Source organism: Neovison vison, chromosome 4 (genome assembly GCF_020171115.1).
Source record: "Neovison vison isolate M4711 chromosome 4, ASM_NN_V1, whole genome shotgun sequence".
NCBI classification, from domain to species: Eukaryota; Metazoa; Chordata; class Mammalia; order Carnivora; family Mustelidae; genus Neogale; species Neogale vison.
In genome coordinates, this window is record NC_058094.1 from 56152996 (window position 1) to 56297174 (window position 144179).

General features: G+C 36.0%; 1 long non-coding RNA gene and 1 pseudogene across 2 annotated transcripts; one reads left to right on the forward strand and one right to left on the reverse strand.

The window, feature by feature from the left end:
* Window positions 1-32828: 32828 nt before the first annotated feature.
* Window positions 32829-91434, reverse strand: LOC122904505. Of its 2 annotated transcripts, XR_006384214.1 has the most exons (5): window positions 91242-91434; window positions 55454-55656; window positions 52791-52836; window positions 44410-44471; window positions 32829-32882 (listed from the first exon to the last, which is right to left on the reverse strand). It is a non-coding gene; the product is annotated as an uncharacterized LOC122904505 (long non-coding RNA). The 2 variants fall into 2 exon arrangements; XR_006384213.1 differs by lacking the exons at window positions 32829-32882; window positions 44410-44471 and adding an exon at window positions 50315-50508.
* A 24714-nt stretch (window positions 91435-116148) lies between these two features.
* LOC122905747 lies at window positions 116149-116248 on the forward strand (annotated as a pseudogene).
* Window positions 116249-144179: the final 27931 nt, after the last annotated feature.

Here is a 144179-nt window from a genome sequence, read left to right on the forward strand (position 1 = left end):
TAAGTTATAATTAAGTTATGATTCATTGGATAGAAATAATGCAGCCAACCTTTATTGGTGAGCTATTTGTTGCTGCTGTGGCTAAGCCATTGGACTCAGATTTGACTTAAGGACAAGTTGAAGTTAAAAAAAAATGCATTGACATTCTTTTTATACTTTTTATTACTGCTCGTGAATACTTGAGATAAGGGGTGTATCCTATTCATCTTTTTCCCAGCACCTTAATAGCTCTTTCTACTGTGGCTGCCGTGTAGTGGTAACTCAGAAGTAGGGGAAAGTATAGAGAGTACAGCTTTCCAATAGCATCATACTTGAAGTGCTTTCTGAAAGGGGGTCCTCACCTGATCAGAATAATAAATATTTCTTTTGACTGATCTTAAAATCTCCTTAAGGTGAGTTTGTAATTCCTGACAGTGCTTGTAGGTGGGAGAGGGAAATGGTTGAGTTATTACTGGTAATTATTGGGTATAGTTTGGAGAAAAATTTGGGGAGGGAGACACTGAAGGGGGGCATTGAAGTTCCTCAAGAATTTATGCATCCTCCTCCTCACTAGGAGATACACAAAGAGAAAATGGAAGTTCAGTCAACTTGAATATTTAATGAATACAATTAGGTATCTGTCTGTGGGAGTCATTCATATTGTTTCTTTTTTTTAAATACAAATTGCTTTTTAAATTATCATGTAGAAAGTGTTTTACTTATTCTTTCTTTAATGCTCTTCCATGTTTATGTAGATCCAAGTTTCTGACCTATTCCAGAATACTTATTACATATTTGAAATTGTGACTATGAGACAACCACTAATTAAATTTATATTTAGCTATATCTTACCTAGGTTTTGCACATCTTTTTATGAGAGGGCTTCTGCACAGTGGGTAGTAGTGCATATTGTAAAGCCTAATTTCTGGGATTCTTTTTGAATACAAATAATTTTGACTCTTTTTCTTTTTAATTCTGAGAGTTGGATGAATTCATCTTTGGATGTCCCCGTTTCCTCATCTGTGAAAATGGGAATAATAATGGTTCATCTCAGGGGCTTTTTGTGAAGATTAAAAGCATAGATAACATTTAATTCACTTAAAACAATGCCAGCTACTAAAACCTTCTATGTCCTACAAAGTCTCAAGAAAAAGATGGTTTATTAAATGGAACTCTTGTCTTGACTTCAAATATGGCTTTTGTAAGCATTAATTTCAAAACTGGGGTCATCTAGGCTTAGGGTAGTTTATTTTAGCTAATGAAGACATTTCTATTTTTCTATGAATGAGAAAAAAAAGCATATATACTCACAATGGTATGTACTGATAAGGATAGTATTTTCTTTTGTTTATGCAGTTGTTGCTACTTTTGTAATACAATTCCACTTAAAAGTGTGTTGATTAGCTCTGACTGGTGAGGAACCAGCCAGCATGTATTAACAAAAAATGTAATGACATTAACATGTAATCAATTTTCATCTGGTAGATGAAACATTTTAATATATAAATGCATAAGGGAAAAATAGGAGTTACTGATATTTGAAAAAAGTCAAGGGGAGCCACTGGGCTATCTTTTTATAAAAAAATGAAGTAGAAATTTTTGAAAGAGGAGGTTTTCAGATTTCTACAACCTTATCCCATATGTTATATGCCTAATATGTGAGGAACTCATGAAGAGTAGTCCTTTTTAAGTGTTTGTTTGTTTTTTTTTTTTCTATAATGTTTTGTAATTGGCTTGGAATTAAAAAAAAAAATTCCACTAACACCTGAATGAAAAAAAAACTCTCTTTTTAGCTTTTATTTCAAAAAGACTTTCTATCCATTTTATAGTAATTAAATATAGCTATAATCCATGGATCAGTGAAAAAGATCAATTTTTAGGTGTATAATAACTGTACTTTTACATATTATCATAGTAATACTAATATATCTTATTTATAGGGTCCACTATCTGAGAAGTTCAAAGTATTTTATGAATATTATACCATTAATCCTATGTGACAAGCATGACTATTCCCAGTTCACAGATGAAGATGCAGCAGAGAGGCTGCCGAGTCAGCAAAAATTGTTCTGTCTTGTGAGAGAGACATGTGTATCATATCCAAGACTTTTCTATGAAGAATGCCTTGGAGATTGATTTTCCTTTTGGAGGAATGCAGAACAGCCATAGACCAATAACAATTTCTGAAGTTCTTGGAGTTGTTAGTCTTCCTTGAAAAGCTGAAACAACGTCCGTGAATTTGTTAATGATGGGTTCTTACTCTTCTGAGTTAGTTGTGATGTAGACATCAATGGATTTTTCAGTAATCTTGCTTTATTAAATGAGGGCATTTTTTATTTTCCTTAGAGATCTTGCTGCCTTAATTTCAAGTGATGGGCACAGCATCTTCCTTTGTTCTTTGGATGGAAATTGAGGAAATTGGGAGGATACAGCTCACTGTGTGACCTTTTCGTTTTCATCTATGATTCGCCTTTCACCTAACCTCTGATTTCCAGTTTATTTCAGTTTCATTATTTTTTTGGTTTTGTAAATTTTGGCCTTTTCTTAAATTTTTTATCTGGGTTGACTTTCTTGACCTTCATTCTTACATATTTTAGATCTTTATAGATAAATAAGGCTAAGCGGATGAAACTCTTCCTCCAAGAAATCATTGAGTAAATAATAAAAGAAACCTCAGTTGTAGAGCAAAGAAAGTATCAAGGACAAGGTATGAGTTCCTATTACTTTATAGACAGTTGGAATAGAACAACACTTTCAGTAATGTACAAAGAGGTAAAACCTTGAAAGCAATCCTTTTCTATAGAATTAAAAATCTCAAGAGAATTCTGCTTAATATCAGTGTCTAGTGCTAATGAGTATGGATAAATACCACACTTATGGGAAGATAATTCTAGCTAAACTTTTTATTTAAAATTAGTAAATCTGACCTTGCATATTTTATTTATTATTTAGCTAAGATCCCTCAATAATTTTTTCCAGAATTAACTAATTAAAACCATTAAGAAAAATAAATATCTTTTATTATGGCTGAATATTATTGAATTTTTAGAAATAATAAAAATAGTTCACAGATCCTCAGTATTACTTTAGAAGATTGTGTATTATTTTCCAATCTCTTCTTGGAATTTTGGTCTGAACTTACTATCTCTAGTTCTACACCTAGTTATACTTGAATTACTTATCTCTTACTGTACTCTCTTAGCACTTGATACAGTTATGCCCTATGATGTAGGACTTAGTATTTTTCTCATACACAGCAACCACTATTTCTTACACTACCATATTGCATCTAATTCTAAGATGCTAGTGACTAAGGGATTTTTAAAAAAAAAATTTATATTGCACAACCCCCCCAACAACCAGTAGTAATGCAATGCTTTCTTCTTAGAGTATTTTTTATATTTAGTTTTTTTTCATACTGAAGTAGGCATTGATTATATCAGTTATTTTTGCACTTACATTAAAAACAAAATATGAAGAAAATAATTTAAGATACTTTTAAAACTTTTTAACCTTCAAAGTATATATATATGTATATATATATTTTTTTCGTATTTGCTTTGGAACTGAGAATTGTTAGTGTCTGTGTTTTTAACACTCAGTTGGGTCATTGGTACTGAGCTTTTGAGCCAGCTTTTTTAAAATAATAAACTTTACTTTTTTAGAGAAGTTTTGTGTTCACACCAAACGGAGGTGGAGAGTTCAGAGAGTTCTCAGGCCCCACACATACACAAGCTCTCTCACTATTGATAATCCACAGCACAGCGGTACATTTATTACCATCTGTGAACCTACATAGACACATCGTTATTCTCCAAAGTTCATAGTTAAGATTAGGGTTCAAGAGGCACTTGGGTGACTCAGTGGGTTGAGCCTCTGCCTTCAGCTCAGCTCATGATCTCAGGGTCCTGAGATCAAGCCACGCGTCGGGCTCTCTGCTCAGCTTCCCCCTCTCTCTCTGCCTGCCTCTCTCCCTACTTGTGATCTCCCTGTCCAATAAATAAATCTTAAAAAAAAAAAAGATTAGGGTCCAATATTGGTGTTGCACTTTCTATGGATATTGACAAATGTAGCTACATATTTCCATCATTATAGTATCATACAGAGTATTTTCACTGCCAAAAAAATCCTCTGTTCTCTGTTATTCCTCTCTCCCTACTAACTTGTGGCACTCCCTGATCTTTTTACTGACTCCATTATTGCCTTTTTCAATTTGTCATATGGTTGGAATCACACTTATGCCACCTTTTCAGATTGGCTTCTTTCAGTTAATAACATGCTTTTTAGTTTCCTTTATGTGTTCTCATACCTTGATAGCTCCATTTCTTTTTAGTACTGAGTAATATTCTATTGTCAGGATGTTTCAGTTTATCTATCCATTCACCTCCTGAAGGATACTTTGGTTGTTTTCACATTTTGATAATTATGAATAAAGCTGATATAAATATCTGTGAGCAGATTTTTGTGTGAACATAAATTTTCAACTCATTCACTTTAACTCTTTAGGTAAATACCAAAAAGTGTAGTTGGTAGATAGTATGATAAGAGAATGTTTAGTTTTATAAGAAACTGTCAAATTATCTTACAGTGACTATGCCATTTTGCATTTCTACCAGCAATGAGTGAGAGTTCATATTGCTCCACATCCTTGCCAGCATTCAGTGTTCTAGTGTTTTGGATTTTGGCCATTCTGTTGCATGCATAGTAGAATCTCACTGTTGTTTTAATTTGCAGTTTCTTGATGATATTTGATGCTGAAAATATTTTCATATGTTTATTTGTCATCTTTCTGTCTTCTTTGGTGATGTTAAATTCCTCTTCTTTTCTTATATATGAATTCAATATCATGAATTTCTCTTTATGAGCTGCTTTGCTGAATCCTATAAACTTTGATAAGTTATATTTTCAGAGTATTTATTAATATCTCTTGAGATTTCTCCTTTGACCCATGTGGCATTTAGAAGTTTTCATTTTGATCTCTAAGTATTTAGGGATTTTCCAGCTATCTTTTTCTTGTTGATTTCTAGTTTTATAACATTGTGGTGGAAAGCATACATTGTATGATTTCTGTTTTTTTAAAGATTTTATTTATTTATCTGAGAGAGATACACAGAGATAGTGTCAGAGATAGCAAGATAGAGCATGAGCGGGGAGTAGTGGGAAAAGCAAGGTCCCCTCTGAGCAGGGAGCTGGACCTCAGGGTTTGATCCCAGGGTCCTGGGATTGTGTCCTGAGTCTATGGAAGGTGCATAACCGACTGAGCCACCCAGGTGCCCCTGATTTCTATTTTTTTTAAGACTTATTAAGGTGAATTTTAGGGCCAGAATGTGGTCTGTCTTGGGGAATGTCCCTTGTGAGCTTCAGAAGAATGTGTCATGTGCTGTTGTTGTTGAGGTAGTTTATTGGGGTCAGTTATGCGCAGTTGATTGGTAGTGCCTCTAGTTCTTGAAACAGCCTTTCAGTTATGAACTAAAGCTCAGAGATGGTCTTGACATACCTGATCTACCAACCCACCAAGCAACCATTTGATACCTAGGGATTAGATGAATACTCTGGTCTCAGATCTCATTTCAAGACTCTGACACCTACTCAGCACAAGTTTTGGTGTTGATAATTTTTATAGTTGAATATGATGAGTCAACCAAAACTGTGTAAAAACTGTCCAGACTTGGAAATGACAACATAGAGGAATATCTTTTTCAGTGCAGTGCTGAGAATTGTGTAGTAGACTCTTTATGGATTATCTGATTATAGGAAGGTGTGCTCATGTGTTTTTCTTTCTGTTATTTAGGTAATTATACAACTCTACTGAGGTAGATGTTTAGTAGTTAAAAAAGAATAAAAAACAAGTGATTCTTAGTCATATAAACAAAAATGCATTTTGTCTGATAGAGATAAAACTGATTCAAAAGATGAGTCTACTCATTTCATTGCTTTATAAGACACAAACCAATTTTGCACCCAATAGCAAATTTATTACAGCATTCTAGATGGCTTAATATGTTTTTTCTTCACATATTCCTCTGAACTGGTTTTGTATCTTGCTTTGGTTTCTTCATCAGTTAAAGAATTTAATAAATTTTAGATGTGCATTCATTTTAAACTTGCATGTGAGGCATGATGTTATGTTTTTGAAGATTACACCATTATGTAATTAAGTCATGATCCCCTCCTGTGCCTCAGTGATTATAAGGTACCACCCATTTTAAGATTTCAGAAATTTTAAAATGTAAATTTGTGCATCTTAAAATTGGCGAATATGATAATCACAGTCGTATTAATTTTTCTTTCAAATATCTCTTGAAAATATCTTTCTCTACATTTGTGTGAGTTTTTTGCGTCATATCTGCATTTTACACATAACTTTCTAACTTATTTCTCTTCCTTTAGCTTCCATTCTCTCCATGCCATCATTCAGTTGCTGCCTGAATAATGATTCTAAACCCAAATACGTGGGGTACACTGCTGTTTCAAACCCTGAAATGATTTACTTCTTGGTATTGTATTCAGATTTTCACATTTTAAATCCTACATATCTTACTTCTAACTTCATCTTTTCTGTAATTAGTCTCAGATTGTCTGACCTTCTTAGAGGTCATGTACTGACAGTATTACATTCTAGTTAGAGATTCCTCAAGGCTCTAGAAACTCATCAGTGTTTCATAACACTCAGCATATTACATACTTTTTCGTCTATCTCTTTGATTTGTATTTTTAAAGGTAGCTTTCTCATAGAAGCTTCTGAATGGCTATCTTAAGTATTTCTTATGCATATTACCCTTTGGACAAAGAGTTTGCTGAATTCCAGGTCATTTATTCAGTGAGCCTAATTTAAATTTAACACTCGTGTTCAAAGAGTTATTATATATATGTGTATTCTGAAGATGACTCCAAAATCAATTAAAATAATAACTGGATCTGCTACTTCTCATTCTATTTTGTACATCTAGAGTATAAATTAGGAACATTAAAAAAAGTTTTAGTGAACCACAGTAAAAATAAATTGAGTTAGTACTTATTAGCATTTTAATTTGAACTTTTCTTATAGCCTAAACTTAAGTAGGCATAGATACCGACATAGATGTAGATATAGTTATGTGTATATGTTTAAAGGCTAGTGCATGCACAAAACATTCACTTTAGACACTTAGTTTTTAGTGTTGGCAAAAAATGGAGTTTCTCACATTAAATGGAATGTGAAAAAGTAAGGAATAAATTTTCTCACAAGTTTTTTAATGTAAAATATATTTATTGTAAATAGCTGAGAAACAACTCACAGAGAAGTTTCATTTGAAAATAAAATAATTTGTTTTTTCTATTATAAAGTTTTTCATTAGAAAAAATAGTTATATGAACAAGTCTTTTAATCAACACACTTATTTCCTAGCCCCCTAGTTACTAAATTATCACAGTGGAAACACAAATGTCAGAAAAGCATGGGGGATGGTCATTGTTTTTTATAGAAATATGAAGAAGTGTTTTGTTTATAATCTGTAAAACATAAATATTTCATATCAGAATTCCATCTGGTAGGTTTGGTCTTTTTTGAGCATTTTCTGTAGGCAGGGGTGCCTATTTTTATATATTTAACAATTCATAACTTATTTAACAAAAATTTAGTTAAAGCAGCCCATAGATATCTCATACCTTTTTTTCTTATTTTTCTTATGTTATATATGTAAGAAGGATTGGTTATATTTATTATAAACCTTAAATTACTCATTTATTATAAATATTTAAGACACCCTTTGTACCTGCTTTTAGAACTGATTTCATCCCGCTCTTCCACCACGATTTGTATTCTGAGAAGAACACAAACAACAGCAAACAAATGAATAAACAAACAGCAAACAAACCAAAAAAAAAAAAATCAAAGGTTGCACATTGATAATGACTCAATTTCTTCTAGACTTAAAGAAGTCTCTTTCAGCTATCATTATCTCAGCCCATCATGAATTTCTGCACAGGCATGTATTGATTCTTACCTTCAAGCTTCACCTTCCCTTTTGTCTGACAGCTAATGAAACTTTTAGTGATTTTAAATATCATCTTGATATAAGGAAGAGATGTCTAGTTCTTATGCTGATTTATTCTGAAGATATTCGTAACTAGTCTGACCCCTGAAATTTCTTCACCAGTATCTGTTAAAATATGACTAGATCCACCTGATCTTTTGGACATGGACTGGCACACAGTGCTGCAGCCCACAGTCTCAAGTCATGAGGCCCAGTTTTCCCACCTTCTCTTCTAAAATGCAGGTTTCTTTTCACTGTGTCTGTATCACTCCCGGGGAATTTGGGACTCCTTGGATTGCCTAGATCCGTGTTTTTGATGGCGGAAAAGCAATCTGGAATAAAATTGCTCAGCACAAAATCAAGGCAATCGTACCAATTTGCAATAGTAGCTATTTTATCCTTACCACAGTGAACCAGTATTTTGTAAATGACTAGTTACAAATGCATGGGTAAAACCACCAATCAAAGTATAAGATAGACCACTGGATTTTGGTGTAATAGTGTATGGTTAAGAAACTATCACTTGTAGAATGTTGGCATAGTACCTTAGAAAGATATTCATAATTATCTCAGTCATTTAGATACTCCTGTCATTTCCATATAAATGTCTGGGTATTCTTTAATGATTTTAACATATCATAAAAGATACATTGTTGATTGAAGAAGCAAATATGGGAAACTGGCTGTCTTCTATTATGCCAGAAATTAAGGAAGTTTAGAAAAATGTAAATCAAAATCTCTCTTACTTACTATTTTTTGAAAATTATTTGTTTCATGTTAACATTAAAATTTTGTTTGAATTTCTAGTATAGTAAGTTGTAGATTTTAAATTTTAAATAGAATAAATATTATGACTCTGTGTGCTTCTCAATAATTTATAAAGTTATGGGGTGGTCATAAAATCAAAGAATTAAGAGAACCTCTGTTCTAAATACTATATAAAAGCAGGGGACCTGAGGTGCTTTTCAAACCCATCTTGATTAGACTAGGACTTCTCTTAACTAATTTCTGCCATCTCAAGAGCACCATATTATTCTTGGAAGCAAAAAACTACACTTCCTCATTTAGGCTTTTCTATCAACCATCTCTCCCCAGCACACATACGACTTCTTAATTTTCCCTCTTTCTCTTCAGAATGCAACCCTCCAACTCCCTCCTCCATTCAACAGATTACAAGTGTTTTTTCATTCTTTTCTATAAAGTCAAGTTTTGAGACAATTACATAGTTGTTATATACTTTTAAGAATATAGTTGTAAAAGTTTATTTTGAAACTAAGAGTTTAGAAATGAAACAATGGCTTTCACTATTCTAAATCATTTTGGTAGTCTCTTTCCTGAGATAATAGATATCAGCCACAGGTCTTATTTTTCATGGCTAAAAGATTATAGGAGGAAAGTAAGTATATGCATACCTTTGTATATGCATACATAAAAAATAAAGTAAGTTGGGAGATATGTCAAAACATTATTTCACTAAAATTGTTTTTTCACTGCATGGTGTGCCTTTTTAAATTCAGTCTTCCTATGGGCCATTTTCTCTGTGATAACAACAATCTAATCTCTTTTCTTTAGTAAAAAATCTTCATTAATGAATTTTTAGATTAGGCACTGCTATGGGCTGAACTGTGTCTCCTTCCTCCACCTCCGAATTTATATGTTGGAGTTCTAAACCTGAGTATCTCAGTAGCTCAGAATGTGCCTTTAAGAGGTAATTAAAATAAGATCATCAGTGTGGGACCTACTCCATTGTAACTGGTGTCTTTATAAAAAGAGAGATTAGGACAAAAATATGCAGAAAGGAAAGACCTTGTGAAGGCAGAGGGAGAAGATGTCCATCTACAAGCCTAAGAGAGAGACCTGGAAGAAATCAACTCTGATGACATCTTGATCTCTGACTTTTGGCCTCCAGAATTATGGGAAGTACAAATCTAATTAGTTATCTTACATGTTCTTTAGGGTTGAGCTCAAATATTGTTTCTTGAAGGAATATTTTTCTCAAATCCTGGTTTATTTGTATGTTTAGCTTATTTACTATGGCAACATGACATATTGGGCTTCATTCATCCCTCTATCATATCATTACCCCATGGGATTGAAAGTGATAATTCACTTGATTTTATCAATCTTTACCAAAATATCCTTGATGGATGGCTCTATAGATTACTGAACTTTGCATTACCAATAACTTGTACCAGCACTAACATAATGTAAATAATCAATAAATTATTTCTTAAAAGGAAAGAATACATCTCCTGGGCATGAGAAAGACATAGTGGTGGGGAAAATGTGAAATCTTTAAAATAGGTTAAAAGCTTACAGTTTATCTTTATGATGGAATAATTGATGTTCAGCAGACCCTTGGGGTTACTGGATTTATAGAGACTGTTCTATCATTGGTTTTAACTGGTTTGTTTTGAAATTTTTAGAGGTAGAAGTTAACTTGTGTGGGGCAGATGGTGATACAGAATGTTCCTGTTCATAAAGATGCAAGTGAATTTTTTCTGGTAGTAATGTAAAAATGTTTTTTTTCCCCATCCTCCCTGCCCTAAAAGATGAATCCAAACATTGCATTTCAAGGCTCATTGACTATTAAGCAATTGTTTATCTATCTGTAAGTTAATTTCAGGTTACTTGATTGTGTGCATGTCTTCAGATTTATTTTGCACATGCTTTAACATCTCATTTCTTTACTTATTAAAGAGGTAAAATTTTGAAATTCTTTTATTTTATAGCTGAATGTATTTACTCTAAAAATTCTTTAATCATAGCATATTAATAGAAATCAGCTCTATGAAATATCATCCAATCCAATTGAATCATTTTCTATCTGCCAATTTTCTAGCTTTTAAAATTTATTAAGAAAATGAACTTTGTACTTTCTCACTAAACAACAAATAAGAGATAATTTAAAATTATATCCTTCTTTCCTTCTTTCTCCTTTTTGAATTATATTAACTTTATTTAAAAGAGACTTTGGGCTGATTTGTATTACCTGGTCATCAGAGGGTTTCTATAACTTTCTTTATTTGCTTTTTTTCTTTATAGTTTTCTTTATGAATTGAGTCATTTGAGTGACACACCTTCCTTAATTCATCATTTCTGTCATGTTGTTAGTGTACTGTTATCTTGAAATCTTGTTTTAGAATATTTTAATATTCTTTTATAATACTTTGACAAGACTACATTTGACATAATTAGAAATGTGAAATTAGAAGGCATGATGGCAATGCTCAAACTTTACTTCAAATGAACTTATAGTCATTTCAAGCAGAGGTCAAAGAAATAAACTATAACTCATTAGCCGGGGGCTATGAGTGATCTCTTGGCCATACTGGAAATTGGCAGCCCCTTTGTTTTTTGTCCTTAAATATTTTGAGTATTAAACTAATTGTTAAATATACTGAGTAGACTATTAGTAAAATAACAGGCTCTGCTGATATGTATAGAATAAAAAAGTTTATCAATTTCACAAAGGATCCCTTTTTGGTTAATATTTACAAGCAATCTCCATGTCAGTAACTTGTGACATACCACAGTGAAATCTCTAAAGTATAGATGGTTTGAACCTTTTTTATTTTCTGTTATACAGAAAAGGTTTTAATGATATATCAAGCAATTATGTAAAAAGATCCTTTTGGGGAGAGGATAAAAACACTCTACATATTTTATTTATGGTGAGCGATATGCCTGTTATTTGGAGCATATAATTAGCTGCCTTAATATAAGCATCATATATACATATTAATATTTGAGCTGACCTTCTTTTTAAAAAATATTGTTTTAGGCTAATTTGGTTCCTGTGGAGCTAGGTGGGCTGGGAGGGAGAGGTTTGTGGTAGATTATAATCTAAGGCTTTCTACAGTTCGTTCATGGAGGCTATCCCTCGTATTTACCGAGGATACACCAGCAGATGTACACCTTGCCTGGATTGTGGTTGACCTATTCAGCTAAACAACCCCCTGGGGCACGTGGGTGGCTCAGTGTGTTAGGCCTCTGTCTTCTGCTCAGGTCATGATATCAGGGTCCTGAGATCGAGCCCCGCATTGGGATCTCTGCTCAGTGGGGAGCCTGCTTCCTCCCACCCCCCTGCCTGCCTCTCTGCCTATCTGTGATCTCTGTCTGTCAAATAAATAAATAAAATCTTAAAAAAAAATGAACAACCCCTCAACCACCTCTCACCAAAATGACTAGGAGGAGGAATACCCAACAGAAGAAAAATTCAGAGACTGTGCCCTCTCCATCAGAACTATTGGATATGGACAAAAATAGTATGTTGGAAAGGGAATTCAGGGTAACAATTATCCAGGCAATGGCTAGTTTGGAGAAAACCATTAGTGACAACATAGACTCTTTAAGGGGGTAAATGAGAGCCACCCAGGAAGAAATTAAAAATCCTATAGATGAGATCCAATCTAATCTCCTCTGACAGCTAACGTAACTGATGTAGAAGACAGAATTAGTGATCTAGTGGACAAAATGATAGAGGAAAAGGATCAGGAGAAGGCATGGAACAAACATCTTAGAAACCATGAAAACAGAAGTAGGTAAATAAATGACACCATGAAACATACCAACATCAGAATTACTGGGATGCCTGAGGGGTGGAAAAAGACAGAAGACTAGGAGATAGTTGAACAAATACTGGATGACAACTTTCCCAATCTGGGTACTAGATCAAGTGTTTGTGTCCTAGAGGCAGAAAGAACAGACACCAAGATGAACGAATCTAGAAAGACCTCAAGGCACTTAATTGTGAAACTCATGAGTCATAATTTTAGACAAAAGCTTCTGAGGGCAGCTAGGGGGAAGAGATTCCTCACCTACAGAGGAAGGGTCATCAGAATAACGTCAGACCTGTCCACAGAAACCTGGCAAGCCAGAAAGGGCTGGCAAGACATATTCAGGGCACTGAATGAGAAGAACATGCGGCCAAGAATACTTTATCCAGCAAGGTTGACATTCAAAATGGATGGAGAAATAAAGAGCTTCAAAGACTGGCAAAGTTTAAGAGTATGTGACCACCAAGCCGGCACTACAAGAAATGCTAAAAGGGGTTCTATAAAAGAAGAAAGAACCTAATAGTGATACAGACCAGAAATTTACAGAGACAATCTATAGAAACAAGGACTTCATAGGCAACATGATGTCAATAAAAATGTATCTTTCAACAATTACTTTCAATGTGAATGGCCTAAATGCTCCCATAATTGTACTGGGTTGCAGATTGGATAAAACAACAGGACCCATCCGTATGCTGTCTACAAGAGGCACATATGGAACTTAAAGATACATCCAGACTGAAAGTGAAGGGATGGAGAAGTATCCTTCATGTCAATGGGCCTCTAAAGAAAGCTGGGGTAGTGATTCTCATAACAGATAAATTAGATTTTAAACTAAAGACTATAGACAGAGATAAAGAAGGACACTATGTCATTCTTAAAGGGCCTATCCACCAAGAAGATCTAACAATTTTGAATATTTATGCCCCCAATAGGAGAGCAGCCAACTACATAAGCCAACTATTGATCAAAATAAAAAGTCATATTGGTATGAATACATTAATAGTAGGGGATCTAAACATGCCACTCTCAGTAATAGACATCCCATACAAGCAGAAAATCAATAAAGAAAGAAGAGCTTTAAATGACACATTGGACCAGATGGACCTCATAGATATATAGAGAACATTCTACCCTAAAACAACATAATACTCATTCTTCTCAAGCACACATGGAACTTTCTCCAGAATAGACTACACACTGGGTCACAAATCAGGGCTCAACTGATACCAAAAGACTGAGATTATTCCCTGCTTATTCTCAGACCACGTTGCTTTGAAACTGGAACTCAACCACAGGAAAAAGTTTGGAAGGAATTCAAACACTTGGAAGCTGAAGACCACCCTGGTTAAGAATGTTTTGATCAACCAGAAAATCAAAGAATTACTTAAACAATTCATGGAAAGGAATGGGAATGAAGACACATCAGTCCAAAACATATGGGATATGGCAAAGGCAGTCTTAATGGGGAAATACATAGCCACCCAAGCCTCACTGAAAAAAATAAAAAAAATCCAGAATACACTAGCTCTCTTTATACCTTAAAGAACTGGAAAACCATCAGCAAATCAAACCAACCCCACACACAAGAAGGGAAATAATCAAGACCAGAGCAGAGATCAATGAGATAGAAACTAGAGATACAGTAGAATGCATCAATGAAACTAGAAGCTGGTTCTTTGAAAGAATCCATAAGCCACTGGCCAAAATAATCCAAAAGAAAAGAGAGAGGACCCAAATTAATAAAATTATGAATGAAAGGGGAGAGATCATGACTAACACCAAGGAAAAGAAACGATCATCAGAAAGTATTATCAACAATTATATGCCAATAAGTTAAGCAACCTAGATGAAATGGATGCATTCCTGGAAACCTATAAACTTCCAAAACTGAAACAGGAAGAAATTGACAACATGAATAGACCAATATCTAGTAACAAGATTGAAGCAGTGATCAAAAACCTCCCCAAAAACAAGAGCCCAGGACCTGATGGATTCCCTGGAGAATTCTACCAAACATTCAAAGAAGAAATAATACCTATTCTTCTGAAGCTCTTTCAGAAATTGAAGCAGAAGGAAAACTTCCAGACTATTTTTATGAAACCAGCATTACCCTGATCCCCAAACCAGGCAAAGACCCCACCAAAAAGGAGAATTTCAGACCAATATCCCTGATGAATAGGGCTGCCAAGATTCTCAACAAGATCCTAGCTAATAGGATCGAAGAGTACTTTAAAAAGATTATCTACCATGACCAGGTGAGATTTATCCCTGGGATGCAAGGGTGGCTCAACATTCACAAATCAATCACTGTAATAGAACAAATTTGTAAAAAAAGAGAGAAGAACCACATGATCCTCTCAATTGATGCAGAGAAAGCATTTGACAAGTTATAGCATCCATTCCTGATTAAAATGCTTCAAAGTATAGGGATAGAGGGAACATTTCTCAACTTCATAAAATCTATCTATGAAAAACCCACAACGAATATCATCCTCAATGGGGAAAAGCTGACAGCCTTGCCTTTGAGATAAGGGATACAACAAAGATGTCCACTTTTGCCACTGTTCAACATAGTACTAGAAGTCCTAGCAACAGCAATCAGACAACAAAAAGAAATAAAAGGCACTGAAATTGTCAAAGAAGGTGTCAAACTCTCTCTCTTCACAGATAACACGATACTTTATATGGAAAACCCCAAAGACTCCACCCTCAATCTTCTAGAACTCATACAGCAATTCAGTAATGTGGCAGGATACAAAATCAATGTACAGAAATCAGTTGCTTTCTTATACACTAACAATGAAAATACAGAAAGGGATTTTAGAGAATCAGTTCCATTTACTGTAGCAAAAAAATCACAAGATACCTGAGAATAAACCTAACTGAAGAAGTAAAGGATCTGTACTCAAGAGACTATAGAACACTCATGAAAGAAATTGAAGAAGACACAAAAAGATGGAAAAGCATCCCATGCTCATGGATCAGAAAAATAAACATTGTTAAAATGTCTATACTGCCTAGGACAATCTATACTTTCAATGCCATCTCGATCAAAATTCCATTGGCATTTTTCAAAGTGCTGGAACAAACAATTTTAGAATTTGGTTGGAACCAGAAGAGACCCCGAATTGCTAAGGAAATGTTGAAAAAGAAAAAGAGAACTGGGGGCATCATGTTGGCTGATTTCAAGCATTACTACAAAACTGTGATCACCAAGAAAGCATGGTACTGGCACAAAAACAGACACATAGACCAGTGGAATAGACTAGAGAGCCCAGATATGGACTCTCAACTTTTGGTCAACTAATCTTTGACAAAGCAGGAAAAAGTATCCAGTGGGAAAAGGATATAAATGGTGCTGGGAAAATTGGACAGCTATATATAGAAGAATGAAACTTGATCATTCTCTTACACCATACACAAAGATAAACTTAAAATAAATAAAAGATCTCAACATGAGGCATAAATCTATCAAAATCCTAGAGGAAAACATAGGCAGTAACCTCTTTGACATCAGCCTTAGCAACTTCTTTCAAGACATGTCTCCAAAGGCAAAGGAAACAAAAGCAAAAATGAACTTTTGGGACTTCATCAAGATCAAAAACTTCTGCACAGCAAAGGAAACAGTCAACAAAACAAAGAGGCAACCTATGGAAAGGGAGAAGATATTTGCAAGTGATACTACAGACAAAGGGTTGATATACAAGATCTATAAAAAACTCCCCAAACTCAACTCACACCAAACAGATAATCATGTCAAAAAATGGGCAGAAGACATGAACAGACACTTCTCTAAAGAAGACATAGAAATGGCTAACAGACACATGAAAAAATGTTCATCATCATTAGCCATCAGGGAGATTCAAATCAAAACCACATTGAGATTCCACCTTACACCAGTTAGAATGGTCAAAATTAACAAGACAGTAAACAACAAGTATTTGAGAGGATGTGGGGAAAGGGGAACCCTCTTTCACTGCTGGTGGGAATGCAAGTTGGTGCAGCCACTTTGGAGAACAATGTGGAGATTCCTTAAGAAATTAAAAATAGAGCTACCCTATGACCCTGCAATTGCACTACTGGGTGTTTACCCCAAAGATACAGATGTAGTGATCAGATCTGTACCCCAATGTTCAAGGCAGCAGTGGCCACAGTCGCCAAGATGTCCTTCAACAGATGAATGGATAAAGAAGATATGGTCCATATATACAATCGAGTATTATGCCTCCATCAGAAAGGATGAATACCCAATTTATGTATCAACATGGATGGGACTGGAGGAGATTATGCTGAATGAAATAAATCAAGCAACAAGAATCTGTTATCATATGGTTTCACTTACTTGTGGAGCATAAGGAATAACACAGAGGACATTGGGTAAAAGAGGAGAAGTGAGTTGGGGGAAATGGGAGGGGGAGAAGATCTTTGAGAGACTGTGGATTCTGAGAAACAAACTGAGGATTTTGGAGGGGAGGGAGGTGGGGGGTTGGGAGGGCCTGATGCTGGGTATTAAGGAGGGCACGTATTGCATGGAGCACTGGGTGTGATGCATGAACAATGAACTTGGAACACTGAAAAAGTAAAATTTACACTTGATTTTGGCCAAAAGGCTGAGAAGCGATGAAAAAGAAAATTTAATTAAAAAAATACTATTAATAGTATTAAAAAGTATTGTTTTGTTAATTTTTTTTCTTTAATGTTATTCTTCTCAATGTTTAAATGTTGAAATTCCTTTTCATTTTGACTTCATGGGGCAAATATCTCTGGTAGGATTCAAAATTCTGCTCTTAAAATTTACTGAGGAACTTTCCAAATTCAGTCAAATACCTGTGCTAGGCACTCCATAGAACAAAAGATACATAAACCCTGATCTTGACTGCAAATATTTGGAGTGGATTATTTTGATAGACTAAATGATTGAAAATAAAAGTCAATATGTTATATAATAAATTAACTTTTCCAAAAGACTGTGGGGGACATAAGCATCATAAAATGTTTATTCAAAGAGAAGTAAAAGAAATGGTGGTGCGCCTGGGTGGCTCAGTGGGTTAAAGCTTCTGCCTTCGACTCAGGTCATGATCCCAGGGTCCTGGGATCGAGCCCTGCATCAGGCTCTCTGCTCAGCAGGATGCCTGCTTTCTCCTCTCTCTCTCTGCCTGCCTCTCTGCCTACTTGTGATCTCTGTCTGTCAAATAAATAAATAAAATCTTAAAAAAAAAAGAATAAGTAAAAGAAATGGAAATCTTCAGGAATGTATGTCAGATAAACATTCAATAATAAATAATTTCAGAAGCATCTCTTCATATATCCCCAGCCATTAAGTAAGTATGTCTTTCTTGGTGCTATCTTCATATTTTGAAGTGTTTCACATTTTGCATTTATCATTGTATGTAGCAACTTATGTTTTTACTTTTCTGTCTGTGGTAAGGTCCTTATGGTCATGACTCTTGCACACATCTTTCTGTGACCATTGTCTAGTCTAGTGTCTGACACCTGGTGAGAGCTCATAAAGAATACTTTGATTTTTGTCACATCTCAGACCAGTAGATCATGTTGCTAGTTGTTTAGCAATAATTGGGATTATAGCTTGAATGAGTTGTAAAAACTCACTCAAGCTGTAAGTGGACTTACAAAGGATATAATATTTCTTAAATCTTAAACAAATCTATTACTTTTTTATTGCTGCAAAAGTAAATTACCAAAACTTAGCAGATTCATACAATACCCATTTATTAGCTCCCAGTTTGGTAGGTGAGAAGTCCAAGCAAGCTCAACAGAATTCTGCTTAGTGTCTTATGAGGCTCCAATTAAAGTTCAGCTTGAGTAGGCTTTTAGCTAGAGGCTTAGAGAAGAATCTGCTTCCAAGCTCATTCAGAACATTGGCAGAATTCCGTTCCTTGTGGCCACAGGTCTACAGTTCTGCTTCCTTTGCTGTCACATAGGAGCACTCTCTGCTCATAAATACCATCAACATTCTTGCCACCCAGATTCTTTCCACATGGGCCTTCCATCTTCAAAGCTACAGCAGTGCATTGAGTTCTTCTTGGAGTTTAAATCCCCGACTTCCCCTTCTACCACCACCTGGAGAAAACTCTATGCTTTTAAAGATCTCATGTGTGTGGATTAAGCCCAGTTGAATAATTAACCTTTTGCCAAATTATCAGAGGAGTAACATCCTGGGAAAAAGTCATGAGTGCCATCTTAAATTTCTATGTTCCTTAGAGATGTACATGAACTCTTAGACAAGACTACATTTAAGAAAAAAAGTGTGATAATTTTTTTTAAAAGATCGTATTTATGTATTAGACAGACAGAGATCAAAAGCAGGCAGAACAGCAAGCAGAGAGCAGGTGGAGGGAAGCAGGCTTCCTGCTGAGCAGAACCCAATACAGGGCTTGATTCCAGGACCCTGGGATCATGACCTAAGCCAAAGGCAGAGGCTTTAACCCACTGAACCACCCAGGCACCCCAAGAAGAAAGTGTGATAATTTAAACTATCACCTTTTTTTAGCGAGAGATGACTAAAGGATATAGACATTTATATTTAATAAATAAATAATATAATCATATAATTATGTTATTATTAATGCTATTAATACATTGTATTACTATATCACTATATTGACACTAAGTATTAATGTTAATTTATATTTATATAATCTATATATTTATATTATTTTATATTATACAAAATATATGGTATAATAATCAAAATATAATTATAATTATACAATTAATACATTATTATTACATTATTACTATATATGTTTAATATATTATATGTCATATACATTAATTAATATATGATAATTTAATATATATTTAATTTATAAAAGATTCTTCCTGAAAGGCCAAAAATATTTTGTGATTCAAAATTATTTATATCCTTTAAAGTAAAATTAAAATTTGTGAGTATTTTGTGCTATGTATTGGATGTTTTTGCTCCCTTCCCCCAAATTCATGCACTGAGGCCCTAATCCCCAGTGTGATGGATGTGGGGGTGGGCTTTTTAAGGTAATTAGGTCATGAAGTTGGAACCTTCATGAGCGGGATTAGTGCCCTTGTAAAAACAGGCACAAGAGAGGTAATCTTTCTCTGCCATGTGAAGCTTAAGTTAAGAAGGCTGACCTTCAATACTTCAGCCTTTAGAACTATGAGAAATAAATATTTCTTGTTTAATTCACCCAGTATTTTTGTTACAGCAGCCTAGGGTGACTAAGACAGGATGGATAGACAAAATGTGAAATCTTCTTCTAAGATCTGAAGATGCTCTTTATGCCCTTTGTCCAATCATTCCAATTGGATTGACTTGTGCATTTAATCAACTACTGGGTTAAAAATGTTCTAACAATACACTGAGCATGTGAAACCTTTGGATGTAGATTCTTTCTTCATAAAGAAAGAATAAACTTACTGGATCCCAGAAGTTCTTTTCTTTTACATTAATGTGGATGTTTTCTTTTTTATGAAACATATTCACATGCATATAGTGAAGTACATGTTTTGAGAGCTATTTATGGTGGAGTCAACCTGAATTTAATTTATGAATTAAATTATGAATTAAATTATTCTTTTAAATTTTGAATTAAAATTAAATTTAAAATTCATTTACATTTCAAATTATTTTATTTGATTTCTTCATTGCATATTTCTGAGGGCCATTGGCAAACATGAAAGTTCCTTTGGCACAAAGAAATATTATAAATATATACACATATGAACATCTTTATAGGTCCACCATTACAATGTGGTGACAGTTCATTATACTGTCATTCTAGGAATCCCACAGATAAAGCTGAGCATGTGATTTTGTTGCAAAAGTCCCAGTGCCTATTACTTTGCTTACAAAACGAAGATGGTAGTTCAGAAATACGCTATATCCCAGTCTCTTTTTTTTTAATGGTGGAGATTTTTCAAACAAATTTCAGTGGAATTGAAAATAAACAGAACTAACTTTACAATTAAGTATAGGACATACTGAAATATAATACCTGTTATATGAATTGTCTAGTAGGAGTGAAATAGGTTTTAATATTAAAAACAGCATAATAAATATGGCTTGAATTTTAGCTCTTTACCCCCCCCCATTAGTACTGTGATATCTGAAAAGTTTTTAACTTCTGTGGTCTTTAATTTTCTCCTCTGTCAAATAAAAATAATAATACCAACCTTATAGTGTGTGTTGTAGGATAAAGGATTGCATACAAAATGCTCCAGGTAATACAAAGCTTCACAACTATTGGTGACTATCACCACAAGACAGTATCAATTATTTTTCCTTCTTTAAAAGATGTATTTATTTTAGGGAAAGATAGAGAGCATAAGTGGGAAGGGCAAAGAGAGAGAGAGAGAGAGAAAGAGAGAGCACCAATTCTACGCTCAGAGTGGAGCCTGACTCTGTGCTTGATTTCTCGACCCTGAGATCAGGAGCCGAAACCAAGAGTCAGACCTTAACCAACTGGGCTGCCCAGGAACCTGTGTTCTACCTTTTATAGTGTTCATGGAGAATATGAGAGGAAATAACAAAAATATTTTTTAACTCCTGAATTGGGAGAAAATAAAAGCAACTTTTTCAACATAAGGAATATAATGATATTGCCCATGAACTCTGAGGCAGTGTATATAATCCATAGTTAAGAGGACAAATAAATTAGAATATGAGGCATATTGTCTGTAAATGAAGGTCTTGAATCATCAAACTCCAAGAAGCTAGCCATATTTCCTACAGTGGAGGTGGGTGTAGACGTAGGGGCAGGAGTTAAGGAAGTACGTTTGGGTCTGAAAATGGCTTCTTTGGACCTGTGTATTTATTTACATAAGAGAGAATACAGTCACCTTATCTATATTTCTTTCTTGAAGTCTAAGCTGTTTCACAGAGGAATAGTGTATTTCTTTCTCTTTGGAAGGATCATACTTAACATACAGGTCAGTATGTTAAGTAACTTAGTTCCTAACAGCTGTGTTATCCTTCACTCTTCAAACCAAGTGCCAAAGAGGGACAAAAACAGATGAAATCCTGTAGCAGCCCGTGCTCAGGTGGCCTGCTCTCAGTTCTGTTTGTTCAGGCTCACAGTAGGGTACATGAATTTTAACCAGGAGTAATGATGTAGTATACAGAATAAAAAGACCATGAGTAAGTGAAGTGGCAAGAACAATGAGGGAATACATTGTGTGTGTGTGTGTGTGTGTGTCTGTTTATAGAATGAAGACCTGGATTTGTTCTATCTGGTGCTTCCTCACTTAAGAACAAAAGGATAACTATGAATGTGATATCTTCAAAGGAGGCAAGAACAGGTTTTGATGGTAGTATAGTTACAGCTTTCTTCTACCCAGATGTCTCACTACTTATCTAGGGTTGAAACCAGTGGTTTAGAGTTGTGCTTTAGAGCTGGAATCTCAGCTGTAACTTTTTTTTTTAAGTCCTTTCATGATTTGATTTTTCTCATATACCAATATATCTGCAGTTTTACTGAATTTTACTTTGAATGGGCTTGTGTTATCTTCCCATTTTTTTTTTTTATTAAGTTGACTCAGCTATGGTACTATTTAGTAAGTATCTTCAATATTATTATAATTATGTTTAATCATATTTAAAGCTTGGGTTTGGGTTAGTACCTGCATCTTTTGGATTATGTATATTCTATTATTTAGACTTTGGGAGTCTTCTTTGGTTTTAGTCATGAATGTCTACTTTGAAAAATAAGTAGACTCCACTGACGATTGTCTATTTTGGGCTTGTAGTTTATTTTAGAATTGTGTTAAACTGAGGATTTATATTTGACAATATTTTAAATTATTTTGAAGTAAATTATTTACTTTTTAAATTCTGGAATTTTGAACATTTATTGTAATTTGTAATATAACTGATGTGAAACCCTTGAATAAAGATGACAAGAAGGGTTTCCTGGGTGGCTCAATGGGTTGGGCCTCTGCCTTCGGCTCAGGTCATGATCTCAGGGTTCTGGGATCGAGCCCCACATTGGGCTCTCTGCTCAGCAGGGAGCCTGCTTCCTCCTCTCTCTCTCTGCCTGCTTGTGATCTCTCTCTGTAAATTAAATAAATAAAAAAAATCTTAAAAATAAAAATGACAAGAAGGGGTTCCTGGGTGGCTCAATGGGTTAAAGCCTCTGCCTTTGGCTCAGGTCATGATCTTAGGGTCCTGGGGTCAAGTCCAGTATCGGACTCTCTGCTCAGCAGGGAGCCTGCTTCCCTTCCTCTCTCTCTGCCTGCCTCTCTGCCTACTTATGATCTCTTTCTGTGAATTAAATAAAATCTTAAAAAAAAATAAAGATGACAAGGAAAATAAAACAAAACCCAAACCCATCAAAACAAGAGCTATGGGGCCCAGATCACTATATTACTGTTGAATTAAATGGAATTTATTCTAACTCTATTAAGAGATATCTCTGTGTCTATTTCAGATAATACAGATAAACTACTATAACTATGGCAACCTGTTAAAGCAGGAGGTACTAGACTATAATCCATATGTTGTTGCTCAAAGTCCCAACCAAGCCAGGGTGACATGGAGAAGGCTATATCTTTGTCCTCAACTATCTCATTTCCAAATATAGATAATGATACGTACCCCATATCACATCGTAGACATGAGGGACAAGTGAAATAATTGTGCACATGCATTTTGCAAACTGTAAAGCTCTGTATAGATACTAGTGATTATTAGCAGTAGTTTGGATAGGTATCTTTTGTGCACTGAACATCATGGATGTTGAGAAAACTGACTTCTAAATAACAACTAGCCAATAGTTTGACCAACAAACTCATAAATATATGTATATTTTACCATTTTAAGTCCACATGCAGCATAAAATGTACCAAAATCCACATGCAGACAAAAATGTACCAAAATCCTAAACAATTAAGAGGAGGCTCAACATATAATGGAATCACTTTCCTTGTTTAAAGTAACCGTCGAGAAAAAAAATTAAAAATATATCACAGTTGAAGTTTCATTCTCCTTTCTAGGTTTCTTAGATGATTGATCAAAAATATATTCATACAATCATTAAATTACTCATCTCAAATCAAGATTTCTTTTGTGGTTGTTGTTATAATAGTGACTAGTTGATCTTCTTTATGGCAATCAGTGCTTCTTGACCCAATATAACTAATTAGGTAGAAATAAACTCCACTGTCTCCCAAGATGCTGTAGGTATGAAGGAAGTAATATCTGTGACATCAGTTTAGATAGACTCTTGTAATAAAAAGAATTTTCTAAATATTAGAAGGATAATGAAAGTACAAGAAGCTATACTTCATTTCAAAATAATGGAACATTCCCTCAGTTAAGTAATTGCTTAGATTTTTTTTTTTTTTTTTTGGCAAGCAAAGGGGAATACAGGAACATAAGCCATCTATTATTTTATTTTATTTTAAAGTTTTTATTTATTTATTTGAAAGAGAGTGAGAGACCACAAGCAGGGAGCCCAACGTGGGATCCCAGAACCCTGGGATTGCAACCTGAGCCAAAGGCAGATGCTTAACCATCTGAGCTGCCAGGGCACCCTGAACATAAACCATTTTAAATCAAACGTCCACTCAGACTTAAGTTATGTTTGGATCCTCATTATTGTCAATGAGTTTAATGATCACAAACACCAAATTGAGATAGGATGCCTGATGAAAAACTTGTTTTATAGTTCGTGATGCTGTCTGATACATACAGGAAAATGTTAAAAAGTTATCAAACAAAACCTTAATTAGACAATTGTTAAGCTATCTCTCTTAAAAGAAGACACTATATGACTTAAGACTATAATCAGGTCCTTTTCTGATGGGCTTTTTCTTAATGTTTTTCCAGTCTTCATGCATATTTTAATCACACATTGTGTTTGTATGTTCATAGTCATTACTCATTTATAATATTTGTCGTTACCTTCTTTTCCTCCATCCACTAATGTGAAAGATTTATATGATACTCAAAATTATATTTGAACAGAGGATTTTATATTTGTTTCTTAATAATGCAATAGAAAGGGCGCCTGGGTGGCTCAGTGGGTTAAGCCACTGCCTTCCGCTCAGGTCATGATCTCAGGGTCCTGGGATCAAGGCCCACATCGGGCTCTCTGCTCAGCAGGGAGCCTGCTTCCTCCTCTCTCTCTCTGCCTGCTTGTGATCTCTCTCTGTAAATTAAATAAATAAAAAAAATCTTAAAAATAAAAATGACAAGAAGGGGTTCCTGGGTGGCTCAATGGGTTAAAGCCTCTGCCTTTGGCTCAGGTCATGATCTTAGGGTCCTGGGGTCAAGTCCAGTATCGGACTCTCTGCTCAGCAGGGAGCCTGCTTCCCTTCCTCTCTCTCTGCCTGCCTCTCTGCCTACTTATGATCTCTTTCTGTCAATTAAATAAAATCTTAAAAAAAAATAAAGATGACAAGGAAAATAAAACAAAACCCAAACCCATCAAAACAAGAGCTATGGGGCCCAGATCACTATATTACTGTTGAATTAAATGGAATTTATTCTAACTCTATTAAGAGATATCTCTGTGTCTATTTCAGATAATACAGATAAACTACTATAACTATGGCAACCTGTTAAAGCAGGAGGTACTAGACTATAATCCATATGTTGTTGCTCAAAGTCCCAACCAAGCCAGGGTGACATGGAGAAGGCTATATCTTTGTCCTCAACTATCTCATTTCCAAATATAGATAATGATACGTACCCCATATCACATCGTAGACATGAGGGACAAGTGAAATAATTGTGCACATGCATTTTGCAAACTGTAAAGCTCTGTATAGATACTAGTGATTATTAGCAGTAGTTTGGATAGGTATCTTTTGTGCACTGAACATCATGGATGTTGAGAAAACTGACTTCTAAATAACAACTAGCCAATAGTTTGACCAACAAACTCATAAATATATGTATATTTTACCATTTTAAGTCCACATGCAGCATAAAATGTACCAAAATCCACATGCAGACAAAAATGTACCAAAATCCTAAACAATTAAGAGGAGGCTCAACATATAATGGAATCACTTTCCTTGTTTAAAGTAACCGTCGAGAAAAAAAATTAAAAATATATCACAGTTGAAGTTTCATTCTCCTTTCTAGGTTTCTTAGATGATTGATCAAAAATATATTCATACAATCATTAAATTACTCATCTCAAATCAAGATTTCTTTTGTGGTTGTTGTTATAATAGTGACTAGTTGATCTTCTTTATGGCAATCAGTGCTTCTTGACCCAATATAACTAATTAGGTAGAAATAAACTCCACTGTCTCCCAAGATGCTGTAGGTATGAAGGAAGTAATATCTGTGACATCAGTTTAGATAGACTCTTGTAATAAAAAGAATTTTCTAAATATTAGAAGGATAATGAAAGTACAAGAAGCTATACTTCATTTCAAAATAATGGAACATTCCCTCAGTTAAGTAATTGCTTAGATTTTTTTTTTTTTTTTTTGGCAAGCAAAGGGGAATACAGGAACATAAGCCATCTATTATTTTATTTTATTTTAAAGTTTTTATTTATTTATTTGAAAGAGAGTGAGAGACCACAAGCAGGGAGCCCAACGTGGGATCCCAGAACCCTGGGATTGCAACCTGAGCCAAAGGCAGATGCTTAACCATCTGAGCTGCCAGGGCACCCTGAACATAAACCATTTTAAATCAAACGTCCACTCAGACTTAAGTTATGTTTGGATCCTCATTATTGTCAATGAGTTTAATGATCACAAACACCAAATTGAGATAGGATGCCTGATGAAAAACTTGTTTTATAGTTCGTGATGCTGTCTGATACATACAGGAAAATGTTAAAAAGTTATCAAACAAAACCTTAATTAGACAATTGTTAAGCTATCTCTCTTAAAAGAAGACACTATATGACTTAAGACTATAATCAGGTCCTTTTCTGATGGGCTTTTTCTTAATGTTTTTCCAGTCTTCATGCATATTTTAATCACACATTGTGTTTGTATGTTCATAGTCATTACTCATTTATAATATTTGTCGATACCTTCTTTTCCTCCATCCACTAATGTGAAAGATTTATATGATACTCAAAATTATATTTGAACAGAGGATTTTATATTTGTTTCTTAATAATGCAATAGAAAGGGCGCCTGGGTGGCTCAGTGGGTTAAGCCACTGCCTTCCGCTCAGGTCATGATCTCAGGGTCCTGGGATCAAGGCCCACATCGGGCTCTCTGCTCAGCAGGGAGCCTGCTTCCTCCTCTCTCTCTGCCTGCCTCTCTGCCTGCTTGTGATCTCGCTCTGTCAAATAAATAAATAAAATCTTAAAAAAAAACCAAAACTTCTCTCCAAAAAAACCAAAAATAATGCAATAGAAAACAAAATCTCAATGGCTTTATATTAATTATTTCTGTGTATGAATTTCTAGTAGAGATATGCTTAAGTTAAAAAGATTCCCTTCATCTTTGTATGATAGGTCATAATAGTTAAGACTCAGGTTTGCCTGAAGAATGCCAATATTAGACAATTTGACCAGATTTGCATTATTCTGTTTAATACATTTTCGATATGTACACTGTGCTATTGGAACAAAGCTCATAAGGTCTTTAGTAAATAAACAATGCATCAGTCTATTTCTTAATTGTGTGTTTGTCTAAAAGAAAAAAAATTCTTTCTGTAGGTGATAAGCATTTGTTCTCTAGCTTAAGATTTGATTTTCTTGTCACAAAAAAAGAAATAACTACAGTTGAGAGAATGCTTCTTTATAAGTACCCTTGTAAGGAAATGAGAGGTACGAAAATGCAGGAAGGACTATGTTCTGGAAATCCCAAGTGAGTCATTCTATTATTTTTCTGAAATTCAGCCAGCGTTTCTGTGATAGGCTCAGTGCTTTTCTCCCATAAATATGTCCTATTCGGGATAAGAACCATGAAGTTCTCTACGTCAAGTGCTTCTTACTAAACCCAATAAAATGAACCTCTTTGCTTTCCATAATAATATTGTGTCACTGAAGGCAACTGTTTTTATAACCATTTTATATATTTTCTTCATTTGAAGTTTTTGTAAACTTTTTGGCTGCCATTATTGGTACTACATTATTTATCCCTGAAAGAAAGCAAGTCTTCTTGAGTTTTTCACCATGGAATACAGACACTCGGACCCAAAGAACTGTGGATTTTGATAAGAAGAAGAAATTGTGATTTGGAACCTGTGGGGCAAAAATGTCTGAAGTTTATGGAAACCTGAAGAAAGAAACAATAATGTTGGTACTCTAGAGAACTGTGGCCTAAAATGGGGTTGGCAGCTTTCACATGGAAACAAAATGTTATCATTTCTATATCCATACATTAGCTTAACTATCCCATGTTTATAATTACTTTTATATTTGGAAAAAATAAATAGCAATATATACTCAACATAATAACTTGGTGGAATTGCATTTACAGTTGTAGTCATAAATAACACAATTTGAGTCATAAGATTTTAAAATTTTTTCTTATTTTTAATTTAGCTTTCTATGATTTTTGTGAATGAGTTACTACAAAGGTCAAATTTTCTGGTAACTATCTTCTGAATGCCATAAAAAATGTGGTTATACTTTAAGCAGACTAAAATACTAGGATTTGATGAAGTAAAATTAAATTTTTTTTCTCTTTTTAATTTTTTATTTTTTGTAAACATATAATATATTTTTATCCCCCGGGGTACAGGTATGTGAATCACCAGGTTTACACACTTCACAGCACTCACCATAGCACATACCCTCCCCAATGTCCATAACCCAACCCCCCTTCCCAGCAACCCTCAGTTTGTTTTGTTGCTTTTTTTTCCCCTTTCTTTCTGAACCTCTTTTTATTCCTTTTCTCCCCCCTCACGATTTGGGATCTCTTCTGATTTGGTTAAAGCATATTTTCCTGGGGTTGTTGCCACCCTTTGAGTATTTTACTTGCTCCTTCATATACTCTTATCTGGACAAAATGACAAGGCGGAAAAATTCACCAAAAAAAAAAAAAAAAAAAAAAAAAGGAACAAGAGGCAGTACCAAAGTCTAGGGACCTAATCAATACAGACATTGGTAATATGTCAGATCTAGAGTTCAGAATGACAATTCTCAGCCACAGTAAAATTAAATTTTTAAATGATTGTGTATCTTGAAGGTTTCATCTAAAAATACTTCCTTTAATAAATGGATTTTTTAGTTACCTTAAATCTTACATATTCAATTTAGAAGAAATAGAAATAATTGCTTCATGAGAAGGACCTGTTGAGTCCTCATGAAAAAAATATAATTCTGACAAAGCAGAATTGGGATCAAAATACTTTGACAAGAAATGTTATTTTTATTTTATTTAAAATTTTTTTTTTAGTAAGAGAGAGAGAACAGAGACAGGCAAAAGGAGTGAGAGAGAGAATCTTAAGCAGGCTCCATGATTAGCATGGAGCCCTGCATGGGGCTCGAGTTTAGGACCCTGAGATTATGAACTGAGTGGAAATCAACCATTCAAAGGACTGAGCCACCCTGGTGCCTGGAAAATGTTATTTTTGGACAACTTTGTAAACTACTTCTCTTTCCTTTCTCACCCCAGTTTCATCTTCCAAACTCCTGCACTTGACATATAGTATCGCTTAAGTATCCAAGAAAAATGGCAGCTTCGATCACAGTTCCAGTGGATGTGATGGTCAAATATTACAGACTTTGATGAATGGTGGAGATTTTTATTTCTTTCACTTCCAGAAATAAGTGTAGATAAGAGTGTAGAGGGATTAGATAACTAAAAAGAAAACTAACAGAAATTTATATGTGGACTTTGGTAGATTTAAAAGATTCTAATTCACATTTGTTTACAACTATTTATTTGCTTTTAAAGGAAATTCGTGAGCACCTTTTTCCCCTGTAAGAATAACCTGTACTGGGCATCTAGGTGGCTCAGTGGGTTGAGCCTCTGCCTTCAGCTCAGGTCATGATCTCAGGGTCCTGGGATCGAGCCCCGCATCGGGCTTTCTGCTCAGCAGGGAGTCTGCTTCCCTCTGCCTCTCTGCCTACTTGTGAGATCTCTCTCTCTCTCTCTGTCAAATAAATAAATAAATAAAATACTTAAAAAAAAAGAATAACCTGTACCATAAAAATTCAACATAATTTCTCACTTATTTTAAAAATATTTAAAGGAAATAAGATTTAAATAAGTTAGATCCATACATTTTTTACACATGCAAAACAGAAAATGTGTTGGAGTAGAGCGAGGCTAAAGACAAGTATAAGGCTTGACAGTTATACATGTGATGGATGATGAGTCTGAACCAGGACTCTTGGAGAGATGGAAGAGAGGATAGTTTGAGAAATTTTAGGGAAAGTTTGGCATAACTTGGTATTTAACTGAATGCAGACGGTGCGAGTAATTAGGGAGACTAACATTACTCCCAGAAGTATCCCTTGGGCGGTGGCATTGTAACTGACTCATAGAGTATGCAGAATATATTATGGAGAAGGGTGGTGGGGAGAGATCACGATTTTAACTGAGCTGTCTTGACTTTTTGAATGTCCAAGAGGTAAGGAATCAAACTGCAAATCTGTTGAGATAGTTTACTTAAGAATATCTTAGCAAGCTTCACAGACATGGGAACTTTAAGGGACAAAGCTGCATTGACACTGTTGAAATCATGCTGAAGTGAATAGTATAGGATTTAAAGTCAAAATATCATTTAAGTTGTTCTTTGCCATTTCCCTGCAACGTGACTTTAGCAAATTGAATCTCTGAGTCTCTGTCTCCTCACAGGATTATTGTGAGGACCAAGTGAATGAACATGTCAAAATAGTTTCTAACTTGTAGCAAATGCTACATGGTGTTCGTCCTTCTTTTCCTATTGAAAGGACTCTATTATTCTTCCAATCGTCTTTGCCATTCCTCTTCTCCTCTCTTTGTATTACCACCACTTAAATCATTCTGAATGGGATCTTGGCCTCCTCTCCCCATTTACCCAATTGATTCACTCAGCAGTTGTGTTTTGCAAGCCCTGCAGGGAATCAGTTGTTGCTTTAGACACTGGGTATATAGCAGTGATGCTTCCAATTAACCTTCCATACTGATATTGTGGTTATTGTTTTAAAATTCAGGATTAATTTTGTTACATAATGGATAAAAAGACTCTTCTATGTTCCTGGATAGAAGTTCACATTCAAATCTAAATTCCCTAACCAGGAGTCCGACGGCTTTCATACAATCTGCCTCTAGTCCTCCTGACTGACCTCTTCTGCAGCTCATCCTCAAATCTCCAGGTATCCTTTCCAACCCCCAGGTGTTCTATCCTCTAACATCATGCTTTACCTCACAGAACTTATCTTTTATGAACATCATTTCTTCTGCTGAGTATTCTTGCAATTGTACGGTATTTCTTGTATTTAAAAGATCTGAGATTCCATCCTGGTATTAGAATAAAAGGTATTTGGTCTTCAAAGTTACTAGTTCTTTTTAGTGGTCCATAACTTCTACTTTTTGCTAGACATGATTATTTAATTTAGATATGTGTTCCCAGACCACTGTATGCGAAGTTCTCATAGCATAATGTCCTCCCCTGTAAAACTTAATATTGAGCTGCTGATCTGAACACATGCTCGCGGCTGGCAGCCAGGTCACAGAGAGAAATAAGAGGCACAGAATTCATATCAAAATCACCATTTAATTAAGATATTCTTTTCTTTCCAGGGAATGTATTATGCTAATGGACGTTTCTCCATTTGGAAATAGGAATGGCGGGTGAATAAGCATTTGCCACTGTCCCCGAAGTTTGTTCAGTTGTAGGTATCTGTAGAAGTGAGGATGTTTAGTAGGCACTCAGAAATGTCTGCCTGGTCCTCAAAAGAGGTAGGAGTGGGAGTAAAAGGAGCTAGTGAAAGAGAAAAAGGGAACTTTATGAGAACCCAGAGAGTGTAGCATCATAGAAGTTGAGGGAGACTTCAAAACGAGATGTGATCAGGAGTAATAAATACTTGGAAATGACAAAAGATTTTGAGGATCAGGAAGACCTGGGCATGACAATAGTAGGGATAACTGGAGAAAAAGAAAGTGGCATTGCAAGAGAATGAGAAAAAATACATGGGTCTGACACTGACAGGAAATGGGAAAAGGTGTGAAGGAGGGAGGGGGGGAGCAGGACATCTTGTTTCGGGTTGATGGTTTTTGGGTATAGCCTTGAAGGCTTAGAAGTTTCCCCAGGTGACTTACAAAATGATCCAATATACCAGTGTCATGCTCAGCAATTACTGTGTTAGTGTGTACTGGTCTTTTCTTTCTTCTTCTTTACTTTAATCCATCTTTATCTTTTAATACAGAACAAAACAAAAGCCTTTATTTCTGAATTGCCACAGCCTTTGCCCCTGAAATTCTCTATGCTCTGAAGAATTATGTAAGGCTTTAGTCAAACATCTGCTTTTTATTTATCTTTGTTTATTTAAGTCCCCACTTTATTATTTTATAAACAGTAGCACAGATAACGAAATTATGGATGGTTGTTTTTGTTGGAGAAGAGTTAAACAGTGCTCAGCAAGAATAAAAAACTTTAGCTGTCAGGAAAAGTTTCAAATTCTTCTCTTTTGAGAAAAGACTGGCTAATTTTCATTTACTCAAGCAGAAAACAGGTTTTCTCCAATTTTTGCTTATGCATGAAGGCAGTAGAAGGTTGCTGAGGGCTTTGTAAGCATTGGTAGTGTGGATTTGATGGAAGCAAAGTGGAGAGAACACTTCTGTCTTGAAATATAGAGGGGCTCTTAAGACTGTAATGGAACTGTACTCTGTCTGGCAACGTTTAAATGCTGGTAGGGATATACTGGACTTTCCAGATTAAAGTAATTACACTACCATTTAAGGATTTTCAACATACATGCTTGGTTGTTAAGAAACAAAAATCAGCTGAGTAAATTTTAAAGATCTTTTTGGCTTTTTCTGATAAGTCACGAATCAGGCATCATCCAGTATAGCAGATAGAAGCAAGCTGCGAGGAACTGTACAAAATGAAAGACTTTTATAGGCAGAAGGGAGTGGGAACAAGGAAGTTATACTAGACAAAAAGGAGATTGGTTATGGCAAGGTCACTTTCCTTTAGGGGATGTCAGGGGTCTACCAGACAGATGACCTAACTAGTGCTGATCAGGGAATTCCTGGTTGACTGGTTTAAGATTCCATTTCTGGGAAAGCCAAAACGAATTAAGTCTGAGTTTAGTGACTTAGCATAGGTGACTCCATTTTGGGCTTGTTGTCATCTTGTTTTTCATAGGGTTCATTGTTTTCCCAACTTCTATAGTTTCCACGAGGAAGGCTATTCTCTAATATTTCCTGGTCTTCAGCTGCATTGCTAGTCCTTCCAAGGAGGTGGATAAATGACCTGAATGATGAGTATGGAAGAGGAATTAGTATATGTGGCTCAGCTATTTGTTCCCACTTTTTTCTGGGAGCTCATCCATGCCATAAATTTTTATAGGTGAGACTACTACATAATTTGGCAGGCTTTCTATTTCTGGGACTAAGTGAACACATCAGTTTAATTCTGAGGCTCAGGATTAAAAAGATCATTGTTACTGCACACTAGAATATATCCTCAAATTTAGAATTTTTATTTATTTATTTATTTATTTATTTTAGTAATCAAGGTTTCACCTTGAAACTTTGTTATTATCTACCAATATGTTTGTCCCTGTTAATGAACTCAACACTCACACAGAGAGATATCTGTTGTCAGTTGAGGATTGAAAAGATCAATTAACATCCTTCACTAGAAAATGTCTTGATGATAAAGTAGACAGTTGGTATTTATATGGGACTTACAACGATCTTCACACTGTGATTTCATAGTACTTTGCTCTGTATCTCTACTATATAATTTATCAAATTGTTAAAATGGCTAACTTATTTATTTCGTATTTATCTCGATGCCTAGTTCTTAGTTCACTGACTGGCACATGCTTGATAATTATATGTGGAATATATAAATGAATGGAATTCAAAACATCTTTAAGGAATATCAATTCCATTCTCTTTTCTGTCACTTAAATTTTAAAATAATCAAAAAAGAAAAGTTAAAGAAATCCAAATATGAAACCTGATATCTGATTAAAAATTATAACACTATGGAGTGCCTGTGTGGCTAAGTGGGTTAAAGCCTCTGCCTTTGGCTTAGGTCATGATTCCAGGGTCCTGGGATCAAGCCCGACATCGGGCTCTCTGCTCAGTGGGGAGTCTGCTTCCCCCTTTCTCTCTGCCTGCCTCTCTGCCTACTTGTGATCTCTGTCAAATAAATAAATAAAATATTAAAAAAAATTATAACACTAAGGGTGCCTGAATGGCTCCTTGCGTGAAGCCTCTGCCTTTGGCTCAGGTCATGATCTCAGGGTCCTGGGATCAAGACCTGCATCAGGCTCTCTGCTCAGCAGGGAGCCTGCTTCCCCACTCTCTCTGCCTGCCGCTCTGCCTACTTATGTATGATCTCTCTCTCTAACAAATAAATAAATAAAATCTTTAAAAAAAATTACAACACTAAACATTTGGGAGTTCTTCCATAATATTTATCATATAAAGGGCAAAACATACCATATTTTATGACTAATTTGTTATTTTACAAGCATTAGGTGTGAATCTGAATTATAAAAAGTCATTTTAATTAGTTATAATGATCATGAAATAGCAGAGGTAGAAAACCATGCTATTAATTCCAAAATAAAAAAAAAATGACATGCAAATCAGAGGCAGTATGATGTAGACCTTAGTACAATTATTATCATTTTTGTCATAGTTTAGAGGTTGATTCAGGCTTAGAACTAAACATTAACCATGGAAATTATGGATAAAATGAAGTTAGAAATAAGACTACTGGGGTGACTGGGTGGCTCAGTGGGTAAGCCTCTGTCTTTGGCTCAGGTCATTATCTCAGGGTCCTGGGATCCAGCCCCCCATCTGGCTCTCTGCTCAGTGGGAAGCCTGCTTCCCCCTCCCCCTCTGCCTGCCTCTTTGCCTACTTGTGATCTCTGTCTCTCTGTCAAATAAATAAATAAAATCTTGAAAAAAACTACCAAAACCTGCAATGATTTTAAAAGACAAATGGGTGCAAAGTATGACACCGTTGAATTTAATACAGGTAGTTTAAAACCTTCATAGAACTATGTGGCTTTTCAACGGAAGTTGCACACACCTTCCTCCATGCAGTATTTGAATGATCAGAACCTGCATTTTCACTAAGGAACTTGGTGCCATGTAGTTAAAGAAACTTGATTTGAAAATAATTAATGAGATTAAAAAGGATTTTCCATATTATTCAAATATGAAGTCACAAGTTCATACAAGTCACCTTTGAGGCTAGTGTGTATGTTAGTTTCTCAATTAGTCCTTATTACATTTTAGGAGGCACTGTTCTGATGTATATTAAACACTCCCTTTCCTAAAACCAACGTGGGAAATAAGGGAGTTACCATTAATATGACCAAGAGTTTTTGAAGCCATGGAATCTCATTGAAATGCATTTTTCTTTGCAAAATGAATCATTTTGCATGGCCATTCACAATTCACATGGCTAGTATTGCTCCTGTTGACTTGATGAATATTTAATAAAGTTATGTTGAATAAGCAAATTGAAAAATATTTATAAGCCAAATCCATTAATTAGAGGCCTTTTTAAAAAGATTTTATTTATTGATTTGACAAAATTTGTAAAAACAAATATTTGACAAATATTTGATACTTGATATTTATTTGACAAAATTATTTTATTTATTTGACAGAGATCACAAGTAGGCAGAAAGACAGGTGGGGATGGGACAGGCAGGCTCCCCACTGAGCAGAGAGCCCAATGCAGGGCTTGATCCCAGGACCCTGAGATCATGACCTGAGCCTAAGGCAGACACTTCACTCACTGAGCCACCCAGGCACCCCACTAGAGACTTTTGCTTTAAGTTTTGGCATTGTTTAGATGGATTAACCTGTTTCACACAAGGTGATCTCCCCCCGTGTGTGCAATTTAAAACCTTTACAAATAATGCATTAATTTTCATATAATAACAAAATACAAAATGACTCAACTATGCTTCTAAATTCTCCCGAATTGATGTATCCATCTTGGGAAAAAAAGGGTGAATATGATCAAGCATCCTTACACCAAGGAAATGTTAAATACTATCTCCATAGACAATTGGCAAAGTGGTTATTTTTTCCAAACCCATCAAGCATCTATTTTAAGTCATACGGTCAGATTCCTGTGAAAGACTGGACATTTCAAAGCCAACCTGCAAGATTAATGATTGGGTAAATTACTTTATAAAATGTAAAATTATGTGGTAAAACAAAGGAGAAGAGTGGCATAAGCATTGAAAGCTGTTGCAGAGGGTGTACTTCCTATGCTTTTGGCAAATCCATGTTTTTATTTTCTATGACATTGCATGGCCCAACCTTCCTAATATCAAAGTTCCCAGAGTAGTAGGAGCTTATTACTAAAACGGACTTTTGTGAACCTGTTTGGGCAGCTGGATTTGGTAAGAGTTTTAAGTTTTTTGAACAAATGCAATCTAGTTTTAACCAGTGATACATAAAATCATTTATTTGTGGCAAGACAAACATTTCCATAGGGCATTTTGTTTCCCATAATGAAAGTTTTAAATACTGTCTTATTTTCCTTAGAAATTTAATTTTTGCTGGGAATGGACTAAATGATTCAGATTTATTTTATTTATTTATTTATTTATTTATTTTTTAAACTTTTTTTTTTTTTTTAAAGATTTTATTTATTTATTTGAGAGAGACAGTGAGAGAGAGCATGAGCGAGGAGAAGGTCAGAGAGCGAAGCAGACTCCCCATGGAGCTGGGAGCCTGATGTGGGACTCGATCCCGGGACTCCAGGATCACGCCCTGGGCCGAAGGCAGTCGTCCAACCAACTGCGCCACCCAGGCGTCCCCTAAATGATTCAAGATTTAAAAAGAAATGTCAAGCTTCAGAAGTCCCAAACTATTAATTATTTCTCAAATTTACAATTATATTAAACATAGGGGAAATCTGGCACCAAGGTATCTTTTAGTAATATAGTTTCACAAAAATCAAATTCCTTTGTTTTTTTAATATTTTATTTATTTATTTGACAGACAGAGAGGTAGAGAGCACAAGCAGGGGGAGTGGCAGGCAGAGGGAGAGGGAGAAGCAGGCTCCCCAGCTGAGCAGGGAGCCCCATGCAGTGTTCTATCCCAGGACCCCCGAGTCATGGTCTGAGCCAAAGACAGATCTTAACCAACTGAGGCACCCAAATTCCTTCTTTATAAGATTGTTTATTAAGTTTATGTTAAATCATAGGAAAATAATGTTTTGTTAATATATAATCCGGGTGAAAAGTGCAACATTTTTCTGTACTCACTTAAATTATATATACATAAATAATAAATATATTTAACTTGCTTTGAAGTTCTTTCTTTCTAGAAATCTGTTCTTTCCAATTATGGAGATTTGAAAAATTCAGAATATAAGTTGTCAAGGCCTAGTTCCTTGCAGGTATATTGTACCATAGATAGAGGTGCAAATTTCTATACCAGGATTGTCTTTCTATACCTGGATTGTTTTTCTATACCTGGGAACAAACCTTTTGAAATATAAGCATCAAGAAAAATAAGACCCCTGCATCCTGAGGGAGTAGAGCCATGGGCAACAATTAGTAAACATTGATGAAGCTACTCAGTGCATTTCTCCAGCGCTTTTCCGTTAGCTCACTCTAGTGTTTAAATATCCTCTGACCTTGTGGGTACCTGGGTGGTACAGCTGATTAAGCAGCTACTCTGGGTTTCAGTGGCTCAGGTCATAATCTCCCTGTTGGGGATCAAACTCCCCTTGGAGCCCCACACTCAGTGAGTCATCTGCTTTCCCTCCCTCTATCCCTCCCCTCCACTGTGCACTCTCTCTCTCTCTTTCAAATAAACACATAAATCTTTAAATAAATAAATAATTAATAAATAAATATCTGACCTTATGTTTCAGCAGAGTTGAGTTCAATTTTTCTCTCCTATTGCAATAGACTCTCTTCTCTATTATGATAGTCTTGTCTAAATAAAGCCTTCATTGCCTGTTTTACTGATCCAGTGCTGTTTTTCTCTTGCACCTAGCCAATCCTTGTGGCCTGGAATGAATGATGCAGGGCTTGCTATATACTAGGAATAGTTAAACTGTTCTCAATCTCACTTCTTGGGAAATCACACACTCAAAAAGGGGCTGTAATCTAGTCAAAGAATCACTCCATGGATGTTGGTAGGGAAGGTAGACACTTTGTTACTATGGAGCTTTGGTGTTGAGTTAGGTTAAGAACTCAGGGAAGAGAAATGCAACTGATTTCTGTGCATTGATTTTATATCCTGACACTTTACTGAATTCCTGTATAAGTTCTAGCAGTTTTGGAGTGGAGTCTTTTGGGTTTTCCACATAGAGTATCATATCATCTGCGAAGAGTGATAATTTGACTTCTCAAAATGTTGAAAATAGAACTGCCCTATGACCCAGCAATTGCACTACTGGGAATTTACCCTAAAGATACAAACGTAGTGATCCAAAGGGGCACGTGCACCCGAATGTTTATAGCAGCAATGTCCACAATAGCCAAACTATGGAAAGAACCTAGATGTCCATCAACAGATGAATGGATCAAGAAGATGTGGTATATATACACAATGGAATACTATGCAGCCATCAAAAGAAACGAAATCTTGCCATTTGCGACAACATGGATGGAACTAGAGCGTATCATGCTTAGCGAAATAAGTCAAGCGGAGAAAGACAACTATCATATGATCTCCCTAATATGAGGGAGTGGTGATGCAACATGGGGGCTTAAGTGGGTAGGAGAAGAATCCATGAAACAAGATGGGATAGGGAGGGAGACAAACCATAAGTGACTCTTAATCTCACGAAACAAACTGTGGGTTGCTGGGGGGAGGGGGGTTGGGAGAAGGGGGGGTAGGGTTATGGACATTGGGGAGGGTATGTGCTTTTGGGTAAATTGGAAGGGGAGATGAACCATGAGAGACTATGGACTCTGAAAAACAATCTGAGGGGTTTGAAGTGGTGGGGGGTGGGAGGTTGGGGTACCAGGTGGTGGGTATTATAGAGGGCACAGCTTGCATGGAGCACTGGGTGTGGTGAAAAAATAATGAATACTGTTTTTCTGAAAATAAATAAATTGGAAAAAAAAAAAAAAAGAACTCAGGGAAGAGAGCTATAAAGAACTCAGGCTTGAAAAACTATTACCCAATCTATATCCAAGAAAGTATAAAACCTGAATTCATTTATTTAAAAGATTTTATTTACTTTTTTGAGAGAGAGAGAGAGAGAGAGAGAGAAAGTGAGCATTAGCTGGGGTAGGGGCCGGAGGCGAAGCAGAGTGCATGTTGAGCAGGGAGCCTGAAGCGGGGCCAATCCCAGGACCCCAGGATCATGACCAGAGCCCAAGACAGACGCTTGATTAACTGAGACATCCAGGTGCCCCTAAATCCTGAATTTCAAAACAAGAATAAAACTTGCTATCTTTTATGTCTTGAGAAATAATGGGTTAGGACATAATATACTTATGAACGATGCTTTATTTTCACCTTGTGGCTTAGGGGATGAGTTAAGTTTAGTAATGATAATATGGGATTTGAAATTTAAAAAGTACTCCAGTGTCTTTTTACTCATGCTGGTATTATTTCTTTTTGTCTTTTTATTCAGACTGACTCGATGGATTCCAGAGTTTAGATGACAATCAGTATATTACAGATTTGGAATATAAAGGAAATAATCTGTAGAAAATAAAAATCTTCTGTATATTCTTGCACTCCTGACCCATCATTTCAACTCTTAAGAGTACATTTTTAGAAATTTATGCTATGGATATATTTACCCATGAACACAAAGATATATGTCAGAAACACCCATGGTAGAATTCTTTGTATTATAACTGCAATTAATTAATAAAGGGCATTTACTTAAAATATGATAAATTTATAAACCAGGATACTAAGCAGGCACTAAAAATAATGACATATAGTGTACAGATTGTATTATTGTAAATGCTGTCATATTATTAAGTGCAAAAAGGCAATACTTGTGTACTCACATGATGTGTCCATGTGTATAATCCTGTTTTACACATGTGTGTGGCATGTGCACACATGTATGAAGATACATGTAAGATACACAAGGAAATGTTCACATATAACTTCCAGGAAGTGGTTCTCAGAGTTAAAGAAGAGGAGTTAGAGTTTTATATTTTTTTATACAAAATATACAAAACGGTGCACTGTTTGATTCTTAAATCAAGTTTATGTATGTTAGTCACACTTATTTAACATAATTGTTTATAAAAAGGAAATTCTCTGTCAATTAAGTATTGAATGCAGAGATGACCATTTCAGAAGCAAGATAGGCTATTCTGCAATATAGCATCTCATGACCTGGGGTGAACTATATTTCCTCTATAATTTTGATCAACAGAAGGCATCCTCTTTACTTGTTAGAGGCTTTAAAAAAGACAGGGATCCTTCAGTGTGCAGGACAAATGAATCCGTAGCAGGAAGAACCCCTTGCATAATTTAAACTAAGGCCTTGGAATTCCACTTATATCGTAGGACACTAGTTCATATCTGGGCCATCAATACATGTCAAGTGATACAACTAACAACTGTATCTCGCATTTCCGAATTGAAGAGCAAATAGAGGTATTCTATTGCCTGAGACTGCTGGAGTGTAGTACTGTTTACAAAGAGACACCAGAAATTAATCATTTAGATAAAACCCGTTAAATATTCACACCTTTGATTACTGCGTTTAAACATTCAGTATGGTTTAAGGCAATTAGCTTTGCAATTTGGGGGAAATGGAAGTGTCGTGTCTTGGGAAGGGCAGTGTGCGCTTGTTAAAGAATCCATGACATATGAAGAGAGTTAACCTAAGTCGTATGCACTGAGCGTGAAATAGGAAATGCAGCGCTCAGAGCCACCCGTTAAGATCCTCTTATCTCCCTGCAGACGGAAACTGAACTTTACGTGTTGCTGGTGCTGGTGAGGCAGCCTACTATGTTTATCACACATGGGGGCTGGGAGTCTAGTTAAAAGGATTTTATACTCTTTTGGCTTCAGCACAAAACCAGCTGCAGAAATAACCACCCCCACCACTCCCATCACCAAACAGAATCTATTCAGCACCCACATCCACATGGATCCTATCAAAGCCAGGCTAATGGAAATCAACTCCAAATCCAGCCCAAGCGAGGATAATGAACAATGTGTATCCTGTATCCTTGTGTTTCTCAGAATACCTTGATTTTTCAGAGTTACGAGATATGGTTTGTTCTTATATTTCATTTCAGAAATGGTAGCAGCTCTCAGGCTGAGGAATTAGACAGATGTTAAACCGTATGCAAAAGCCATTGGTTGGAGAGTTATTGACATTTCAGTCATGAGACAATTCCCTCTGCATAGCCAGGTTGGCTAATGTGAGGTTCTATTTAGTGAAAACCACAGGAAGATTAAAATTTTCCTGTCCTTGGCCCTTACCCTATACAAAGTCTCAACAGAAATTGATTATTCCTGATGGCAGACCCTTGTTTCTCTTTGGACAATAGGTTTGGTTCAACCTCATATTTATTCTTTAAGCTTGTAATGTTCCTTTTTCAATGCATCTTGGCCAGGAGCACACACTTCAGAATGCTAGATTCCAGCTTAAGTGTCTATTGTCCCTCTACAATATATTACAAATGAGTTGATACTACAATTAAAATGAGGCCGGATAGACGCCTGCAGTTAGTTGGAAGGTCTCTTTATACTAAGTTCTCTTGACAGCTGATGACATCATATGAGCCATTTCCAATGAGGTGAATAATGAGGGGGTAGACCTGCCCCTTATCATCCAGTCCAACTCTCATTACAGATGCATCTCTGATTTATACAGGAAATCCTAGAATATAGGGTACAAACTATTCTTGCATATTTTTAAAAGAAATGAAAAAATGACAGAGAAGGAAGGCTTCTTTTGATATACTTTAATATACCTAGGAATTATAACCCGGCTATATAAGAATCTTCATGGAGAACACTGAGTATTCTGAAATGGTGGTTTTGATATTAAATGGCCATATCTGGAATTGCATTTTTTGAAAACTTAGCCTGTAATTCCATCTACCAAAAATAGTGAGTAGATAAATCAAAATTTCTTTAATAGGGATGCCCTATTAGACGGGAAAATGAGTTCAAGTCAATCCTGTGAAACAGGATTCATGCACAGAGATTTTCACAGATTAAAAATTAATCAAAACTTGAGAGAAATCAGAGTTTGATGAACTTGATACCTTAAGATAGACTGTTAGTTTTCAAAAAAAAGTCTTGCTATTTGTTAAAAACAAAGTGAGAGAAATACTATTAACGGCTCTAAAGATTTCAGAGCCATATTTTGGCGTCAGTAATCACAAAGAATTTTAATAAACTCCAGACAGTATTCTGAATTATGTAATTCATATCTCAGTAGAAGTGAGATTAAAAATGGAAGAGAAAGATCAAGGAAAGAACTCACTGGGTTCCCTACTATCTTTCCATTAACCAAAGACTAGGAGATATCATTGAAATTTGAGTAAACTTGTGAAGAATGAGCAATTACTGTGATCATATTTTTGATCTGTTCTCCTGGCTTTTAGCAAGTTCGCTTGTAGTTTTTCCCTAAAATTATCTTAATCCATAAAGTTTTCTGTGTTTCACACAGAGAAAAGTTTGATGAAAGACTTTGACCACTCTACAGACATCCCTGTACTTGGGTCTTAGATCAGCCCTGGCCCTAAACTAAACTTAAACCTAAATTTCACTCTGGAACAATGAACTGCACCAGCATGGGGAATGTGCTATTTACAGAAGAAAAAGATAAGGCAAAAGCCCTTTTTATTTAGCCAATTCCTTCCTGGTAGGGTCAACAAGATGACAACTGTTTATCTTAATGAGGACAACTACTTATCTGTTGTGATCTTGAGGCCAGAAGGGTAAAGACATAACACCGACTCTCCAGAGATGTCAGATGTCAGATTGGACAGAGCTAGACTCCTGGTAATATCTTTGAACCACTGAATTAATCCTGGAACAACTGACCCTAGACTTCTGTTGACATAAATAGAAATGGTTGATATATAACAACCACTGATATATTGAGGCCATTGATGTATTGAGATTTTCTGTTCCTTATATAGCTTCCTACCTAATTAGAATAACCCTTTACATAGCATATAAGATCTCCCATGACAGGACCCCGATGACTGCATTTCCTACCACTTTCCTTTATGTTGGGGAAAACACTGCCTTTTTTTCCTGTCTCTTCTCAGAAATGCCACCTCAGTGTCCATCAATATCTACTCTTCCTTAGTTCTTATCTAATTCACTGATCATTGCCTTCCCATTGTTCTAACCAGTCGAGTGTCGGTTTAAATGCCCCTTCTCAGAGATACTTTATCAGATCATTATAGCCAAGGAAATTGCCCCCAATGATTTTTAATTTTTATTTTTTTAAAGATTTTATTTATTTATTTGATAAGGAGAGAGTGAGAGAGCACAAGCAGGGGGAGCAGCAGAGGGAGAGTGAGAAGCAGGCTCTCCACTGAGCAGGGAGCTATGCGGAGCTCAATCCCAGGACCCTGGGATCATGACTGGAGCCAAAATTAGACGCTTAATCGACTGAGCCCCCCAGGCATTCCTGACTCCCCCCCATAGTAGAAACATTTTGGCTTTTACTTCATGGCACTTTTAATTTTTATTATATATTTCTGATTCCTTAATCATATGACCCTGCAGTATAATCCCAGTAAGGCCAGGATTTCAAATGTATAGTAATTACCTCTGATACATGGCTCCAACCTACAGAATCTCTAGTACATGGCAGGAACTTGATAAATACTTGATGGTTGAATAGAGGCATAGGGCTACTGGTTGGTTCCTCAACAAGTAAAGAAATTTAATTTATATCCCATAGTGTTTTCCTCCTGAAAATAAGTACTCTTGTCAAATCAGTGGGGCCCTATCATATTGGTATTATATATTTTGATTCCCTTTGAGCATTTTTATGTGTAGACATTACTTCTACTCTCAAGAAAGTTTGAAACACTCTGCTTATTTCACTTAATTGTGTGCTAAACCAACCAGTAAAATTTATTTCAGTAACTGTTATGAACTTTCCCTTTATTAACTTATATTTCTCTTATGAAACAGTATAGCATCTTTCCATTGCCTCTTATTTTAAAAATTAAGTTGTTACATCATAATAATGTGAAAACAAATCATACATCAGAATTTTTAAAATGTGGTGTATGGGAAAATAATTCAATTAATACTGGGAAAAAGAACAACTTGTAATGGAAAGCAGAAATAATGGCATTTACCAGTTAGATTTCATTAGGAATGTCCATTAGAAATTAAATTTAGCTGTAGGTAAAAGAGACCCCAGTATAATAACATAATGAGATTGGTGTTTTGTTTTTCCAACATAAAGGAAAATCATTTGCCCGTTGACATTGGGTCAGAGGCTCATGGATATGAGGAACGAGATCTTAGATTCCTTTGGCTTTTCTGGTATGGGGATTTTGTCGTCACAAGGTGGATATTGAAGTTCTGGTCTTCACTTCTTCAGTCTAATCAGGAGGAAGGGTGTAGAAGTCAAATTTATCGTGAAATTCTCAGGTGACCTCCACTTATATCTTATTGGCCAGAACTGAATCTCAAGACTATAGCTTCCTGCAAAGCATATTAAAAATATATGTTTTTGGATGTCCCAGGAAATCACAGTTATACCAATTATGAAGAAAGGAAGAATGGCAACTTGGTGGATAATTTTGCCAAAGTAGTTAATTCAGGTGGTTCTGTGTGCCTGATGGCCATATTACTGGACTCACCCTGAAACTTTTCCGTATGACAGATACAGGTCTTTACAGGTCTCCTTCCTCCCATGGAACCACTGTGTAATGAGAGAGAATGAAAATGTTTCACTTTTGTTTATGACCAAAGAACATCATCTTCATAAATGAAGTTTAATAATAATTTCTTATGGAAGAAAAACAGGCAAAGCTAGGAACAAACACTTACTACACAGTTCCTTATTCTTTTGCATGTGGATATTCAGGTGGCCCACCAACGGTCTGTTGAAAATACAGTTCTTTCCCCCTTACATTATCTTGGCATCCTTTTATAGAGGATCAAGTGTCCTTAGATGTGTAAGTTCATACCTGAACTCTTAATTATATTCCATTGATCTATATTTTTGTCCTTATGCCAGTATTACAGTTATTGATTATTGTTGCTCTCTGGTAAAATCTGAAATCAGAAAGTAAGAGTCTCCCAACATTATTCTTCTTTTGCAAGGTTGTTTGGTTATTCTTGGTCCCTTAGGTTTCCATAAGAATGTAAGGACCAGCTCATCAATTTCTACAGAAAAGGCAACTGGAATTTTGAAAGGAATTGTCTTGAATGTGTATATTAGTTTGGAGAGCATTGCCTTAACTATTGCCTTCTTCCAATCTCTGAATGTATTTTCACTTATTTAAATTTTAATTTGTTTCAATTACTTTTTCCAGTAAGTCTTATATTTTTTTGATACATTTATTTATGAGAATTGTATTTTTGGGTGCTATTATGGATAAAATTGTTCTCTTAATTTCATTTTTAGGTTGTTTATTGTTAATGTATAAAATAGAACTATATTTCCTATATTGATGTTGTGTCTCACAAACTTGCTGAACTTGTTTATTAATTCTACAAGTATTTGTGTGTATGTGGGTGTGTGTGTGATATTTTTCATACTGAATTACACAGAATTTTCCATATTACACAATCATGCCATTTGCAAGTGCCATTTCAATCTGGGTGTCTTTTATTTCTTCTTACCCAATTGCTCTGACTAGAACTTCAATATAGTACTGAATAGAAGTGATAAAACTAAAAATCTTTTTTTGTTCCTAATCTTACAGGAAGTGTTTTCGGTTTTTCACCATTAAGTTTGGTATTAGGTATTGGTTTTTTGTAAATGCCCCTTATCAACTTGGAGACATTCACATCTATTCCTAGTTTGTTGAATTTTTTGTCTATCATGAAAGGATGTTAGATTATGTTTAATTTTTTCTACATCTGTTATGGCAATCTGATCATTTAGATTTTTGTCCTTTTTTCTATTAACATGGTGTATGAATTGATTTTCATACATTGCATAAAACCGGCATTCCTAGAATAAGTCCCATTTGATAATGGTGTATAAATCCTTCTTATATGTTGCTAGATTCAGTTTGGTAGCATATTGTTGAAGATTTCTGTATATATTATTCATAAGGAATAGTAGTTTCTGGTTTTCTTTTCTCATGATAACTTTGTCTGTATTATGAGGGTAATATTGGCTTCATAAAATGAGTTAAAAATATTTCCTCTTTATTTCTTTTAAAGAAGATGTGAAGTATATGTGTTAATTATTTTGAAGAATATGGTGGAATTTACCAGTGAAAGATATTGGGTTCTGGAATTTTTATTGTTGGATTTTTAATTTAATTTAATTTTTTTATTACTATTCTATTTATTTGTTATAGGCCTACTTAGAGTTTTGAAAATTTCTTCTTGGCTCAGTTTCAGTAGTTGTATCTTTTTAGGAATTTGTTATCTCCTGTAGATGATCTAATATGTTAACATACAGTTGTTCATAGTATTCCTTTATACTCTGTTTATTTCCATAAGGTCAGCAGTAATTTCTTCCCTTTCATTCCTCATTTTTCTAGTTGGATCCTCTTTCTTTCTCTCTCTCTCTCTCTCTCTCTATATATATATATATATATATATTTTTTTTTTTAAAGTAATCTCTGTGCCCAGCATGGAGTCCAATACTGAGCTTGAACTCATGACCTTCAGATCAAGACCTGAGGTGATATCAAGAATTGGACACTAAATGAACTGAGCCACTCGGGCACCCCTTTCCTTGATTAATCTTGTAGAAATTAGAATTAGTGGTACAAGGGTGAAGTTTAAAAGCTCTCCCTCAATACAGAAGAGAGCAAAAGAAACTCATAAGATGGTTAAGGTGAGTGATATGGAAACAAAGGAAAATATATGAAATATATGTTTAATTATTTGGTTTCCCAAAAATAAGATGATATTAAAAAGTACTGATCTAGAATATAGAAAAAAACTTATCTGAGATAAAGAATAAATGAAATTATAAAATTAATGTGATTACTTGCACCAGGTAAAATCAGTGAAAAAAGACACTCAAAGATATCAATAAATATTTATTGTATTTCCACCATATGACAAGTACTAACCTAGTGTATCAAAAAAAACCAATCTACATCTCATTTATTCTTCACAATCATCTTATGAAGTAGAAATTATTTTTTTGACAAAATTCTATTTTCCTAAGAGAAAATAGATTACACATAGAATCTTAAAAAAAGCCAACTCAAAAAAAAAAAAAAAAAAAAGCCAACTCATACAAACAGACAGTGGTTTCCCTGGGCTGAGGGATGAGGAAACGAGGAGATGTAGGTCAAAGAGTATAAACTTCCAGTTACAAGATTTAGTAAGTTCTGAGAATTCAATAAACGACATGATGGCTATAGTTAAAAAAAAAGGAAAATAAAAGTACAGAGAGATGAAAGAATATTTACCATTGTCAGGAACGTAGTATAAAGCAGTGCCAAGATTTTAATCCATAGATGTCTTTCTCTACTGCTCTTGCTTTATCAAATACAGCATTGTACTTGTGATTCTGAACCGTTTAACTATTAATATGCATAGCATTTTATGTATTTGGTCATTGATAAAAAATAAGGTTATATATATATACTTATGCATATAAAATGAATAATTCAGGGGTGCCTGGGTAGCTCAGTAGGCTAAAGCCTCTGCCTTGGACTCAGGTCATGATCCCAGGTCCTGGGATTGAGCCCCACGTAGGGGGCGGTCTCTGCTCAGCAGGGAGCCTGCTTCCTCCTCTCTCTCTGCCTGCCTCTCTGCCTACTTGTGATCTCCGTCTGTCAAATAAATAAATAAATAAATAAGTATCTTTAAAAAAATGAAAAATTCAGCAAGTTGACAGGTTTTATTAGGAATATCTGCATTGATTTCTGATTACATGTAATGATGAACTTATACCAATTGATATCAGTGAAAAGTAGTTTTCTTTCTTTCTTTTTTTTTTTTCTAACTTAGGGAGGATGAAGATGCTCAACTGAAGGTAGATTTTGTATGTTACTTTTCAGTGTGAAAAACGAGAACACTACCACCAGTAAGAATTTGCACTGCTTTTCACCTTTTGGTCTATGCAATTTACCTGATAATTGAGCATAGGCATATAAAGTTTAGACCTCAAGTATAGCTTGGGGTGAAGGAGACAAATATTTCACGTGAGGAAACCACAGACTCAGCAGCAGATGCCTGTTTCATCTTTGGTGGACCCCCTTCCAAACATGTGTTTGCATTTTAATGAGAGTAGATACACAACTTCTTAGAAAAAGGTTACAGTTAAGCAGAGTCAAATAAAGAAAATGCTGTATGAGTTGCTGGAAATGCCTGGCAACTGGAATAGATAGTGATTGTTGATGTGATCACTGTTCAAGAGGTGTTGTAGTCGTGATGCCATAAGCCTTCAGCAGAGGTTGAAGAAACCAGCATGATGTCACTTTTTAAGTGTTCTTTCCTTCAAACGGCATCACCCCTCTTTTTAAATTGTGGATTTGTGTTTAATTGTTTCACTGTAAATGTCAAATTTGGGACCAGAGTGTATGGCTGTGGTTGGTGGTTCAGTCCTTAGCAGCTGTGTGACTTACCCTCTCTGCATCTCGATTGTCTCTCTTACAAGGACTGCTGTGGCACTGAAATCAGTTCAACCATGGGAAGAAGTTGGAGTAGTGATGGGTACAGAGTAGGGTCTCAGTCATGTTAATGTTATTGCTGCGATTATCCCAAAGCTAAATTTCTTTTCTTTTTTTTTTTTTTTAAGATTTTATTTATTTATTTGGCAGACAGGTATCACAAGTAGGCAGAGAGGCAGGCACAGAGAGATGAGGAAGCAGGTTCCCTGCTGAGCAGAGAGCCCGTTGCAGGGCTCGATCCCAGGACCCTGAGATCATGACCTGAGCCAAAGGCAGAGGTTTTAACCCACTGAGCCACCCAGGCGCCCCCCAAGCTAAATTTCTTTAACGCTACTTGCCAACTAATCTCCAACAAGATATAAGCTGTTTCAGTTAAGTGTTTATACTTAAGGGTATTAAAATTTAATTAAGTGACTCCTGATGGTAAGAACACCTTCAAAGTGTAAAGGACAGGACTTCTAATTGTAGAACTTCAGACACTTTGTGTCAGGCCCCAGGAGAGGAAACGTTGCTATTACAGCGGCATGCAGTGCCTGGTACCCCTCACATTTCTGTGTGGGGGCAAATGTTTTCTCCATCTGTGTGTAATAGAGCCCCAGAACAAGGAATCCAGAGAGAAAACAAAACTTAAACTCCGGGGAGGAAGTGGACGCAGACTGAAGGAACAGCCAGGGGAACGTTTCATGACAGTATGGCCGTCCTCTGGACACTCACGCTGCATAAGCTAACAGAGTTGGGACATTCTTCCTATGCTGTTGAAATGGTCTTGATTTGTGGTTTCACATGACTTCGATATGAGTCTACTCGCAAATATGGGAAGGAGTGACTCCAGTCTGCTAAGTCTGTTTACAGAGCAGATGTTCAATGAAATTACCTAAGGGAGAGAAGTGTGCGTGCTGATGACGACTCTCAGTGACCTTTGACTCTCCTCCGTAATTTTGTATTTGTAAGGACGCTACATGAACTCTTGTGAATAGCAACCAAGCAAACGACGAAACAACAAAAACGATGAAAAGATATGGTGACCCTTTCGTTCCTTTCATGTCTATAATCATGAATTTGTGTCTAAGCTGAATGCTGGCAAGTAGAGCAAATTAAAAAGAAGTCAGAAAGAAATCAGAAATCAAAAAGAAAGAAGGAAGGTAGGAAAGAAGGAAAAAGAAAAAGAAAGAAAGAAAGAAAGAAGAAAAAAGAAAAGAAATGAGAAGAAAAGAAAAATGGTGGAAAAAAAAAACTTCTTGAAATAAAATACAGCAATTAAAACAAATACTGCAAATAAAGCAGAGTGGGGGTGTTCCTTCTCCCTCCAGCTCTATATGGAGAGCATTCACTTAACCTGACAAAATGACTAAGGTTGGGAGGATCAGGAAGGTGAAGTCTTGACTGCGGTTCTTTGGCCCTTGGATGGCAAAGGTTATGCTCTCTTCCTTTGAGTTATTTCCTGCCATTTTTCTCCTGATATATGAGCCATTTTGTTCAAGATACTTTTGGTAGGCTCCCTCTAAAAGGATTTCTAGTAACCTCCACTGGCTGGCTGTTTCTTCCTCCCCTCCCACCCCCACCGCCCCAGGAGACCTCTTCTTGAAATCTGGGAAGAGGCGAGCTGGGGTGCACACCTCCGGCCGTGGTGAGTGCCAGGCTGTTGCGAAAGTGTTTTCGAGAGGCCAGATTGAGCCTTTCGGTCGTTGTTGCTGCTAAAGAGTGCTCCTAATTAGCTTACTGACTATCTGGAGAAAGTTCTCCTGGTCTCTCTGTGCCTGGTCATTATTGAGTAAGCTACTGCTGAATGAAACAAATGTGTTCTTTATAATGATGAGGTCATTTCTACACTTATTAGTCTTTAAAGCAAGCTGTTTCTTAGAGAACAAAGTTGGATTTGAGAGAGAGAGAGAAGATGATGACTTAAAGAAAGAAAAAGGAAAAGAAGCTTTTGTGTGTATGTGCCCACGTATTTTATTAAAAGTTTTAGTGGCTGCTCCAAGAGCAAGGTGTCTGTGCCTTTAATCATTTTCATTTTAAAAACAGAGCCTTGTATTTCCACATCTTCAGCTGTCCCAGAGGGCAGCTAGGCCAACTTTAACAACATTAATTTCTCTTTATGACAGGACTAGTGCTGCCCCAGGTCTTCAGAACTGCCTAAAATGTCTGGAAAAGTAGATAATGAAGAGGATATTAGAATTGTAAACAAGAACAATTTTGTAATAAAAACCATATATTTTCTCCATTGGACTTTGGGCTTAATACTGCGGCAGCAAAAGTGTCACCAGTCATAATTTGTTGATGGCTACTGAGCATTAGTTACAGTCAGAGCGTGTGCATAAAGGGCAAGTCCTCCTGGCATCCCATTAAAGGAGCTCTCGGATGGGTAATTGCAATTTCGTTGTTCTAATGCGTCTCTTTCATTTGATTTTTCACTGTGCTACCTGATGAAAAGAACTTGTGTATGAAACTTACCAGGCAGCTCACTGAGGCTTTTTGCCCTTATGCAGAGGTATTCTGCACCAGTTTAAAGGATTTATTAGGAGCGAATGTGAAAGGAACACCCTGCTAAAAGTCAAAGGAGACCCAGGTCCAACCCTGGATTACCTTCAAAGGTTATGGAAGGAGCCTGATTGGAGCATTGAAAAAAGGAGCCCTTCCCTGACCGCTCTGTGTTTCTCCAGGAGCACGTCCCTGCTTCTATCATCTGTTTGTCCTTCTTGAGGACAGTTTATGAGATTGACACAATGGACTAAGAAACTAGACTTTCCCCCAGAAACAGCGTGTTCTTCCTTGTTTGTCTGCAAGGAATGTGGGAGCAAAGTGTAAAATGGAGGCATTATTGTCTGTTAACATCATAATCGGAGCTATCTTCTTAAAGTGCCCCGCAGCAGAGAAAGTTCATGCTGTGCTTAACCTTTTGTCTTTGCCTCATCCTTTGTTGTCCTGCTTCACTCCAGAAATCTGAACACATAATCCTAGAAACGTAACAATTTCCGATAATATGGTTTTTGTTTGCATTTCGTATCCGCTTTTATTATTCTGAGTGGCCTGTGTTCCATAATCTAGTCTCTGAATTTCATTTTGCAAGAGAAACAGATGCACACAGCCTCTCAATTTCTATTTAGATCTTTTCCTATTGAAGGTTAAAATGAAAATATTTATGTTTTCAATTAGCCAAAACTTATCTGCACATTCGTATGATTTTTCTCTCCTAAATTGGCAATAGTAGAATAGCATATGTTTCAAAAGACCGTCTTTCTAGTAAAGTGTAGGGTAAGATGCCAAATACTTGAATTTTGATGTGGAAAGAGAAGGCACATGGTGTTTTAGGAGATCCTTTAAAATACTCCGGTTTGAAAACATAAGGCAGAAACCTTTCGTCTGCCTCTCTCAGTATCCGATTCCCTTTGCCACAGCCAGGATGTGCAGGGGAACTGTCTTCATTCCGTTGTGTCATCAGATTAGGGGTGGGGGTCCTTCCCATGAACTGGGGTTGCGGGATCCCTTCCTGAGACAGAGCTCGTTGGGGATGGGTACAGAGCAAGCAACAAAAAGCAGCTCTCTTCCATTATTTAGGCACCTGTCCGGAGGGTGGTGGGGGGTGTGTGGAATTCCTCGTGTGGATTTAGCCTAAGAGAGCAGAGATAACCACCTTGCCTTCTGTGTCTAATAAGATGTGAAAGGGGGCAGAAATAATGAGTATTACATTGTATTTTTCATGTAAAAGCCTGCGAAACAAAACGTCCTGAGCACTGGCAGTGATTCCAGTCATTTTCAAATGAAAAGGGCTATTTGTTTCCAAATTACAGCAGCCACTGGAATGCATACGTTTATGGCTCAGAAATCCTCATTTTGTGAAGTAAAATTACCTTTCAGTAATTTAGTCACTGCGGGCTTTCTCCCGCTGACTGGTCAGAAGCTATCAGATAGCTTGCAGCTGCAGGCTGAGGCCCGACCATTTTTTTTTTTTTTTTCCCTAGGACAGGCAGTTAGTTAGTAGAGACATCAGTACGGCATCTGTCATCCTGCTAGGCCCAAATTGTTTTCTATGATGGATGTCACAGTCTGTATGATCAAAATAGAAGCCCTGCTGCTTTTAATTGCAAAATCGGAGTACTTGCACATTTGTTATTATGCCGAGGTTATTACCTCACACAAAATGAATTAACAGGTGAAAATAATTGATGAAAGGAGTCTAGGGATTTTTAGCCTCTTCAAAGAGACTTTGTAATTATGGCATAATGAATGTTCTGAGACATATCTGTGGGGGGCAGCATGAGACCACCAAAGATCTCTCCAGATTGATGATACATTCTGCTGAATTCTCCTGTAATACCGCTTAAATTTACTTAGCAATTAGTTTAATAGGCCTACATGATTCATGATAACGTACTGAGAATTTTTAAATAAGTTTGTCTCATCAATCTATAAATTAAGCTACTTACCTGAGCTTTCTTCCCAAGGTGATGGAAAAGGCGAACGAGTCAGACTCTGAAACAAAGGTGACAGGACAGAGGTTTGGGTTTCAGAAATTCCTGACTAAACGCCGCTGGTGTCTCACACCATTTCCCTTCCCCTTTTCTAACAGCTTGTGGAAAGAGCCTCCCCCAATTTTGTCCAAATGCAGTTTTAAGAGTTCCCAGCACAGAAAGACTCTGCATTTGTCCTGTGAAGTAAATCGTTTAAACATTTTGCAAGCTGAAGTAATTGCTCTTGGCTTCCTGACCACTCTTCCATTCAGACTTGGTTATATTTCAAATTCATTCAGCCCCTGAGTGCATCCGTCCACAGGGAAGGAGTCCGGCCATCTTTCCCCTTGCTCGTGACATCCTGAAACTGCACAGGGGGTATCTCTGTCACCAGGAACTTAACTTGCAATGTTGCCTCAGAGCACAGAAGGCACTTTCCCTGCATTGACCCAGTTCAGCCAACAGGCTAGGATACTGCTTTTCATGTGCACCTAAGTAGGTACAGAATAGTACTTGTACAATAGACAGCCTAGAAGCTGCAATGGTGGAAAACATTAGCTAGTGGTGTGGGGGACCATTGAAAGGAAAGAAAACCAAAAAGATCTATAACTGAACTAATCGTGAGCATGCTTCTTAACAACCTCATATCATTCACATACTGTGTGCATTCGGATCTCGAGGTGATTCTTTAAACAGCAAAAGCTGAAAGCTAATTGTGGATACTATTCTGAGAAACATATATCAAAAAAAAATCATGAGGCTAAGAAAACTTTACTGAAAGCAAAGGAGGGAAAAAGAAATGGAGAGCAGAGCTGTAACTTTTGAGGAATTTGTAAACTCAATAAAGGAGTCACATGTTTAAAAGCTTCTGTATTCATTTTTTAGGTGACAGGAAGCTTTAGCACAGATTCAAACTAGATTGATTAACCTATATTTCCAGAAGACATGCATTATTCACCATTGTTCTTGTTCCTTTTGTCACCCCCCCCTCCCTCCACACACACACTTTCCTGCCCCAAAAGTAAGAAGCATCTCTCCAAGGCAGGTTTTCTTTCTGAGGTAGTTTCTAGTGAGCATTTGTTGTTATTCTCCTGAGTTAAAATGAAGTGCATATTTGAGGTGTGCAATCAGTATTCAGGAATGCAATTGATGTCGAGGTGACTTTTACTTTATGTATATAGCATTATATATAATATAAAATATAATATTATATATATACAGAGAGAAATATGTAGATAGAGATCATTCTTTGCAGATTTACTGCCAGCATTTTGTAGTTAAGGGTATATGATATCAAGAGATCTCAATAACAGGAAGAAAAAATACATGGCAAGAAAACATAATGAATGCAAGGCAAGTCGTGGATTGCCCCACATGTGAAACGGACTGTGGTAACTTGTATCAGGCTGCATGTCACTCGCAGAGGCATTTTTCATAAACCTTCACACGCCTGCATTTATCTTCAGTATAAACCCCAAGATGAATTCTCCAAAGACATTAACAATAGATAAATGCTTTTTAAACAAAATAGTCTATTTGAAAAATCTGTGACAAAGGAAGGAGGGTGTTATACAATTGCACTTCGACTATGTCATAAACCATGGCCCCAGTCTGTGATGGTACTTTATTGTGGTCTTTACTTTAATTGAGGACAAAATCACCTAAAATTCATAGGTTAATGCTGCAAAATCTTGATACCTGGTTCGTTTGGATGATGCCGGATCATTGTTATGAAACACAATGGAAAACACTCAAGGGATTTTAAAAACGCAGGTAAAAACATGAATTTCTAAAAAGAGTTCATGTTCATTAAGGTTGGAGGCGATTTTTTGAACTTTGATTATTAAAGACAACTCAGAATCTTCGTAACACCAACCAACGAGCAATAGACCACACAACTTAAATTTCACAGTAAGCTCTGCAAACACAAGTAGATGTGTTTTGTACAGAAATGAAGAACAGAGGGATTGGGTGTGCTTTATGATAGCTTTCTGACAAATGACACACAGAGTGCAGTGTAACTGACTCTAAAGCAAATTCAGCGCTTTTTTCTTGTCTCTTCTTTTTTCTGTATTATATGTACCGAAGTATAAATGTTTAGATGGCGTCTAGTGGCTACAAACAAAGAGTGTTCAATGCAGTGTGTATGTTTACCAAAGAAATTGTGTTCTAGATGGGAAAATCTGATGCTCTTTTTAACGACCGTAGAATGTGAATAGTAAGGATAGGGAAAAGAGTATTTGTTTTATTCATGGGCCACTGCGAAATGATTCTTGTGTGTCGTAGGGGATGGTGAGCTCATGGAGTCTGAATCACAGACTTCCCAGACAGATCTGTTTCCAGGAAAGGAAAAGATGTTGTTGATAATTTAATGAGAATGCAAATAATTTCTTTGATGATGCTAGAATTTTGGTAGTATTTGTCTGCTGCTAGCATGCCCTGAATTCCGTGTAATTAAATGGAATTGGATTTTGGACTTGGCTTTATGAAGACGGCACCGGTTTTCTGAGTAATACCCCATTTGAACACCTCACTCTGATGTATTGCATTAATAGATCATCAGAAGCAGTTGTCATTCCAATGATGTATTAGTGTAATACATGAGAACGAGACTCACTGATGATGTATTTAGTACTCACAAGATGGCAGTGTCCAAAGAAGAAATGGGCCCACTAAGGAAGCCATTATAATTACAGGATGAAGTCAGTCATTGTGCCGCTCTCTACAAGCTTTCTCCGGGTGCTAGGTTGGTGTGTTGGTGCTGAAGCTCTTTTAGGACACTCTTGCTGGTACAATGAGAAAAGCGTGATTTTCCCGGTTCGCAAGAATTTCCACTGGTGAACTGCAAGATAATATACATACGTCTGGTTACCATTCATTATGTTAGTGCATGTCAGTGTCTGTGATGGTAGAAAGCATTGTGTATTGTTAGTGCTGGCTTGTGCAGGGGGGAAAAAAATCTCTCTTAAGCAGGATTTTCTGGGATGATACTCAAATATATTATCGTAACAGCAGTTTTCCAACTGATAGTTTCTGCCAAAGGGGAAGCTTTTGCTAGTAAGTGTCTACATGCCACCAATCATGGGCACAGCTTCTGGCATTAGCTAGAGAGGCAGATATTTTAAGTAAAACATTAAACTTAGGTCTGACTGTCATACATTTTCTGCTAATAGAGCTTGCAACACCTACTATAAATGTAGATGAATTAGAGACTCCCAGTGACCTCTATCTACCTCCTGCTGTGCTTTTTCTAAAAGGGTAAAAGAGAGACTTTTAAATGTTTATAACATAGGGCTAAAAAGGCTTTTTTATGCAATGGAATAGCAGTTACTGTTCACCTTCTTACAGCAGCTGATTGCATCATAAATAAAACAGTAGGGCTAGTCATCCCAGCTGTGGGATGGATGCATCCAGAGAGCAGCCAAAAGGCAGCAGTGAGAGAGAGGGAGTTTTCTTCCCAGGATCTGGACTGGTCAAGACTGGAGGTGTCACTCACTGTCATTTGGAAAGGAAAAAAAGGTGCAGGGAGCCCAGAAGGAAGGAGAGATGATAGCTTCTCCATGGCATTTCCTTCCCTGGAAACTTAGTGACTGAGGTATTGTTTGAGAGGAGTTTCCTGACCCCCTCCCTACTCAGGAAGGCGAAGCAGCAGGGGAAGGGAAGGATTCGCCACAGAGACCTCAAGATGCTGAGGCAGGTCTCCTTTCCCCCCTTTCCTGGCCAGGCTGGCAGTGGTTTCCTTCGACGAGATTAAACAACCAAGTTAAACGCAGAAGACGAAATTTGGAGGGAAAACAGGCACGGACGGCATTCTTTTTATTCAGTGGCATTTCTGCTTCCAGATATGTTATGATTTTTAAAATTTGAGACAGACTAATCTCTGTATGGTTTATGACTAATAAGTAGGAATTCGTTCAGTGGACTCCTTGGATCACCTCTCTTTGTCTAATGGCTTAGAAATCATTATGGAAACAATGCATCACCTACTTTAAATCGATGAGAAAAAATGATGCTGAAGTGCTTAATATATCTAATCCTTTTTAAGAGTGATTAATGTATGGAATGCCCATCAAAGTATGCATTCTCCAAAATGTTGGTTTCCTAAACCTTTAACCCCTCATACTCAGTCCCATTTTAGACTTGTTAGTAATTTGCTGAGCCACTGAATGATTCTTTTATACCAGGTAAGTTTTCTTCACATCTAGGACCTAAGTCTTGGGATAGAAACTTGAACCTGAGAATGAATAGATGTGAGGTAAATTTTTAATGTATTTTTTGCAGGTCCCCCAAACACCAAAAGAAGTTAAGTCATGAACTTAAACTTAAGATTATTACACTATAGCTAGTCACCAATTACTATGTGATATAAAAATGACTTTATATTAATGGAAGGCAGTTTTGCTATGTTTTTAAATAAATACATGTATTCTTAACATTTGTCTCAAACATGTATAAAACAGATTTAATTATTTGTCTCAAGAGTTTTGAAATTCTTTACATTGAAAATGTACATGATTAATGCACTAAATATTTATTACTGAATTCCACATCACTAAGGAAAATATATTTCATGTTTGCACAAAGGTAAGCAACTGTGATAACAAAATTTAAAAAAAAACCCTGGGGATTTTCTTTGCTTTAGGTAGTAGAAACAACCTAGACCCTCCCAGACTTCTTTCACTCCCTCTCTCCCTTTTCTTCCTTCCTTCCCCTTCCTTCCTTCTTTCCTTCCTTCCCTCCCTCCCTTGGTTAACTAGACAGTACTAGTGGGCAAGGAAGGTTGGAGATACAGGAACATATGTCAACACCTTCAATCTCTGATAGTCACAAAATAATTGTTTCCTTCAAAAATGTGTAATGTTTCCAAAATGCTACATAGCCATATGTGTATATTAATATTTCCATATGATAAGGTGTGTTGCAGTAAATAAAAACAAGAACCAGAATCCTAACAGAAAGATGAATTCTGACCTTTCAGACATTGTGCTCTGTTCAACCACAATAGGGCAGCATTAAATCTAAGCTTGTAGCTGATATATGTTGCACTGTCTAGGCAGTAGCAGCAACTGGAAAATCCAGAGTTCCCATAAACACCGCAGGAGGTAAGCACTGATTGAAGTCATTCCAAATGGCTTGTAGTTTCTTAAAAATTCATAAAAAAAAATATATATATATATATATATATATATATATATATATATATATATATACAAATTAAATACCCCATACCATACCATTTTTTTTTCCTGGAGAAAAACTGTTTTTAATCACTTTAATATCTGCATTCCTGGAGTAAAAGATTAAATCGTAATCTCAAGGTGAACCCTGAGAAGTAAGGTCCCTTGCATGCATTGAGGCGAAAATGAAAGCCTGGTTTCGCAAGACACAGATCTGCCGTTTCACCTGATGCTAAAACGAAGAATTTGTCATCAATTAAGCCGCTATTCAAAGGTTTTGCTAAAATTACAGCTAGTGCTCACACTGACTTTTTTTTTTTTTTAAGATTTTATTTATTTATTTGATAGGCAGAGATCTCAAGTAGACAGTGAGAGGAGGAAGCAGGCTCCCTGCTGAGCAGAGAGCCCGACGGGGGGGGGGGGGGGGGGGCTCGATCCCAGGACCCTGAGATCACGACCCGAGCGGAAGGCAGAGGCTTTAACCCACGGAGCCACCCAGGCACCCCTCACACTGACTTTTTGATAGTGGCATTTCTCTGCTTACATAGTTTTGGCACCTAATTGTCATCATGGACTTTTACTTGTAAATCCATTCCCCCGGACTCCCACTAGTTTACCAGCTGTCCCTGTGGTTTACCAGTATGTGGCGGTTCTGAGATGACCACAACCATATCTTCATCCTAGTTTCCTTCCCACACCTTATCTTCCACTGTTTCCGTGTTCTTCTTTTCTTTCCAATCTTTCTTTCCTCCTGCCTCTCTCTCCAACCCTTCCTCTCTGTCTCTCTCTTTCTCCCTCTTGGAATTCTATGGGAAAGAGTCTCAGTTACCCTCTTCTTTCAGCTACATAAATGTTGCTTTTTCACTGGATGGAAATTTGCCTCATCGCCTTTCTCCATGTTTTCAGGCTGTCTGATCTATCGTCTCATTCTGGAAATGCCTATTTCTTTTACTTTTATATGAGGAGTTATTTCTCCCATTACTAGCCTTCACCTTCACAGATATAAAAACCTAATTGTGCACTGTGGTACAAATGAAATCTGAAATTATCAAGTGCAAAATTAGCATTAAAAAATCATAAGACAACAAACAATAGGGCTTTTATGTGATTTTTGTAATTGCATGAAACTAGTTACTCTGGCAATAATTGTTTGTGCTTCATTAACATGCAAAATGGTTTTATAGACTAACCCACACACAAAAGAAACCATTTTTTGATGAGAACTGTGCTTTGTTTAATGTTAGACACCATTGTATTTGCTTTCCTAATATAACAGTTCTAATTAGTACCTAGCACTCATCCTGAGTTTTTCAGCTCGAACACTCTCAAGGTGACAATCGAGTCACAATTCCATGGCACTCTTTGTCAGTACCTGTCAAAATATAGCTAAGCCTTTAGGAGTTGTGATCTAAATACTGAGAAAAAAAAGTTAATAGTCCAGAAACAACGTGTCTCTAGGTAATTTTAAAAATAAAATTGCGCATTAGCCCTTGCTTAAAAACATAATACCATTAATGCTACCCAATTAAATGCAGCCCTGATAAAACTAGATTTGTCCTAACAATTTCTCAGCATTGTTTTTACCATCTGACCTTTATACAAATGCATAAAGCCTGATTCGTTTGATTTTACCTTCCCAATGAGGTAGCGCAAATAGATGAATATTGAAAATTTAAACCAATTAATTAATGGACCCTTTTCAGAGGTGATTACCTGTTCATCTTAAAAGAATGGAAAAAATATATATATATAATTATTTAATTATATATCCATATACAATATAATATATATTATATATTATATATATAAAATCATACACACACACACACACATATAAATTAACCACACAGTGATTCCATTAGACAAAGACTTTGTGAATCTAAACATCAGGAAAAGTCCTAATTTGGTCTATCTTGGGAAACATGCAGGTCTCCATTGGAAGCCTGTCTCCAGTCCAGAGAGAATGCAGATTCTTTAGTCATAGAGAGGATTTCCAAACTATTGTTGAGTCCCATGTCTTCTCATAGAACTAACTCTAAGAGATCACAGGGCTGTGGAGGACAACATTTATTAAGGGACGTAGCCATTAATGAGTGCTGACCGCCCAAAGCATATCAAACATAAAACCTTCTATTTTTGGGAAAATGATGCAAAAGGGAGACCGATTTAAACCTTTATCCCTCACTGGGTTCGCAAGAAATGTGTGATCACATTTTTTGAGGGATAGCAGATTGAAGTCTTTTTCCCCCCCAAATTTCTGAAATGGTTTATAAAGACTTTCCATGTAAATTAGATTTTGTGTAAAAAGTGGATGAATTTGCTAATTCTGCAAAAGAGAGTCATTAAATTAGTGATCTCTCTAATTTACCTGAGATTTACCAGTCACCCAGAGGCCTTTGGATTTAGGAAAGTATTTTTCAGTTGTTTCAGTTTGCTTCTCATTAAAACCCAACACAAATGGCTTATGTTAATATCACGTAGCATTTAAACAATGGGAAATAAAATAATTGTAAAGTGACTATATGATTATCCCCATGATTCTGAGTCATTGGGATCCTTGGATTCTGGATCATCTATGATGAAGTATTTTAAAAATTATATGATATATGTGTGGGTCTTTTTTTGAATATTTATTTATTTATTTATTTGAGAGAGAGAGAGAGAGAGAGAGAGAGAGCAAGCAAACATGAACAGGAGAGGCAGAAGGAGAAGGAGAGATAATCTTAAGCAGACTCTGCATTCAGCACAGAGTCCAAGGACAGGGCTTGATCCCAAGATACTGACATCACAAAATGATCCCAAGACACTGACATCACACCAAGGGTTTACCCCTTAATCAACTGTGCCACCCAGGTGCCCCTAATGTGTGAATCTTAAAGGTACATCCACTTACCCATATCCTGGAAGAATTTGAATAGAAGGAGGCTTGAGTGAGGTTACCACATAAAAAAAATTGCCTGTCACTTCTTCCCCCAAAAAAGTCTTCAGGGACATTGTCTTCCTATTTAGTTTATATAGGTAAATGTCAAATTCTAATCTTTTCATGTTAATGCCTCCCACCACATCTCTAATCTTTTTCTCTATCACCTTGAAGTCATCTCTAATACCCTACTTTTCATAATTCAAGTGTTACACATAATGAAAACAGAATTCCTCATCTCTCCTTTTAATGTTTTGGACACACAAAAGTATAGAAAGTTTTGCAAGAGCTTATAATTTTTATTACAGAGAACTTAAAATCAACGAATAAATGAATTGTTTTGAATCACTTACTTTGGAGTGAAAGTGAATGAACAAAACTTTGGATAGACAAGATAATTGATATATGAATATAGAGCCCATAGATAAGGAGAATTAGAAGGAGCTTTTTATTTTAAAAAGATTTTATTTATTTATTTTAGAGAGAGAAAGACCTTGCAACCGAGGGGAGAGGGGAGGGAGAAGGACAAGTAGACTCTGCATTGAGCATGGGGCTCCTGGAGTTGGGGGTGGGGAGGCTTGATCTCAAGACCCTGAGATTATGACCTGAGCCAAAATCTGACGGTAAACTAACTGAGCCACCCAGGCACCCCAGAATGTTAGAAGGATCTTAAAAGTCTTCCATCCACCTCCCAAATGAGACATTCACAGACTCTAGCTTTTTGGGTAGAGAGTTATTAAGCTTCTGTTTAAAAGGGAGCTCATTATTTTACTCTAGCATCCTTGCATAGTTTTGACTATAAGATATGGTCTCCAGACCTCTTTCTTTTTTTAAGATTTTTCATTTATTTACTTGACAGAGAGAAACACAGCAAGAGAGGGAACACAAGCAAGAGGAATGGGAGAGGGGGAAGCAAGTCCTCCCGCCAAGGAGGAGGGAGCCCAATGTAAGGCTCAGTCCCAGGAGCCCAGGATCATGATCTGAGTTGAAGGCAGCCGCTTAACGACTGAGCCACCCATGCGCCCCTCTGTCCTTTCCTTTTGTATGTTCTCTAGCTTTTCAACTATTCTTTTAAAAAATGGCTTTCAAAACCTTCTTTTCTCTCTCTCTCTCTCACCGTCCATCTACCGTATCTATTCGTCATCATATACCTGTCTGTTTAATTTTAATTAAACAGAGCAAAGTGTTGGATTTGGAGTGATCTATCAAGACCTAATCTCAATCCTAAAGTAACTTACAAGTCATTAATGGAAAAACACAAGTAAAGAACCATGTTGTTTCATTATAGTTGAGAGCAATAGTCTATAGGATAACTAAAAAAGAAAAAAAAGAACTTGATTTAATGGGTATAGAAAAGAAATTAGGGGAAATTTTCCTTAAGAAAAAAAAAGATAATTTTTTTTTTTTTTAGAACTGAATAGTGTAAAGACTGAATCAAAATTTAGTAGGTAGAAGACTGCATTGAGGTTTTTATATTTTTATTGTTATACTATAAAAGAAAGGCTGGTTTTGGCCCACTAGCTATTGCATATTTTAGACAATTAATCACTACTGAGCGAGGTTTCTCCTGATCACATTTTTGTAGTGACTAAACTTTTGAGTCATGACAGAATAGACCTAGATCCACTCCACAGAAATCCCAGGTAATTCATGGTTCATTTGAGGAAGTATCTTTTTTGAAAAGCTCATTAAGTGTAATTATAGAATTCTGCATTTACTATGAGAGATTCATCTCAAACTTAGTCTTAGAAAATTCTGTTTGGAATTTAGATCTTCTTTCTCCCTTACTCACTATTTTACTTTTTCTTCAATCTAACTTGTCCTGCATTGGATCCTCTAGATTTTCCAGAATGCTTACATGCAAAGAATAACTACAGTATTATTAGAAAACATTCTAAAACAGATGAAAACATGTGGCTGCTTCTTTCGGAATAGATGATTTTTTAGTCACTAATAATATTCTCCTCTCTAGTTTTGTATCCCCGTCCACCACATGGTAATATATTCAGAGTGGTTTTTGAGGACAAGGAGGAAGAATCATTGCTAACTTAGTCCTCCTGAATGGCCCACAGACAAATATAATGACATTCAAACACCTTCTATTCTTCATTCCAGCAATATTCAGATCTCATCATCGGCTAAATCCAAGCAACGTGTGTGTTTGGGGAGGGAAGGTGGTTTGCAACTGGGCAAATAATCAAAGCAGAGAAATGAATACAACCATCTGTATGGAAATTGGTAAACTGCAAATTGGTCCCCTAACTGGGATTAGGGAGCATACATGTTTTCCCCAATTCTGCTTCTTTCCCAGAATTTCACATACATCAATAACAATGGCTTTTACTTCCTTCAGCCGAAGATGGAGAGAGAGATGCTTTAAAGTTGTCAATGTCAGGAAGGGTTTGTCCTGCATAGTTATAAGCCCATTATTTAAAAAAAAAAAAAAAATGAAGGCTTGTTTCCTACAGTGAATTTAATACTTTTCTTGCTCTGTATTATGGTGACAGTGCTGAAAAGTAGAATCAGAAAAAAAAAAAAAAAGGAAAAAGTAGGAATGGATCTTTAAAACTCAAAATCACATTGTAACCCTTTCTTGTATGATGACCGTGCTGGGATATTTACCTACCAATGTAACATTTACAAGTACAACTAGAACTAAAGAATATTTGAGAGTCTTTCCTTTTATTTTCCTGTTCATTACTATTTTTACAGAAATCCTCTTTGTGGTCTCCTAGGAACCCAGTATAATACAATTGGCTATAATATGAACACTGACTAAAGGTCCCCAAAATACAATTGTTAAAAATGTATAAACTACAAAAAGATAGACCAAAGAGAAGCCAATAAATGAATGATTAATTCATTCGTTTGAATGAATTGATTGATTCAATGAATGATTAATTCTAAAGTTTATTATTGAAATAAATCTGAAATACTGTTTGTTTAGAGTTCTAAAAATCTTGACGACTTTTGATAAACTACATACAATTGGGCAATAGCACAGAACAAAAGGTGTGAGTTTCTATATGAATGATTTGGATATTTTTGTCTATTTAAAAATATCTCATGTATGTAAATATGTTCTTAGTTATGTCTTATTATAAAATGTGGACTCTTTCAATTTAAAAGAAAACACTAGAAGCCAGGAAGAAAAAAAAATTCTTGAAAAAAACTTTAAATTTGACTCTTTTTACCCATCTGTTAAGTATGGACATATGAGCAAGCTGATTGGTAACAGGATTATGCTGGCATGAGATTTTGGAACAATGTATTAATGCTAATTGTAGTGAGTTGAGTGGTGACTTCTAAAAGATAGTTCAAGTTCTAACACCTGGTACCTATGAATGTGGCCTTATTTGGAAAAAAAAAAATCTTTGCAGATGTAATTAAATTAAGGATTTCAGAATAAGATTATCCTGGACCAACCGAGTGGCCCCTAAATGAAATGGCAAATGTCCATGAAAGAAGAGGAGAAAATCGGAGACAGAATAGAAGGACATGTGAAGCTGAGGGCAGAGACTGAATCAAGGCATCTGCATACTGAGGAATGCCAAGGATTGTTAACAGTTACCAGAAGATAGGAGGGAGGGAAGGAACAAATTCTCCTTCAGCACTTCCAGAAGGAACCAACCCTGCTGACACTTTGATTTCAGACTTCTGGCGGCCAGAACTGTGAGAAAATAAATTTCTGTTGTTTTAAGTTATCAAGTTAGTGTTAATTTGTTGTGGCAGCCCTAGAAAATGAATACACTAATTTTCATAATCCTAGCATTCAGGTACCACACACAGCTTTCCATGTGCAAATTAGAAACAGTCATTTTTCATCACTGTAAGTGTCACAGAAAGCAACAGACCAAATCCATAAATGAAAACAAAACTAACAAAGGAAATAATAACTCCAACCTTACAATAAGTTGTTTAGCACAAAGGAATGGAAAGCAACTGGGACTCAGGGAATCTCTGGGGCACCTAACTTCTGATTTCCCCTTTTCTCTTTCAAGTTGACATTTTAAGAGCCATTGTAGATTCACAAGAAAATAGAACAGAAGGAAAAAAGAGTTCCCATATATGTCCAACCCTCTACCCCTCCTCACATACACAGCCTGTCTATTAACATCTGTACCAGAGAGGTAGATTTCTTATAATACCACATCAGCCTACATTATTGTTATCCAAAAATCCATGGTTCGCATTAGGATTCACTCTTGATGGTGTACATTTTATCAGTTTAGACAAATATATAATGACATGTAGCCACCACTAAGGTATATATATCATAGTCTCCTTAAAAACTCTCTGTGCTCCACCTCTTCATCCCTCTCCCCACCCTCCCTGATCCTTGGCAAGCACTGATCTTTTTATTGTTTTCGTAGTTTTGCCTTTTCCATAATTTCATATAATTGAGATCACACAGCATGTAGCCTTTTCAGATTGGCTTCTTTCATTTAATAATATTAATTTAAGTTTCCTCTATGTTTCTTCATGGCTTGATAGCTTATTTCTTTTTAGAACTTGATAATATTCCATCATCTGGATGTATCATGGTTTATTTATTCATTCATTTACTGAAGTACATCTTGATTGCTTCCAAGTTTTAGTAATTATGAATAAAGCTGCTATAAACATCTGTGTTCAGGTTTGTGTGTAGACATAAGTCTTTCTTCATTTGGGTGAATACCAAGGAGGCAAAATTGCTAGATATTATGGTGAAAGTATCTTTAGTTTTGTAAGAAATTGTGAACTGTCTTCCAAAGTGACTATCATTTTGTAATCCCATAAGCAATGAATCAAAGTTCCTGTTTTTCCATGTCCCCTTGCCAGAATTTGGTGTCATCAGTATTTTATATTTTGGTCATTCTGATAGGTATGTAGTGAATTCTTATTTTGTTTTAATTTGCAATTCCCTAATGATATAGGATGCTGAACATATTTTTATATGTTTATTTGAATTCTTTATATCCTCTTTAGTGAGGTATTTGTGTAGGTCTTTTGAGTATTTTTAATAAGGTTATTTTCTTATTGTTGAGTTTTGAGAGTGTTTTATATATTGTGAATAATATTGTTTTATAACGTGTGTCTTTCCTTAAGATTTATACCCTTTCTGTGGCTTGTCTTATTCACATTGTCTTTCCAGAACAGAAGTTTTTCATTTTATTGAAGTCCATTTTATCAATTATTGCTTTTATGGTTCATGACTACTGTACTCTATCTAAAAAGTCATTACCACATCTAAAGTCATCTTGGTTTTCTCTTATATTATCTTCTAGGAGTTTCACAGATTTTCATGTAAAATTTAGGTCTATGGTCCATTTTGAGTTAATTTTTGTGAAGGGTGTAATGTTTCTGTCAGATCTGTTTTTTTGTTTTGTTTTGTTTTGTTTTTGTTTTTAATGTGGATGTCCAGTTATCCCAGCAGTGTTTGTTGAAAACCCTATCTTTGCTCCACTTTATTGGTTTCGCTCTATGTCCAAGATCAGTTGACTATATTAATGTGGGTCTATTACTGGGCTGTATTTTCTGTTCCATTCATCTATTTGTCTTTTCTTTTGCCAATATCATTATCTTGACTGCTTATAGCATTAGAGTAAGTCTCCAATTCGGGTAATCTTCCAATTGTATTCTTCTCACTCAATATATTGTGTTAGCTATTCTGGGTCTTTTGACTTTTTGTACAGACTGTAACATCAGTTTGTCAACATCTCCCAAAAATAACTTGTTGAGATTTTAACTGAGATTGCATTGAATCTATAGATCAAATCAGGAAGAACTGACATCTTGAAAATATTGAGTGTTCTTATCCATTATCATAAGATAGCTCTCCTTTTATCTCATTCTTTTAAATTTCATTTACCAAAATTTTATAGTTTTCTTCATGTAAACCTTTTTTGTATTTTGTTAGAGTTATACCTAAATGTTTCTCTTTTGGGGGGCTCAGAGCACTAATGTAAATGGCATTGTGTTTTTACTTTCAAATTCCATGTGTTCATTTGTTCATAGTTGGTGTATAAGAAAGTGATTCATGCTTGTGTATTAACCTTGTGTCCTATAATTTTGTTATAATTACTTATTAGTTTCAGGCATTTTTGTTTGTTGTTGATTCTTTAAAATTTTCTGCATAGATGATCATGTCATCTGTGAACAAATATAGTTTAGTTTCTTCCTTCCCAATCTGGATATCTTTTACTTTTCTTCACTTATTTTATTAATTTGGAATCCCATCATGATGTTGAAATACTTGCCTTTTTACCAATCATAAAAGCTCTTAATTTCTTACCATTAATGTGATGTTAGCTGCAAGTTTTTGGTAAATGATATTTCTCAAGTTAATGAAGTTCCACTCTATTTTTAATTTTGAGATTTTGTATCATAAATGGGTGTTAGATTTTGTCAAATACTTTTTTCTATTTAGGTGTTCATATGCATTATCTTTGTTAGTATGTTGATGTGATGGCTTACATTAATCGAGTTTCAGATGCTGAACCAGCCTTGCATATCAGAGATAAATTCCCTTGATTATGGTGATGATTAATTTTTTACATTGTTAGATTATATATACTAAAAATTTATTGAAGATTTTTATGTTTTATGATCATGAGAGATATTCGTCTGTAGTTTTTTAATGAAGTCTTTGGCATTTGTGTTAGGTAATGGTAGTCTCAGAATGAGTTAGGTAGTATTTACTCCATTTCAATCTCTGAAAGAAGTTGTAGGTATTAGTATAATTTCTTAAGTATTAGTAGATACTCTATTTTTAATCAATAAAATGGAATTAAAAATAAAGATACCATACAGAAATAGTATAGAAATTTGAAGTATCCTTTTTAGTAACTTTTTTTTCTTTAATAGCAAATACCAGGGTTTATATTTAGGGACTTAACAGTATGATTATCGCAAAAGGTGTATTCCAGCTTTAGATAACAAACATTAATTAAAAAGAATAAGTAAAATGGAAATGTATGATGTATTATGTAGCTGTGAGAAAGATAAATTCTTCATAATTTGGAGCAATATTCAAAAAAGTACTAATTTAAGTTGATTTTGAAGATTCCTTTTGGATATCTTTTAAACAAATCTCTGGAAATATACTTACCTCTTGTAAAATAGGCTATTTTTTTTTGTAACTGGAAATAACCAGCAATTTGGAACTCTCCATTATGGAAAACGATAAACTTTAAAAATTAGACACCATTCCATGCTTACCGAGACTTTCATTAACCCTAGTTTTTGAGGCCTAGAGTTAGGTGTGATTTTCTAATGCCTTCTAATGCCTTAGAATCATTCCAAGTTAGTTATCAGCAATAGGTTTATTATCTAGTTATTTATTTATCAAAAGCAAGAGTTCAAGAATACTAAAATAATTTACAAAGTATACTTTTTTTTCCCGCTTAAATAAATATACCTAGATTCATGGTGAGGGAAATTCCTAGGTAATACAGACCAACTGACTCATCAGTAGCAAGTGTCAGCAAGAAGAGTGATCATTTTCTAGACACAGAACTTTAATATTTGTGAAATTATTTGAAAATTAACAGCATAGAGATAGTCCTCTAATAGCTCTTTCTGAAATTAAATAGAAGGCTCAGCAGGTCCCTGTTTATTTCTTCTTCTTATGTCATGCTAAGACTTTGTATAACTAAGTTCAGTTTTTCTTAGAATATTGCATTAAGTTATTATTTTCAATATACCACTAATTAATTAATTACATGCATATAGGTGCATAATACACTCCAGATATAGTGTAATGGGTTGTAATTCAGTATTTGTGCATATAGAACTTGCATTTTGTAGAGGTATAGAAAAAAAAAGATTTAAAAAAGTAATTTCAGGTAAGGATTATTTCCATGGGAATATAAATTTTGTTAAGGATGGGATTAATTTAGTAAAAGTTTTGGTGGTGGGAACAATTTTCTCTAACTTATATAAAAAAGCCAACAGGGAAAATTCCCCAATAATGTGAATTTGAGCAGAATCCAAGGTAAAGTATGGTTTTGAGAGATGAGTTTTCCTGGAGGAACATATGTCCAAGCAAAATGAATGGTATGAGCCTTGGGTCAAAATTACTTGGGTTTTTCAGGGAATAGCAGGAAAGTCAGAAAACCTGGTATAAAATAAAGGAAGAAGTTTGGTTGGGAAGTGATTTCAATAATCCATGTGTTAACTGAAGACTAGGGTGACAGGAGAGGGGACTAAGAATTGGAAGATTCAAGATGGATTTTGACATTAGAACTGGCAGACTCTATTGATATCTATTGATAATCAGAGGTAGAGATTAAAAGATAAACAAATGATAATTCCAAAGTTTTTGACCTGAGATATTGAAAATTGAAATTTTTTTCTACTTGCTGCGGTGGAGTAAACTGTCAGAGGAGTAAGGTTGGATATGAAATCAAAAGTTAAGCTTTGGAGATATTAAATTTGAAATGTTGAGTTGGTTGTTTGGTATTCACGCATGAAGTTTAGTAAAAAGGTCCAGACTGGGTATATGTGTTTGAGAGTTTCCAGTGTCCAGATGGAGTCTAAAACTTTGAGTCTGACTAAGATTATCCAGTAAGCAATCGACAGAAAACAGAAATTGGAAGACTAAGCAATGGAGATCTTAAATGTGTATAGTTTTTTGACCAAGCTGAAGTCAGATTTTATGGAGCTTGAAATTTCACATTCACTTGATCATTTTTTTTTTTAATATTTATTTATTTATTTATTTTTATTTTTTTTTCCCAATTTATTTATTTTCAGAAAAACAGTATTCATTATTTTTTCACCACACCCAGTGCTCCATGCAAGCTGTGCCCTCTATAATACCCACCACCTGGTACCCCAACCTCCCACCCCCCCGCCGCTTCAAACCCCTCAGATTGTTTTTCAGAGTCCATAGTCTCTCATGGTTCATCTCCCCTTCCAATTTACCCAAAAGCACATACCCTCCGCGACAACATGGATGGAACTAGAGCGTATCATGCTTAGCGAAATAAGTCAAGCGGAGAAAGACAACTATCACTTGATCATTTTTTAAGAAAAATCATAGGCAATTACAAATACAAAATCAAGTACAAAATATGGCTTTGATCTTTATTAAGATCAGAAAGACTAAAGCTTAACTTTATTAGCTTCATGGTAAATCTGCTCTGGTTGGGGAGATGAAGGTAATCATTGATGTGGACTAAATAGTGGCCAACATACAGGAAGAAACTAAGAGAGGGTGGTATCCCTGAATCCAAGAGGTAAAAGTGTTTCAAGGAGAAAAAAATCCACCTGTTTAAATTCTGATGACTTTGCAAATAAGGTAAATACAAAAAAATGGACCATTGGACTGGACAAAATAGAGACATTGTTGAATTTGACAAAGAATACCATGGGTTGGTGGGAAGGGGAAAAATCTTGGCTGGGGTAGATTTAGATAGATAGTTGGAGAGCAAATATGGAACAGTGAGTTTTTCCTTAAGTAAAGAAGGGAGATATATGAGACAGAGCAAAAGAGAGATATGAGATCAAGGGAGAGTTTTACAAGTTGTTCATATACATGTAGTTTGATTGTCCAAACTGTGCTTACATTACCTGAAAACAACTTACAATTCCATGAATATAAGATTACCGGGGCACCTGGGTGACTCTGCCTTCAGCTCAGGTCATGATCTCAGGGTCCTGGGATAGAGCCCAGCATTGGGCTCTCTGCTCAGCAGGGAGCGTGCTCCCCTCCCCCAACCCCTGCCTGCCTCTCTGCCTACTTGTGATCTCTGTCTGTCAAATAAATAAGTAAAATCTTAAAAAAAAAATTAAGATTAAAGACCTAAAAGACCCCTCCCCTGCTTTTTTGAAAAGAGTATAGCTCTAGCTACTAGTTCTACAAGGACCAAAGTGCCAGTTTGGGATGGTAGGGATTTTATCTGTTGTCTTTCTTTTTTCTGACTGTATTTTCAACATCCATATACTTTCCTGACACATAATAGGTGTTAAATAATGAGTGAATGTTAAGGCTTAAATCAGAAGACTTTAACAATTATAACTAATGGAGTTCACAGTAAATCATAAATAAAGACAATTGGGAAAACTGCACTTCAAATAAGTTTTTATCTTATTTATTGGGGAGACAGAAGCAGAAACAAGTAGGACATTGGGAGAGATTAAGTTCTCAAGCAGGTGAATCTGTGACTTGACTTTCAAACAGAGGCTGTGAAGAAAAACAAAGGTATTTGGTGAGTTATTGGAACAGGCCATTGTGGACACTAAGAGATCTGTGGTTGGATATTTTTACCTTCTAAACAGAGGACACCAGGCTATGTGAATTCATGAAATATCAGGTATAATATCCACCTATGTAATTTTGCTACAGCTGCCATTACAAAGTACTACAAACTGAATTTTACCATCACATAGTTGTGGACACTTGAAGTCTAAGAAAAGGTGTCAGCAGGGTCATGATCCTTCTGAAGACATTAAAAAAAGATTTGTTCCATTCCTCTATCCTCACTTCTGGTGGTTTGCTGACAATCTTTGGTGTTTGTTGGCTTGTAGATTCATTACCATGATCTGTGGACTTCACGTTTATGTGATATTCTCCCCATGTTAATTTGTATCTCCAAATTAACCCTTTGAATAAAAACATCAGTCATATTAGATTAGAGATCCACCCTCCACCAATATGACCTCATCTTAACTAACTATATCTGCCACTATCTTATTGCCAAATAGAGTCACATTTTGGGGTGTTTGGAGTTAGGATCTGAATATATGAATTTTGAGGAGATACAATTTAATTCATAATGCCCTCTTTTAATTCAATCTTTGAGCTGGGTGGAGGGGACTATGGTGTATATTAGATGAAACTCAGCAATGAAAACTGTATTACTTCAATATTTCACCATGACTGGTATGATTTGAGGGTATACCTTTTGTATTAATATGTGTAATAACAATAGATCATAATTACTTTTACGCTGGCAGATTCTTGAATAACTCTTATTGTTTGGTGGAAAACACCCACATATCAAAAGAGACTATATTAAGATTTTTTAATAAAATAACCCACACTCAAAAATCCATATGTTTCAATAATAATAAATTTGTGACAAGCAAAGCTTGCTTAATTTTAGTATTTTTCTGTTATTGTTATAAATTTAAAATAACTTTCATCTCATCTTACTATTGAAGGCTACTCTTTTTTAAACAAATTCAGTTGTTCTTCCCTATGTTTCCTACATTTCCTATCAAAAATTTTTACTTTAATAAATTCTGATCTGTCTTTATTGCTCCCATATACTTTAGAAATGTCACTTTTTGCATTAATTTAAATGAAATTTATTTTTTTCTATTTTTTAGATAAGTTCAATTAATCAACCTACAGCATGTCATTAGTTTCAGATGTAGTGTTCAGTGATTCATCAGTTGCATGCAACACCCAGATTTCATCAGATCATGTGCCCTTCTTAATGCCCATCACCCAAATAAAATTTATTTTTTTATTTTACCTTTTTTTTTTTAGATTTTATTATTAATTTGACTGGGGGAGAGAGAGAGAGAGAAAGAGAGAGAGATACCGCACAAGCAGAGGGGAGCTGCAGAGAACAGAGGAGGAAGAAGGAAACTCGTTGCTGATCTGGGAACCTGATGCAGGGCTCCGTCCCAGAATCCTGGGATCATGACCTGAGCTGAAAGCAGATTCTTAACTGACAGCCACCCAGGTACCTCCCCAAATAAAATTTAAATGGAAGTTAGAAGCAAAGTAGAAAGGCCAACCAGGTTTAAAATAGAAATAATAATATTTCCCAGGTAATTAAAAACTAGTAAATAATAAATGTATGTAAAAGAGTATGGAGGAGACAATATACTATAATGTAACATAAATTGGTAATTTTTTAAGGATTCCAGAATAATTGAGCATATTGATTATTGCCAATCCAAATATATATAATATGGAGTTCACAGTAAATCATAAATAAAGACAATTGGGAAAACTGCACTTTAAATAAGTTTTTATCTTATTTATTGTGGAGACAGAAGCAGAAACAAGTAGGATGTTGGGAAAGACCAAATATATATATTTGGTCAGTGTTCTGACCATTGAGCCAGATGGCTCAATCGCTTACAAAGAATATGAAGACATGATAGCCACTCAGTGCACCTGTCGTTAACATACGGTTCTGTAAGCTAAAACCTTGAGCCTCTTCTGCAAAGGACACATTGTGTGCCTCTCTGTGCCTTCAAGGGAGAGCGCTGTGTCAAATGGCTGTAACCCGCTCTGTGATGCGTAAGGATGTTGTGAGCCCATCCTGGGGCCTCCATCAGTGTAAAGTAGTAACATCTGCCTTTATTTTCAAATGTAAAGAAATTTCTTTGGAGGGCTTTAAATTTTTTTTTTTTTTCTGAGCGATTTTTTTTCTTTGCATTATATATATATATATATATATCACATTCTATAAAGCCAAAAATGTAAGTATGGAAACTGAATTATAAATTAACTTACAGATAAGAAGCTAAGTATGTTCATTGTAATATTATTTTTAAAACACTTTTCTGTTTTACTCAGATAAGTCATTCCTCACAACAGAAATAATCCTTTAATTAACAAGGATTTTGACAGCAGATTGCAAGATAAATATTTAGTTTGGTGCAGCCTATGGAATCTCAGAATTTTGTTAAACAATGCCTATTCAAGGAGAATATAACTTGTCACAAGGACACCCCCCAAAGGAACAATCCATCTTAAAAACCTTTGCTTCAGAAATTACAGTGTTCCAGAGCATGATTTCTTTCGACCTGGAATTAGTTGAGGGATTGATGCAAAAATCATCATAAATAGAAAAAGTGACAAGAACTGATCTTTTGGGGGTCAGCAGACTTTTGATGAAGAAGCCTATGATGCTGCCCCAAAAGGGCAGCATCCAGACTAAAGGTCTCCCCGTTTGGTCCTCTCTTTGATCTTTTGATCTCTATTCAGCATTTCAATGTCATTACCCAAGAGTAAGAAGGAAAGGTCATTTTTTTTTCTTAAAATTTAAAATCTTAAACTTCAGTCTGTCTTCATTTCTCTCTTTTCTTTGTGGTATCAATTTATCCCTGGTCCATGCTAGTCCAGAATTCTCAAATTGACAATAATGTGTAGACAAAGAATTCCAGGAGAACCAACTCAAACAGTGTCTCACAGTTGTTAAAACATCCATGGACTCTGCAACCCAGTAGAACCTGTTTCTACTCACAACTGAGTTTCTATGTAACTAGGTGACTGGACCAACTGCTTAACTTTTCTTCAGTTTTAACACATGTAACGTAGAATAGCAATATCCTCTATTTATTTTACATTCATCGTGTATATGAATTCTTCTCTCTCACAGATTTGTGCTTTGGTTTAAAAAAGGAGAAGCTTGTGATTTTGGTAAGCGAAAAGATGAAAATGTTATGTTTTCTTACATATGAGCATATACTTAGGTAATTTTTATAGCAGCTACATAACTAGTCTCATTTCAGTTTGCAAATCGATGTTACGGTATGAAGATCTTCTGGAATTGAAAATTTGCAAGTTACTCTCATGACCTAACCATAAACTATGGCTTGAACTCCCATGATGTATTCAGAAAGGGCCCCATTTGTTGTCTACTCTGGAGTATTGGAATAGGTTGGAGGAAAAGGCAGAAATGAGGAGATATCAATATGAAATGGAAGAATTATGTGGATAGGAAAACAATAAGTGATGCTCTATTGAGGCAAAAGGGCTTGGAGATAGCTCTGAATAGTAATTATCTCATGAAGAGAAAAGCCAGATGCCTTTGTCTCACACAGAGAAGTGTTTCGGCACTTTCAGTATGTCTCTGCCATTTCCTTCTGGCCTGCAAAGTTTATGCTTAAAAATCAGCTGAAAGGGCCCCTGGGTGGCTCAGTGGGTTAAAACCTCTGCCTTGGCTCAGGTCATGATCTCAGGGTCCTGGGATCGAGTCCCGCCTTGGGATCTCTGCTTGGTGGGGAGCCTGCTTCCTCATCTCTCTCTGCCTGACTCTCTGCCTACTTGTGATCTCTCTCTGTCAAATAAATAAATAAAATCTTTTTTTAAAAAAATCAGCTGATAGCCCAATTTTTAGCCTGTCTAAAGGGTTTCCCTTATACAAAACTGCTTTCTTTTGTCTTACCACTTAAAATTCTATCTTTATCACTACATTTTGCCATTTTAATTATTGTGTGTCTTTATGCAGACTCCTTGGATTGATTTTGTCAGGTGATCTCTGTGCCCCCTGAATCTGGATTTCTGTTCCTTTCCCCAGATTAGGGAAGATTTCAGATTTTTTTTTTTTTTTTCCTAATAAGATTTCTGTTCCCTTTTCTCTCTCTTCTTCTGGGATCCCTGAAATGCAAATGTTATTATGCTTGATGGCCTTACTGAGTTCCCTAAATCTATTCTCATTTTGCATAATTGTTTTTTTTTCTCCCACCTGCTCAGCTTGATTATTTTCCATTACTCTGCCCTCTAGGTCACTGATTTGTTCTTCTGCTTCTTCTAGCCCACTCTGTATTCCATCAAGTATGTTTTAAAATTCCATTTTATAATGTTCTTCTTCTCTGATTGGTTCTTTTTTGTCTTTTTGTTAAAGGTCATACTGATGTCCTCCACTCTTTTCTAAAGTTCGGTGAGTATCTTTATAACCATTACTTTAAATTCTCTATCAGACATATGACTTCTCTCCCTTTCACTTAGGTCTCTTGCTGTGATTAATTCTGTTCTTCCATTTGGGACACATTTTCCTGTCTCCTCATTTTGTTCTTTTTGTCTACTGCTGTGTGTTAGGAAATTCAGCTGTGTCTCCTCCTTTTAAAAGTAATAACCTTATGAAGAAGAGATCCTATAGTTTCCTGCAGTGCGGTGTTCCCTGTTCACCAGAAGCTGGGAGCTTCAGGACAATCTCCTGTATGTGTTGCATATGGTTTGTTTTTGTGGCTGAGCCACTTTTTTCCTTTAGTCCAGTCATCAGCAATGATCCTCTTTGCCTGTTGTGGTCAGTGTTTTGTCCCTGTTAGTGGGTCAGTCTGAAGTCACCCTGGATGTGTTTTGTCCTGGGATAGTGGGCCAGTCTGGAGTCACCCTGGATGTGAGTTGAGTCAGATCAGGCATGTGTCAGAGATGCAGTATCTCCAAACTGCAGGACTCTTTCCCTGTGTTGTCCCCTGTGAAGTTTCTTCTGGTGGGCGGGGACTGTAATCAGATGAGTTGTCTCCCTGCAGCTTTCCTGGGGCTGCTGTTGGACTGGTGTGTGCAGTTATCTTCCCCTCTCTCTATGACAGGCGTTATTTGGGGTGGTGCTATCTCCCTTTGGGGCTGCTTGTGCACTGCCAGGCCTATGGCACCACCATGGATGGGCTCCAGCTAGAGTATTGTATTGGGTACAATATTGGTGGGGGTCAGGGGAGCAGATCTACAACATGTGTGAGGGAGGGCATGCTACTGAGTTAGGTACCTTGCTGGTTCCTGCAGGTGGCCATGTGTTTATGCTGGGTGACAGGGGAGGAAAATGACTCTGGCCAGCTCCTTTGTTCCCTGGCTTTTCCAGAGCTGAGCCCACTGATTTTTACAGTTCTAGGTCTTAAGGGGTGCTGGTTGTAAGAACTCACAAAATCTGGCTCCTCTTGTGTTTAAAGCCAACATTATAAGGATTCATCTTCCCCACATGGGCTCCCTGGTGTGATCATTTGTTTCTCTGTTCTCTCTATGCCCTCAGGGGTCCCTCCCTCTTTCTGACAGTCCTGTGGTCTGTTAGTTCCCCAATGAGCCTTGCCCTCCCTACCCTCTTCAATGTGGCCTCATCTACATTTAGTTGTGGAGTCTATTCTGTCAGTTTTGGGGTCATTTTCTGGGTTGTTTGCACTAATATGAGTGTTATCTTGTTGTATCTGTGGGACGAAGGGGACTTAGGGTCCTCTCACTCCACCATCTTCAACCTTGCTTCTGTTTTATATCCTGAAAGTTTTGAACTACTTTCTGATTTCCAGAATATTCCTAATTATCTGAGTTTCATTATCTTGCCTTCCTCTCTGAAATATTTCTGCTTAATCCTACTATACCAGCTCAAAGACTTTTCCTTGCAGAAGCTTCTTCTGACTTCATCGGGCTGATTAAATCTCCCATCACCTTGTACTCCCTCAACATCATAGACATCTCTGGGAATCTTCAACCTTATTATATAATAATAGTTTTCCTGTTTATTTCCAGTAGAATTTAAGCCTCTGTGGGCAGACCCATTTTCTCCATTGCCCCTTTCTTCTTTTCAGTTGATAGACCAGCACAGTGCCTGACCTAGATTTGTCAAATGATGAAGAAACCAGGGAAGTGGCTGCAAATGCAAGACTAGAGGCAATTTTGGGGACATGATAAACATTCAATTTTTTATGGGATATTCCTGGGTGCAGAGTAAGTAGTTGATAGGAGTGACTTGTGTCTGCTACCCCACAAACTATATCTAAAAATGTCTGAGATCTTCTGGTGGCCCTATATAATCTATCTAGGTGTTAACTCTATGAAAATCAAAATACAGTGCAGTGCTTTGCACTAAAATATTCAATAAGCATCTTTTGACTGAGCCATGGCATGAATACACAGCAAGAATGAATGAATGAATGAATTCATTGTCTTGCAGGTAAAAACAAACGACTTTTATATTCCTTTTCAGTTCTGATGTTAAATTGTGACTCCTGGAGTTACCTAACTACCAAAAGTCGTTTTAAACATACAATCTTGCTAATTTAGGATGCTTTATTATTCTTTTTTTTTAGAGATGATTTTTATAAATATCCTTGATTTGTTGATGAGAAAAATAACATTTTCTGTGTGATGGTCTTTTCATGAATTTCTATAGAAACTCCTCCCTGAAATCTCTATCTTAATCTCTTCTTCTCTTTCTCTCTGGGGAGCCATTCTTCTAAGACTTACTTCTTCTAGAGAAACAATTACATTTAACAAAGGACAAGGACTAATGCCATTACCATGTATATCCTTGTGCATTGACAACTAGAAAATCATGGTAGATTTATAAACAGTATTGCTATTTTGCACTGTAGGAAACTTGCAATTTAGTCAAGATCCACATTTAATTCCTGTCCTTATATTCAGATCTCAGTTATCTTTTCTCCTTGGCATCTTTAAAAGCTATTTTATACAAAAGGATTCTATTAATAATGAATCAGTCTGCCTTTATACCTCACTATAACCCCAAAATTGCTTTAGATAAGTAAAGAGATAGGTAGCACCATAGATAAATAAAAGAAATAATAGCGTTGTATCATATGATGTGTTACTGCATTGAAGATTGTATCTTGTAACTTATGACAAGGAAGCTTTAAAGGAGTTTCCAAGGTCATAACCTTATGGTGATGACAAATATATACATAAGGTACAGCATCCTTACTTTATTTTTGTAATAAAATATTCCTTTTTGTGACAATAAAATAATAACTTATATCTCCTGTATTTTTAAAAAGTCTGCTCTGATGATTGTATGTGTATGTTGTGGAGCATGCTTGTATCAATAATGTATATTACTTTTTCAAAACTGGATTTTGTGATCAAACATTTTGATAAATGTTTAAACTTTTGAACATATGCATTTTTCTTTTTTAAGAAGTTTGAGAACACCACAATAAAATTTTATAAAAATACTATTATTTAGTGACATCAGCTATCTGTCTTTATAAATATATGCATATATAGGACATTAAAAAAAAAAATCTATCCTAGTTCCACAGAGTACCTGACAGTTACCATTGTGAAAAGTACACTTTTTACTATACTATAAAAAAGGTCTAAATTTAATTTAGTCACTTAAAATTATAAATAAATGTACCTTCTTTGATAGGTATCAATTCTGGAGATGACTATATGAGAGAATTATAGGTTTTTCCAGGAAAATTCTTGATATTTTAAAATATGTTCTATTCTCAAAGTTAAAACCCACTCTGTTCCAAAATAGAGATTTAAAACTATTATCTCCTACAATCTGATGAAAAAATGAGGCAAAGGAATTGTGTCCAGATCTGGGTATTTGCTTAAAATGAAATGTGTAGAAATCCTGAATGATTCTTTTCAAGAATATTCAAAGCAGTGTTTAAGAACTGATCACTCCAAGTTTATCAGCTTTGTCCCAAAGCTAATGGTTATTTAAGGGCTAAATGGCTGCTATTATTTGATGTTCAAATTTTAGGAAAAAGAATATATTTAACATTTTGTGTTCTTCTTCCCCTTTCCTTCTTTAGTGCTTAAATTAAAATCATAGGGAGTCGGGGGAAATGTAGAATACTTGAGATGGCTAACAGGTGGAAAATTCATCCTAGCAAGAAGTACCTATGTGCTTTTTATGATGGGAAGACTTAAGGTTAATGCCCTAAAAGAATCGGCACTCCACGCTATGTCAGGATAAGGTCACATCGATAGAAACTTCACCCCTTGAATATCTCATTCCAATTCAGTCTTGATTATCAGTTAGTCTGAAACTTCTACAAATAAGTCTCAAAGTGACAACCAAAAAGTTGCATATCACAAGTCTTACGAAGTCAGTAGAAACCTGTTGGCACTGTGAGTGTCTCAAGGCTGGTAATATGTGGGGAGTCACTGGTTAATCCCAGGATGGTCCCTGGGAAGTTTCCTGATTAACCAAATTTGTTGGTGCAAGGGGCATACTTGAGCTTTTTAACTGTGACAGCAGCTGGCAGCATGCTACAAAGAGCGTATGCAGTAATCACCAGCTCACTCTGTGAAGGCCAAAAGGAAAACCTTTTTAGATGAAGCCCCGGAGGGATTCATGCCTCAGAACTGCTAAGATTTTGCAGTTGGAATGATTTTAGGGAAATTTACCAGGAAAACTTCATTATGAATCTCTCATACATGACATCCCCCGAGAAGCTTATCACTGTTTGTCAACTGCAACAGAAGGCATAATGCTTTTTTATTAATAGGGTTCTCTTTTTTTCCAAAGGGATTGTTGTAAAATACCATGATTAATTGAAGATTTCTTTTTACTTCTGATTTGTCTGATTGACACAAGTAACCCTTATTAATTTCCCCAGATGCCTAAAGCAGCAGTGGCAAAGGAACACAAGATGATGCATTATTTATTCTGATACTCAGTGGTCATTTTCATCCTCATCACAAGTATTAATTTAATGAGGTCACATTATCATGCTGCCCACCAACTCTCACATGCAGAGTGTTGTTGATAAAACTGATTAAACTCTCTAGATTAAGCACACTTACACAAATTCATGTTCAGATGCTTAAAACTTTTGCCATGCATTATACCATGCATAATGTGTCTCCTATTACCAGTCGCATTAAAAAGTGATAAAACAAAAAGATTTATGTCAAAAAGTTAAAACTCTCATCAAATGCATCTTATCTCTAACTGCTTGCTCCCTAAAACAACTTGACAGTGGCAGCTTTAAAATTTAATGGACATGATAAATTTTTGCTTCACTCATTTGTTTAGAGAGCATAATATTTTTATCGATATTTCTTATAGATCTTAGCCTTGCAAGACTCAGAAACGAGAAAACTGTGTGTCACTCTGGAAGTTGTATTCTGTTAAATGCTATAGGTCCTACTAAAATATGTGATTAGTCTTTAATAAGGGATGAATTATATCTCTATCGTGGAATAAATTCTAGACTTCTTCCACCACTTCCGTGGGCCCTCATCTTTAGTTTATTAAGTATAGGTACACTAGAAATGCAATATATATAAAAAAAAAAACACTGGGGCACCTGGGTGGCTCAGTGGGTTGAAGCCTCTACCTTCGGCTCAGGTCATGATCCCAGGGTCCTGGGATCGAGCCCCACATCGGGCTCTCTGCTCCGTGGAGAGCCTGCTTCCTCCTCTCTCTCTGCCTGCCTCTCTGCCTACTTGTGATCTCTCTCTGTCAAATAAATAAATAAAATGTTAAAAAAAAAAAACACTAAATATTTCATTAAAGATATACTATGGTTAATTTCTGGAGACTAAAATTCATGTGAGTAATTCTTTGTCTTTCTTCAAGTAGAAACTCCAAAACATGAGTTTCAAAATTTTTGAAGTTATTAGCAGTAAGTCAGATAGTCGAGGGTTGTACTGATATCAGGAAAGTTTGAACCTTGTGTTTTTTGGAACTTGGAAATATGGCATCCAATATTTTTTATTGTATCTATCCTCTATAGGACTCTTAGAATTACCTGTCTAAAATATAGATCTAATCGTATCACTTTGCTCTTATAAAATATTACTTGAATGTTTTTTGTCCATAAAGAAAAAGTAATTCTCCCAAGATATGACTTTTTTCCTTAATCCCATGACACTTCTATACAATTGCCATTGACTTTTGTAGCAAAAAGCTGTTGTTTACTTTTTCTCAATCAACCTAAACAGGCCAGTTCATACATAACCTCCTCTGTGACTCCTTATGTGATGTCTCATGACCTTGTTTGTCTTTCTGACATTACTGCTCAAAAGAACCTTGAAATAGATTTTATATGATATCACTGTGTTGCATTTCTTTGTTGGTGAGCTAGCACTGATTCTGAATTTCTCCAGAGGGGGTAGAACTTTGCATCTTCACTGATCAGGACTATGCCTGGGAAGAGTGGGTATATGGATAACTGAATAAGTAAGTGAATTATTTCAGGTCATTGAGCATCACCTTAAAAGGTATTACTTCTGAAGATGGAGCATGAAACATTTGTTGAAATTTATCACAGGATCACATACAATATGTAGAATGAAGAGACTTAGCTCCAGTATCAACGTTAATAGTCAGCTGGCTGCTGCTTCATCTTCTGGAAGACTACAGTCTCCCCCTTACAAGATAAATGGCTTCAAGCTTTCTTGTGTAGTCCAGATAAAAGAAAATCTAGGCTATCAATCAGTGAGGAATGACAAGCCAGGAGGGATAGTGGGGCCAGGGATCTGGAACTATGAGCTACCCTAGAAAATCCACTGAGACCCACAAGCTCAAAGGCACAGGAAAAGTGCATGGTTTTTTCATTCTCCCAGTAGTGTGCCTAAGCTCCTCTTAAGGACCTAGACGAAATGTAACAGGATCATCAGCTGTACAATTTGGCTGTTTCACCAGACTTCATGCACTGTAAAGACTAGAACTACGATTCTTTCCTATCACTATTTCTCTTCCTTCAAGCTGATTTTTTTTTTTTTTTTTAATGTATAGAAGAGCACATGTGCTTGTTGAAAAAACCACGTTGAATGTTTGCAAAGTGCCAGGCCCTCTTAAGACTCTATCTTACATAATCCTCACAAGCATTGTTTGAGGTGGGTACTGTTTTTTCCTTACTTTTCATATGAAAACACTGAACATACATACATTATCTACGTAAGCTACATCGAGTGATCTTTTTACATCATGTCTAGGTTTAGCTGTCTTATGAAGTTCCAAGTCAGGCTACCCCATATGCTAATAGGCTTTTAGCTTCCAACCAATGTGCCCCAGTTATTTGTGGACATCTCTAAGGAAAACTTCCCATTACTCCCCAACCAGTCTGTATGATGTCTTCATACAGTATGTGCTTTTCGTCTTTTCCTGCTTGTTACTTGTTCACGTGCCCCATTGCTGCTTCTGGACCTCATGAGGAGTGTTATCTCTGGATGCTTTCAAAACTCTGAATTCCTGGGCCAACAGAAAGGGACAGGGTTTGGAGAGGGAGGAAGGGAGAGACTTATAAGGGGATTGGGGGCCTTGTCTTTCTACCTGCTTTACTTTCACTAGCTAGCTATAATCAGGGACCCTTTGGGGACAGAAACTGAAAAATGGATAGAAAGTAAACAGATTTACACAGTATTCATTCACTTGGTAAACACATCCTAAGCACTTACTTAGTTCCAGGCATTATTCTAAGCCCTTAGGACACACACCTGAACAAAATAGACAACAATCTCTACTTTTGTGCATTTACACGCTATAACAATGTCTTGACTTAGGGTTCATGGGGTTCTCAGAACTGGCCTCTATTGACTGTCCAGGCTTGGTTTCTGGATCTCCCACACGTAACCACTACCCCAGTCTTGCAAATTTCTCTGTGCCTTTGCGTCAGCAGCATGATCCATTTTTCTTTCTTTTACCATTCTAATTCCCCCATTTTAGAAATTCAGTGTCATCTTTTTTAGATTTTCTCAACTTTGGTTCATACTTCTAGGACTCCAATAATTCCCTATCTAGTTAGCTCGACAGAGGTGAAAGAAAGAGGTTTTGGGAGGTGGGGTGACTATTTCTACATGGACTTAGAAGGGAGAGGTCATGCTGATCACAATAGGGTCTTTTTATAAAGTTATCATGAAATGATAATGAAGTTTTCTCTAAATTTAAAAAGAAATATGCTTAAAAATAGCCAAGTTATCTATACTTGTCTACACATTACCTATATCTATACAATAAGTAAATTGTCTACTTTTATCTATTTCATAAGCTTCATATGAAGTTCTAAATGGTTATACTTTATTTTCATTTATCTCTTCCTATGTATATGTGGGAACAATTCAAAGTTTAAGAAACTTCTTACCTCCTTTCCTGTTTGCTCTGCAGTAACTAGCAACATAAACAAATCTATTTAGAAAATTGTAATTTGTAAATATATCTAATAATAGTCTATATTTCAAAAATACATATTTATATGTACTTTGACATGTAATATGCAAATGCCATTGCTTTGTGTATTTATTACTTAGGTTTAGTTTTAGTATAAATACTACCAAGGAATCAATTAAGGGGTGGTCTACTGATGGTTTCCATTTGGAAAAATAATAAGGATAGTGAACATAGTTGAGTATTCTTATGTGTCAGGCACTGTTCTAAGTGATTTACATTTTTTTAAATCCACACACAATTGTTCTGCAAAGACTATTGCCATTCTACAGAAATATAACAGAGAAACAGAAAATTTAAATGACATGTTTAAAGTTACAAAGCAAGAAAATGACCTGACAAGGAGCTGAAGGAGTTACAACTAAGCAACACTATTAATGTTACCTCCTTAGGAGAATGTGTCTATAAGAATGTGTGTAGTGTGTGTGTGTGTGTTGGTTTTGATGAGAATTTAACTTTTATTTATTTCAAACCTTCCAAAGTAATGTTCCTTTAAAGTAATATTCCTTTAATATTAAAATCATCATTTTTGTGAAATGTTTTATTGTGCCCAATGCTAAAAGGGAATCTCATAACTCCAACTATTCAGTATAAAAGACCACAAAAAATTTGACAACTCATGTACTATAATATATTTATATTTGCTTTTCTATGTCTTGCCTCAAGTGGATTGCATCATTATTGATTTAATATAAGGTTATAGAGGTTGACTCAATTTTATCAACCACATACATAACTCTATCTAGATCTTAGAGAACAAAAGAATATATACATTCCTATTTCTAAGCAAGCAGTGCATTGAATGGCCTTGAATTAATACTTGAAAAAACTATTTCTTTATCTTTGAAGAAGAGTTGGGATTCCAAGCTTCAGAGAAGTGAAGCTTCAGATATGACTGAAAAGTACTAAGGCTGACACACCAGTGACATATCATTGAATTTCAATGATTTATTATCATACATTTGTAAGTAAAAGGTTATCTCAACAGCAGAGTTGGTCCAAGATTTGGGGCATATTGGAAGCTAATAATTTGAAACTCTTAAAATTGACATTCTTTAGGTACAAAAAGGAGAGGCTGACCACAGCTCTTGGGGATGTTGAGGAATGTGTACCTACTCTCCACCCAAACCCTACTCATGAAATTAAAGGTGTTTAGTTAACTGATCCATTCTCATCAGACTGTAATTTAGCTACTATCTTTTGTTTCTCAAAGACCCTCATGAGTGCTTTACCTTTTGCTCCACCTAAGGTACAAAAGAAAATTGCCCTTTTATATATATACTAATATGTATTTACATATACACATATCCAAATATGGATTTCATATATCATCTATCATCTATCTATCATTTACCTATCTATCCATCTATCCGTCATCTTAAAATTTCAACAGATGTTTTCTATAGATCTTAACTTAGCTGATCTACTACCTAATCATTCTTGTCTTTTGTGATGCATAAAATCCCAGAAATGGCTCCCCATTGTTCTTTTTTTTTTTTTAAAGATCTTATTTATTTATTTGACAGAGAGAAATCACAAGTAGACGGAAAGGCAGGCAGAGAGAGAGAGAGGGCAGCAGGCTCCCTGCTGAGCAGAGAGCCCAATGCGGGACTCGATCCCAGGACCCTAAGATCATGACCTGAGCTGAAGGCAGCGGCCTAACCCACTGAGCCACCCAGGTGCCCTCCTCATTGTTCTTAAAATGGAATTCATACTCTTCACTGCAGCCTGCAAAGCTCTGCTTGATCAGACCTCTGCTTGCCCCTCGGGCCTCTACTAATATGTCTCTCTTTGGTTGCCAGACTCCATACTCTTAAGCCTTTTTCCTTTTCTTTTAGAGACTTTGAGCATTTTCTCATCTTCTAGCCCTTAAACATGAACTTACACCTTATGAAAACTCACCATTATTTGATATATCAAGCCATTTTCATTTCTTAGGTAAGAATTCAAATACCATATCCTCAGCGAGATCTTTTTACCCCGTCACACAACTGGTTACTATCATATTACCTGTGTATTTTAAAAGTAGGATTAATACTATTTGAAATTAATGTGTTCACTTCTTCTCTTGTTGGTTTATTTTGTAATTGCCTGTGATGGCTAATTTTATGTGTCCATTTGACTAGGTCATGAGGCGTTTGTGTATTTGGTTAAATCTTATTTCTGGGTATGTCTGCTAGAATATCTCTGAATGAGATTAACATTTGTATTAGTAAACTGGGTAAAGCAATTTGCCTTCTTCCTCAGTGTGGGTAGGCCTCATTTAATTTCCTGAAAAGAACAAAAGATGGACTAAGTAAAAATTACTTCTCTCTGCCTGTGGGTTTTTTTTTTTTTAATATTTTATTTATTTATTTGACAGAGATCACAAGTAGGCAGAGAGGCAAGAAGAGAGAGAGGAGAAAGCAGGCTCCCCACTGAGCAGAGATCCCGATGTGGGGCTCGATCTCGGGACCCTGGGATCATGACCTAAGCCAAAGGCAGAGTCTTTAACCCACTGAGCCACCCATGTGCCTCTGTGTGTGTGTGTGTGTGTGTGTGTGTGTGTGTGTTTTAATTTAATTTAATTTAATTTATGTGTGTCTGTGTGTATTCCAAAATTCATTGTTTATGTATCTCACCCAGTGATCCATGTAATACGTGTCCTCTTAATACCACTACCAGGCTCACCCAACCCCTGTCCCCCTCCTTTGAGCTTGGACACAGTTTTTTTCTTGCCTGTGAACTACAGAACTTATACCATCAGCTCTCCTGGATTTGTAGTTTGTTGACAGCAAATCTTAGACGTAGCTTCCATAATCACATAAGCCAAATTCTTATAGTATTTCCCTCATTGTCTCTCTCTTTCTCTCTCTATCTATTTACATAGAAATATGTAGGATATAGGATATTATATATTGGGTATGTGTCCAATATATACGATATGTATTTTTTCAAAGATATTCAAAGAATTCCACATTCTTTAGATTAGTTTCCCTTTGCCTAATTACTAGATACATCATAAAACTATTTTAAGAAACTAATTATCTAACCTGGTTTATTTTATTTATATTTTTGTGTGTGTGTCTGAACACACTAAAGTCAATTAGTAAGTTTTGATGTAATATTTTAGAACTTTACTAGGATTGATTTTCTTTCCCCTGAAGTCTGTATAAATAGCTTGGCAGGAAGTACTATGCTCAAATTTTACATGAAATATTTTACTACTTCTTTCCTTTGAAAATTCTATAATTTCACTGAATGATTAAGTCTACCAAAGAACATATTGCATGTAAAAATGTATTACAATGTCAATGCCAGTAAAGGAAATCCTGCTTCCCTTTTCGCCTGCTGCAGTGAGTTCAGTGCTGGTATAAACATTTGACTCCCTGATGTCTATTTAACTGTAAATAGGAGCCATATGTTTTGCAGTTTAACAAAGGAGCTTCTTGTTTCTTGGTCTTTAATTAGAAGATAATTTCAACTGCAAAAAAAAGTCCTATTGGTTCTGTTTCTCTGGACGACTCAGACTCATACACTACCTTAAGTAGAATCTAAGCTTTGTGAGAAAAAGACCTTCTGTGCCTTAAATTACCACTGGTTCCTCAGCACCTGGAAGAATGTCTACCACATAGTAGCTGTTCAATAGATAGTTGCTGACTGAATTCATGTTGTTCATGATTACTGCAATTTTGAGAAATAGCCTGGTTTCAAGAGAAGAGAAGAGAAGGCCCTACCATGTAACTTATAACTCATAATGGTCATTTAGTCTTCCAAATCATCCATTTCTTTATTTGTAAAAGAGAGGAAAGATTGCCATGCTATTTATTTTAGTTTGTTCAGTATAAGATTTGAGGTGTTTTTTAAAAATTAATGGTGTTATTTGTTACATTATAAATATAAAAATTAAAAAAAGATAAAGTACACAATCCAGGAGGAGGTAAAAGGATGGTAAAATGAGAAGATTCTGTTTAATAGCTACTTACAAAACAGTTTTGGGATGCCTGGGTGGCTCAGTGAGTTAAGCGGCTGCCTTCATCTCAGGTCATGATCCCAGAGCCCAAGTCCCTCATCAGGATCCCCATTCAGTGGGGAGTCTGCTTCTTATCTCTCTCCACCTGCTCACATGCTCGAGTGCTCACTCTCTTTCTCTCTCTCTCAAAAATAAAGAAATAAAATATTAAAAAAAATTTCATGTAATTTACTTTTATTTTGATCTTTAAGGTAACTCATAAATATTGTAAGTTAAATAATAATAGTAGCTGTCCCATGATACTCAGAGTTTTGGGGGGAGCAGTAGATGAACAATATTGAACACAATAATTTATGAGAATGGGCTTTACAAAACAGTAAACACACATACACTATTACTAGCATTACATATTTTGTAATAGCTCTCTCCATAAATTTTATTTCCTTATATTACTTTCCCAACTACATAATTTTATTTTACTCCTGTTCTCCTTTTCATATGCAACTGTGCTATCTACCTAAGGAGATCATAGGAGAAACAGGTGTATTCTATAATAATTGTATCCTTCCTGGGACAGTCCTCATGCTAAGCATGTGATAGAACCTGAGAACTGGCTATCAAACACATTTAGAACAAAGATAGTCAAAATTTACAGAAGGGACTTTGAACATTTTGAAATATCAAAGACAGAATTATGGCATTGAGAGAATGCTCCATTTTTCAGAGCTGATGTTTCCTTCTAGTTTGATAAAATAGATTAATTTATCTCTCCAGTTTCCAGAGTTATTTAGATATCACCTATAATGAACCCGTGACCTTGCCCACAGGAGCACCCTACTACCACGATGAGATGGTTTTTGCAGTCTTCTCCTGCAGAGTTGGCAACTTACTTCATGACTCAGAGGAGACTATATATGAGAACAAAATATTGAAACACATGTTCATAATGTGTTTTACATATAAAGTGCTGCATACTTGAACTTATCTGGAAATGAAGGAGGAACCGTCATGAAGTTTCCCAACATAAATGGGTTTATCATATCCACAAATCATGTAACTAAGAATAATGGCCAAATAATTAGCTTTGAAACACACTTTTTCTTCGTTTATAAGTAAATTAATCTTAACTTTTTATTGGCAAGGGAAGAAATGTTCAATCCATACTAAAAAACAAAAACCAAAAAAATTGTGAAAATAGTAAGAAAGCTAGTTCTGATGTGTTAACTGTGACTAGAAACTTATATTTAGGATGCCAGGTCATGTTTTTTTAATTTATTTTTTCTAATCTTTAATGTATAAATTAAAATATCTCCAATATTGAAATTTCTTACAATATTCCCCAGAAGGAAACCTTTTTTCTCTATAGATATATTATAGAGCAGTTAATGAAATCTCTCTTAAAATGTTTAACAAAGTATGCCTAGTAAAAAACCAAAGTTTAAAAAAATAAGCTGCTTAACAGATTATAACAACATAAACAGAACCTTAAAACACGAACAGGAATTATCTTTTTGTATAAATGTTAAAAATGAGAAAAAAAATATCCCAGCCTATTTGGAGTGATTATGGGAATACATGTTTGAAACTAACAACATTAAAATCACCCATATAAAATTTAGAGCCACTTTTAACATAAAAGATTTTTTTAGTCTCCGAATACTGTATATTCCTTTATTGAATTACTTTTGGATGAACCTGTTAGAAAAAAAAAAAAAAAACGTCTAAATTAAATTTTGTATTGGAGACAAAGTTCCAACTCCTTGTAAGTGTTTTTGTTATGGGTAAAATGGCACTCTGGTACACTTTGAAAGGACACTCTGGAGACTGTTTTTAGGAGAGAAGGATCACTGTGAACAAGACTTATTAAGGCTGAGCTTCCTCTAAAAAGAATCCCATCATTTTTTTTTCCCCCCTTGGAAATAATGAGAATGACTTTGTGGTTGTGTGAAGCTATAATTCTTCCGTGAGAAGTCAGAGTAAACATCTGATGGCAAAATTCATAAACTAATCACTTTTGGTCTATTTCCTTTGGCTTCACACTCTGTTTATATAGTGGTGTGAGGGTTTCAGTTACTGCTCTGTCTGTGAAGCTTAGCCCTGTTTATGTAGAATATCTTTGGAAAATAATGGAATGAGTATCCAGTGTCAAATGACTAATGCACAATAGACAATTCTATATGTAACTACTATAGGCCAAGAGATATAAATATCTATCCCCAACAGCACCTTCCTCCTGTAAGATAACAATATCTGACCACTGAGGGACCATGCCACGTAATGGCCAAACTGGAACCCTTCTGAGAGTAGAAGTGAATGGGACAAGAGGCATGAATCAGAATAATCAGGCCAACTGGACCACCTTATGGAGCACTTTTAGACCATTTTGCCTCCTTCTTTCTCTGTTTTTTTCACCCCCTGTCATTTTTCGACACTTCTATCTTATACTGTTTTCATGGCTTATCTTCTAATCCAGCTGTCAATATCACGCTATCATTTGCATTAGAGCTGTAGAATTTGAAGCTAAAAATGTCAACAAATTTATTTTTGCAGGTATGTCTATATAAAGTTCATTTATACTTAGCAATTATACTGAACACGAAGCACTCTGGTCTTGCACAGAGTAATTATCAACCTAAGATTAGCACTTGTACTGAAAGGGTCACAAGAAGCTTTATGGGAGTAACATGTAAGATCTGAAACCTCTGATCCTTTTATCTCTAGAGAACATAATGTATTTTTTTACTGTAACTACTGAAATTATAGTCCATTAAAAATTAAGCATTTAACATAATCATTAGTAGCCATTTGTAAAGGATATAAGTGCCTCGCTACATATCAAGACTATCTGAGACGTGAATTGTGTAAGATACTCAATACATGCCGCAATTAGACACGTTTAATTCAAGAACTATAACAAAAAGTTATAAAAATGATATTTATTAGGTGACAGAAGTGGCACATTAGCTAAAAATTTTATCAGTAAATATTTATTTTTGGATTAGATTCCTCAATTTTGTCATTTTTGTTTGCTGGTTTGTTTCCCACTTTAAGTAGATATAATGGACATATAACTTTGCGTAAGTTTAAGGTGAGCAATGTGATGACTTGGTGCATATATATATGGCAAAATAATTACCATAGTAGGGTTAGTTAACATCTCCTTCACTTCATATAATTACCATTCATGTGTGTGTGCACATGTGTGTGGTGGGAATATTTAAGATTTACCCTCTTAGCAACTTTCAATTATATACTACAATATTGTTAATTATGAGTCACCATGCTATACATTAGATCTCCAAAACTTACTTATTTTATTATAGAAAACTTGTACTCTTTGAAGAAGAAATCTCCATTTCCTCAAAGTAAAGGGATTATAATGTGCAATACTAACAATGCTAGTAAGAATAAAATACTACTTCAATGTGTAACAAATCTAGTTGGCTTCATACCACCCCCCCACACACGCACTTTATTTAGTTTTTCAGGTTTATAGAAATTGGAGTAGGAAATACAGTTTCCAGATATAACCTCCTATCTATTTCTCCTATTATTAACATTTTGCATTAGTGGAATAAATTTCTTAGAATCGATAAGCCAATACTGATAAAGCAATAGTAAACAAAGTCCATAGATTACATTAGGGTTTGCTGTGTGTGCTGTACATTCTATGGGTTTGACAAACATATGGTGACAAATATCCACTACTACACTACCATATAAAATAGTTTCACTGTCCTCCACCTGTTTGCCCAAAATGTTCATAATAATACTGCCAATGATACTCACAGTACTAAATCCAATTGCCCTTTCCTTACTTGATCTTCCAGCAACATGACAATGAATCCTTGACACAATTTCTTGACTTGGCCTTTAGGATGGCATATTCTCTTTTTTTCTCTCTTCCTATTCACTATTTCTCAGCCTTTGCTGGCTTCTCCCCTTCTGCATGATCTCTTAATAGAGGTTTGTCCTAGGCTCCTTCTTTGTTCCCATGTACTTCGTTATCTACACACATCAACCTTGTGATCTCACCCAGTCTCATGATTTTTAAGAGCATGTAATGTTAATAATTTACTAATTTATGGCTCTAGTCCAGGCTTCTCTCTCATAATCTACACTCACATATTCAACCACTCCTTTGATGTCTCAACTTGGGTGTGTAATAGACATTTTAAATGAAAATAACTAATGATGTTCTTTCTTTAATCTGTTTTCCCGGAGTTTTACCAATTCAGTTTGATGGCAAATCCATTCTACCAATTGCTCAGTCCAAGAAGCATGGAGTCACCCTTGACTCCTCCATTTTTATCATATCTTATACCCAATTCATCAGGAAACCTTAACAGTTCTAACTTTAAAATACATCCAGGAGGGGCACCTGGGTGGCTCAGTGGGTTAAAGCCTCTGCTTTCAGCTCAGGTCATGATCCCAGGGTCCTGGGATTGAGCCCTGCATCAGGTTCTCTGCTCAGCAGGGAGCCTGCTTCCTCCTCTCTCTCTGCCTACCTCTCTGCCTACTTGTGATCTCTGTCTGTCAAATAAATAAATAAAATCTTTAAAAAAATAAAAATAAAAATAAAATACATCCAGGATCCAACCAATTTCTACTTTCTTCACTCCTATCATCCTGGTTTGTGCCACCAGGCTATATAGAATAACCATTGCAGTAACCTCTTAACTCCCATCCCTTAAGAGTCCATGGTTGTTGCCCAGCTTTTATTATAGAAATACCAAAAAGTATTCTTTTAAAACACAAGTCAGAGGGCCGCCTGGGTGGCTCAGTTGGTTAAGTGTCTGCCTTTGGTTCAGGTCACGATCCTGGAGTCCTGGGATTGAGCCCTACATCAGGCTCTCTGCCCAGCTGAGAGCCTGCTTTTCCTTCTCTCTCTGCCTGCCACTCTGTGTACTTGTGTTCTCTCTCTCTATGTCAAATAAATAAATAAAATATTTTACCGACCCTCAAAAAAAACCCAAAACAAAAACACGAATCAGAGCATCTTGTTCTTTGTTTGAACCTGTGTTCTACTTCCTGATTTTACTCTGTGTAAAAGGCAGAGTCCCTACAATGGCTGCCAGCCCACCATAATTGTCCACCATCTAAACCCATAATTGTCCACCGTCTAAATGCCTCCCCTTTGTGTCACCCAAGCCACACTCATTTCTTGCACTGGCACACCCATGCACGCAACGACCTTCAAGGCTTTTAAACCAATAACACTGTCTTCTTGAAATACACTCAAATCCTTAACCTTTCCCACCTATGTCTTTGTTCAAATTTCACCTTTTTACTCATGCCTTCTCTTCCTTTGATCTACTTTTTGTTTTATTATGTAGTAACATTAATTGCTGCTAGCATATTATTATATAATATACTTATCTTGCTTATTGTTTACCGTCTAAAAGTTAAACTCTTTAAAACCATGAATCTTTGTTTTGTTAATATATCCTTAGCATCCAGAACAGTGCTTTGTACATAGGGGAGACTCAGTACCTATGTTTTAAATGTCTCTTATTGTGTTTTAATTTTGTTCATGCTTTTGACACTGTTAATATTGGAAAAGCACCAGTAAATGTCATATGTGCACTCCAAGCATGTCATTAGTAAAGGACAGTAAATACCATTATTTTACAATATCATTGTGATGTTTTATCATGTATATAACAATGAGGCAAAGTAAGGCTGATGTTTTATAAGTTGAACGATTTTTTTAAAGATTTTATTTATTTATTTTTAAGAGAGAAAAAGAGTACATGAGCAGAGGGAGAGTCAGAGAGACAGGGAGAATTTCAAGTAGACTCCACATTGAGTCCACAGAGCCTGACGCAGGCTTTGATCCCATGACCCTAGCCAAAATCAACAGTTGGTCTCTCAACTGACTGAGCCGACATCGACCCCCCCTATAATATGAACTATTAAAAAGTAATGTGGGTATCCAGAAATAAGAGAGATAAGGGCAAGGGAGTGGAAATAAACTGGGTTTCTAGATTTTTTGAGTTACATATCAATCATAATCAGTCTCGATTACAATGTAACATATTTTACAATATCCTCTATTCCTTCCTAATTTCTCTTTCTTCTCTCTTTCTCCTCCCTAATTATTTCTGTCTGTATATTTCCTATTGTTTCTTTAGGATTTACAAATATAAAATATCTACAGTTAATAGCATATTGGCAGTTGTAGTTAAGAAAAATACTTAAAAAAATGGAAATGCTTACCATTTTCTTAAGACTTTGTCTTTATTTTTACTTTAACTTATAACATAGGTCATTAAGTATTTGAAAAAACATGCGGGACTTTCTCATTTGAAACTCATTTTGGGGCTCAGTCGGTTTAATGTCTGCCTTCAGCTCAGGTCATGGTCTTGGGGTCCTGGGATTGAGTTCCCAGCTCACTGGCCTCTCTGCTTTCTGTGGAGTCTGCTTCTCCCTCTCCTTCTGCAGCCCCCAACTCATGCTGTTTCTTTCTCTCTCAAATAAACAAAATCTTTTAAAAAAAATCATTTTCAGGAGTTAAAAGTGCTTCCCATGTATCAAAATCAGATTCTGGGTACCAGAATGCTGGACTTTTCAATTATCTAAGAGAGATAGAGAAAAAAGGTTTTCTCTCAGTCTTTCTGGGGAGCCAGTCATTTTCTTCTTTAAATTAAGTTAGATAAGCATGTCCAGTCTTATGTTATATGCAGAACTTGGATGTGCATATCAGTAACAGATCAATGACACTATTTATTATATAGAACATTTTTATAACTACTATCCTGAAATTTCTAATTAAAGTTAAAAAAATTAAAAATTCTCTTAGGTTTTTATTAGATAAAAATGAAAATAATGACTTTTTTATAATTCTAAGTTTTAATTCAATTTCAATATTAATTATAAATTTGGATTAATACACAATATACAAAGATGTGACTAATAGATGACTTTAGAAATGAAAAGATTACAATAAAAAGGGAGAAGAATTAAAGTATATTTTTCACTATGAACATATTTTTTCAGACAGAAATTTTAGTAATTACTGACCGCCAGAGGTATTAATTGATTAAGTCTAATTTATTGAACTTAGTGTTGGAAAAATTGTCTCTAACCCATCTCTATAATTTCTGCTATCTTGGAGTTATGTCCCTTCTCCCTCCTCCTTTTCTATGTAAATGTTTGTTTACATTGTGATAAGGAATTCTGTGATGAAGACTACACAATAATAAGTTAAACAGACTGTTTACATGACAGGTATTCTATTTGATGGAAAATCTGGTCAATGTGACTGAACATGAAATAAGCAGCTCTTTCAAATTAGAGGGTCTGGAAAGTTTGCAGTCTAATTCACAATACCCAAGAAAATGGAAACCACTTAAGTGTCCATTGATTGATGAATGGATAAAGAAAACATGATACATATTATTCAGCCATAAAAAAGAAGGAATCCTGCCATTTGCAACATAGAGGATTATCTAAAAACAGCAACACAGGAATTGAGTCATGAGACACAAATAGAATTTGACCATATAAGGGAGGGGGTGAGTTTTCCTTGAGCAATGCGAAGTAGCTCTTGCTAATGAATGATGGCACATTTCAAGATTTCATCCTGTCAGTTTTTTGTACTGTGGGAAGAATATATGTGCGTGTATATATATATATATATATATATATATATATATGATACATATGAGATACATATATATATGTATATAAGCTCTAATCCCTAATGTGACACTATTCGGAAATAAGATCTGTGAGGAGATGATAAGGGATAAATGAGATCATAAGGGTGGGTCTGTAATCCAATTGGGGTGGTGCTCTTATAAGAGGAAGAAACAAGTGAGGACACAGTGAGAAGGTGGACATCTGTGTTTCACTGGGAAAGTCCTCACCAGATACTGACTGATTCTGCACCTTCATCTTAGATTTCATTCTCCAGAATTGTGACACATACTTGTTTAAGCCACCCTACCTGAGGTATTTGTTACAGCGGCTCAAGCAGACAAATAGAGAAGGAAACCAAAGAGAAGGATGTCACAGAAGCCAAACAAAGTTTACATTTTGAGAAGGAAAATGTAACCAATAGCATTAACTGAAAATTATGGGCTGTTTTGGGGAGATTTATTAAGAGTAGGTGAGTTATTTAGGTAAAATTAAGATTTTAGATCACAAGTACATTCTACACTTATACAAAGATACATGATTTCTCAAGTGGTAGATCCAAGTATGAAATCTTAACAAAAATGTGAAATTCTGGGGTGCCTGTATGCTTCAGTGGGTTAAGCATCTTTCCTTTGGCTCAGGTCATGATCTCAGAATCCTGGAATTGAACCCCATGTGAGTATCCCCACTTGGTGGGGCATCTGCTTCTCCCTCTCCCTTTGTCCCTCCCCCTGCTCCTTCTCTCTCTCACTCACTCTCTCTCAAATAAATAAAATCTTAAAAATTAAAAATATAATAACATTAAAAAATGTGAAATTCTTTTAAATTTCTTTTCTCCAGCCATTTGGCTTTTTAAACTTATTGCATTGTGATTCTATGATTTATTAAATTTTAGGATGTTATGTGTTTACTTGTATATATACACTTTTTTTTCTCTGAAACTCCATAGTGTCATTAAATTTGCTAATTCCTGTATCATTTATTCTGGGAGAAAAAGGTCTAAACCATATATCAGTTTAATAAAACATTCTCTTCAGGCATTAAATTCAAGTGAATATATTAGTCAGATCTTAATTATAAACAACAGGATACTTTTTAAAAATGAGATATTGTTAATCCTATATAACATTCTTGCAACATTTGATTACCTATTTTTAAACTGATTTTTAAAAATTAGCCAATTTTATGTATTATAAAGTCTTCAGTCCAGATGAATATTTTAAATGCTTTGATTTTCATTAGATATTGTGCTTCTTCAGCTTACTAAAAAGAGGTAAAAAGCTTCAAACCACACCACTCTACTAAACAGCAGGTGTCAGCTCTAACTGCTTCTGAAAATATTTAATGTATTCAGTTAATCGAATTCTTTAGAGAATATTACAATCCTGTTCATTTGTCTTATGCAGTCCTTGTGGTAGATTTTCTTTCTTATTTACTGCACCCCGTTACAGTCTATGATAAAATTATATCTGAGATTTTTCTGGTTTCCCAGTAAAATCAATTTTAGCCTTCTACGGCCTTTCAATCACAATAAACTGAGAGTCCCACTAGTTCCATTTCCTGACTTCTAAAATCACAGATCTTCCTTCTGAGCATTCTGTGACTAGTTTGACAATTTTGGAAACCTCACTTATCTCAAATTAACACACAGTATGTCAAATATTTTAAAGCTTTGTAGATGGATGTACATCAAAACATAAGCATCATTGTGCTTTTCTCACGAGTTTATGAAGCCGATTAAATCAAATTGAAGAAACCATTAAAAGCTATAGAATTTGGTCTGCGGCAGCATACACCTGAACAGTAGAGGCAAGTGACCATCCTTCGTATGTTTGCAAGTTCAATTAGGTAGATATAGCCTGAGGTCAGTTATTTATTTATTTATTTTTTAAGATTTTTTATTTCTTCATGTAACAGAGAGATCACAAGTAGGCAGAGAGACAAACAGAGAGAGAGGGGGAAGCCGACTCCCTGCTGTGCAGAGAGCCCGATGTGGGGCTCAATCCCAGGACCCCGAGATTATGACCTGAGCCGAAGGCAGAGGATTACCCACTGAGCCACGCAGGCACCCCTGAGGTCAGTTATTTAAGGAGTATGTGCACTTAGTGTCATCTTACGACAGACAGTTGTATTTTTAAAGAAATTCTGTTTTTCAAGAGTCATAAAATGTGAATCAGTTCTCTAGAAGGCAGCCAAGCCTTTGAGAACAAAGTTGAAACAGTAACATCTGCATGTGTAGTGCTTGGCTCCATGCTCATTTTGCAGAACCTTTGCATGATTTTTTTTATTTAAAGTGGTGCCTTCACTTTGTAAAAAATAAGTGATAATTTTTTTAAAGATTTTTATTTATTGATTTGCCAGAGAGAGAGAGAGAAAGAGACAGAGAGAGAAGGAAGACAAGCAGGGGGAGTGGGAAAGGGAGAAGCAGGCTTCCCGGTGAGCAGGAAGCCCAATGCGGGGCTTGATCCCAGGACCCTGGAACCGTGACCTGAGCCGAAGGTAGACCCTTAAGGACTGAACCACCCAGGTGCTCCCAAAAAATAAATGATAATTTTTCTGTTAAACTAAACAGAGGGATACTGAGGAAATAAACATGCTCTTATAACTTTATTTCAAATGGACACCTAACTATGCCAAACATAGAGCATTATTCTGTTTATTTTAAATGTTAACTTTGTGTCTATTTCTGGTTCATTGAGGGTTTGTGTGTCTGTGTGTATTTAACTTATAGGTAAAGCACATTTCTTGTTTTAGTAGAATAATGACCTGAGGACAAATTCGTGGGGAATATTAGTGGATTGAAAAGAGTTAAAAATGAATAATTAAGAAGTTTTCAGGTAGATTAAATAAATCTTGCATAAGAAGCATCAATGTTTCATCAAGCCATGAGCCTCACCTGGAAATCCTGTCTGTCCCTTCCTCTTCCCAGAGAGTGAAATACAATAACCTCTAAGGAAGTATAATCTCAAAACTCCTGTAATTAGTCTAAGGAAAGCACATCTTCCTCCACCCAACCACCAACTCATTTTAGAATGTTCCTCCTAAATGGTGAAGCTTAGGGCCAGGAAGGCAGGTTACCTTCCCTAAACACTTCTATTGTCTATTATCCACACTTAAAATTTCGCCATTGTTAATTCATTCAGGTGGGTCTTGGAGGCTTTTAGAATCAATGTTTATCATGGAGACTTTCCCTCTGGCATGCTAAGATGACTAAAAGTTACTTTCTAAGGTAGTCTAAGTTAAGTTTTGTATATCAAATACACACTGTTCTATCAATAATGCTTCTGAAAGACAAATCTCATACTCAATATCAATATGATTAGGGGTAACTTAACACATCAATTGGAATAAGTTTTAGTGACAGACCTTATTCTGTTTCCCCTCCTCCTTACCAAAGTTCACAGAAAACTCAGACAAAATCCAATGTCTAGATAGCGGGGAGATCAATAATTTTATCAGGCACATGGACATAAGAGTATGAAGGAAGTAGAATTTCCATGTCCTACTCTTATCACTACTTTAGAATCATTTTAACATACCACTATTGCTCCAACCTCTATTTCTCACATCCTCTCCCCTGGAAGATGGAAGAACTCTTATACATGCCCATTACAGAGTGCTTTTGTACACAGATTCATTTCCTATAAGAAGTATCAATTTAAGATGTGTGTTACATCTACTTTAGTCAAGAAAAAGCAAAGCCCCGTATATGTAAACGCAAAGGAGTGTGTTGGTGCATGCAAACAACCAAGTTTTAAAAAATGGTGATTGAAAAATAAAGTCGATTTTGCCTCTCATTTTATTTTCACTGAGCGTTAAAAATACCCTTATTACCCAAATTTTAAATGTCTTTCCCATTTCACTGATGACTTTTATGTTTGAATTGGCAGGAAAAATTTTTAAATCAATTCAGTCAAAATTCTGATTGATTTGGATAAATATGAGAGTGATGTCTTCATTGAAGCAAATACGTATTTTTAAATTATTGTAATAAGGAATATTTAGGTACTAAGTCTTGGTGCTGAACCTTGTGTGTTCAAAGAAATATCATACATACTAAATATTATTTTATTTCTAAAGATTAAAAAATTGTCATTTTTCATAATTCATTTATTTCCCCCATAGTATAAACCTTACTTGAAAATAGGTGTTATTCAAAAACTTAATCTTCTGTGAAAAGATTTTTGATGTTTTTGTTATATTTCTACTTGGATATAATATATTCCGTTTTATTCCACAAGAATTTTATATTTAAATACAATAATCAATGAACATCACATAAACATAATAGTAAAATGATATGGAACAGCACTTTGAATATTTTCATAAACATATTTTGTATCTCATATTGCACCCATTTCTATTTCCAGCATGCTAGATTATAATCACTTTGATGAACAACTTAAAAGTTTAATTAGCCTCTCTTTTTCTCTCTATTTTTTTTTAAGTTTCTGCACTTCTTTGGCAACTTCTTTCTTTCTCAGGAAACTTCATTCTTTGCCTGAAATCTATAAAATAAAACCCATGCTCTTTAGTCTGTCAATAAAATTTTCATACATTTGTTCTAATTATTTTTTTAAAATTAAAGTATAATATCTTATATTCTCTTTCAATCAAGAATATGTGTGTGTTGGGGCACCTGGGTGACTCAGTGCGTTAAGCCTCTACCTTCAGCTCAGGTCATGATCTCAGGGTTCTGAAATTGAGCCCCGCATCAAACTCTCTGCTCTGCAGGGAACCTGCCTCCCCCTCTCTCTCTGCCTGCCTCTTGTCTACTTGTGATCTCTCTCTGTGTCAAATAAATAAATAAAATATTTTTTTTTAAAAAAGAATGTGTGTGTGTGTATCATGTGTGACTCTATGTGTATACGTGAGTATTCCTGAATGAAATTTTTCCATTTCCAACCCCACACAATTCTTTATATTATTCCAAATGTCTACAATGTCTTCCTGTTCTCTTTACCTAACTAAATTCTTCCCAACCCTTGTGTTAGAATAACTCCTGTGACACCTTACCACAGATAAACAGAATCTCAGTGGCTTAACACTACCAAGACCTTTCTCTCCCTCAGATACAGTGGAGGCCTCAGGTGGCTCAGGTAGCTCTCCTCCATCCCGTAGCCATGATATCTGGAGGAACAGATTACTTCCAGGTGTTGAGACAGAAAAAGAGAATACTGGAAGATGCTGACTGACACCTAACTGCCCTCACCGAGAAACCATACAGGTCACTTCCTCTTTTACCCCTCTGGCATGGTTCCATGGTTCCAATCTAACTAAACAGGAAGCTCAGAGAAGGAGGGAAACACATGGAATCTTGGGGATACACTATCTCCAACAGTTCTATTAATATGGACACAATCTACTTCTAATGTAAAAGCTTAACCCACCACCTCAACTGAAAGCAATCTTTTTCTCTTCTGAAATTTTATACTAATTTCCTATAAAATTCCCCATTTTATCTTGTCACATTTTTTCTACCATCTTTTTAAAAAAAGATGTAGGGGCAGAGGGAGAGAGAATCCTGAAGCAAACTCCCCACTGAACGTAGAGCAGGGCTCCATCCCAGGACACTGAGATCATGACCTGAGCTGAAATCAGGAGTCAGTTGCCGAAGTGATGGAACCACCCAGGTGCCCCTCTACCACCTTTTTCATTAAAACAACTTTTCCAAAGTTTCTTTTCTTTTCTGAATTAAATTATAAGTTCTTTGAGGGTAGGATCTATGTCCATAGTAACAATGTCCTGAGAGTGCTTAACAAGACATCTTACCTGCGGTGGAAGCTCAATCAGGAGTTTTTGCTAATTTCACATTCCAAACAGGGTCCAGGAACGGGGAAGTGTTTAATGAAATAAGACTTCTGTTGGACGGCAGGCTTCTCATGTATGACATACATTATAAAGACTAATTATCATTTTGCTGATGACGTTTCTTCAGAAAGGCTGGGTCCAAGGACAGATTCATCTGAAAAGGGTTTTTTTTTTTTTTTTTTAAAGATTTTATTTATCTATTTGACAGAGATCACAGGCAGGCAGAGAGGCAGGCAGAGAGAGAGGAGGAAGCAGGCTTCATGCTGAGCAGAGAGCCCAATGCGGGCCTCTATCCCAGGACCCTGAGATCATGACCTGAGCCGAAGGCAGCGGCTTAACCCACTGAGCCATCCAGGCGCCCTGAAAAGGGTTTTTTAAGAGGAGTCGGTCGCACTATATATGACTGCTCTTCTGAATCACTCTAAAGTCTCAAGATAGCTTTGGATCCTCTCAAGTTGCTAATAATGCTGTTGTTGATGACAACAGTAACAGTTTTCAGTGATAAAGGACGGTTTTCAAAAATTAACTACTTTAATCCTCAAAACAAACCTGAAGGAAGGAAGGATGTTATCATAAAGCACACTGCTTGATTAAGGAAATTGAGGTTCAAAGTAATCATAGAACTTATAATCACACAACGTCAGCATTGACAAAGACCTTAAAAATGTTCTAGTCCAGTGGTTTCGTTTACAGTTGAAAAAATCGCAGCCCGGATAGGTTAAGTGACTCGTGCAAAGTCCTGCAGAGAATGAGTGGATACAGCAAAATGAGAGCTCCTCAAGTCCAGTGATATTTGGACTGCACGATTCTGTCTTTTATTTAATTAAGGGCAACCCAAAATATGCATTGTTTAAAAAAGCTATTTAAAACACTGTCTACCTGAAATGGAGTAAATGTCAAAAGGACTCTGTAAGTCAGAAGTTTTTAATATCTTTTACTTCTTCCTCATTAAAAGAGAGAAATCTTTGGGGAAGAAAAAGAGAGCACGCTCTCTTAGGTGAAAGTGTTCAGTATAAATCCTGAACCTTAACTATATTTGATTTTAAATTGGGTATGCAGCAAGTATGTGAAGTTAACTACAGGTTTAAATTCTACTCAACGTGTGACATACCTAGGAAATACAGCAAAGAGAAAGAGAACAGAAGATATTTAGAACTCTTCTTAATATAGAATTGATAACAACCTCATTTGGTTTCCAAAATATTTGGTAGCATTCATTTTAAACTAGTAACAGCAATTCTACTATAAATTATTTCCACCATTATTTTAAAGCTAGAATATTGTTGATAGTATTTAATATGAACACTCTCCATGTCCCAGATTCTGTAAGAAACAAATAAAATATGCAGTTCTGTTTCCAGGACAGTTTCATTTGCATATCATTACACTTTTAACCCTCAATTTTTATTCTTTTAGAGACCATTAAAGGGGCTGGTAATCATGCCTTATATATTATAAACAACACTTGGGTCATCAAAGAGATCATGTGGTCCATTCCTCTGATTCTGAGCATGATAACCTTAGATCATTCAAAACTACAGTTACTTCTCTAATTTTTCAAGACATCAGGTGTGAAGAAGAAATCAATAAAATAGAAAGTGTATTTCCTTGAAGCTGATCTGTAAAAGAAATTGAGCTGTATCTTATAAGGAATCAAGTAATTAGCGTTTGGTCTCAAGCTCACAAACAAAAGGTAAACTAAAAACACTATACCAAGATGCAAAATAACATTTTATTAAAGCAATAGTGAAGTCATCAAGTGATACTCGATTTATTCTCAAATGATTGATTCAGGCAATACGCACTGTTAGAGTTCAGAGAAGGGGGAAATATATCCTGACATTCAATAGAAATTCTCTCTTACTGTAACTAAAGGCAATTTTATTTGACGTAGTCTTTTGTGATCTCTAGAACTGACAAGTTGCAAGTATCTTTTTTTAAAAAAGTTCTCCCTAGGTTAGATGTTACCTATGAATTCTGAGCCTTCTTTTGTATATTTTCCTCTATGTTTCAGTTGAGTATCTATTAAATAATCTATCTCAATTGATAATTATGTTTTAAGTAAATTTCCATGATACAGCTAACTTTAATGGGGAAGCTCATTCCTATCTCCCATGTACATTCAGCATAGTTAAATCCAGGCTGTTACCTTTCATGATTTACAAATTAGGTTTAGCCTTATTTGAGTCTAGGTAGGCCTTTCTCACCTCTAATAGACACAGTTCTTTCTTGAAATATGTGCTCTGACCCCATAGCTCCATCTTTTTTTGAAAGCGACTTGATTCAATTCTGTTCAAATATATTAATATTGCCATTGCAAATAATTCACTTGGCAGGGACAAAAAAGTTCACATGTCAATGTGATTAGAAAAGAGGTGAGGCACTGGAATAAGTGAAAGAGGCATTTTGGAATTAATCAAGGTAAGAGTACCTGCACACCATATTTTACCCACACAAAAGTACAGGGTATATGCAATGCATGCTTTCCCTTGGCCTTATTATTTCACGTTGCCTCGTAATTGATAAATCATTCCTTAATTAATCAATCCTACTTCTAAACTACACAACATTAGGTCAAATGTTCTTGTTGATGAGTTTCTTCTTGTATCCTAAATTTCTGAAAGTAACAGAATGTAGAAGCAGGAATAGAAAGCATGTATGTTGTGTAGAAGGAAAATGTTAAAGACTACAGAGTAAAAGAAAAAAAAAACCTCTTTTGGTTATAAAGTCTTTTCAACGTAATGCAAATCTGATAGAGAGACGCTTGAAATAATTTGGGGGATTTTCTTTACCACTGATGAAATGTCTGTGGGCTCAGTGACGTCTGTCACTGTGTTTATTGCGTAGATTGAAATGCCTGTTCTTTAGTCCCCGTTATAACGTTCTTTAGTCTCACAATAACGGGGACTGTTCCAAGTCCCCGTTATTGTGTCAGATCGGCAGCATACAAGAACACAGCCAAATCCACTCTAGCTATTTCTCCTCGCTAAATATATTGTTGGAGATACTCTGTCAGGGTATGAACACAGGATGGTGAAAGAGAACAAGGCCCTCCTCCACCCAAACTTTCTCTCATGTCTGTCACACCCCACAAAGAGGCAGGAGACCTGATATGGAGAAAATACATAGACTCAAGCCCCATACAGCTGTTCGTCTCTTGTATTTCACCCTCACAGGTGCTGGGATACTTTCTCTCCAGAGGAAACAGTATCTCTCTTGGACACTGTGAAGGATATAAACCAACCATTTACACAAGGGATAGCATAAACAAGCAGATATGGCATCAATCATTAGATAAGATTCTATTTCCACTAAATTATCCTGAATGTTTTTAATAGCACTCAAAATGGGCCAGAGTACAGAGAAACCAGAACAAATTTAAACTTAGACTACAGTGGATCATACCTAACCGTAAGCATGCTGGTGCCAGTGCTCAAGCGAATGATTCCATAGCAAGAATTATGTCTCTTGCCCTAGTTGTTCAAATTATATCATTGAATAAGTTTCCTAGAAATCAAGCTAGGTATAACAAATCTGCTTGCAGGAGCTTAATCTGGGGCTGTTGCTGGGAAACAACAGAACAGTTGTTGAAGGGAAAATTAGAACCTGACTCACCCACCTTCACCTGTACTGATATTTAACTATATTCATATCTCCTATGTATTTTCGTGTGTTATGGAGCCACCTCTAATAATAGGCCATCCATTCATTCAGCCAATACTTAAATAGCATTCTTTTAATGCCAATCACTATGGCAAATCATAAGCTTTCAACAAAAACTGCAATCCACTGAAAATGCCAATCCCTTTCATTGCACTTACATAAAAACTAACTGAGAGGCAGACCCATTAGATCTATATGCAAGTTATGACTAGGTGGCCAGTGCAAGAAGAAATAGCTGTAAAGTAAGGAAGAAATGCTGTATTTACCAAAAAAGCTTTTCATTGTTGAAATAAATGCTACTTTGAAAATGTAAAGTCATTGTTCCATATTCTTGTTAAATGATTGCAATGAAGATTCCTTGAAATCAGGTGGGGAAAAAGAGGAACACGGAAAAACCTACGAAAAACTGATGATGGTAATTGGACCAAAGATTTCTGAAATATCACTTATCTTCTCACAGGTCACATCATCATCTCTTTGCAACTTATTTGAACTTGGAGCATATGGGCTGTTTGTATTTGTGTGTGAGTATAATATATATACAAAAGCTACAGAAATATATTTTAATATGTATAAATATAAGTATACACAAGCATTTAGAAAATATATTACACACATAATTATTAGGAAAATAGGAATAAGAAACAAAATATCTGCTTTACAAAGCATAAAACTCTTATAATGAACTCACATATCAGAAAATTCCACATTTAGAGGATATATTTTGAAAGCATATTGTCAAAAGCCATAAGACTTACTGCCATTATTCTTAGAGGAACGAACTTGTGAGTCATTTCATTGGGTTTCATTTTAAGAAGGTTTCAATTCTTAGTCAGAAAGAATATATGACAGTTGAGATAGGAAAGTTTTTGTCACCATGACCACATTCTTGGAAAAAAAACTAAAGAAAGTTGAGCAAGTCTTCTTAGTCTAAAAATAGATTTCAATGCAACTTTCACCTTTTCTAGACACGTAGAAAGTGGCCCTCACATACCTGTATAATTGCAGTTGATTCTAAGAAGTGTTTATTCATATATAAGAAATATGATTTGTTAATCATATTCTTGATATTAATTTTGATTCTTTGGGAGTCACTTCTTTTGCTACTTTTATGTGGCCCCTTTTTATAATGTGACTGTTACAGTGAATGTCATAATTTGACATACACAGAGTTCATCTTTATTCTAACTGGATTTTCTTATAAGGAAATGTTTGGAATTAGAGCTATAGGCTTAGTTAAGAATCACCATAATTCTGTCTCTCTGTCTCTTGCAAACACACACAACATACTAACCTAGTTTTCCATATGCTTCTTTGAGTGATTGTTCCCAACCACATACACTGAATGACTGTGCTGATTAAATTCTGTGATCTTTTCTTCACATTTAATTCATCTTGTCAGGTATGGAAGACCAATGGCTTCATTTAAAAAAAAAAAAAAAAAACACCACCACCAAAACAAAACAGAGGGCTTTGTTTCCTTGACCTTTAGTTCCAAGAAAAATACTAAAACACTGAAACACACACATCTAAGTGGCAAACATTTTTAGCTAATTTCTATTTTGTCAAGGCGAGAGAGAGATTTCTAAGCTTTAAAATGAGTCAGAGTTTTAGAGTCAATGCAGTTTTTCCCTCTGCCTTGGAGAGCTGCTGGAGAAATGGCCCTCCACGTCTCTGTCAGATTCCCACACGCAGCCTGTGAAGTTTCCCCATGTCCAGGCTGGTTATCTCACAAATCTGTGCAAAGCTCCAGTGAATAATTTATACCAGGCATGAGGTGACAAGTTAAACACGCCCATTTTGTCTAAAATACTATGAAGGCATCAAGATGGAGCCAAGCTGCGGGGCAAGGGGAGCTCGGCTGATGGGAACCTGAGTATGTCTAGAAGAGAGGACGCTGCTGTAAAGAAAATGAAATGTAATGAGATACTTTTTCATGCATAATTCATAGGTGAAAACATGACTGCATAAAAAAGCCACGGATTTTAACAAGGCGAGCCTGCAATCATGTGCATTATCTTCCCAGAGGAACTTTATGTAATATTGGTCAAAAGGAGAGGATTCTGAATACCAGTACAAAATAAAGCCGACAGGTTTTCAAATGTAGCAGAATTTACTTTAATGTACAATGCCTGGAAAAGAAACAATTTCTATTTACATCTGAAAATACTGCTGAGCCCAAATTTATTTTAAAACACTTGCTACCTCTTCTTTAAATGGCAAAAATAATAATAATAATTTTTTACACACACACACACACACACACACACACACACACATCTCCAGAGAAAGAGAATAGCAGATTCATATTGATAAATAACTAAAATCCATAAGCTGTATGTACTGAATGTTGTAGGGTTAGGTTAAACCGGACTTGGCAGGCATTTTCCCTTTTCTGGCAACAAAAGTTTAGATAGAAATGTTGTCAATGAAGAGGCTTTAAAAATGATGACAGGTTAGCTATTGTCAACATAAAATTTAATTTGGTTGTGTTGTAAGAGCCAACATGGTTATTTGACTCTCAAGACGAGGTTAAGGGCTAACACATCCCTGATTCGGGAGAGTGTTTCATATGTGGGGTTGTTAGTTAAAGGATTATAGAGGAATGTTGATTAAAGCTTGGGGTGTCTTAAATTTATCACCACCAAATCCTGAAGATGTCTTAGCTTGAAAGAATTGGTGAGGTGGAGGGTGGGGCTTGGGGGGTAGTCCTTTGACAGTCCACCCTTAGAAAACACGTAGCATTCTACAGAGTACAACCGAGGGGGTCAGAGAGGTCTGCAAAACTGAGAGGCTGGAGAGCTGTCTGGGCTTGTCTGCTTGGCTTATGCGACGTAATATTAATACTTGAAAGAAAAGCAAAGTAGCTACACTGTGTTCAGTTACAGTTCTGTGGTACTGATATTTGGCTGAAGAAAGCATTAAATGTTGAAAAAGGTTGAAAATCAGCATCAAAGGGATCATCTCCTACGAGATTTTTGTTTAAGGTCCATGGTTTAAAGAACAGAGAGATATGTTATAAAGAACAGTGGGTTGAAGGGGCTTAGATGTCAGATAATCTGTTCCATTTTAGCAAAATTGTGTTATTAACCTCTGTTTGATATAACTCAGTTACACTTCAGGTTTTGACAACATTTGAAAAATGTGGGCTTTAGGAGTTAGGTGATGATTTAATTTCTAAATATGGAATCTGAGCTTTTGTGACTCATTGGCAGAATAAAGCATAACCAGGCCTGGAGGTGGTTACAACAGAGAATTCTTTCCCTACCGGGACTTCCAGCCAGGATCCAGGGATATATTTATAGCTTGAGTTTGGTCATTTGCATGATGTTTAACTATTCACTTTAATACTACTGTGGTATATTCCTGGCACTGTTGTGGTATTAAAACGGATTTACAACCCGTGGCACCTTGTATGGCCTCAGTGACACGAGGTTATCTTTCCAGGATATCAAGAACTAACCAACTAGTTACACGTGTTTAACCCTAGCCACAGAATTTAATACCCATGGCTTGGGCTTACTTTTCTTGTTCTCCCTTTCTTCTTCCCTCCCTTCCTTTCTTCCTACACACACACACACACACACACACACACACACACAGTGACTTATCTCTGTTATTAAGAAATCCAAATTTGTAGCATGGCTGGGAAAAAGCAGTGCAGGGTGACACGATCTATTCCTGACTGTGCTGGGAGGGGAGAAGAAGTGATTGTCATCTGTTCCCTCCACCTGACAGATGTGCTCTCTTCTCCCTCCTCTTGCCAGTTCAGCACGCTGCTGAGAAGTTTGCTACATCGAAGGATCAATTTTCCAGCACAGAAAGAATTTGTTTGCTTGTACACCTGTGCTATAAAGGAAGTTTCCCTATTGCTTATGCCAGTTGGATGACTTACTGAATTCTTTAGCATATATAAAAATGCAAAGTGCCTGAAATGGGAATCAAATGATAACATTATTAGAATTCTCTCTTGGGGTCAGATGAGACGGATGGCTGCATTCGGAGGATGTGTCTGGGTACAGCTTCTCTCATCTAAATTTGTTTCCTATTTGTTTCCTTTTCTGTGAAAGCAATGCACATATTAAGTATCATATAGAATACAAAGCACATTTGAAATAAAGAGGGGGGCAGAATGAGACAAGAATTTTGAAACTCCCATTGACTGAATTTCATGCAAAAGGATGGCAAAGGCCATCTGGTCTTCTGGATCCTACCTTTCTCCTGCAACCTTCTCCAGTCAGACAATCTTATAAAACCAAGTCATGGGAAAAGGAAGATGCAATCCCTGAATCAAATACATTTGTTTCTCTCAGTCAATCAGATAAAATTAGATCATAATCACTTGCTTGAATTCTTTAAAAAATTCTCTTATGACACTTAAAACATTGGTCCCTTTTGGGGTTTGGTTTCTGTTTGTCTCTCCAACTTCATTTCTCACCATTCTCCTCTCTTTCTGCTTTAGCCACTCTGGCTTCCATGAAAATAAGAAAGATGACAGGATCTAGAAGCAAGAGTAGAGAAGATGGTCTGGCAAGAGCTGTACTTCCCCCATTGTCATGAGGAGAAGCCATAGGAAATTAAGAATAGTAGGAAAACGAGGAAATCCTTCTTTAAGAGTTCTTCTTAGTAAGTGACACAAGATGAGGAAAACTTTTAAGGATTTCAGAATTCAGATTTTCTCATAAAATTACCTAGAGAAATTAGAGTCATTCCATGCATCTAGACAAGGAAATGATGATCACTAGAAACCAGCATGGGTTCACTAAGAATAACAATTTTGGGCAAATTTCATTTCTTTCTCGACAGTGTTATTAGATGAAAAGATTAGAGTATAGTAATAACATTTGGCAAGGTCTCTTGTGATGAAAAACCTTGACTCCATGCTTATAAATTTGATCAATTGAATGCAGCAAAATAATTTTGCCCAAAGCAGCTGACCATTAACAATCCAGAAAGAGAAATCCAGTTGTGAGTCACAGGGCTCTATCCTCCTCCCTTCTACTCACAATATATGAATAATTTGGATGGAAAACTGCAAGGCATGTTTATCAAATTTGTCGGTAACCTGAAACTGGAAAGAATGGATGGCTGCATGTAGAAAGAGTATTTAGTAATATGACAAAAAAAAAAAAAAAAAAAAAAAAACCTTGCTTGATTCCTAAAGTCGTTAATACTCCTGCATCTCCTTTTCTTTAAAAAGTTTTAAAATTAAAATGGTTTTTCCAGGATTTAGATAAAGCCAACTTTGGAATGTGCCTGGGTAAGAGTTCTAAAGGAATGAGAGCATGTAGAGTGATGGACTCTATCTACTCCTAAAAGTGTTTAAAAGTGTGAATTGATCAATGTAACATTAGTTCCTTCTACATGGGAGAGGAGGTTGACCGTTTATTTATTTATTTATATTTCTTTATTTTTGTTTTGAATATAGCTGACACACAATATTACCTGAGTTTCAGGTGTACAACTTAGTGATTTGACAAATTTAAACATTATATTGTGCTCACTACGAGGATAGCTACCATTTGTTCTATTATACCGTTATTACGATATCATTGACTGTATTCCTTATGCTCTGTGTTTTATTCCCATGACTTACTCATTCCATAACTGGAGACCTGTGTCTCCCACACCCATTCACCCATTTTGCCCAACCCCTCACCTGCCTACCTTCTGATAACTATCAGTGTGTTCTCTATATAGTTCTGATTTTGTTTATTCATTTTTTAGATCCCATTTATGAGTGGAATAATATGGTATTTTTTTTCTCAGTCTGTTTATTTCACTTAGCATAACCCTTCTAGGACCATCCGTGTTGTCATCAATAGCACGACCTCATCCTTTTTATGGCTATATAATATTCCATTGTGTATATATACTATATTTTCCTAATCTTTTCTATATACTGATGGATACATGTTACTTACATGTTGAGAACTTTTAATTGTCCCTGATCCTTTTAAGATTCCTATTTCCAACTACTTGCTGATTCTCTTCTCTGATTTAAGTCTATCCCTGTACTGAGGAATATCCAATATATGAACCACACCATCTGTACTTTCTAGATTACATTCTCCATAGGATTTAACTACTTTCGAGGAAGGAATTCTACATGTTTGGTCTAAACATGAAAAAGGTGGGCTTGCTTTTCCACAAATAGACTCCTGTAATGAAATAATGTAGAAATATGTGTTTTTAACACTTTTTTCCATTCAAAAGGCAAGTTTCTAACAAATGTACTTTGTGCTGAGAAGTTTGCAAGTCAGGTTAACTGCAAGAGACGATAGAAAAAAGCTTTAAATCTTCTGAATTTGTTTGTAACTATGCCTTTGACCATTGCCAATTTATGGAATACTTGAATTAAGATGAACCAGAGGCTGGGCATTTGGTTTATTTTAATATGTCATATGACTAGTTCTTGGAAATCAACTGATATTTACTTAGCTGCTTCCTTAGATCAAGGGCTTTATACTTTGTTACTGATGTAGCAGAATGCTGAAACATTCTGAATTGTAATCTGTGAGGAAAAAACAAGGGCACCATGGACTGTTTAAGGAAAAGTAGAAATCCAATTATAAAATGCACTGAGTTCCTGGGAATGTGAGACCACTGTCTTTTACCTTCGATGGTCCTGAGTTAAAAAAAAAAAAAAGGCAGAATAGTTTGCTTGAAATAAAAAAACTTAATATGAAATTTTTGAGAATTTGTTGAATATAAATAAGGCATCCTTTTTCCCTTCTCTTCTAAATTATGTAACTATAACACAATAAAAAAAAAAACCAACCTTGGGATGTTTTTAAAATTTATTTGGTAGGATTTTTGTGGAAATCATATGATTTTCCAAAATATATGGCTTTGACCAAATTTCTACATAGTGTACTACATTTTAGAAGAGCCACAAAGTATGTATATATTCCTGAACCAGAAATGTCCATCAACAAGTGAATGGATAAATAAATTACAATGTGTCCCTGTCATGGAATACTACTTGTCAATGAAAAAGAATAAACTACATAAATTCAATAACACAAATGAATCTCAACAAGGGTATGCTGAGTGAGAGGCCAAACATAGAAGAGTATATCCTGTATGGCTTCATTCATGGGAATTTCTAGAATGTCTCAAAACTAAACAACAGATTCAGAAAGCAGATCCATGTTTGCCTCACCAGGGATGAGGGATGCATAGTGAGAGAAGAAAACTTTTCTGGGTGATGTAAATGTTCTGATCTCGATCACAGTGGTACTTACACAGATGTATAAATGTGTCAAAACACATGGAACTATATATATTCAAAATTGATGTGGCTTATTCAGTACAGATTATACCTCAACAAAGTTGATTTAAACAAAACAAAACAGTTTACCAGGGTAGATTTCTGATCACGTGGCCCACCATGGAAGTATCCGGACACTTCTTTAAGCCACTAAAATGAGACTTATGGTCTTCTTGAAAGTTTCACCTCCTTAAGTACTGAAGTGCTTGCAGCCTGCATTTCAACAAGAGCTTAAAGTGGAGGTTACCTTGGAGAAAAGTGGACATCTATCCAGCACCTTCTCAGATCTGCAGAAGATGCTTTCAATACATGTATATATAGAGAGAGTAGTGTTTGAGAATTTCTGTCACAGAAGAGATTTCCTGTCATCAGGAAACTTCAAGATAAGCCATGTGGTAGGAATAATATATATTCAAGAGACCCGAATGTGGTGAAATGATTCCACCAAAAACAAGGGCAGGAGATTGTGGGTTCCATAGGAAAGAATTTGGAAACTTAGATGCAATAGACTGAGTGGTTGGACTCAGTCATTGGGGAACGTTTATGGGATTTGTGATGGGACCCGACCACATAACCTTCTAAGTCTACAATAAAATCTATTAAGGTTTATAGCAGAGTTGGTGGTTTGGTTCAGGGTGATCCAGAGTAGACAAGAGAAGTTAGCAAAGGCACCGGGGTCAGACTATGGGGCCCACTCACTGGGAATTTCAACAGACAACTTACAAGGCTCCCGGGTTTGCTCATGATAAAGGCCAGGGTCTTCCCATGTAAATCTGAAGCATTTATTAGACTTTCTGGTTTATACAATATTATTTGTACAAGATATGTATAACAAATTCTTAAAAATTATCTTAATGTAACAAATGAGAAATGTAAGACATTCTAGGGTAAGAGTTAAAAGGGATGGCAGCATATAAAGGCTGGCTCTCAGTCTGTTGAAATTTATATACTCAAAGTATGACTTTGCTTTTGTTATTGTGGATTGTGGGTAAATTCCCAAAAATCAAATATTTGTGTAAATATGTATTCTGAAACCAAATTTGTGTGAAACTGTGTTTTGGAATAATTTATTATGTGACATTTCTACTTAAGGTGGTTAAAATTTTAAAGATAAATTTAAGCAAAACTTTCAAGTGTTTCTATTAAAAGTTTATTATGTAAATATTAGATTTGCTGTTATGAAGTTTTTAAACTAACACCATTTTGAAGTTTTACTCTAATTCTCTTAAGACTTCTCTACATTTAAATTCTTAAATACTTCCTTTCTGTATTTAGGGGATAATTGAGACCAATACTTGGGGCCAGGAGTGATCAGAAAGAAAATCATCTTTCCTTATAAGTATGGAAATTTTTCTACTACCCCATTAAATATAAGCGTTGTCTTCCTTATAAGCACAAAGTTACCGTGCTGTCAGGCAAAGAAAAGATTAATTCTGGTTTTCATCTTTTTTTTTTCTTTTCAATTTAGTGTTTGTGAGAACATTGAAGAACTATACTACTTTTCTTTTTCCTAAAAGGATAAATAACTTAAATTAGCCTATAGAAATTGGCCTAGTTGTTTTTGTTTTTGGTGTATAGATTAGGCTGTGTCAATTGCTAAGTAAATTTTTTTAAAAGATTTTATTTATTTATTTCACACACACACACAGAGAGAGAGAGAGAGAGAGAGAGAGGGAGAGGGAGACAGGGAGAGAGGGGACACAAGCAGGAAGAGTGGGAGAAGACAAAGCAGGTTTCTCGCTGAGCAGAGAGCCGGATTCCGGCTCCACCCCAGGACCCCAGGATCATGACCTGAGCGGAAGGCAGCCACCTAATGATTGAGCCACCCAGGTGCCCCACTGAATGACTTTTAGAACAAGATTTCTAATCTTCAGGTTAAAACCTATTGGTGGGTCATAAAATAGTTTAGTAGTTTGTGGTCAGCATTTTTTAAAAATAGAATGATAGAAAATACCAAGAGTTCATCTCACATAGCATTGTTTTGGGAAACAGTTTTAAGCTATATATGCACATAGTTCTGTGTGTGTGTGTGTGTGAGAGAGAGAGAGAGAGAGAGAATGGGAGTGTGAGTGTGAGCGCTGGGTTGTAGGATAAAAAGTACTTCTCATTGTGGGTTGGAACAGCAAAATATTTGTAAATAGTTCATACAAATATTTTAGAAGTTTACCTAGAAGTTTGTAATGACTAAGATAATTTGGCATCCTTTCTATGAAGAAATAGGTAGCAAATTATTGTTGATTGAACACTCATATTCACGAATTTCCCTACAATGGTGTTGAATAAGGATATGAGGTTCACAGATGGCTCTCTTACATCTTTTTCTGAAGTTATTGCCTACACTTGCTTACACAACATTTCTTAAAACACTCTATCTGTTTATTTGCAGGATATTTCGAAAGTTAAAACATTATTGAACTTCTGTGGTTCAAATTTTGATGAAATATAAATATTCCATAATTTCTTTCCTATTTTTTATTCCCTTTGCCTGCAACACTCTGGCATCCAGTAGTATGTCATAAAGACATAGTACTTTGCTCATGCAGAAGTATTTTGTATAATTCAGCTATTATTTCCAATATGTCTCCTAAAGAAGGGTTTCCTGAACCACCATACCTAAAAGATACCCCTTAGTGTGTCGCAAAAATATTTTTTTTCTTTTTAGTAACACTATCACTTCTCTGAATCATCCTCTTTAATAATATATTTGTTTTCTTTATTTTTCTGACTATTTTATCTGAAATCCGTCCATAATTCTCTCCAGAATATAAGCATCCCCAAAACAAGGTCCTTGCCCAACTATCTACTGCTTGCCTTAGAAAAGTGTCTGCCACTGTCATTCCTCAGTAAATAAGTTGACTATATGACTGATTTAATTTCAGAAATGATGATAAAAATTTGCTGATTGTTTTATAAAAACTTTCTAAAAGTGAAAATGAGGATAGCTACAGCAATATAACATTTATAAGGAAATCTTTCTGACCCAGCTTTGCCCTCATTAGGCCTTATCTATTTATTTTATGTTTACTCTGAGTAGGAGTGTTCAGATTCCAAACCTTGAATCACTTAGGAAATAATCAAGGGGGGATGAAAAGCTTATGAACAACCTGGGCCAGCAAGAACATTTAAAACTGGAGTCAACTGTAACTATCATGGAGACAATTAAAATACTTGGAGTTTGTAACTACGGTGGATGCTTTACTATGTTACATTGTTGTTTTCAGAGTCCACATGAGCCCTCAGTGTATTAAAAGCTATTAATATACAACTGAAAGATTTTTTTTTTGGTAAGCAAATTAATAGAAGTAGATGCGTATTCTCTCTATTGCAGGCTGGGAAAACAATATATCTGCTTAAGTGCACTTACTTGTATGGAAAATAGGTAAATATAAAGTATGCTGAAAAGAAATAGGACAAGACCCTTGAGCTAAGAAGAAGCTGATCCTATGTTAAAGTTTAAATACTTCAAAAATAACATTATCTGGGGAAAATTTTGCCTCTATGGGTAATTAAATTTAGTCTTAAAAATTTAGAAATATGTAACATTTAATAAACTAGATGTGTTTTTTTTAATAATTTTTTATAAATATATATTTTTATCCCCAGGGATACAGGTCTGTGAATCGCCAGGTTTACACACTTCACAGCACTCACCAAAGCACATACCCTCCCCGATGTCCATAACCCCACCCCCTTCTCCCAACCCCCCTCCCAAACTGAGGGTAACTAGATGTGTTTTTAGTAAAATAGTGATATTAATATACTTTGGCTGTGATGTAGCTTTCTTAACTAAGATATTACTGTGATTGTTATTTGAAATAGCCTATTTGAAATAGGCTGCAGTTATTTGGCAGAAAGATCCTATAATAAATATGTTACATCCATTTTAATACCAAGGAACAATTAATAACTTTCAAGTTGAAATTCAGTTTATTTATATACATCCTTCTCCAGATTCTCATTAAGTACTACCCCTGTTTGTTATGTTTTAACAGATGTATGAAACACCAAAGAGGAAATATGTCAAATCAAATTGTTTATTATTTGATCTTAAAAGATGATCAAGAGGAGCAAATGTCCAATGTTTAAATTCTAGGACCTAAAATAAATATTTCAGAAAGACTCTCATCTTTTGTTGATTGCTAAAATACACCACAGGATGTCACTTTCTCATGACTTAATTCACTGTTAAGAAAAAAAAAATTCTTGAAAAAAATTGCTTTGTCTGACAAAGACAGAAGGTCTACTGAAATAGGCATTATTATATAATATATATATACAATGTTTGCATATATTGTATACAATACAACATCACTTTGGCAGCACATATACTGAAATTGGAATGATACAGAGAAGATCAGTGTGGCTCCTTACAAGGATGACACACAAATTTGACGTGTTCCATATTTTTGGTGTAAATGAAAGTTAAGAGAGTAAATCTTAAGAGTTCTTATCACAGGGAAAATATTTTTTTGTCACTGTATCAGATAGTGAATGTTAACTAAACTTGTAGTAATTGTTTCATGATATATGTAAATCAAATTATGCTGTACATCTTAAACATATGCAGTGGTGTATATTAATTATGTCTCAAGAAAACCAGAAATATAGATTGATTACATTACAAAAGCACAAACTGAAAGGTAAAAATAAGAATAGCAACAAAATAATGTTAGTCTATCTTATCGAATACTGAGCTGGTAACTGGTTCTGAACAATCTACTTTCTTACCAAAACTCTAGGAAGTGCTTATACCAGTTATACTTCTTCCCAATTTACAATGTAGAAAGTGATAATGTTTTCTTAGTTGAACCCCATAAGCACTTATATTAGATGTGCATAAATACCAGTGAAAGAACTTTATTTCCAAAACATGACATGGGTACAATGTTTTGGGGGATAATATACTTTTTCTATTACTGCCACAGAAACACTACTTTGGTTAAAAAGAGAATGATTGATTGGCTGATTGACTAGTTATGACAACTCTATTTACTCTCACTTTCAAATCTATTACCCAGAATGGTTCAGGGCAGCCGGATGGCTCAGTTGGTTAAGTGACCAACTTGATTTTGGCTCAAGTCATGATCTCAGGGTCATAGGATTGAGCCCCATGCCAAGCTCCATGCTGGGTGTGGAGCCTGCTTTCCCTTCTCTGTCTTCCTCTACCCCTCCTCCCGTCCTGCTGCTACAGGTTTCAAAATGTTTGTAAGTAAGAAAGAAGGCTCTTGATAAATGCAGTGTTTTACTCTGTCAAAATGTAACAAAACTTTAATTAAAGTGACTATTGCTAAAGCACAATTAAACCTTTTTAAGGGCATGGTCTTTGGGTTTTTAACTCCCTTATGTCCATTTCAGTTTCCTTCAAATAGCAAGGAATAATGTCTTCAAGGGGATCCTAAAAGTATCTATGTCTATGGTTAAAAGCATTTTCCAGAAAAACTCAACAACTGATGTTTGCTTATTCTGTTAAGGATCCACACATTATAAATTTAAAGCTAATTAACATTGCCATACTACTCTTAACTTCCATTCTTACAATGAACAAAAGAGTGACTGGGGGCCAACTAGGAGATTTCTGTTTCATAATTGAACAGCAGGAATCACAGAGAAACTTGGTAATATAAGATTTGAGGTAGATTAGTGAAGCCAAATGACCCATAATTGTCATACTAAGAACTCTCAAATACATGACTTTCAAAAAAAGCAACAACAAATATTGTTAAATTTTTTTGACCCTTGAATGTATGCTATTGCTCTATGTAACTCATATATTTACTAGTATATACTCTTTCCCTGGTGGCAATGATTGGTTCAAGGGTGGTCCCATCAGAGGGAAAAATAGACACTCATTGATTGGTTGTAGGAAACAGTCTCTTCCTGTATTAAAAAAAGGAAGCTATGTAACCCAGGTGCAGTAAGCATTCCTGTCCATCACAAGGGAATCTGGTTTACAAGTGAGACTGCTACAGAGGAGAGTAAAAGAAATGGCTGAAAAATTGGTTAGGATCACTGGTCAAGCTAATCTAGAGATTAGATTAGTTTTAGACTTTTCAGTTGTATTCAGCTACCCTATTTAATTTGCTTTGGATTTAAAAAAAAAAAGATTTCATTTATTTATTTGACAGAGAGAGATCACAAGAAGGCAGAGAAGCAGTCAGAGAGAGGGAGGGGGAGCAGGCTCTCCGCTGAGCAGAGAGCCTGATGCAGGGCTCGATCCCAGGACCCTGAGATGATGACCTGAGCTGAAGGCAGAGGATTAACCCACTGAGCCACCCAGGCGTCCTGCATTGGATTATTTTATCACTCGCCACCAAAAATGGTTTAGCTAGTAGTCACCATATCTACTAAAATGATATTTACAAAATCTCTCCTAACTTTGATATGATTATTATGCTAACTTACTTCTGGCACACAACGTATTGTTTCTCTACATATTCTTTAGTGAGCCTTGAGTACAGAAAGAGACCAGGTTTCCTGCAAGAATCTATTAAAAAAAAAAAATCCTGAGAGAGTTTGTAGCCATTATAATTGAGGCAAAGGAGAGAAGTATTGCACATTGATTTAATGTGATCAGCCTTTATTCAATAAGAATATGTTATTGAAAGTAGAAACATTTTTCAGTTAGCCCACAAAAACATCCTCAGCCCCAAAATACTTGGGTTGCCTTTCTATGCTCTTAAAGATATTTATATTGGAATTAAACCACACAGCAAGTTGACTAGCCTTTGGGAGTTCCCTAAACTATTTACACAATCTGCTCATAGAAAATTAAGTTCTGTGTTTTAAAAAGTTACTAAAAATTAGACCAATAAATCTATCTAGAAATATTTTGTGGCCAAAATTAAAATTGATTAAAATGAATAAAGAAGTATTGAAAATGAACAAATATACATATGTTTTTAGGAAAGGGAGGAGAGATGGGGAGAGGCAGAGGGAGAACCCCAAGCAGGCTCCATGCTCAGCCAGAGTCTGATGCAGGGCTCGATCCCAGGACCCTTAGATCATGACCTGAGCCCAAATCAAGAATCAGACACTTAACTGACTGAACCACCTAGGTATACGATACATAATGCTTATTTAACTTTATTTTTATAAATTGGTGTTTAGGCTTTCTGAGGAAACTCTAAAATACAACACAAATTAATGTAAATTGTACATGTTATGTACATACACATGTATTTACACCCAGATCTCTGAAGGTAAAGCCCATTATTTGCCAGATTTGCAAAGAGATCTAGTATCTAAGAAACATTAAAGATCAAGGGCATAGAACTCAATTTTCATAAGTTCCATTTTTTCTTAGGAGTACTATTGTCTATTACATCAGTCTCTAAATAGGAACAAATATTTGGTAGTTCACAAAATCAAACTTCATGTATAATAAAGTACTTAACAGAACATTCTGGAGTCTGTCTCCTAAGGTTTGAATCTTAGGTCTGCCACAAGTGACAACAGACAAATACTAACTTCTAATTCTCTCCTTTTACTTTTTTATAAATTGGGAAATTTATAGTGCTTGCTTTTCCTTATTTATTGGACTTCACCTTACACTTATTTATTGTGAGGAATACAGAGAAAAGTCATGTAATACATTTAGAATTTTATAAATGAGTTCTTACAGTAATACTTGTCTTTTTGAGAGGAGGGAGTACTTGTGCAAATATATCTTTATCTATAGATATAGATATATATGTATGATTTATTTATTTTAAAATTGACCTATTGTAGGATAACTCTATTTTTATCTTTTTGAGGAACCTCCATACCATTTTCCAGAGTGGCTGCACCAGTTTGCAATCCCACCAACAGTGTAAGAAAATTCCTCTTTCTCCACATCCTCACCAACATCTTTGTTTCCCAAGATGTTAATTTTAGCTATTTTGACTGGTGTGAGGTGGTATCTCATTGTGGTTTTGATTTGTATTTCCCTGATGATGAGTGATACTGAACATTTCTTCATGTGTATGTTGGTCTTTTGTATGTCTTCTTTGGAAAAATATCTGTTCATGTCTTCTGCCCATTTCTTGACTGGATATTTGGATAAAGGAGATGCGGTATATATACAGTGGAATATTACTCAACCATCAAAAAGAATGAAATCTTGCCATTTGCAATGACGTGGATGAAACTAGAGGGTATTATGCTAAGCAAGATAAGTCAGTCAGAGAAAGACAAATACCTTATGATTTCACTCATATGTGGATTTCAAGAAACAAAACAAGGGATCATAAGGGAGGAGAGGGAAAAATAAAATAAGATGAAATCAGAGAGGGAGAAAAACCACAAGAGATTCTTAACTCTAGTTAACAAATGGAGTGTTGCTAGAGGGGAGGTGGGTCAGGGGAGGGGATAGGCGGGTAATGGGCATTAAGGAGGGCACACGATGTGATGAGCACTGGGTGTTATATGCAACTGAAGAATCACTAAACTCTACCTCTGAAACTTGTAATACATTATATGTCAACAAACTTGAATTTAAATAGTTTTTAAAAAGAATATATATATTTACACACATATATCTGTAGTTAAAGCTAACAACCCAATGTTTCTTTCTCCATTGTAGGGAAAAATCTCAGTTCAGTCTTCTTCTTGTGTGTTTCCTTTACTACTCATACAGAACACTTCGTTTCTGGCACTTCCGGACCACCAAATGTGTGGGCTTTTCCTCTCAAAAGTGGTGGTCTGAGACATTGGCTGGGTGTCCTATAATTTAAGTCAATCCTAATGCTACCTGGAGGTGGTGTCGGATCCCACAGGTTAATGGCTCCCTCTCCCAGGCTGCCTGCCTCCCCCAACTTTGGATGAAAGTCACCAGGAGTAAGTCCTCATGTTACTCACAACTTCTCTCTGATTTGGCTACAAATCAGAGGTTCTCATGATCCCTTCCTCAGTTTCAATTGAGTTGTTAGAGTGGCGCACAGAAAGAACTCCAGGAAATTCTTATGTTTATCAGTTTAATGAAAAATATGGTAAAAGATAGTGCTGAGGAGACACATAGGGTAAAGTCTGGAGATCTGGAGGTAAGGTCTGTAGAGTTGGAGTAAGCCCCCTTCTCAGTGAGGATGTGTTTGCCAGCCAAGAAGCAATTCCAACTCATTGTGATTCTAAGGAGGCTCCTTCAGGTAGGCAGGATCACTTTTTGCTCCATTGCCAGGTCCTCTCCCTTCTCCGGAGATTGGGGGATGGGGATGAAAATTTGTAGCTTCCAATCATGTCTTGGTCTTTCTGGTGACCAGTTCCCATCCAGGAGCCCATGCGAGAACCCGCACAGAGTTGCCTTAATAGAAGATGAGCTTACAGTGTTCTTTTCACTTATGAAATTACAAATGTTTGAGAGCTCTATACTGAGGACTGGAGGAAGAGACCAAAAAATACATGTTCTGTGATCTCACAGTAGTAAGAGTATAAAGCAAGTACACCAATTTCAAAACTTTGGTTATTTTGAGGGGGAAAAAGAGGTGGAAAATATATAAAGAGAAGGGAGAAAGAAGTGAGCAAATACAGTGAGAAAGATGAACAGGTAAATGATTGTATCACATTGTTTTCTATAAGTTTGAACTATATTAATAAAATATAAAATATGTACAAGCCTATATTCTAGAAATTTTAATGAATATGGGCAACACTGGTAACTTTTTACTTGTTTATTACTGGTTCAGAACTACAAGTTATAAGATTATTCCAGAAGACCTTTTTATTAAGTAGTATCCCAAGTACTTTTAAAGATACACTAAATATATTGTTCACAATTTATAATGACTCTATTGGATAAATGTAAAATAAATTCTTTCTTTTAGTAAAATAAAATATTTAGACATTGACAAAAATATAACTATGTGTTGTAAATATATTTTCATTTATTAATTTTCTAGCCTGACATATAAAGAGGTAGATTATGCTGCATTAAATTGCTAATTGGATATTTAGTTGGTTATAAGAACTGCTTTTTTGGCTGGGTTTTAGTTATAGTTAGAATTAAAAAAAAAAATCTGGGGATATTGGGCTGCCTGGGTGGTTCAGTCTTTTAAGCATCTGCCTTCAGCTCTGGTCATGACCCTAGGGTCCTGGGATCAAGACCCGCATCAGGCTCCCTGCTTGGCTGAGAGCCTGCTTCTCCCTCTTCTCTCTGCTCATGTTTTCTTTCGCTATCTCTGCCTCTCTCTCAAATAAATAAATGAAAATCTTAAAAAAAAAAACCGTGGGGATAGATATCTATCTATCTATCTATCTATCTATATATATATATGATGTAGATGGATACATAATGCTGTTTACTCATTTCTATGATGGGTAAGATATTTAGATGATTATTTAATATGTACTATGTGCCAAGAGCTGGGATAGACTCTGAGGAGTTAACATTATAAATTGATTACCTTGAAGATGATTTGTAATCAAATAGCTACAAAATTGTGAATTATAAGTTGTTTATATATCTGTGTAAAAGTGTGATAGAAGCCAAGAAAAAGGTGTGAAAACTTGCAGACTGTGATTTATGTGAATTTCTTTCTCAAAAGCAAGACTTTTAATTCCATCTTGGATACCTCTCATGCTGTCGTCTATGCAGGGGCAGTCTCCTGTAGGGGGAGGTGAAATGGTTGTTATTCACACACAACAACTAATGAAAGAGATTCTCTTGGAATTGTGCCAACTGATGGCTCTTTGCAGAGATAGTAGTAATTTGTCTAAATGAAGATAGCTGCCTTGATTAATGAGATAAAAAATATAGAAATTTGTGAGATTAGATTCTCTGTTAGAAAAGCAACATTACATAGAATAAGCATGCTTTTGATATTAAAAAAAACACACTTTATTTTCTATCTGACACTGACTCTGATTTGCTCTCAATAAAATAGAGCAAAACTGGTTGTACATGTATCTTTTCTTTCTTAGTCCCAAATTTACTAGCCACACCCCTTTCCACATATGGAAATGTTCATACACAAGAGGATATGCGACCAAAAATGAAAGACCCCACCCAGTGCAATGGGGATATGGTAATTCATAGGAAATGTTGAGAAAAAGCTAAGCTAAGCTATTGGGAAAATTTTCTTCATTAGATAACAAGATAGTCCACATATAAATATCTGGTTTCTTATAAGATTCAGATTATATATTCCAGAGTTTAATAATTTAAGTAAGATATAAACCATATATAAGAAGGAATTAATAATAGAAAACAATAAATAATGAATACAAAAATATAAGTGGGATAAATGAGTCTAGTGTACATTACCTAGTACCTTTGCCACTGTTACATGGTAAAGTCTTTTGAATTGATTAATTAGTTTGGGATTGGAGTGGAAAGAGGGTACTTTAGCTAGCATTTGAAAGATTGTTACAATTTTGTTAAGTGGAGGAAACACAGGAGGCTATTTTATTCATTCATTCAGTAATTCATCCACTTAGTCAATTAGTACATAGAAAAAAAATTTTTGAGCATCTAAGAGGGACATCTCTGTAGCAAAATGGGCTTGTCACTGTATAGACAGGTGTAAAGCAATTAGAAATGATCTCTGACTACATGGAACCATAAGTTTAATGATAAATATTATGAAATAAGTATGCTGTAATATTAAAACAAATAATTTTAATTTAGAATTCAGGTAGGCCAACACAGAAAACTTGTTTGTGAAACAAATGCTTACAACTAGAAAAAATGAATGGAGTGCTGGGACCAATATGTTCCCCCAAAACGAACCTTAGGAGCCTTTTCTTGGTTGCCTGACCACGGTCTTCCTTCCAGTGGCCAAATTCAATGTCCCTCAGAAAAGCCCTGGTTGTAGGTATAGATGAACTTCTTCAGTTCTCATAGAACATTACATGGCTTGATCACCCCGAAAGCACAGAAACAGGGATGGGGGTACTTATCTGTGGAGTAAAGACTTCAGTCTCTTGGGCCCCAGAATATCACAGCCTTGGCTGAGCAACATTCTCACAGATAATTTTGCACATTCAAACTCCTCTTTTCACTTAAAACAAATAGGCCTTCATGCTGCAATGAGAAGCAGATACCACTTGCTTATTTTCCCCTCTCATATGTTCTCAGGTACACTTTCCCCCCAAATACATACATACATACATTCATACATACATATTTTTTATTATTTTATTTTATTTTTTAAAAATATTTTATTTATTTATTTGACAGAGAGAGATCACAAGTAGGCAGAGAGGCAGACAGAGAGAGAGAGAGGAGGAAGCAGACTCCCCGCTGAGCAGAGAGCCTGATACGGGGCTCAATCCCAGGACCCTGGGACCATGACCTGAGCCGAAGGCAGAGACTTAACCCACTGAGCCACCCAGGTGCCCCCAATACATAAATATTTTTTAAAAATGTAAATTAATCGATACCGAAAGAAAAAAAATCTCATTCTGTCTCTTTCAGAAGCCATCATAAACCATATAACAGCTCTTACAAATATTTCCTTCAATTAGGAAAATGTGATAAATAAGCTTATAAATCACATCAGAAATTTGCCATAATAATTTGACAAAATCTATTAGAGAAAATCCCTAAGGCATTCTAGATGATAAAAGCATGTGCAATACTTGATATTCATTCAGTGGGGAACTCAAACATTGAGTATGGGAAACATTTTCAAATATCCTAAGCCTTTGTCCAGTCAAGTGGATACATTTTCTAAGTAATCTAGGCAGGAATGATCTAACCCAAGAGTTTTCTTTAATTATATTATTAGCATCAGCAACCATAAAATTACATTGTGTTCTCTGTTCTATCACATTTTTCTTTTTGAAATGCAATGCCCTAACATTTACTTCAATGGATACAAAAATACACAATTATGGACAGTGAATATAGGTGCTAATGATGTCATCAGCATGGTATAAATCCAGATATACGGAAATTTCCTTAACGTTATTTTACATACTTCCAAAAAGTCTTATTTAGTTAAAAAAAAGTTTCAGAATATGCATAGAAGCATTTGTAGGATGGAAATGTGTGCTCTGGGATTCTTTTAATTGTAGATTCTGTGCAGAGGTGTTTGTGTTGATGAAATCTTGCTTTCATGCCTTTCTGTACAATGCTCTCAATTTCTTTAGATGGAAAGATTTCCATATCTGAAATATAAGGCATTATGCCCAATACGACCCAAGCAATGCTATTGTCACAAAACATTACATGGCATCTCCTCCTCAGACATTTTAACTCCTCAGGGGAAAGCAAATGTCATAAAAATCATACCAGGCTCACAATAGTGAGAATCCAATATGGCTACCCAACTCCTAGCTTCAGATTATGTTTCTGTTTTGCTAACCCAAAGCCTTTTTCCAATGTTTATATTTAATAATGTGACCATTATGCATAAATTAAAAAAATAACCTGGAAGCAAATATGAAAAATCAGGACACTAACAAATGAAAAATACATTGGCTGATGCTTCTGTGGTAACAACTGACATGTAATTAAGCTAACTCTTAACCTAAGCATTATTATTATTGTGTTTTAGTATCTATGGACTTTTTATTACTTGACATGATATGTGCCAATGTACTATTCACATACTTCTGTTTTCAGTTTCATTGTTGTCACACTTACTCTATCATCTTTTCTGTTAATAATTTAATATAAAGGTAACCATGGAGAGCTTCTAACCCCGCATGTCTCTGTGTATAAAAAGTTTAATGAAAATACGTTCAGCAGTTTTGATTCCGTTTTCTGTTGTTTGGAACTCACTGAAAGTCGTGATTATTTAGTAAAACTGACACTTTCAAAGGAATCCAACAGAGACCCAATTAGAGAAACTTCTACTTCTTATCTTACAAGGAGGAATTACATTGAAAATCTATTCTGAAAAAAAACAAAAAAACAAAAAACTATTGTGTAGAGTAGTCACCCTCCTTAATTACTTTAGCTGGATCTTCTGGAGAACTTGCTGCTTCCCCTTGCACCCTGATGTTATGGAGACCGTTTCTTTTCTTAAACTTCTTGAACCAGCCTCCGCCAGTTTCACATTTTCTTCTGCAAATTCCTCACCTCTCTCCGCCTGCATAGAATTGAGGAGAGTCAGGGCCCGGCTCTGGATGAGACTTTGGCCTGCTCATCCAGAGACTGCTGTGGCTGGTTTGATCTTCCATCCAGACCACTCCTTCTTTGTCCATATCGACAATAAGGTCCTTTTGCTTTCTGATCACTTGTGTGTTCACTGGAGTAATACTTCTATTGATCTCCTTCAAGACTTTTTCCTTGCATTCACAGCTTGGCCAACTGTTCAGTGCAAGAGGCCTACCTTCCAGCCTGTCTCGGCTTTGGACACGCTTTCCTCCTTCATTTCAATCATTTCCAGCTTTTGATTTAAAGGGAAAGACTGGTGACTCTTCCTTTCATTGAAACACTTAGTGATCCCACCCCTGTCCTGGGATTATTAATTGGCCCAATTTTCTTGTGTCTCATGGAACAGGGAGGCTCGAGGAGAGAGAGAGAGATGACAGACTAGCCAGTGGAACAGTGACACACACACACTTACTAAGTTCGCTGTCCTGTTTGGGTGCAGCTGGTGGTGCCCCAACATAATGAACAATAGTAACATCAAAGACCACTGATCACAGACAAATATAATACTAAAGAAAACCATAACAAATATAATAATAATGAAAAAATTTGAATTTTACAAGAATGTAAAATGTTATCAAAATGTAACAGAGAGACATGAAATGAGCAATGCTGTTAGGAAAAGGGCAGTGATAGACTTGTTCAGCACTAGGTTGCTACAGATCTTCAGTTTTGTAAAAAAAAAAAAACAAACGTACTACCTGCCAAGTGCAATAAAACAAAACACAATAGGGTACCTGGGTGGCTCAGTAGGTTGAGTCCCTGCCTTCGGCTCATGTCATGATCCCAGTGTTCTGGGATCGAGTTCCACTTCAGGCTCACTGCTCATTGGGGAGTTTGCTTCTTCCTCTGCCCCTCCCCTGCTCATGTGCTCAATCTTTCTTTCTCTCTTGCAAAAGCAAATGAATAATCTTAAAAAAAAATCCTAAAACACAATAAAATGAGGAAAACAAACCATAAGAGACTCTTAATCTCGGGAACCAAACTGAGGGTAGCTGGAGGTGAGGAGGGTGGGAGGGATGGGGTGGCTGGGGGATGGACATTGGGGAGGGTATGTGCTATGGGGAGTGCTGTGAATTGTGTAAGACTGATGATTCACAGACCTGTACCCCTGAAGCAAATAATACATTCTATGTTTAAAATAAATAATGAGGTATGTTATAGAACAACTAGGTTGATACACAGATGACCCCAAGATGTACAGTTGCATCATCTGGGGCTCTGCACGTGGCTTTGTTCATGGACTATGCAGACAGAACAGAAGAGGAAGAACACAGGCAACTGAAACATTGACTGCAAAGAGATTTTTGAGAACTCCCAGAAACAACTAAGCAAATATTTGTGGATAGAGAGTTAGATGCTATTTTAAGTGGGTAGATATTTTTGAAACCATAGACGTATGGGCTGCATTCAAATTTTATTTTTACCCCGATGATCTTCTTTTAGGTGACCTGTGCCTCAGTTCAACCTTTCATTTACCTCCGAACATAACTGGTAATGTGTCCTTATGGGATGAGAGACTCTCTTCTTGGTACGGAGATTATCCTGATTTTGCTTCAGCTGCACATTGGGACAGGTTATGCAAATAGACAACTGTTATAAATCTAATCGCCAGGCTGACACTCTGCAAGGATGTGTGAAACTCAATTTAGCTGTTAGAAGTGATTTATTATTTATATTTCCAAATATGTATGTGTCTCTGAAAGATCTGTTTACTGCTCGCTCCGTGAGATATACTTGTAAATGAGTAAATCACTGATTCTACTCACGGACTTACACGATTGTCTTTCATGTTCTCATCATTAACTGGACAAAATGTGGCCGGTCACTACTGATTCAGTCAAACATTTTCCAACTTCGCACAAAGTTATAGTACTAGATTCACCTTCTTGCCTTAAAAACTTCTGCACAGGTGACATTGTGAAGCGTCTCTCTGTGATTAGTTGTCTGTTCTACCTAGACACCCAAGGAACTCTGGCACAGATGATCTGCTTTATTCCACGTGCAATCTAACTTTCGTTTTGAGTTTCTATCCTGACTTGACTCACGAATTATCTGCACAGCTCCTGATGCTTTCGTATCGCACAAGTTGTTCACAATAAAGTTGATAAACAGCTCTTTAAGTTCCATGTGCTTGATTATTTGCAACAATTCCCATGAACAGAGTGTGTATCTATTATTTTATCTGATCTATGACACCTCTGAGGAAAAAAAGAAGCCATTAACTAATGGGACAGTAGAATAATCCCCATAAACTGGATTTATGTCCTCTTTACCTGTGATGCATGGGAACGTATTACGCAGATTAGTGAAAACCTCAAGAGCCTCATGTACTCTTTGTATATATGCTTATATCTAATATCAATATTTATATCTATATCTACATCATGTATATTTCTATACCTTATACTTTGCAGATTATGCAAGGCAATCAAGGACAGTGCCTTATGTGTCTACCTGTCACCACTGTGGAATGATGTGACAGTCAGTGGCAAATAGGAGTATAGTTTTTGGGCTTATTATCTCCCTGGCTGGTATATACCAGCTATTGCCTTCTTTGGAAAATTTCTTCTGTGACCACTGCTTCTCTTTCATGACTTTACAAGATTTTTTTTGACTGATGGTGATCCAGAAAACTTTAATTAAAAAAAAAAAAAGAATTTAAAGAGGACCACACAGAGATATCTCCTGTGCCCATTTCTAGCTATAGTTTTCACTAGTTACTAAGTGAGAAGGAGCTGGAGGTTAAATTTTATATTACCTAGTGCTGGTTACAACTGTATTATATTTGATGTGTTTACTTAATTTTTTGAAGATTTTATTTACTTATTTGATAGAGAGAGAGGGAGAGAGAGATAGTGAGAGAGAGCCTGAGGGGGTGGAGGGTTACAGGGAGAAGGAGCTTGATCCCAGGGGCTTGACCTCAGGACCCCAGGATCAGGACCTGAAGCAATGGGAGACGCTTAAAGACTGAGTCACCCAGGTGCCCCACTTACATTTGATTTGACCAAGAAGAAAGTTTTTTAGTGATGTTATTTAGATAGAGCATTTTTAGTAAATCTTTGTTGTCTTTTAAACAAGCAACCTGGAGTTAAATAACCCTTGAGATATTGCTAAAGAAAAATATTTAAATCAGCCGGGGCTCAAAAGACATTGACTATGTAAATTCTGATACTCGCACATTATGGGGAAGAATAGTTTGCCACAAAATAGAAATACAACAAATTATTCTCTCTTTCTTACAATTGCCTTTCAGTGTGGTTCTCCACAATTATTTTTATGCTGAGAATCTGGAATATTCTGTTTGAGTAAGTACTATTCATTTAAGATAATTTTCCATGAGCTATACTACCTCTCATTGATCGTAGAAACAGAGCATCAGCTTTCCTAGAATTTAGTACCCACGATGACAGGGGTTCAGAAGAACAACTGGGTATCAAGGCAATGTGATGGGAGAAGTTTGGAATTTGAACTTGGGTTCACTTAAATTCTTTACTCTCATATGGTCATCTGCAAAATAATGATAGTAATATTGACTTTTTTCAGAGAAAAAAAATACTGTTTAAAAAAAACTCTTCATACACACTTCTGAATGCTCCACAAATACCAGTCTTAATGTTCACTGTCACAGATCACTTTTCCAGTTTGTGTGAAATGCGCTTGTCTCTGCAGCATTGATATGAGGGAGGGTATCATGGGGACCATTGCTGTGTCTTGTCTAGGACTTCCATCCTCCCTCAGCTGCCATACCTCCCAAAGCAGATGTGCTGGACTACCCCCAGAATGATAGAGTAAAGGGGAGAGGGACCCTTGTGACTCTGGCATCTTTAATTCACTTTCGCTTTGTCCGTGGATGGGACAAAAGTCAGAAGCTAGAAAGCTCTGAAGACTACCCAGGTGCAATGACACATCCTTGGTAATGTCATGGACCATGTTTAGATCTCATATTTTATTCTCAAAAATGGAGTTAGTTTATTTGAACTAGCTGTTTATTTCTCTCTGCAGAAAGGATTTCTAAGACGTGTCATTTCTCTGTATCTATCTCTTTCCTTCTGTTTCCCTGACTCTCTGTTTGAGAGCAGAACAATGATAAATCTATTTTCTGAAAAAAAATCACAAATTGTGAGAAATCTCTTTGATTAGCTTTTTCTCACTGCTTTCTTTGCTTCAAGAGTTAGAATAGTCTGAAAGCAAGCTTCTTGCAATAGCTCTGGATTTAACATTTATTTCTAAGGCTCTTTGTTCAAGTGCAGCTTTGCACCATAGCAAGTTCAACTAAAAGTGCTATAAATTAAACAGGTGTTCAAATTAACGATTGAGACTCCCACAAGCTAACTTCCGAAATGATAAGAGCCCCCCAAATCCAGCCAAGAAATCAGGAAAGGACATTGGAGATGTTGTCACAATGATGGGATTTTCCTGACTGTGCAATATTTTAGTTCCTTTAGCTGAAGGTTTTGGAAAAAGGGGCACATTAAAATCCTCAAGTCAGGTCATGGAGCCTGATAGGCTGTCTCCCACCACATCAGTGGTGCTAAGGTGTGATAAATATTTGTTCTCTGACTTCCTTGATGCCAACTTCCTTTCATTTGCCCCTCTCCTCCTTTTTTGTTTTCTTCTAATTGCTTCACTTGACTCTCACGCAAACTCGCTTGGCCAAAAAGAGAGGTAAAAACAAAAAACAAAGAAGAATGTCACAGACATTAATTGAAGACGTTTAAGAGATATTTAAAGTTTTACCATAGATGCTTCTTTATAATTGCTTATTAGAAAAAAGTAATTTTTCTAAGCTTGTTTACATTTTCGCAAATTGGAATCTAGATCGTACCATGGGAGGAAATGAAATGTACCGGCCAGGATCAGAATTCTGGTCAGCTTAACTGGAAGACAAGACGCGCATCAACATTGACCGCCCTTATGATGCGGAGCAAGGGATTGAGTTTACATATGGGGTACATATTATTCCTGTCACAGTCTCAAAAATTTGAACTTCCTACTTTCTATGTGGCTAATATGTTTTTAAACTGGTATGATATAATGCGTTTAATTGATGCTGACTTGAAATAATGATGTCTTACTTTGGGACAAAGTTAATATTCTAAAACTCATTCCACAACTGGTCAGAAAACAAGACATGGTTTATTTCAGAACATCCTCTTCAGGCAAAGAGAACTTGGTTTCAGACTGGGGCCCATTAAGCCCACCTCAATGCTACGAACGAACCAGGTGGCCTTCCGAGTTCCCCTCTTGACAGGAAATCCGTGGAGTCTGATCATTGCCCTTAGCACACGAGTACCCAATACAATGTAAATACGCGAATATGATTTGCCACACGAATGTGATGAAAAGAAGATAATATTGGTGCTCGTGAATACAACAGTCTGTTCTGATAGGGAGGTTAGCTCGGGATCACCTGAGTTTCCTGCCAGACCTCATCTTCTGATGGCTCTTTTCATCCCTGCTCTTTCCCGGCTACCCAGCAGCCTCTTCTTGCTCGTTGTCATACATCTAGACCATTCTGTGCTCGACACCAGTCGAGCCCCGGTCCTCATACACATATGCTGCAATATTTGTTAGACATTTGTGTGTGTGTATGTGTGTGTGTGTGTGTGTGAGAGAGAGAGAGAGAGAGAGAGAGAGAGAGAGAGAGAGAAATGATTAATATGCTTGGCTATCCTCAGGTAAAAGCACTTAGCCAATTTACTAAAAATGAGATAAAAAGTTCTTATGTTTACGCAGATTTATGCTTCTGGTATTTTAAAATCTACACCTGAGACCTTTTAAATAAATTTCTTTCCAAAACCACAGAACTAAATAATATTTTAGTAAATACGCTTTAGCATATATGCAACAAAGGTGCTTTCCTGTGAAATGCCTTAATGGTTCAGCTACTGCTTATCAATCAAGGAAGTATAAATAAAGCTAAATCTTTGTGTGTAATCCTCAATTTCTAGTTGAACAGATTGAATGCACACTTGTCTCTCTGGCACCCTAGAAAAAATGTTCAGTTTTTTAACTTTGATTTTAAATGGACAGCACCTGTTCTCCCTAGGGAAATATTCTCCGCAGAAAATCCGGGAGTCCTATAGTCAATAATACAAGCAAAAAAAAAATATGAGAAATGGAGAAAATATCTTCTGAATAAATACATAGGTCAAGAAAAGAATGATATACTTAGAAGCATTTTTATAGTATCTGTACATCCTCTTTTCAGGGCTGGATTTATCAGCGAAATGTCCGGCAATGCGTGACTTGGTGTGACGCTCTGGCATTCAGAGGATACAAATTTTTAAGCAAGGTTGTAAATGATATAAAATATCTCCTTTTAAATCTGAGCATATACAGTTATATCAACTCTATAGTTGTGGCACATGTTAAAGTAACTATAAACAATAATGTTTTCGACTAATAATGTCTGGAATAGTTTTTTTTTTTTTTTTATCTTGTAATAGGTAAGTTCAGATCACCCCATAACCAGAGTGTAATGAAATTGTCAACATTTTCTTCATTTCTTCTTTTCCTGACAAATGGTGTGAACATATCACCTTTTTCTCTTAATGGAAAACCTAACTGGAATACGTCAAAATGCTATTAGGTTTTTCATTTTCTTCTACAATGCAATGCTCGGGAATGCATGCAGCCCTCATCTGGGCACCACTGCGGAATATTCCTGGTCCCTGATAAAATGACTGCAAAGGAAAATCAAGCAGAATTGTTCTCTGGTTTGTATTGCTGCTCCTTTGTTACAGTCTTTCCGAGAAAGTGTGCAGGGGGATTATCGGTGCTGCAGAAATACACATGGGTTATGTTAACCAAAATGTGTTTAAAATTTTAGGCAAGTAATTTTAATGTGCAAACATGTTTAATGAAAAAGTTTTCATGTCCAACACTACCTATGCATATGTTGTATTTGGGAATAAAAGAAAGAGCAGTAACATGGACTGCTTGCTATAAGTTTCAAAAGACACTTATTGCAATATTATGTAGGAAGAGGGGAAAATAAAATCAAGTGCCCTTACCCCATGGGAAATATCTGTAGTCTATTCATTGTTTAATTTATTTTGTCTTGAACTAAACCAATAGTGGGATATAAAATAAATCCAAGTGAGCATACATGAGGCATAGAAGTCAGTATAGAATATGGACATTCTTGCCATCTATAAAATTTTACCTATGGATTGCAATTATTAAAAAAGAAAGTAACATTTTGTTCCAATGACAATTTAACTAGAAAAAAAATAAAACCTTAGTAGTATTTTTGTTGACATCCTAAGCAATTTGATTGACTGCAATAAAATAAAAGCAAGAATACTTAAAATGGAGAGAGAGATCAAGAGAGAGAGAGAAAGAGAGAGAGAGTGTGTGTGTGTGTGTGTGTGTGTGTGTGTATCTATACATGTATGCATAGATATTTCCTCTAGGACCTCAATTTCTGAAAAAGTACTTACGTGGCAGAAAGACAAAACCACAGATTTTTGAGTAATCTACACGAATCACAATGTCATTTTTAGAGAGGTGGTCCAGTGTGACCTAAGTAATCTGATCATTTAAGAAATCATGTAACTTAATGAAAAAGTAATCTAAAACTATTTTGAACTTCCCTAGGATACAGCACAATAAAAATTACTTTGTGCGTCTTTACATCAGTCAGTTCTAAATACTTTAAATTGTTAATAAATTAAGAGACAATTGGATCTTTTCTTCAGATCTGTTATTCTCAACAATGCTTTAGTGATTCTTCTAGCAATGTCTGAACAGCAGTATCTTGATTTGCTCTGAATGACAGGTCCAGAGCAAGCATTTCTCCTAATGCTTGGAAAGAGCAATAAATATTTTCTTGGAGCTCTTGTTATGATTTATTTTTAAAATCCTAACTAGAGTTATGGGAAGACTACATAGTGAAACATTTTCATTTTATTTTCACCTCAACAAAAACGAACCAGCTGTACAGTGAAACTCATTTGCAGTACAGAAATGATGCCACAATATTCAATAACTGAACTTCCTAGAACAAATGGCTATTAAGGATACACAGTACAGTCCTTTCAATCCCCAAATAATTTGCTACTAAATGTGGGATGGACATTCTGAGGCCAGAACACGCATATTTATTTGTATACCCATTTCTCTTTTCTGCACCTAAATAATTTCAAAGCCAAAACCAAATATTTATGCCTCATATTTTCCTTAGGAGGACAATTTTATAAGGAAATTTATTTTCAAGTTGAAAATGAGGATTAATATCATACAAATTACATATATCCATGAGAGTGATTTGAGGGCTACTCAGCTACTGTCTTCAAATTCAGTTGATTTAAGGCACAATAGTCACTGTAGAGAAATTCGCACTCTTTATTCAGGCTCATCAGTGTGCTAAAGCTACTGTCTCGGACAGATATATTTTCAAATCAGGAAAAAATAAAATAAAATGCACCTAGAAATCAGATGTCGAGGTCATTAGCTACCACCATTTGGTCTGGCTGTAATGACATCCCAATTGCGTGCATGGCAATTTACATACCATTACCCATTATGCTCTGTTCTGCAATTTGGCTTTTGGAGGTCACTGTACCTTGATTTACTTTGTTAAAAGAGAGCATTTTCTAAGCATCAAAGTCATGCTGTTTCAGGGCCCACTATATCTCTGCTGGCAGTTCCTGTGAAAACAAGGTGCAATGACAAATTGAACTGGAAATCCTGAAATTTTAACCATTAAAAAAAAAAATCTTTAGAAAAATCTCACACTATTCTATTTTAAGCAAATCAAAGGACAAGAAAGCTAAATCAGAAACCGGTGTCCGTACGTTTCACCCTTTGGTGCATTTTGCAGCTCTGACATAGATTTCTCTGGCTTTCTTATTTGTGTGGCATTTATTTGTTTTGTTTTTAATTATAGGTGTGAAGTAGCTGCCTCACTGATCCATTTACTCCAGCATTAGCTGCTCATGGTAGATGCTCAATCCACTAGATATCTGTCACAATTTTGGATTGGATACCCATTATCGAGATTGATAGCAGTTATCAAACCTCAAAATACGTGTGTGTTCTCTTTTAAATATTAGCTGTCAGTGTGTGATAAGTTGTGTTGGGTTGTATGGAGCGGGGTTGCACATATGACACACGGAGGCTTAGTTTTAAAGACTAACACACTTTATAGCTGAAAATCCATGACAAAAGAGAAAGGCAGGCAGAATGCCAACGTGGGTAGAAGACAAACACCAGGGTTCAGTAACCATTCCAGATAAAGGAAAACAATTTGACCTTCCTACTTTGATCTTATAAAATGATTTGTTTTAACTTTTAGCTTTAAAAAGACTAAAAGAGAGAAAGAGCATGAAATGGCTCTTGTGCAGGGGGGATCGTGAGCTTTATTAGAAGGGCTCAGGGAGGTGGGTCTGCCAAAAATATGAAATTCTTGAAATATATATTCTGTGTAATGCCCGGTTTCATGGAAATATGAAAAATATTTCCATCTTCAAGACTTCATTGAAACTGGGGTGGAGCACTTGGGGAACACATTTTTAAAAAGGACCTTCGTTTTTGAGCAGTGTCTTGTCTGTCATGGACTTAACATGTTTATGTTGAGCACAGCCTATCAGCTTAGCAGAGGTCCACAGCGGTGTAGCAAAGCACCAGGTTATTTATTTTGTCTTAGCAACTTGATTTTGCCCACTCCTGAATGGTTTTAAGTATTTTGCTTACATATTTTTCTACAGAAATTTGTGCATTAATTCTATCTAATTGGCTATTCTACAGACTTTATGGTATCCCGGCCGAAGAGACGTTTGTAATAAGGAATCCCAGGCACAGCATTGCCTCTTTAATGGGTCATTTAAAAGTATATAATTGTCCCTTTGTCCATACAGTCGAACAAATATGCTCTTCTTCTGACAAAGGGTTACTGCTAATTTTATTACCATTGTGTTTTATCGCTCCAAAATATCCTCGCGAAGAGTTCACTCATAACCAAGTAAATGCAGTGTTTTAATTAAGTGGAAACTTGAAAAGGAAGGCTTCTGCGGAGAGGTTCAATTGCTTCCCACAACCTTTATGAAAAGGGCAGGGTGTTAAAACAAACCTCCCACTTTTATTTTCAAAGGAGAAAAAAAAAATCAGAGCTAAAGATAATCTCTCCATTAGTATTATTAATAGTGTCCGGCTTTCCTGACATGCTTGAGCAGCAGACAGACTGGTCGTGAGCATCCCATTTACAAGCACTGTCACAGCTCCTGAAGGCTCTGGTGAAAGCCGGGAAGTGTGTTAACAGTAACTGCGAACGGCCTTTGGGGAACAATAGGCTTACCTGAGACTGTGCCCGGCTTTTCAAAATACAAGTTGCTATATTGTACTCCATACTCATGTTAGTGAGCACGCCGTACTTGACCCAGCATCGTTCTGAGAAGGACCATTTCCAATTCTAAACCTGGCTCTCCTCCCCTTTGGACCGTCTGATTTGAGCATGATAGCATCTACCCACAGAGCAGGGAATCCAGCGTACCGGGTCAATGTTTCTTGCACCGGGACCTGGTCACTCAGACTCCTGGGTATCAGTTTTGCATTGTCTCCCCAATATTTTACTTTTTAGTTCTGTCCCATCTTCTAGCATTTTGGTGACAGCAGTAATTATCTAATAAAACTCATGGTATTAAGCTAATGGCTGTAGACGATCCTACGATTTTCAGAACAACCGTGTCACGAAACTCTTCAAGCATAGCAGAAGCGCTCAGTGAGGACAATGCAAAATTCTTACAGAAAATGGCTGTAACTAGGATATAATTTCTGTTTCACTGTTCTGTTTTGTAATTAATCTGCTCTATGTTGCCGGTGTCATTGAATAAAATACCTTGTAATGGCAGTTTCTCTATGCAGGCTGGCCAAGGGAATGGGCTAAATTTACATGACTGTATTTTGTTTCAACAGAGCCGTGGCGGCAGCATAATCAGTTTGAATAAGTAATCAGCTCGGATATTGTTTCGAGATTTGCTTTTTCCTTAGGTCAAGTAAGTCCCTAACTGACATACTTTTATAGAATTAGGCAAGGACTAACTGAGTTTGGCATCTAATCTGTTTTAGCCAGTAGTTCATTTTATCTATTGTCTCCATCCATTGGGAGTCCATGCTGGCCATCGGACAAACAATGTGTGCTCTCTTTCTTTGTAGAAATGGTGTAAATTTTTGTTTCCAAGATAGACTATGAAACAAAATATCTCATAGAGCCACAAGAAAAAAATATACAACAGCAGAACTGCTAAGGAGAGGAGAGATGTCCAGAAACAAGACAGATACATACATATATCCATACAAACACTAGAGTGACACAAACACCAGAAAATCTGTTCTAATTTTAGAGGAGGTGGGCAGCACTCTTTGAAACCTCTCTTTGTTATTTGCAGAAGAACACTTAGTGTACATTATGGTGCTCATGAAGAACATGTTTGTTCCTGTAAGATTTTTAAATCCTTATGATAGAAAGTCACTTTATAATGGGATTTTTTTACTGGATAGCTTTCTATTTAGGCATCTTTCTATTTAGAGACTCTCCCTGCGTAGGAATATCACAGCCCCATATACAAGCCAACTGACCTGTGGATTCTCATATTAAATATGGCATTGCCATCTTGAGACAGAGGATGCAAAAAAAATAAGGAATATTAACCCACTATTACAGCTGTTAACACGTGATACACATTTACGAAATAGAAGGTAACAGAGAAAAGGAGCATGAATTGTTTTTCTTGATAAATTTGAGAGGGTCAAGAAAAATTTCAAAATATTTTACAATTATTTTAATCTGGGAAGAAAATTTTCTCAAATTATTAGAACCTAAACTGATAAAATCCCATTGGCACCGCTGCATCTGCTTACACAAATGTACGTGTTTACATGTTTTGGGTGTGGGGACATGTGTACATTGATGCACACACTCACATACGTATCTCTGTAATGACTTTTCTTCTTCCATTAATTAAATTTGATACGTAAAATACAAATAAGAAACGATGACCAACTCGTCCCTACTTATGATAGAAAGGAATATAAAATAAATATAACGTTATCTTGGCATTAGAGTCTACTGTGGCTTCTTAGCCTAAAAGGAGTCCAGAGATATAATATGGTTTCATCTGTTGTTATTTCCCTCCCACCGAGCAGCTCCCTCCAACTCTCGGCTCTGAAGCTCAGGGAAAGTAAAGCACAGCAGCTGAATTTCACCTCCTCGCCCTGCACCTGACTCTTGGATAAAGATAACAGTTCTGGTCCCTGTTGCTTTCAGGTCTTTCCTTGAGATGACTTAATTCATCACAAACGGAGTCAGCAATAAAGAATAAGGTTGAAGCTTGTGCTTTAGCATGAACATAAACTGTGCTTTTATACAGATTCAAATTCCTGTCTAGTTGGAGGAAATATTCATGACTAATATTAAACTAAGCCCAGAATTAGGCAAAATGCAACAGACATATATTGAAGTGAGCATTTTATTATGTGCCATGTCAGTCAGATTAAAGAAAAGAGTGCATGACACCAACAGGATATTGCATGTATATCAAGCAATCTATTTATACATGACAGGGAGGGTTTGATTTCTGGAAAGAGTGACAATCCAATGAAATAACAGCTTGCCTTCAAAATTACTGTAGTATAGATGTACATCTTTTAAGATGGAATTTTAAATCACAATTAACAAAATGTAGATGAATACGCTTAGGAATGAATAGTGACATACAGAAGAAAAGGGGCTGGAGAAATCTATATAAATGCAAAGGCTTCTCAAGCCCTCTGCGCCAGTGTCCAGCACAGAATACCAGAGGAAACATCCCATATCCCTTAACAGTCTAAGAGCAGGACGTTTCACACAAGTTAATATTATTCTGCAACCCGAACAGAGAAGGGTGCGGTTATAGGAGGTAGTCACCCACTGGGACAAACTAGGACATAAAGTATAAACACTACTCTGTTATTAACAACAGATGATCAGGAAATGATTATATTCATAAAACTCAGGTCAGCTCTATTCTTTATATTGACGCTTTTTCAAGAAAAATTTTAAATTTTGCTCTATAAGTAGCCTGCTTCTCTTTCTTTAGTGCTTTCCCTCATTTACTAAGGGATAAGGACAGAAAGAAGGCTGACTATTGGGCTAAAACAGCATAATTACTCTTTGTCTTTCATGGAGGTGGCCTTTGGAAAGACAGAAGGGGAGAGAGAAAGAAAAAGACAGAGAGACTACAGTTGAAACCACTAACTTCATTACCAGCAAAGATAAAGTGCAGTGAGACAGAAATTCTTTGAGTTCACAATCATTACACTTGGATGCTCTTACCAGGTTCTGGGATAAGAGGAAAGAACAATCAATGGTCAATTGACTTTATTTCCTTTTCTTAAATTATAATTTGTATGACTTTTACATGTTTCTAGGATTACCTGAGCAAACCACACAGAGACCACCTGACAAGCAGTCCATAAAGTATGTGCAATGAGAAAAACAGGTTGGATGTGATGCTCTGCGAGCTGGGTTCTCATAGCCGCAGCGGGGAGTGCTCTGACAGAAGCTCCTCTTTCATTTCCAGAGATTTAGGCAATATCCAAGTGGTGCATGTGGGGGAGCTACAGGACAGAGGCAATCAGAGCTGGCTTTGTACATCAATAATGGCAAACTGTATTTTCTCATAACCTTTCCTTCTTTGTTCAAAAGGGGACTTCCATTTTAAACTGTAATCTGTGACTTTTGAAACGGACATTAAGGAATCTTGCCGACAAATACTTCTGGCTGATTTTCTTTCTCTGTCCCTCTTGCTGGTTTAAAAGAAAATCATCATGGCTGTCTTATGTGCAGGTGAAAGGTACCAGACTTTCAAGAGACAATTAAGCTCCCCTCTACCTTAAGATTTCTGATGGGATTAAGTTTTTAGGAAGTGTTAATCAGCGTGGGACACTAATATGACAGTTCAGGGGATATTGGCCCTACATACTCAGATGAAGTCATTTCCACAATACTCAGACTAGAATCTTGGTTTGAATGTTTTCCACTTCCAATTTCAATCTCCATTGTACTTAATTATCCACAACTTCTGAATGCATTGCTAATGCCATCTTAATCATAAATGGACATTTGATGGTGTAACAACAACAACAAATGATGACTTAGGAACTATAAAACTCATACCGTACAGAGTATGGTAAAGGTGATTTGCTATATGTAATTGATCATTGTAGCACGGTCTTGACAATCTCAAGGTAGAAAATTTAATGATGCTTGATTGGAAATGACTCTCTCTCTCTTTCTCTCTCTCTCCCCCTTGACAGTAAGACTTTTTAGCAGTGTTGTTGGCAGATATGTAGCACACTGGCTAAATGTTACAGAAAAGTATCCTTTCCCTGGAGAGGTAGTGCAGTTGGCCCCTGTATGATGCAAAACCCATGATTTTAAAAAATCTATATACATATATATGTATCTTGTTTGAATACCTCCTATTAGGCAGCCTCAAATAATCCTCAACCCTTTGGGAGAATACTGAGAATCTGAATCTTTAGAACACATGAAAAGCATGGATGGGGGGAAGGAGAGGCGATAAACAGCAGTATTCTTTAAGGTGTAGTTATAAATTGGGCTCCAATATTTTCTTTTAGGTAGGTTTACAATTTGCAAGGCCATGTGCCACGGACAGAATTTAAATGCATCTGGCATGTGTACCTTCAAAAAAAAGGCAGAAGTTGGTAAGTCATCTGGTGAAGCGATTTTATTATACCGCACCTCCAATTAAGCGCACAGCAAACCTCTTAGTAAGACGAAGAAGAGTGGCTGTTTTTTTTTTTGTTGTTTGTTTTGTTTGTTTGTTTGTTTTGTTTTGTTTTTTTAGAACATTAGAAGACCTTAGCTATTTGGAGATGAGAGATCATTCTGATTGGCTCATAAAACTAAATGCCTATCTAAAGATAATGATTGTGAAAAAACATCGTGGTCAGTCTACATTTTAATAACTCGGTTAATTTGAGGACCATGAAATCCAGTTCTAACTACGTTCTAACTACATCATTTTTGGTGATATTGGCACCAACTTCCTCGTATGTCCTGTTGTACATAGAGGTTTTCCTGAGCCCCATCCAGTCTATTGACTTCTCTATATGTTGAAGGCTGTCTTCTGAAGAAGCTCTTAGTGTTTGTGGTTCTGCTCTATGCTTCTCCAGATGTAAGAAGCCTTTACTCAGATAATACTCTATATCTGATACATTTCCTTCCTTAGGTGCAGTGAGAAGGGGTAAATGCTCGCATGTATTACCTCAGGAGCAACAGCAAAAAATCGTATTTAATCTAAACGCATTCTGTTTCTTAAATAATGTGAGGAAACAGAGTCATTGGGCCATAATAATATATAATAACTAATGTGAAGAAAAGAAAGGCATTTTATTGACATGGCAATTTAGGCTTAGACTAGTGATACCTAAACTAGCAAGACATATGGAAAATTCAGCTGTTTCCCCACCCCACCCCACCTACCCTAATGTTTTATTTGGGATATATTTTCTTCATTAATTATATCAAAGTTATTTCATTTGGTACTAACTTTGCAATGTTTGTAACTCCTTGGGAAGCCTTCAGACAATAAATAACTGGACTCAAAAGAGAAATGGAACACTGGAGAAATGTCAGTTTGTATTCACCTTCAAAAAATCACCTCCTCAATTCTCGTTCCATGGGAAATGCTTCACCAATTGTTTAGTAAATGAATGAGTAAATGAGTAACCACACAAATGGGTGAACACAGAAATTTTTTTTTTAAACTGATCATCTTTTTTTTTTTTTTAAAGATTTTATTTATTTATTTGACAGGCAGAGAGGCAGGCAGAGAGCCCGATGTGGGGCTCGATCCCAAGACTCTGGGATCATGACTTGAGCTGAAGGCAGAGGCTTTAACCCACTGAGCCACCCAGGCGCCCCAAACACAGAAATTTGAATGTGCAGTTGCAAAAGGGTAAAATAAAAAGCCAAAATTGAACTTGGAATCATGCTAAAGATTGAATGAATATTTAAAATTATTACTATTTAAAATTATTATAAAATTATTATTATTATTAAAATTAATTATTACTATTTTAAAAATACATCCAGAGTATGCTAGACTGAGTGTTTTCAGGAATGTTCCTGAAGAGTTTCAGTGAAGCTCTGTCCATTGCTGTTCTGCAGACACCCTGTGTTTGACTGTAGTGATGGTGTAAAGCCACGGAGGGTCTGCTTTTGAACATCCAGTCCCTTCTGTGCCTCACTTCTTTTCCCAAGCTACATTATTCCTTCTTACTTCTCAATTTACCCATTGTCTCTTGGTTGGCATTTTTCTTTTTTTTTTTTTTTTAAGATTTTATTTGTTTATTTGACAGACAGAGATTACAAGTAGACAGAGAGGCAGGCAGAGAGAGAGAGAGGGAAGCAGGCTCCCTGCTGAGCAGAGAGCCCGATGTGGGACTCGATCCCAGGACCCTGGGATCATGACCTGAGCCGAAGGCAGCGGCTTAACCCACTGAGCCACCCAGGCGCCCGGTTGGCATTTTTCTTGCCTCCTCAAGTCCATGACCACTGGTTCACAATACTCAGACAACCTCCCAAATCCCACAAGACTCAAGGCATATGTTTCTGCTACAATATTTCAGGAAGAGATTGTACATGCCATTCTGCACCTCTTGAATTAGCCCATGTTTTATTCATTTCTTTAACAAACTATTTAGCACTGTGCCTGATGGAAAAGGGCAATCTGTACATTTGGTGACTAACTCTAAACTGGGGCATATAGATAACAGATATAAAACCATCCTGATGATATGAGTATACGTTAAATTATCTGGGATGGAACAGAATAGATATTAAGCTAGAAAGCAAACATTAAAAATACATTAAGGACAGGTAGCAATACTTACATTTGATAAGGACAGACACATAAAAACAAAAGTGTAGAAATTACTCATAAGGATGTGACTTTCAGATATTTAGTAAATGTATGTATGCAATAATTACTTTCTCAGTTTAAAGCCTTTTGAGCTAGTCTCCCAAATGAGCTGCATATGTTAACCTACCAAGGGTATTCTTGCTGCTTGAAAACACTTAGAGGTTAAATAAATCTTTTTGTTTTGTTGTGTTGTTTTTTGTTGTGCTTGCAAAAAATGTAACCCTTCCCATTTATAACTTTTGAAGTTAATTAATTTTTGCTATGGCCTGGCATATGATTGGTTTTATAAAAGTTTATGAATACTTAGGAGGTTTTGCAGATTAAAAAGTTTGATATATATATGTGTTATACCTTAACAATTATATCATTCATTTCTGTCTTTAATTATATTTTGTCCATTCAGTCTACTAGAAAGTGAGTACATGATATAAAAATTCTCCCATAAAATTTTTACTTATATAATTTCTCCTAGTATTCCCCTATTTTGTAATAGTGATGCAGTGGTACTTAGCACATATAAGTTCAATGCTACCATATTCTATACAAATTATATGCATTAAGTGTTCATCAGCATAAAATAACCTTCATGTTCCATTAATTCTTTGGACCTGAAATTTTACTATCCCTTACACCTTGCCTTAATTTTCCCTTTGTTTGACATATCTCTTACCATTGTCATTTTTTATTTTAAGATTTTATTTGTTTATTTGACAGAGATCACAAGTAGACAGAGAGGCAGGCAGAGAGAGAGAGAGAGGGAAGCAGGCTCCCTGCTGAGCAGAGAGCCCGATGCGGGACTCGATCCCAGGACCCTGAGATCACAACCTGAGCCAAAGGCAGCGGCTTAACCCACTGAGCTACCCAGGCGCCCCATCTTACCATTGTCATTTTTATGTCTTTTTATTTTATTTTAGATGCTTAAATCAGTATATATTTAGATTTTGATTGATTTCACTTATTACCATATATTTGGATTGGGCTGTATCACTTTTACCTTTTAAATTTTTGTTCTATGTTTCCATTTTAAGTACCTCCTTGACATTTTGTTTTCTAGATTTTATTAATTTAATTTTTGCTTTCTACATTAAAGCTAAATATATGCTTAGTGACTCAGCCTACTGGCAATTACTTTTCCTTATTATTATTATTTTTTTTCCAATTTATTTATTTTCAGAAAAACAGTATTCATTATTTTTTCACCACACCCAGTGCTCCATGCAAGCTGTGCCCTCTATAACACCCACCACCTGGTACCCCAACCTCCCACCCCCCCGCCACTTCAAACCCCTCAGATTGTTTTTCAGAGTCCATAGTCTCTCATGGTTCATCTC